General features: G+C 39.0%; 14 protein-coding genes across 24 annotated transcripts in view; 8 read left to right on the forward strand and 6 right to left on the reverse strand.

Moving 5' to 3' along the window:
* Positions 1-197: 197 nt before the first annotated feature.
* Positions 198-17,075, reverse strand: slc34a1b (solute carrier family 34 member 1b). 2 transcript variants are annotated; one of them, XM_055159178.1, is made up of 13 exons: positions 17,043-17,075; positions 15,153-15,226; positions 12,674-12,835; positions 11,246-11,389; positions 10,503-10,646; positions 8,295-8,406; positions 7,661-7,856; positions 7,046-7,141; positions 6,864-6,945; positions 6,580-6,747; positions 4,597-4,713; positions 1,481-1,605; positions 198-1,153 (listed from the first exon to the last, which is right to left on the reverse strand). In XM_055159178.1, the coding sequence occupies exons 2-13, from the start codon at positions 15,211-15,213 to the stop codon at positions 545-547; spliced, it is 2,016 nt and encodes a 671-aa protein (XP_055015153.1). In that variant the 5' UTR covers positions 15,214-15,226; positions 17,043-17,075; the 3' UTR covers positions 198-544. The 2 variants fall into 2 exon arrangements, with proteins under 2 accessions (XP_055015153.1, XP_055015152.1); XM_055159177.1 differs by having other exon boundaries at positions 11,246-11,392.
* An 8,427-nt stretch (positions 17,076-25,502) lies between these two features.
* On the reverse strand, positions 25,503-32,233 carry rgs14b (regulator of G protein signaling 14b). 3 transcript variants are annotated; one of them, XM_055159180.1, is made up of 15 exons: positions 32,090-32,233; positions 30,008-30,029; positions 29,714-29,865; positions 29,550-29,642; positions 29,268-29,411; positions 29,038-29,205; positions 28,877-28,940; positions 28,701-28,807; positions 28,413-28,625; positions 28,240-28,316; positions 27,874-28,000; positions 27,701-27,782; positions 26,940-26,989; positions 26,759-26,858; positions 25,503-26,247 (listed from the first exon to the last, which is right to left on the reverse strand). In XM_055159180.1, exons 1-15 carry the CDS (start codon positions 32,216-32,218, stop codon positions 26,009-26,011), a joined length of 1,767 nt encoding a protein of 588 aa, XP_055015155.1. In that variant the 5' UTR covers positions 32,219-32,233; the 3' UTR covers positions 25,503-26,008. The 3 variants fall into 3 exon arrangements, with proteins under 3 accessions (XP_055015155.1, XP_055015154.1, XP_020777641.1); XM_055159179.1 differs by having other exon boundaries at positions 28,240-28,319; XM_020921982.2 differs by lacking the exon at positions 32,090-32,233 and adding an exon at positions 31,065-31,201 and having other exon boundaries at positions 28,240-28,319.
* A 691-nt stretch (positions 32,234-32,924) lies between these two features.
* Positions 32,925-35,681, forward strand: LOC110157621 (uncharacterized). Of its 2 annotated transcripts, XM_055159431.1 has the most exons (8): positions 32,925-33,045; positions 33,123-33,175; positions 33,257-33,322; positions 33,415-33,450; positions 34,189-34,218; positions 34,328-34,582; positions 34,744-34,842; positions 34,915-35,681. In XM_055159431.1, exons 2-8 carry the CDS (start codon positions 33,124-33,126, stop codon positions 35,010-35,012), a joined length of 636 nt encoding a protein of 211 aa, XP_055015406.1. In that variant the 5' UTR covers positions 32,925-33,045; position 33,123; the 3' UTR covers positions 35,013-35,681. The 2 variants fall into 2 exon arrangements, with proteins under 2 accessions (XP_055015406.1, XP_055015405.1); XM_055159430.1 differs by lacking the exon at positions 32,925-33,045 and having other exon boundaries at positions 33,069-33,175.
* Positions 35,682-36,103: 422 nt separating this feature from the next.
* Positions 36,104-40,345, forward strand: LOC110157657 (ADP-ribosylation factor-like protein 3). The gene is made up of 6 exons (XM_020922010.2): positions 36,104-36,151; positions 37,055-37,198; positions 38,749-38,865; positions 38,945-38,995; positions 39,433-39,618; positions 40,239-40,345. Exons 1-6 carry the CDS (start codon positions 36,134-36,136, stop codon positions 40,287-40,289), a joined length of 567 nt encoding a protein of 188 aa, XP_020777669.1. The 5' UTR covers positions 36,104-36,133; the 3' UTR covers positions 40,290-40,345.
* Positions 40,346-44,887: 4,542 nt separating this feature from the next.
* On the reverse strand, positions 44,888-66,189 carry LOC110157638 (soluble guanylate cyclase 88E-like). 3 transcript variants are annotated; one of them, XM_055159263.1, is made up of 19 exons: positions 66,072-66,189; positions 57,891-58,065; positions 56,985-57,125; positions 56,768-56,907; positions 56,138-56,272; positions 55,935-56,058; positions 55,745-55,864; positions 55,434-55,518; positions 55,035-55,121; positions 54,513-54,630; positions 53,534-53,663; positions 52,344-52,490; positions 50,806-50,952; positions 49,662-49,818; positions 49,478-49,587; positions 48,709-48,798; positions 47,523-47,681; positions 47,288-47,425; positions 44,888-46,327 (listed from the first exon to the last, which is right to left on the reverse strand). In XM_055159263.1, exons 2-19 carry the CDS (start codon positions 58,008-58,010, stop codon positions 46,175-46,177), a joined length of 2,301 nt encoding a protein of 766 aa, XP_055015238.1. In that variant the 5' UTR covers positions 58,011-58,065; positions 66,072-66,189; the 3' UTR covers positions 44,888-46,174. The 3 variants fall into 3 exon arrangements, with proteins under 3 accessions (XP_055015238.1, XP_020777646.1, XP_055015237.1); XM_020921987.2 differs by having other exon boundaries at positions 55,401-55,518; XM_055159262.1 differs by lacking the exon at positions 66,072-66,189 and having other exon boundaries at positions 55,401-55,518; positions 56,985-57,156; positions 57,891-57,965.
* On the forward strand, positions 60,964-66,037 carry myoz3a (myozenin 3a). The gene is made up of 6 exons (XM_020922012.2): positions 60,964-61,097; positions 62,083-62,176; positions 63,457-63,623; positions 64,000-64,153; positions 65,034-65,217; positions 65,854-66,037. Exons 2-6 carry the CDS (start codon positions 62,089-62,091, stop codon positions 66,035-66,037), a joined length of 777 nt encoding a protein of 258 aa, XP_020777671.2. The 5' UTR covers positions 60,964-61,097; positions 62,083-62,088.
* A 23-nt stretch (positions 66,190-66,212) lies between the features above and the next one.
* rbm22 (RNA binding motif protein 22) lies at positions 66,213-69,871 on the reverse strand. The gene is made up of 11 exons (XM_020921980.2): positions 69,719-69,871; positions 68,850-68,903; positions 68,747-68,776; positions 68,546-68,678; positions 68,353-68,453; positions 68,093-68,265; positions 67,475-67,675; positions 67,228-67,392; positions 67,054-67,136; positions 66,859-66,987; positions 66,213-66,775 (listed from the first exon to the last, which is right to left on the reverse strand). Exons 1-11 carry the CDS (start codon positions 69,770-69,772, stop codon positions 66,621-66,623), a joined length of 1,278 nt encoding a protein of 425 aa, XP_020777639.1. The 5' UTR covers positions 69,773-69,871; the 3' UTR covers positions 66,213-66,620.
* Positions 69,872-71,243: 1,372 nt separating this feature from the next.
* LOC110157628 (bifunctional heparan sulfate N-deacetylase/N-sulfotransferase 1-like) lies at positions 71,244-115,096 on the forward strand. 2 transcript variants are annotated; one of them, XR_008632981.1, is made up of 16 exons: positions 71,244-71,415; positions 103,760-104,762; positions 105,898-106,380; positions 107,032-107,119; positions 107,352-107,506; positions 108,126-108,311; positions 109,688-109,816; positions 110,140-110,322; positions 110,935-111,031; positions 111,575-111,698; positions 112,041-112,215; positions 112,556-112,726; positions 112,891-113,000; positions 113,095-113,197; positions 113,345-114,856; positions 114,984-115,096. XR_008632981.1 is itself a non-coding variant. In XM_020921976.2 (15 exons), the coding sequence occupies exons 2-15, from the start codon at positions 104,217-104,219 to the stop codon at positions 113,462-113,464; spliced, it is 2,670 nt and encodes an 889-aa protein (XP_020777635.1). In that variant the 5' UTR covers positions 71,244-71,415; positions 103,760-104,216; the 3' UTR covers positions 113,465-114,953. The 2 variants fall into 2 exon arrangements, 1 of the variants encoding a protein (XP_020777635.1); XM_020921976.2 differs by lacking the exon at positions 114,984-115,096 and having other exon boundaries at positions 113,345-114,953.
* An 834-nt stretch (positions 115,097-115,930) lies between these two features.
* cd74a (CD74 molecule, major histocompatibility complex, class II invariant chain a) lies at positions 115,931-118,778 on the forward strand. The gene is made up of 9 exons (XM_020921970.2): positions 115,931-116,098; positions 117,161-117,330; positions 117,408-117,511; positions 117,610-117,666; positions 117,786-117,869; positions 117,944-118,013; positions 118,101-118,304; positions 118,379-118,432; positions 118,521-118,778. The coding sequence occupies exons 1-9, from the start codon at positions 116,010-116,012 to the stop codon at positions 118,523-118,525; spliced, it is 837 nt and encodes a 278-aa protein (XP_020777629.1). The 5' UTR covers positions 115,931-116,009; the 3' UTR covers positions 118,526-118,778.
* Positions 118,779-121,360: 2,582 nt separating this feature from the next.
* LOC110157651 (HLA class II histocompatibility antigen gamma chain-like) lies at positions 121,361-124,486 on the forward strand. Its single transcript, XM_020922001.2, has 7 exons — positions 121,361-121,532; positions 122,081-122,250; positions 122,768-122,871; positions 122,949-122,999; positions 123,536-123,619; positions 123,704-123,779; positions 123,861-124,486. The coding sequence occupies exons 1-7, from the start codon at positions 121,444-121,446 to the stop codon at positions 123,875-123,877; spliced, it is 591 nt and encodes a 196-aa protein (XP_020777660.1). The 5' UTR covers positions 121,361-121,443; the 3' UTR covers positions 123,878-124,486.
* A 334-nt stretch (positions 124,487-124,820) lies between these two features.
* si:dkey-201i24.3 (uncharacterized) lies at positions 124,821-133,989 on the forward strand. Its single transcript, XM_055159541.1, has 17 exons — positions 124,821-124,936; positions 125,009-125,076; positions 125,160-125,210; positions 125,284-125,412; positions 125,486-125,557; positions 126,590-126,702; positions 126,792-126,902; positions 128,224-128,337; positions 130,181-130,317; positions 130,403-130,614; positions 130,701-130,766; positions 131,237-131,348; positions 131,544-131,668; positions 131,850-131,969; positions 132,139-132,306; positions 133,616-133,766; positions 133,855-133,989. Exons 1-17 carry the CDS (start codon positions 124,882-124,884, stop codon positions 133,908-133,910), a joined length of 1,860 nt encoding a protein of 619 aa, XP_055015516.1. The 5' UTR covers positions 124,821-124,881; the 3' UTR covers positions 133,911-133,989.
* On the reverse strand, positions 133,935-135,160 carry slc35a4 (solute carrier family 35 member A4). Its single transcript, XM_020922017.2, has one exon. It carries the CDS (start codon positions 135,153-135,155, stop codon positions 134,175-134,177), a length of 981 nt encoding a protein of 326 aa, XP_020777676.1. The 5' UTR covers positions 135,156-135,160; the 3' UTR covers positions 133,935-134,174.
* A 2-nt stretch (positions 135,161-135,162) lies between these two features.
* LOC110157669 (SLC35A4 upstream open reading frame protein-like) lies at positions 135,163-136,442 on the reverse strand. Its single transcript, XM_020922022.2, has 3 exons — positions 136,296-136,442; positions 135,973-136,071; positions 135,163-135,710 (listed from the first exon to the last, which is right to left on the reverse strand). Exons 1-3 carry the CDS (start codon positions 136,308-136,310, stop codon positions 135,510-135,512), a joined length of 315 nt encoding a protein of 104 aa, XP_020777681.1. The 5' UTR covers positions 136,311-136,442; the 3' UTR covers positions 135,163-135,509.
* A 325-nt stretch (positions 136,443-136,767) lies between these two features.
* The window catches only part of hmgxb3 (HMG box domain containing 3), a 9,826-nt gene continuing 6,400 nt past the window's right edge, over positions 136,768-140,193 (forward strand). Inside the window, exons 1-10 of one of the 4 annotated variants that reach the window (XM_020921986.2) lie at positions 136,768-136,913; positions 137,283-137,444; positions 137,513-137,687; positions 138,125-138,520; positions 138,584-138,682; positions 139,192-139,371; positions 139,445-139,620; positions 139,732-139,802; positions 139,868-139,942; positions 140,091-140,173. In XM_020921986.2, the coding sequence (XP_020777645.2) occupies positions 137,299-137,444; positions 137,513-137,687; positions 138,125-138,520; positions 138,584-138,682; positions 139,192-139,371; positions 139,445-139,620; positions 139,732-139,802; positions 139,868-139,942; positions 140,091-140,173 (1,401 nt within the window). In that variant the 5' untranslated portion in view covers positions 136,768-136,913; positions 137,283-137,298. Of the gene's footprint in view, positions 136,914-137,282; positions 137,445-137,512; positions 137,688-138,099; positions 138,521-138,583; positions 138,683-139,191; positions 139,372-139,444; positions 139,621-139,731; positions 139,803-139,867; positions 139,943-140,090; positions 140,174-140,193 lie in introns of those variants that run through there. The other 3 variants (XM_055158875.1, XM_055158876.1, XM_055158877.1) reach the window with 3 other exon arrangements.

Raw genomic sequence — 140,193 nt, forward strand, 5'->3', positions numbered from 1 at the left:
TGGTGCTGTTTTACAAAAAATTGCAATCAGAGAGAAAATGAAAACATATTGTTCTTTTAATCTGTATACCATGGCATTTTAATCAAGTCTGGCAGAAACAAAAAATGCAATCTCCAAGTTTTGAGATAAATTATTTTTCAAAGTTCAAATGATTTGTGATCGTAATCTTAAGTGCCAAAATTACAATCCCTGAGATGTAGTTGGATTTCATTTGCAAAAGTAACAAAGAATAACAATTTGCATGTTGTTGTGTAAGCTTTTCACATTAAATCTTCCACACAGATCGGCTGACAAGGACCCATTGTGTACTGAATGCATCTCCAGTGTCCAATAAAAATGGTAATATCAGCTTTACAATCTGTTGATGGTAAAGAAATAGCCTTTTACAACAGATGTTCCTGGATTTATAGCTACACTTTTATTCAAACCTAAATGTGACACTGATGATGTGCACCTGTTTGGAAAGCCAGTACTGAATCACTCAGAAAAGTTTCCGTATGATTGCAATTAAAAGGATTTCTGTAAAGTTTCTGCTGTGAAAGAGCTATAATGGAGTGCTGTTACACCTCTCCAAGCCTTTTAGTTTGAGGACTGGCACAGCTGTGGGGCCCTCATCTAAATATTGCAGGACGGGGTTCTCGTATGCCAGGTGTAGATTACGGTTGGCTCGCACAGTCCTTTGGTTGTCAGTTGTGTTATTTCTAGGGACACATTTCTCCTCGCTGTTCCCCTCTTCCCCACTATCTCTGTCTTGGCCCTGGCCGCCGCGGCAGCACACAGTTACCCTGGTGATAAGCCGGTCCAGTGGTTTAAAAGAGCGCATCCAAGGAGGTAGGAAGTCCCAGTTTTGGAGCATGCTGGGAAGACGCCCCGGACTATAGTTTTGCATTAGGTTTATCAAAGTAATACAAACTGTTACGGCCACAAACGGAGCCCCAACACCAACCATCACCTGCCAGCCCGCCAAGGACAGACCGAGTACAAGAGAGGGCAACGCCAAGAAGAAAATCAGAAGATAGAGGATTGCAAACCAGCGGTATTTGGCAGTCCGCTCGCCAAGGACACGGGACATTCTTATGGGAAAGCGCATACAGGGAATGGGGTACCACAGGATTATGCCAAGCACGTTGAAGAAAAGGTGACACAATGCAATCTGTGGAGAAAACAGAGGATTATGAAACAATTTCTCAAGACGAGAGAATCCATATTATAATGTTTATGTCAGTCAATTGTAAACAATATTGTACGTGCACAACCTGCCGACAAGTCTCCCCTGATTTATACGCTAATTTGAAATATATCTAAGCTTTTTTCTTGATTTCCCAGTTGTTCCCTTACATGTGTGTTAATCTTCTTCACTTAGCGGAAAACAGGTGTAAAATATATTCATGAAAACACCTGCCCCGAAGGAGACAAGTGCAAAGGAGGCCCCCAGTGTTTTTGGTCCTGAATTAAAAATAATGATGAAAGCAGAATTCACCTGTAAGGCAGCTGCGAGTCTGTTCCCAGGACTGGCCAGAGCAGCGAGCAGAGCTGTAGCTGTGGTGCCGATGTTGGAGCCAAGAGTGAGTGGGTAGGCCCGCTCCAAACCAATCACACCCACTCCTGAGATGAAATGAAGCACCAAATGAAAGAAATTTAGTACATGTTTATTTGTGACAGTAATAGTAGTGTTTTGAACAGGTTTCCACTAGGACTACGGTGGCACAGTATTTGATTTATGTAATTTAAAGGGCCCATATTACAATGTTTTCTTACCTATGTTATAATGTTGTTTCCTCATCACAAACATACCCAGAGTTGTATTTTGTTTCATTCACACGTTTAACACACAATCCTGTATATTTAGGCTGAGTTCTTTTCTCAAACAGAAAACACTCTCTTCGACCTTGTGATGTCATGTGGTAGTACAGGAAGTGCTCCACTGTGCTTTTACACTCTATAAAGCCCTGGAATTTGGTCTCTACTGAACATAAGGTAAAAGATAACTGTTAACTTAAAAATTACAACTATATGGCATCACAAGGTCATCAGTGACAATGACTTGACATTTTGAGCTGTGAAGGTGTAGACGGACTGCTAATAAAAAAGGGGTTACTCAAACATGTGTGAATGAAACAAAACACAACATTATAACATGGCGTAAAGTTCACAAGAGACAATTTTGCGTAATATATGATCTTTAATGCACATTTTGGAGTATAGTAAATGTCTTTTTGTCTCTGCTGATAAAAAGGACTGATTGGAAATAAAATGTAGTTTCTACTTGCTGTGATAAAGTATTTGTTTTTCTTTTGTTCATCTTATTTGTAGACCATATGAGCAAAAGTAAGACTAAGGGAGGGCACCATAGTCTGTTATATTAATGCGAAACACTGTTGTACAATGTATACATAATTAGTATTAAGTGAACAAAGAAAGAAAAAAACAACATTATAACTTAAATATTTAAATGGGGATAATATGGCTTTATAATAATAATAATGATAATAAGGCTGTACTGAAAATAGCATAGGCGGTGATTAGAAAGTAGAAAGATTCCTTTGTGTGCTCGACCCCTCTGGCTGCTTAATTATTCCAGTTGAAAATGAAAAAGTCCCAGTGCATTTGTCACTGTTTCTGCCTTTAGCAAAGTAATGATTATGCAACATATACAAACCTCATTTAATAATAAAAAATATGCCCCTGGTTGACTTGCTTAATTACTTATTAGTCAGAAAGCAATTTTGAGGTAATAGCAAAATGGAAACACAATTGATTGGGTCTTTACAGCAATCAAAAAACAACAAAGAAAAGGCTTCATTCTCTAAATAATAGAGCAAAACAATTTGCCAATGCAGAACTAATGATTTATTATATTAAATGTCTGTTTAGGGGCTGTACAGCAATATTTTATCCTTCTAGTGCAGCAAGCAAAGGCCTTGAAAAGTTCAATTTATGAGCTTGTCTATCTCAGTCCATTTTATGATCCGTTAAATACAGCGCATTATTTCATTGCAGATGTCAGTCGGCAGACGCTGCTGAGTCGCTCATATAAACTGCTCAAATTTTATTTATGTGACTTGATGAATATCCAAAAATGCATGTTCATGTTATTTTGGGGGAAAGAAACATAAACTGGGAAATGTTAATCCCAGTGAACAGGAGCGCTTCTTTAGTGAGGTCATAAATTACACTAAACAAATCAGAGTTTAAGGATGCACAGCAAAACATTTCTATTGGAGGGTCCGCCACCTGTTATTACTTTATCTAAATGGTATGATACACTTGCACACTATAAATACTTTGCCTGGTATGTTCAGAATGATATCTCTTTGTAAATACTGGAGAAGTGTTCATTCTGGATCCAAGGCAAATAAAGCAATAAATGAAAAAATAATAATTTTTCTTTCCTGTAATGATTAATCACATTTCTTGATTATATTTTGTTTTGTCTGATTAAAAATCACTATTAGTTGTATTATAATTAAAATTTCTATTGTACAAAACGCTGTTTAGTGACCCTTTCAGAGAGCAATACAGATGCACCATGACAACACTGTATTTACCCCATGTAGTATTTACAGAATAGACCCGTTTTTAATTTGTTGATTTTACTTCGTTTTGTTTGGTTGGTCGTACATTGTCTATCTCTAAAAAATACACTCTTTTGACAAATGTGCTATCCCCAATGTTCTAGTTATTCTTCTCAAACATTAGTATTCAGAACCAGAGAGCACATTAGTTTGCAGCACTATATCTGTCCAGCTCTGTTCTTCTGATACACTGGGATTACATTTGAAGTGGGCTCACATCACAGATATTGTCATTCACTGAAGAGTTGCTCCTTCTTAGGGTCATTGGGGCAGGGCTCGGTGAGGTGTTCAATATTAATACATACTTCTTTAAATTCACATTCATGATCATTGTAGTGATCATTAGCTGCAGTATCAGGTCACTCTGTGTAATCTCAAGATGAAATAAAATTGAACTCTACTTTGTTGTATTCATTTTACATGGTTTACTGTTAGGATACAGTTTATTAAAGCGTATACAGCATTGATTAAAAGCAAGGGTCCATTAAATGTATCTCTTATGTGATAAACCTGCTTTTGCTAATTGTAAAATAACAAGGGTGTAATGAGCTATTTAATACTCACAGGGTAATATTATTCATCAGAAAGCCAAAGCAAATACTGAACCACTGTTTTATTTTTTTATTTTTTTTATCACATTTCAATCATTTATACCAAATTAAATAAATCCTGCTTTGGAATCCCCAGCAGAATAAAACATGTTTTTTCTGGTAAAGTGCCAAAACAGTTCCTTGTAAACTCATAAGCAATTTATAATGAAAATCAGTGTGAATTTTTACTCACTGACACAACATCTGCAAGTGTGTATACATTCTAAGGATTTGTACTTTATGAATAGCATTATAGCAACTGTTTAAGCTCTAATTGTAATTTTGTTGTTACTTGTGACAATGACAATAAATCCTGGAATCTTGAAAAGTCTTTACAACAAATGTGGCTATTGCTGCACTATAGCTAAGACATCCTGGTTGGGAAGGATTTTAATAAACTGTGTAAAATGGACACCATGAATGCTACATACCTATGAGAGGTGTGATGGCAGAGGTGAAGACAGAGCTGCTTTGGACTACAAAAGTGACCCCAGCACCTACAAACATGGCCACATATCCAGCGAGCCAACCAAATGGACCAGGTAAATCTAAAAATATAAAGGATCTTGTTCATGAAATAGAGAGATATTTAAATAACATCTTCATAAGTACAAAGGTCCAGTAAAACTTTGGCTAACTCACTCCATGCTTTCTTCTTTCTGTTGTTGTCCCATATATATCACTGTACTTCCTATAATCCTAATAAATTAATTAGACCCACTAAAACAGCATCAACACATCAAATATTCTCACTTGGTCTAAAAAATTTATTAGAACCTTTTAATGTTTTTTTAACACTATGTCACTTTTTGGTGGAGGATACGACATCATTTTGCTAGGGATGTTACACATTATGGTGTTAAACATATTTACTTTAGATTTATTCCATTACAGTGGTTTTAATGCAAAAATAATGAAAAACATGTCCATGGAGGCAAGCAGTTGTCAGAAAAAAACACCAGAAAAGTTACATATAGCACCTTTAAAGAAGAGAAATGAAAAACTGCATATGGTTACTATATAGATATGCATAATTATTGTTGTAAATAAGTGTTCTCTTGTTGAGAAGGGAGCAGCTTCTGTAATGAGCAGTGGCCAGCCAACCAATTTCAGTTTTATAGCAAGGGAGCCATTAGTTTGGGATTATATTACATTCTCCAAATGAGAAAACTGCATCCAAACATACGCCTGCATCCCTGAGTAGTGAGTGTATGGTCCTGTCTGGCTGAACTGATTGGAACACCATCTGCATAAATATGAGCAAAAACCTGTAAACATATAATCCAGTTGTCTAAGAGTCAAATTTTTGTTATAAAGTTTTATTGCGTCTGTTACCTACACAACAGAAAAAGTTAAATGATGAAATTTTGAGGGCAGGGTGGTAATGTTTACTTTAGTGCAAGAGTCTGTATCATTGGGAGATAACTCAAGCAACTAGGGCACAGTAAGGGGGGAAATAACTATGAACAGAAATATATTTGTGTACCAACTTCCAATGCCAGTCCTGAAAAAGTATGCATGTTTTTTATTGTTTGTTATTGTTTCTGGAATAAAGTCTGACTACACCTGTCACAGAAATCAATCAACCTTTGCAACTTTGGTAATCAGTAATCGTAATTACTGGACATACATTGTTATACATTATCTTATTTTTTTGCTTCTCTTTTTGTACGGAGAAATTTGACATTATGACTTCCCTAGTCAGCACTCAGTTCTTAGTTCATCCACACTTCAAAAGAAGTCAAAAGAAACTGTTTGCATTAAACTTACCTATAAGTGTTTCAATTGCAAAAAAATTTTGAATAACATACATTCTTGCTTTGAGCAGACTTGTCTTTTCACAGTTCTGAACTGTAACTAGCCTGTTTGTCTCCATGGAGATAGATATGTTTAAATAGCCCATTTAACACTATCTTCTAATCTATGTTATAATGTTTCTTCATCAAAAATATCCCTGCAGCTGTGTTTTGTTTCATTCACACATGTTTAACACAAAAACCTAGCAAATTTACACTGAGTCATTCTTTCAAACAGAAAACACTTTGTTCCACCTTGTGATGTCATGTGCTAATACAGAAAATGCTCCACTGTGTTTTTTAACCCCATACACCTTCGCAGGAGTCATTTGGATCATTTCAGCCCTGAAACTGCATATCACCACTGAGTAAAAGGTAAAAGATAGCTGTTAACTTGAAAACAACCGGTTCATGACATCACAAGGTGGACCAGAGCATTTTGAGCTTTGGAGATGTAGACACACTAAAGAGTCACTCAAATGTGTTAATGAAACAAAACAATGTTTTTGATTAGGCTATTCTAACATGACAAGCTTGCAAGAGCCAATTTTGCCTAATATAGGACCTTTAATACCAAATTTTTTGAACAGTCCAGCCAAATAAATAACAGAGAAGTACCTGTATTGATGACTTTGTGAATGATCTTTGCTACTTGTCCCTGGAGGAGTGAGTGGAGGAGCTTAACCAGGAGCAACAGACAGGAGCAGAGGACAGCCAAAGAGACAGCCAGAAGTACCAGGCCTATGGTGAGGTCTGACAGCTGTGTGGATGCAAACAAGTGCCTGCCTGCAGGGGGACAGCAACAGAAAACACCTCATAACCAGAGAGAAAAACAGCCTTAAAGTACATTGTTTGTGCAGATAGGTGTGGGTGGTTAGGGGAACATTACTGTAAAAACTCACACTTTTGAATATAGAGCTCATTGCCAACCTCTGAATTATAATAAGGAGGATTACAAGATTCAAGGCTGGCATTCACAATGGGCTGCAAAAGAAGAAATTGTAAAAAAAAACATGTACGTGTGAAATAGATAAAATATTTACAGTGTTTCTATTTAAAATACAAAGTACAGCAGAGACGTTACCCTAACAAGGTCAGTTTGGCACAGTCGCTTAACCAAACTCCTGTTCCTCATGCCCTCGTTGCCCATAGCAATTCCTGTGATCACACATTTGTCCAGCTGAAAGAAAAGACAGCCTTAATAGTGGGCTGATAATCAATAATAATCAAATTCAAAATGAGAGGATGCAATGATTTTTTTTGGCAAAAATAAGTAATATCAGTTAATTTTGAAGAAAGGTGTCCTCTGCACCCATTCTTCAAAGCTGTTGGGGCAACCGGGGCAGTTAGGAGTGGGCACCACAGTACTGTCCCAAACACAGGAAGGAACATGCAAACTTCACACAGAAAGGGAGTTGAATATGGAGCCATCTGCTCATCCACCATGATGCATGATAACACTATGATTCCACCTGTCTGACCAGCCAGGTCTGTTCGACTTTAGAAGGGAGAGGGACAATAAAGAGTGAAAATCCTCTGTCCTAACTTAAGACGATCCAGCCACACCTGATAAAAAAGTTGCTCAAATCCAGAACACATCTTTCCAAATTTATAACATTCAGAACAAAATATAAGTTAGATAATAGCTTGGTGTTTCAATTGTTTATTCTGAGAAAATAGTTCCTGCAGTGTTGTTTACCTGTATGATGAGTTTAGTGACTGGTTCAGTGATGACCTTAAGCAGCTCGGGTGCATCTTGTCCTGTGTGAAGACTGAGATCGGAGACCATCCAGTGGGACATCCGTGTCATGAGTCCAGTGAGCACCTCCAGAGGCAGCAGCACCAGCACCGAGAGCCAGTTAAAGCAGTCGTGAATGGTGGCACCTGCAAATGCCCTAAAGGGGGTCACACACATCAAATTAACCTACTAACCCCCATTTCTCATACTTAAAGATGCACTATGTCGGCTGTTTGTTTCTACGAATATGCCATTGCTCTGCCTGGATAAAAAGGTTTAATACCATACTGTGAAACATTCCTGACAAAGTAATACACTTATTTCTTCATTTTTATTACCATCTGTATGTGTGTTTTATGCCAAAGGGTGACTCGTGTGGGCACTGCAGAGATGATGAGTGCCATTATTATCACAGTTATGTCAATTTGTTTTCAGGAAGATGAAGAGACAGAGATGGAGCAGCAGATGTTTTCTTTTAGTTCACTAAATACTTGACATTTTTAGCATTTCCACACTTCTTTTGCAGTTATCATGTTTTGAATTTCAGTAATGGTATAGCTCCTCTCCCCTTTAGTCTTGCACCACCTGCACTTACCGCTCAAACTCGCTCCTCTCCGCTGCTTGCATCATGGCCACAATGGTATTCGTGACTGAAGTCCCAATATTGGTTCCCATGATAATCGGAACAGCCAGCCTCACCTCCAGCACTGTGCGCACACACACACACACACACACACACAAGGAAACCTCACCTTTTCAAGCATAGCATTAAGATTTTAGTCACATACCTGCAAGTATTCAAAACTCAACACTGGAAATAGGTTAACAGCTTGTGTGAACAGTAATACATTATGTAAATTATATTAATGAGCAAATGCAGTCATGGTGATCAAAGGTTAGACAATATTCATTCTATTTTTCAAACTATGCAGCTCAGCCTATGTAATACTGCTTTTAATAATGACCTGTGATTGACACAGACACACTACGAGTCAAAAGAACACAATTACCCACGTACTGCTTTAGCTTTTTTTAGTCTATATAATTAGCTATAATCTTCTCAAAGGCTCTCTTGATCAGTCTTTGAACTGAAGGGAAAACCTTGGCCCAAGGATCTCAATCACTTTAACACCGTAGACTGAAAAGGAAGGACAGGGGGCAGGCACTCATTTTACACAGGTCAGTTAAGGTCATGGCCTTGGACAGTAATGGTCCGTAAAGCATCGTAAAATATAGACACTGTAGAATATTTTAATGTGTGCAAACTAGGCTTATATTGATCCTGATTGATCCCTGTCCGAAATGCTGGATCACTGCAGTAATTCTCATCTAAACCCAGTTAAACGCTGTTGACACTTTCAGGTGAGTCAGCAAGAGTGGTAATTCAGGAGCAATTTCAACTCAAATTAGGACAAGAAAGGACTTTTCAAAGATTTCTGCTGGAGTAAGGACTGTTTGGGCTCATCCAAACTCCCACTAAAGTCTATGGTCCTTAGATCTATCAAAACAAGTGCTGCTTGTATTTTGAGCCCACAGAAGCAGTGTATCAGGGTACATTAGCAGAAATGGAAAAAGCCAGAGGCACAACAGTTCAATAGAGAAATCGCAGAGCACATCTTACCCGAGTGAATGCAACATGCCAGTACCCCCAAAACATCTGCTGCTGCTGGTGTAAACTACAAAGTTAGAAGTTGAAATGTTTTTCTGAAGTTTCTGTTTTAACAAATTCATTTTATTTCCTCTAGGAGTTATGTGTGATTGAGGCTTGTTCCTGATACCATGGGTCTTAGTGAGGCTCCGTCAATTTTACGCAAACATAAATGAATAAAATGAACATTGTTGAGTTACGTTATGCATAGCTAAACATAATCTCATTTTTCCATAAATACTAAAACAGCACATATTTTGGTGTGTAATGCCCAGTATTGTAATTAGAAAAAGAGTCTTGTTTATTTCAAGCACTCACAAGTGCAATAGTGCTGTAATGACCCACTGCAGTGTAGCACTCTTTGTACATGTATAATTGCATACATAATCTCCCTCAGAGCCATTTAATAATTTATTTGTTTACATAAATATATTTTTGGATGTAGCACTGTAGATAGCAATAATGTGTAAGCCTGATAGGATGATCATTTATTCAAAGATGGTTGGGACTGAGCCAAAATCCCAGCACCACAAAGTACATTTTCAGCTCATCAATCAGTGTTTTTTGTCTTCACCATAGATACATGGGGGCATCTTTTTCCATTTCTATCATGATCCTGTGTTTTATTAAGAATTACAGAGTGGTTTCCACAAATATCATTTCCCAGGAAATAAATATATTTTCTTATTATAGGTTCTTTATGATGCAAAATTGAGTTTTGTGAGCTTTAAGCAATGTTATAATGTTACCCCATTAAAAACATACCTGGAGTTGTGTTTTGCTTCACTCACACATGTTTGAGTAACCCTTTATAATTAATATGGCTATATCCCCAAAGCTCCAAATGCTCTGTTCCACTTTGTGATGTCAGATATTGGTAGTTTTCAGGTTAACAGGTACCTTTTACTTTTAGTTGAGTACAAATTGGCATTTTTAGGGCTGAAATTATCGAAATGATTCTAGTGAAGGTGTATGGAGTTTAAAAACACTGTGGCTCACTTCCTGTATTACCACATGACATGACATAAATATGCAAGATTTGCGTGTTAATGTGTGAACAAAATACTATGGGTATGTTTTTAAAGAGAAAACAACTTTATAACAGATCAGAAAATAGCATAATATGGCCCTTTAATGTATTTTGTCTGTACTTACAGCCTGAAGCCACTAGGCTGACCACAATAGAGGTGGAAGTTGACGAGCTCTGCACCAGCACTGTCACCAGTATTCCCACCACAAGCCCGGCCACTGGATTGGACAGTACTGCATTATCCTGAAAAATGTCCCCAGCTACTTTCCCTGTGCAAAAACACCAATGTACAATAGACAGGATTACTGACAAGAGCAACAAGACTTAAAGGTGCACTATGCAACTTTTCTTTTGGGAAATCTGAAGTATGACATTAGTACAGCATCTTTCTTGTATTTACTGTTGTCATTTTGTGTTTTGGTTCAAAAGCCATTAAGATGAGTTAGCCCTTCACTGTGGGTTGCTGCTTCCTTCCACTAAATAAAATTGGATATAAACTCAAAAAGACTCAGATCTGAATACTCACTACTTAAACCATAGACGGTATAAATAAATGGACTTAGCTAACACACTAGCTGCCGCGTTCCAAGTAGCGAGCTCACTTAGTCCACTTTTTTATGCAATTTATGACTTAAACCCTATGTTGGTCAGTGGTTCTGAACTTGAAAATGACGCTCTCCATAAAATAATGAGTAAATCACTATGCAGGTGTTTTTTAAACAAGAGCACATCCTACATACTCTATTTTTATGACATTTTATTCCCAGTGCTAGGAGAGAAGCTCCAGTGTGTTCTGACTCAGTGGTATAGTTAAACATAAAGAAGGATGTAGCAACCTGGGCCATGCAGCCAGGGCAGCAGCACTTACCCCCTGTTAACTGGAAGGCAGAGCTCAGCGTGTCCAGCGAGCAAACGAAAACGAAGAGGAGAGCGAGGAGGAGAGGAATCTTGGTCAGGCCGCTTAAAAGCCGCTTGACGTTAATTGGAGTTGCCGCAGAGATTGGTGCAAGACCTGCTGAAAGACGGCAATGAGGTAAACAAGCTGAGAGACCTGAAATGCTTCAAAAAGAAGTCTTCAGCTAAGGTCAGAAAACAAGTCAACATCCCTCTGATCACCTCAATGAAGATGGACCCAGGTATCATAGTAGAGTGAACGAGAGGGCTGAGTGACATGTGGGTTGCCAGATCTAATAATAACACAGCATATCTTATCTTAATTGAAAGTGTAAAATATAGAAATAAGTAGACCTATTTATTTTACAGACAAGAACAGTACTACAATTATAATTTATGGAGTTTTAGATTTTCAGGTATGTTTAGGCCTGTCATGATAACAAAATATGAAGCACGATATAATCCCTTTTTATTTTTTAACTAGAAAAGCACTCAGAGAGCGCAGACCTCCGCCAAGGACTACAGTCCCCCTCATATTAATTGTGTTTTCCATAAATATTTGTCCCGTATCTTTCAATTTGGAATATGAAAGAGGATCCCATTGTCCATCCCTGAGTCAAATTTCATGGGGTTTGGTCAATAATTAACCGAGATATTGAGAAACTAAATTTTTGGCCCCATTTACCACAATGTTAACTAAAATTTCAAAGTGATCCAGAATCCAGGATTTCTTCCGGATCACCCCCAAAATGAAATCAGTTCTTCCTTTTCACATTTCCAACAAATCCTTTTTGAGTTATGTTGCTAACAGACAAACAAACAAGCAAACAAACAAACAAACAGACAAACGCCGGCAAAAACATAACCTCCTTGGCGGAGGTAATAAATAGTATCATTAAAAAGCCTGAGTTGCAATAAATAAATGTAAGAATGAACCTATAATTATCCATAGCAGTTAGTTATTCTACTCCCTACAGCTCAAATCTTGCATTATTAGATAAAAATGGTAAAAATGCCCCACTACTGCAAAGAAAAAGTAGCCACAATAAATAGTAAGCCTAGGCACGTTTTAAACTTTTCCAGCCACATGTCCTTTGAACAGCATATCTCAAAATTACCCCTGTCGACCGAATATAATTATTTGGTAACAGTGGACACATTGAATATAACTAGTCTCACTTTGCTTCTGATCTTTGCCCTGGCCAATATTAAGAGTACACGCACGTAGTCACACAGTGTTTGGTGCACCCAGAACTTCAGCCGTGTCACCCAGATGGCCTGCCCCTCCTGGCTCTGCGCCTTTAGTTCATGTCCTTATCAAATGAACATGTGCTCCCTCTATTCCCAAAGATCCCCTCCTCCCCCTCCACACTCACAGGGACTTCATTGCAATGCTAAGTACCTGTCTCAAGGGGGCGCCTGTCTGCCTTTGTGACTGACACAGGGCTGAACAGGTGATAGTTATGAGGCCTGGAGCTCTCAAAACTGCTGACAAGGTCCAGGGTGGATCCGATGCCTGACTCTCTGTCGTCCTCTGATGAGAGTTTGTGCTGCAGTTTTAACCCTGAAAGAAAGAAATAGGAGCGGATGACCTTGAAGAAATTAAACTTGAGTTTGAACTAGCACTGGCACTGCACAATATTGTACAGTGTGACAAGCATGAATATTTTATGAAGACAACAATAAGCACTGGATATATTTATCATATTTTTTGACGTATCTTTGTCATTTTTTTTCTGGGTGTGATTTATGTTTTCAAATTAAGATTCAAGATTCACTTCATTTAACATTTCAAACACATGCAGGAAGATTAAGGCTGAATGATATCTGTTTTTTTTTTTTTTTTTTTTGTATCTTTTCTTGTATTAATCATTATCTAGAGCAGGGGTGCTCAATACGTCGATCGCGATCTACCAGTCGATCGCCAAGGTCATGTGGGTAGATCGCCGTGTCTCGTCTCGGACTCGCGTTTGTACTCGGTCTTGTCTCTCACTCACGGTCTGACACTCAACAAGTGCGATCATATTTCATTACGGCCGCTGCTGTTGGCAATAAACTTGTACCGGGGTGCAGGAGCGTGTGGGGCGTCTCAGTGCAGCCTGTGCGCTCAGTGCAGCCTGCGGAGACTCTACGGCACATCACAAATACACACACTCCCTACGCACGGCTCGTCTGCAACAGCGTGTGCCCTCGTGTACCAGCGTGCATCACAGGGCAGATTAAACTTCCTAAACATCCTACCTGTCCATCTGCCTCACGTCAGCAGGCCGCCCCTCGCCTTCTTACGCTCTCGCTCCTTCCTGCGTACAGCGAAAACAAGCCCCTTCCACAGTGCGGACTGATTAGAAGAGCAACACGAAACGTGAAGCAAAAACGAGTCTGAATTTGTGTTACAGTGTTGGCACAAAGCAGGTCTACAGAACAGACCTACTGCCACATTTGGCTGAAGTTTGCCTAAAAAAGTGCACAGATGCATCTGTGTTTGTCACGATGTGCGTTTGGTTTGGTAAATGTGCAGAGGCTGGTAAATATCACTGCAAAACCAGAAAAGAATGCAACTCCAGTTGGGAACTTTAAAAAACAGGTTTAAAAATCTTCCTTCACTTTTTTCACAGTTTTGTGTAAAGTGCCAGAGGAAGTTCTCTTAAAGAAGGGGTTCTCAAACTGTGGGTGAGGGTCCAAAAAAGGGGCACAGAGTGTTTCAGTGCATTTTGCTTGACTTTGTATTAGGTAGATCTTTATGACTTGGTCATTTTGTAAGTAGCTCGCATGCTGAAAAAGTATGAGCACCCCTGATCTAGAGTAACATTTACATTGATAAATTTGTTTGAATATCATTCAGTAAAGTAAATTGTTTCTATCATTCATGTGTGGTTGTACTGCATAGTAACTTTCTATAATTTAAGCCAAAAAAAATTCTATCAGCTGAACGTTCTTCTTTTGTTATGGATACCTGGACAATGAGAGATTACACGGACAACTGTCAACAGTGCTCCCCAAAGCATAAAACCTTTATTTTGGTAGCTTTTTAAATTTGTCTTTATTTTTTATTTTTTTGCCAAAGTACTTTAACTTTACTTTGGTATTGTACTAGTTCCTTTATCTGTACCCAGGCCTATCAACATTACAGGATGAGCTGTTTGATTCAGTCAGTCAGAGAACATTCTGTTGCTCAAAAAGCTGATTTGAAAATGGTGTTAATTAATTAAAATGTTTGTCTCACAAACTATTTGCCCAGCCCCACCAAATCTGCACTTAATAGGCACAAAAATATAAGACGGTGACAAATTGCAGTTAAAGGTTCTATATTACACAAAATTCACAGTGACAAAAAGCATGCTGTTTCCTCATCAAAAACATACCTGGAGTTGTGTTTTGTGTCATTCACATGTTCCTGTAATTCTTTATTATCAGTCTGCCTACATATTCAAAGCTTAAAATGCTCGGTTCCACCTTGTGATGTCATGAAGTAGTAGTTTTCAAGTTAACAGCTTCTTTTACCTTTAGTTCAGTAGAAGCTGGAAATTCCAGGGCTGAAATCACTCTAAATGACTATGTGAAGGTGAATGAAATTTAAAAACACAGTGGAGCAGTTCCTGTAAAACCACATGACACACAAGGTGGAACAGAGTGTTTTCTATTTGAGAGAAGAACTCAGCCTATATATGCCGGGTTTGTGTGTTAAACAAAACACAATTCCAGGTATGTTTGTGATGAGAAAAAAACATAATATCATAGATCAGATAATAGCACAATATGGGCCTTTTAATTTATTTTCATGTGATATAGACACTGCATCAGCTAATATTACAGTAATGACAGATTTACTATGACTTACTGTGCAATCAAAACATCTTAGTGAACAAATACAGAACCATTACCATTGTAGTCAAGATCTATGCTCGTTCTGGGGTTCACTATAGTTATGGCCCGAGATGACATGCTGGATTGGATACTGCTTAGAAAAAAACAGGTAATTAAAATCACAGATAGAGAAAATCTGAAAGAATCATTATGAGCGTAATTTTGTTTATAAACCGCCAGTAGCTGTAAACAGGGGACCAAAGACCTGTTGTTTAATCCTATCAGCACAGCTATTAGACTAGAACAAAGATACCCCTCATTGTTTGCAATCAACACCTGTCCTCATTTTGGGGTCAGATTGAGCATTTGAAATCACACCTTAAATAGCACCATTTAGCCTCTCCAAAGATAAACATTTGAATCAATGAGAAAAACATTAACTTGTCCTTATGATTTCCAACAACAGCTGGAATTCGGACTCTCCAACATTGTCTATAAAAGTTCCTCTCAAAGATTTCAAAAAAAGATAATGCAAATCTTTTCCTTTTCAGATATTTGGGGACACCATTTGAAGATGAGGAAGCACTAAGTTGTCACTAAGAAGAGTCAGTAAAAAAGAGGTGGAAGTGCAGTCAGTAATTGCAGCAGATAAAATGACTGTAATTACGGAGTGAAAGTGGCATCCTCCTCCAGCAGGTTCGCATAAGTTTGAGCATGATTTGAATCTATGTGTGTGACCTCGTGCTCTTGACAAGTGGGAGTGCATTTCAGTGGAAGAAGACAGCTGATCTCAACACTGCATCTTATATGTACCTGCTGCGTCTCTGCCTGGCTCATGATGCTGGCTGTTGTTTTTGTCTCTAATTAGCTTTTACTTGAGGAGGAAATACAAGCTTAAATGAAACGCTGCCAGAGAGTGACAGGCGATTTGTCAGTGTTTAAATGGCACTATTGCATATTCATAATATCAGATAAGCTCAATGCTGATTGCTTTCATCTCTTCCCTCTCACACATTTGTATCATTATGAGCTTTTGATTTGGTTGGTTTATATCTTTGTTTCAGTTTCTCACAAATTTTGCTGTAGGCTACTGCCTCAAAGACAGCAGTTTAGAGTTTTGACAAACTGAAATTAACCTAGTTAGAGATGGGAGACATATTGAAAAATGGAAAATGATATAATTGTTTTTCTGGGGTGTATTGTCTATAATTACAACTATTAATTATTACAACTCTGCTGAATTGGCCCAAATTATGGAAATAGTAATGCATATTCATGCAAATGTAATTCTTCCACTATAAACTGAATAACATCACATTACATTGGAACAGACTGACAGATAGATCAATGTCCCAGGTTTTATTAAAGGTACTGTGGCTCTGTCATGGCTCTGTTAATGCACCCATCTGAATGACTCACTGTACTGAGCACTGGTGTGTTTAGATGTGGCCAAAACTCATTTGTCAAAGTCTGATCTCTCAGATCTCAGAAGCTAAAGAGGGTTGGACCTTTTTAGTACTTGGATGGGAGACCGCTGGGATTACCAGGTGCCAGAGTGGGGAGCCACTGGCAAGATGTCTTTACATTGCTTAATATTAGTCTTGTGCGTGAGTGTGAGGTGATCGGAGGGGCCGATGCCGCAGATTTGCTGCATCACTTCCACCAGGATGCCCGAGGGCAGCTGTGGCTGTATCTTACCACCACGGAGTGCGAGTGACTGAATAATGCCCGAAATTGCAAGACGACTGGAAAAAGGGCCATATGCATTATTATTATTATTAGGAGGCCCTCGGTGAAAAACTCCAGGTCTTAACAAATTATTCTATAGCCTGTTATTTGTAAGAGTGCATACGTGTTTTCGAGCAATCCAAACAATTGTAACTGAATAAAAGCAAGACTGATAGGTTTATTCTACACTATAACATTCTGCACCATTACCTATTCCACCACTTTGATAAAGAACTTACCTTATTTGATAAAGTATGTCGTGGTGCTGCGCCTTCTCCAAAAATCAAAGAGGGCCAAACTTTAGTGTGGTCTGTTTTTAAGTTCACTGTGGGGGCCTAAATCGGGGATATCTTAATTTTCGATGATTAACTGACTCCGTCGTTGTAAATCAATAACTCCGAGGCTCAACCTAATGATGCAAAGAAACCAAAAGTCAGGAGATCGCGTTTTTCACTGGGTGATGTATGAGGTGCTTTTCCCTGCTGTTTGTTTTGGCTAATAGATCCATGGTTTTTGGCTGATTTCGGGTCCAGATAAAAATCCCCAAGATGCACTGTGCTATTTGGATGTGATTAATGGATCTTAATTTATTTTCCCTTTCCTCTGGTAACACCACGGGGAGAAAGTGTCCTCTAGTGGTTGGAGTGAGACAAGACACGACAATCATTCTCTGATGCAGCCTAAAATTTACTATAGAAACTGATACTGTTTCAATATACTAGAACCCTCTTTTATTTTTATTATTATTATTATTATTATTATTATTATTATTATTATTATTATTATTATTATTAACAACGTAATAAAAACAAAAACAAACAAAAATAAAAGCAGCTGAAGACAAACAAATCATACCAGAACTTAATTATTAAGTGTTCAGGAACTGCAAATAAATCTTGATTGTAATTATTGTCAAATTTTTTGTAATATTTTATCAACATAATTTTTTATTTTTTTATTTTTTTACCATCTCACTGTTGACTTCATTCTGAAATAACATTATTTTGAACAAGGCTGCATCTGTCTATGTTCTTGTGAATAACCCATTTATTTAAAGTTCTATCTTATACAAACTTACTCTTATAAGCTCACGTTAATGTTGTTACCTTATCAAAAACATACCCAGAGTTGTGTTTTGTTTCATTCACACATGTTTGAGTAACTTTAATATAACTTTTTCTGCATCTCCAAAGCTCAAAATGCTCTCTTCCATCTTGTGATGTCATGAAGTAGGGATTGTGGGGATTCGCAATTCCAGGGCTGAATTTATCCAAATAATTGTAGTGAAGGTGCACAGTGGACATCACAAGGTCGAATAGTGTGTTTCTGTTTTCTGAGAGAACTCAAAACTCTGGGTATGTTTGTGATGAGGAAACATCACATCATCATAACATAGATCAAAAAATAGAGTAATTTGGGCCTTTTAAGTATCTCGAGGACTGAATGATCAACCCTGTCATGAAATAAAATGGTGGACATATTTGGAAGATCTCTGCATAATCTGCTTGGCTCAAGCATCATATAGAGGTACTTTGGCAGCGACCAGGATCTGTCATTCTGCCTTTGAGTCTTACAAAATCTTCTTACCACCAACAGGGCTATTTCACACACTGCTGTTCCCCCACATAAATGCCCAAAGATGTTATTTGGCTAATTATTACAGAAAACTATTCAAGGTACTTTTTGTCATGTCAGCAGCGCATCCAACTAAATCGTGAAGACTTGCTGAGCCCACATGTTACTGGAGGAGGAAAACCCAATAACCTTAATATGACAGAGAGGTAACTGTGTGAGGAGTTATGAAAGCGGGGAGCAGTGATTGGACCTGCACCAAAAGGAGTGGGAGAGAAAGAGAGAGAGAGAGAGAGAGAGAGAGAGAGAGAGAGAGAGAGAGAGAGAGAGAGAGAGAGAGAGAGAGAGAGAGAGAGAGAGAGAGATAGGGGGAAAATCAGCCATATATATTCCTGGAATAGAGGGATGGTGATCCACATATGAGAGGATTGGATAAGAACCGCTCTGTTCTGGAAATCCCACTCCAAATACGTCACAGGGAGGTAGTAGGCGTAAATGTTTATGCAAACCTGTTTAGTTATCCAGGAAATATGATGATTTAAGAACAGCTTCTTATATCACACTTTTTCTTGCATTATTTGTTCATTTGTTGGTAAACTTCAAATGCAGTCACAACCGCAATTTTACATAACAGGACGACGAGTAAATGGACTTCTTCCCTGTGGATGTTTTTGATCAATATAAAATTAGCCTATAAAATGTGGCATGAAGGTGAGTGGGAACTTATCAAAAGTTTAAAGCAGCTGGCTACTGGACAGTTTTTGTTACAGCAGTCTAAGCTCTTGAGTACATAATTAGGGACTGGCCTTTGCTCAGATTCAGCCTCACAACACTTTGTCATGAGAAAGTACAAAGTGCACACAATAATGAAGCCATATTTGAATAGGCAGCAGAAGTGTCATTTTGTGCAGAATAAGTATTTTGTTGTTATTAATAGACTTTATGGGGAGAAATAGTTTGTTCATTTAGGCACAAAATATAGTTAAAGGTACAAAATGGACTCTTGTGAGCTTTAAGACATGGGATGTTGTTACCTTGTCATAAACATACCTGGAGTTGTGTTTTGTTTCATTCACACATGTTTGATGCCTTTATTATTAGTCTGTCTACATCTCCAAGGCTCAAAATGTGCTGTTACACCTTATGTCGTGAAGATAGTTTTAAAGCTAGCAGCTACCCTTTACCTTTTGTTCTGTATAGACGAGGGAACAACATAAGAACTTCGATCAGAAAGTGGTGTAATATGGGCCCTTTCAACAAGACAATCACCAGGATGTGACACACATTTTAGTCATCATTTCCGTAGCTACCCAAGAACACTTGAAAACTTAGAATACACAGATATTTATGCAAGAATTGTACATGACACCATTGTTTTATTTCCAGAGAAGGGTGACTTGTACTGCTAATGTTATTTCCAGCACTAACAGGCACTGAATATATCAGTACAACAAAGAAAAAATCCTAAATGGGGGACTAAGGGATCTGTGAATACACACAAATTGTACATTCTGGTAATACCCAACAATATGCTCATTTCTGTGTATTTAAACCCATGTGAATTCCAGTTTAATCAACATGTTATCCAATTTAATATAGAATATTTTGAGACATCTGGACAGATTAGTACTCATACCCAAAATAAACGATGTGACTGTCCTCCTGGCAGATGTAACAGTGAGTATCCAAGCACTGAAGCAGCAGCCTGCGGTTGGTGCCAAGTGTTGACATCTAAACTAAATAATTTCAGCTGCATCTTGGTTCATTTTGGATATTATTATCTATTCTAAGAATGATTTACAGATAGCAAAGAAAACTATAGGACAAAGAAAGACTAAATTAAAGTTTCACTCTTGGTCAAGCTAACAGTAATTTCATGGCTTCAAATTACTTAATGATTTCAAGCTTACTTATATCTCCTATATAGTCACAAAATCATTAAAATGACAATGAAAATCTAGCTAAATAAATAAAATGCTTTTTTCTCATGATAAATCAATGATTTTATTCCAGTTTATCGGTTCTGCATTTTCAAACTTGACATCAGAGAAAGGTACAGTACAGGTTCATTATGGAGGGTTCACTAATGTCTGCGTTTACAAATCCTTTAACACCATCTCACAAACTATTTGACTGATTGGACATGATTTTATCACATTCAGATTTAAACAGAATACAGGATCACTCTCTTTATGGCTATTGAGCTGTTCACATGCGATTGTCTTACAACATTTAACTTCATTTATTTTCTATAAAGATATGTACTAAACATAATGTACTTGTGTGTACTTGTGTGCACATTAACATATTATTCCACTGTAAACACTAGTGGCTCATGGTGACGTCATCACTTTAGGTGCTCAATGGAGGAGGATGGTGTGTCAGAGTCTAAGGGACACTCCTGCAACACACAGCATTATACAGTATGATTTATTTGAGGAAACAAATTTACACCACTAATATCTATCCAACCACTAATATCAATCCAACTAAAATCATAAGTGGTAAACAGCTGATGCAGATACTCCAGATCTGACAGAATTGTTACGGTTCAAATACTCTGGCTTGAATTCACCAGAGTACTCAGAGTTTTGCAGTTTGTTGAGTATGCATAATGCTATGTTACACCAGACTGTTATTTACTGGTAATAATTGAAGGAGATATGCCATTTTGAATTAAAGGCCTCTTCATCCACCACTGCTAACCAACTCATTCACACAGGTAAAGTAGATGACAGCGTTGAATACAACAACAGTATGGCCTGGCAAGTGTGGGATACAAACTAACAACAGTATCTCTTGACAGATTAGAATGTTCACTTTTAGTCAGATTGATTGATTTTATCTTTAGTCAGCAAATAAACAATAGTTGACAAAATTAACTCTGGTTGGTCCCTTTTTAGTTAGAAAGGTTTTGGTTGGGGGTCTGTCACCTGCTTATTTCTATGGATAAATCATTTCTCTGCCTGGAAAGTTCCACAGTATGACATTAAACAGTTCCATATTGCATTTATTCAATCACAGGTGGTTTTACTGCTCAAAAATATCTAAAAAAACTGGCATTCTGACTGAGTGGGTTTGACTCTCCACAGATCTCACCTGTAACTTGGTCTAGTTTGGTTTTGTTGAAAATAAAAAGGTTGTGAAGACAAAGGAATAACATTTCAATGGAAAAAAGGATTTGATGGACCCTCCACTGGAAAAGTTACAAAATTCACCTGAGTCACTGTTGTAAAACTCACCTTCACCTTTTCCAGTTCTGGTCTGCAGGGAAGGGATTTCTGTGAAGAAATTGCCTAAAATGGACAAAGAGAGAATACAAATGCACAAAGATTTTAATACTAAATACTGATAAGCAAACTGCTTTACCTTCTTCATGTGTTGTGTCTCCTCTATGGACTTAGACCGGTTCTTCATTTGCTTTTGAGGAGATGTGTTGTTAGGACCCTGGAGATAATCTCATAGTTAGTTTGAAGCTAAAAAATAAAAAGAAATATTTGACATTTCACACTGACCTCATTCATCTTCTGCTCCATAATGCAGACAGCTCAATAGAAAATGTCACCTGTGACTGTTCAGTCTAGATTGCGTTTGGAAATCTGTGAACAAAACAGTTAGTGTGTGTGTATGTGTGTTTTGTTTTCTGCATCTGTGCTGTATTTATTGCTTTAAGAGCTTCCAAACACTAGATGGCGCCCTGTGGACTTGTCAGTACAGTAATAACAAGATTTGTACGCTCTGCTTAGTGGTTTCCTCTGGGGTTTGGTGCTAATTGTAACACTGAAATATACATGAACCAATCACAGCGTCTGATTGAAAGAAAAACAAGGTAATTTGAAACTTGTTTTTGACCAACATTGGCTCTGATTGTAAGGATGCTACTTCTGTGTGATGCTGGGGATTCAAGGTCAGGATGAATATGTTACTGGGAACTTGGCATTGATAAATACATGAAAGAAGAGATGTGTGGTTCAAAGATGTGCTGCAATGAGGACCACTTTCTACTTGGATCAATTCAGCTGGAGACTGTTTCGTGATCTCTACTATCTGTAACAGTAAACTGCAACCAGCAAATACATGCTATATAAGCTATAAATGAAGCAAATATCTATAGAAAATACACAGTTGAAGTGGTGATGGAGGAAGTTACTCTGGAAATGTATTTTATACACGCAGTGATTCTCAATAGTCAAATTTAAAAGCATGGCATGGTCAGGCTGATGAATTTATTTTGATACACAACCAATTCTACATAACAATAATTATGTAAATGTAAATATCTTCATCTGTCCAGAATGATTGCTGAGGAAATAACTAACAGGGGACTTACACACAAAAGTTTGGTGATTTTAATTTCTTATTATATTATATATTTTTCTATGATACTATATTGCAATGTCTTAATGTAATTTCCCTTGTGGGTCAATAAGATTTGTCTAAGCCTAAGTTCTGCAGATAGTGCGTCCCAACCATAGGCTGTATGATCCCACCATGGAGAGCCCATGGGTAAACAGAAAGATCAAGTGAAGCTGAATTCCCTTCTGCACAGAGCAAAACACAGACAGGTTTTGATTGTTTGGCACTGTGATCCAAGACCAGTCTCCTCTGCACTGGAAGCTGAGGTTTAGCTTCATAAAGAATGAATGGGACGAGATCCACAGGAGCCCACTCCCACAGAGACAGCTGGAGTCAGCCCTGTCCCCAGCAGAGACTGGGGGGGGGACACCCTCACACAACTACATTTAGACTGGGAATAGAATAGACCAAGTAAAACCATGTACTATACATTCATGAGTAAAAATTAATCTTTGTACTACATGCAGCATTGTCCTCAGAGAAATTAAGCATTTAGTGAATAGATTTTGTTCAGAGAGACTGTGCTCCTTGGACCAGTTCACCAAACGAACTGACCCATATTTAAATGTGGAGGATCAGGGTCAAATATGTCACGTATGAATGAGTATCTTTAGTATTAAGCTGCCTTAGTGAGGTCACAGTGAATAAATAATGAAGGGTGCACATCACAAACTACTATCTGTCTTGTGTGCACATCAGCACAGATAAGAGTTACATAATCATGAAAACTGTGCCACACACTAATACAGAGACGTTTTTAAAAGGCACTTCTTTCTACAAGACTGAGCAAAGTGAATATTTAGCCCCCAAGATCTCACAGCCCTACTCCTGCCACTATCCTTTAAGCATACTCACATGTAAGCTGAAAGTTTACCATAGCACACCCTGCTTCTGTCTTTGAACCCCAACCTGCAAATGTTTGAGACTAACCTTTCACAGACCTATGTGTTTTCTGATTGATTATAATAAAAGATTGAGCCAGGCTTAAGTGATGACTGATCTGCCCACAGCTATGAGCTAACAGCTTTGAGCTAACAGGCTCTTCATGAAGACTAATAGTATTTGGGTTAAAAGGTCACTCAAGTCTTTCTCCAGAGTTGGGCCAAAGCTGGTACCTCTGATTTCCTGAGTTGTGTTGATCTTAATGAGACAGCCCACTAAGAATATTACTTTTAATTACAGGTTAGATACAGACCAAAGGGGAGGGCGAGCAGACTGTGAATGAGCACATGAAAAGTGTCATGCCTGCTGCTACCAGTGGACAGAATGTCCTTATAACTGATGGAATGGGCGGTGTGGGCTGTCATACTAGTGTGACATGAAAACAGACAGTATGGGACATACACATAGACAGTATGGGACATACACATAGACAGTATGGGACATACACATACTCACTCAGTATGGGACATACACAGTATGGAACACATACACTCACAGAGTATGGGACACGTGCACATACACACACACACAGTATGGAACATACACAGACAACAAGGGACATACATACACAGTATTGGACATGCACACACAGTATGGGACATACACACAGGCAGAATGGGAGCTCGTCAGATGAATATGAATGTGGTGGTGGTCCTCTGCAGCTGCTCAGAGATCAGCCGTATGTGTCCCGCCTGAAATAGTGCGACAGGACCACTGGTCTGAGCAGAGGCAGCTCTGTCCTTCACACATTAGACTGAGGAGGTCTGGAGCCAAAAACGTCTCTTACAAATGAGTTTGTTTGACAGCTCTTGTTTCATCTGCAGGAAGCTCTGGCAGTGACAGGGCTGTGTGAGTTCATAAATAAACAGTTAATTCACTGTTACTACTGCATGCTAGTGTGGAGCACGGGACTAAATGGGACACATGAAGATGAAAACAAAAATCACCATTTACAGTAATCAAAATGATAGTTCATGTTGATGACAAGTATACACAGCCAGTACGAACTGAAAGAAAAAATGGGTCACATTCAAGAACAACCGACTACTACAAACCCAGAAATGAATGAAACAGTATTTGGGTAGAGTATTTGCTGCACTCACCTCGTCTGGAGCCGAGCTCAATGCAGACGTGCAGAGCAGAGGATGTCTCTCTCTCAGCTCAGTGCCGATGCTGCGATGCTTTTGAGAGCACACCCCTCAGTCCCATTCATAGCTCCGCCGACGCAGCACAGACACACACACACCAGGTGTGCAGGCACTCACAGCCAGCTTCTCTATGCCACTAAGAATGGGAACACTTTCCTAAACAACAGCCAGAACGGAGCTAAGAGCATGCATCAATCCAAAGCAGGTACCCTCAGCACACAGACAGTGTGAATGCTTTTCTTACCCCAGTCACATACTATATGAAATATACATGCTTCTTACATCATCTAGATAAAGTCACCCATGACTCATCCCAGTTATTCTGTAATCTTAACAAGTGCCAAATACAGGGTGTAATTGTGCATGAAAAAACACTTAACAGCAACAGGTCTGTGAAAAATGGGGCACGGCATTGGCTACAAATCTTCCATAGAGCACCAATCAGAGTCCCTCTCTCACCCCCCGTCACTGTGCAAAACCTGACGACAAACTGTGATGCCACCACAGAAATATTCTAATAGTAAGAATTAGCACTCACGTATGTGACAGACAGGTCTAAAAGTATGAGTCATCTCAGCCAGAGCACATACAAACCCAAAGCACGTATTAGTGGAGCTGACCTTCGTGAATCATCCAGTGAATCTTGACAGAGGGAGAAAGACAAGACCCAAAACCAAAAACTCAAAATCTATCTTTTCACATTTAATCCTTTCTACAAAATCTCAAAGCTCATAAGTTTAATTCAGTCCATTTCACTCCTCAAAGGATTTGTTTATATAGACGCACAAAAAGTAAGGGGCCGAAACAATGGCTAGGATTTGTCCAAGTGCCGTCACAGAAAACAGCATGCAGAACTCTTAAACACAATAAAAAAAGTAAGCACACACAGAACACAATGTTAAATACACAGTTAATAAAATGTACACATTAAAATTCATTTCGTACACTCTTTTGGACAAGTCTCTGGCCCTGTAATATGTCTGAGTTTAAATAAGAGCATATTTTCCATGAGAAAGTTCTAAAACTGGAATAATTTTCACCCCTCACAGATTTCAGCGCATCTACATCAAACACTGGCTTTTGTAGTGTTCAAAGTCTATTAAATGATTTCTGTCTGCATCAGAGCTTATGTGCAACAAAAGTGCTTCTCAGCTGAGTTAGCTTTGTCCCATATTTCCCACACGGGCTCAGAGATTAGTTTCTCTCACGTCTTTGGGGTCTTCTTCTGTTGGACTCTTTAGGTTCTTACTCTCCGGCTTCTCCTCATCTGCAGGTTGAGGAGCAGAGGGTGTTTCTTCGGTCTTCTCTGCTTCATTTTCAGGACTCTGCTGCAGAAAGAGAGGGACCTCAAGCTGGTCTTTGGTCAGGAGCCCCCTCTGGTCATCCACGCGGCAGCATTGTGCTCTGGTCAACATGTCCAGAAACCCTGCAAAGCCCACAGCTCAAAGTTAATGAGATGTGTTCATGACACTCTACAATTTGTGTGTAAAATGTCATAATTTTAGATAGAGGGCAGGGGAACAGAACTCAGTTTAAATATGTAACTCACATATTATGTTAAAACTTTAGCATTTCTGGTTAGGGACAGTGTCCACAATAATAGTGCTATAATATTAATCTTGAGGTCTAAAGTTTTAAAGTAAATACTTTTTCTTATTATAATTTGTGTTTAGTAGGATAGTTTTCATCACAAAAAAAGATAAATAAAATGTTTAAAACTATTTTAGTAAAATGATACATCTAAAAAAACTATTTCCACTTTGACCTTTCTGTTTTTGTTTCATGCTCTAAGTACAGGCAGCTTAAATGTGATTTCACATGAACTCAATTTTAGGGATATATAAATACAAACCGTAAGAAATGCTAAAATAAATACATGTTAACCTCTTATGTATTTAGACTGGCCCACAAATACAGCTGGGGGGGGGGGGTCATACCATCCATGTCGCGGTTCTTACTGGGCTTGGGCTGAGCCTTGTTCCTCTCATTGAGCGATTGTGATCGCAACACCTTGTCCCCTTCAGTCCCTGTTCCAGGCTGGAAAAGAAAAGGATTCTGTAAAATAATATTACATTGTGAATCCTTGTATAGAGAGAATTTCAGTGTTAAAGCAGTTACCTGTGCAGCGGTTGTATGCACACTGCCTTTAGAAATGTTTGGGTCCTTCCCTACACAGGAACAGATGAGTGGAATAAGAGAGGACTGAAATCACAATTGTTATGTTAATCTTAAATCTAATGGAAAAGTTTTAAACTGTTTTTGTGTCTCCCTCGTTTTTTAGTAAACCTGAAAGTTGAGAGATACAGAAATAAAGCGACGCTGACTATGGGTTAGAAATAGCACAGTGAACCCAAAGTGACACAGCACTCAACAAACCAAATCGAGTCAGACAGTGGTTTAAGTGAAGAGAAAGTCACAATCAAAGAGAGAAGACAGAAAAAAAGAAGGAAAGTGAAAGAGATGAGAAGAAAAAAGCGATGGAGAACGCGTGAGATGAGAGAGACAAAGAGAGAAGAGACAGGAGAGAGGAGCTGGCTTTGTATGACTCAGGCAAACCAGAGCACTTAAGTGGACAGTGAAAAGACTCTTCTCTCTTCGCCAAAAGCAAGTTAGAGCCAACAATGAAGAGGCTCCTGATAGAGACAATTACATAAACACAAGAGCACAGGCAGTGCTCAGAAAAGACGCATTAACTGTAATGCAGTTTGGCTTTGTCCAATAACCAAAATACAATAAGTCTCAGCTTAAAGGTATTACTGTGCAGGTCAAAAGGTTGGTTTTAATTATGTGTTTGTGTGTGTTGCTGGAGGGAGCACATAAAGCGTATTGGCTCTGATTCACTTAAGGGAGCCACACAATACAAAAGGTCATGTCCTGACCTTTGGCTTTGTCCAGCCGAAGTGTCTTGTTGGCCAGTTTGAACACACTGGTGTTCATGTTCACTGGTGCGTCACTCCCAGCCTAAATCAGCACAAAAGACAACAGGGCAGAAATAAAGCACTTTGGCTGCACATCTAATATTCAAATACTTTTTTTTATTTTTTTTACTAACCACTGAGAGCTGAACTTCATGTAGTTTGAGGTGATGCTTCTGCAGCACTGCAGACAAGGCATCCTGCAGAGTCTTACTGGACTTTACCATTATGCCCACTGTCTTACCAGTGAATGCAATCTCCAGCCTGAAATAACATTTACCATGAGAACAGTGAGTAAGTGATAAGTAACAACTGTCTGTCACCCAAAGCGGCCCACACAGAACAGCCACATTCACACACTGATCTGATCAAGTATTTGTTATAGATGACGACAGTGGGCTCCACAGAGCCAGGACTTCCTCCTAAAACATTTAAAACAGAGCCAAGAGCGGCTGGTGTAAGGCGTGGTTGAGCGATAAGAAAACAGGAAGTGGTCGACTTACGCAAATGTCACTCTGAGCTCCAGAGACACCTGCTGATCCCGGAGCACAGCACAGTCCTGTTCCAGAGACAGAGGCTGCTGCTGCCACAGAGAGAGAGTGAACAGTTAAGAAAAGGAATCAGGAAATGTAGTTTGGTCTGTGAATTTGTCCTTAATAATAGACCCAGCCATCACCTTGTCCTTGCCGTGAAGATAAATGATGACATCTTTGAGAGGGAAGGCCCTCTTCTCACACAGGCCCTGCAGCATGTCTCGGATGGGCAGTCCAGGCCGAGTAGGGGCCAGAGATGCACTACCATCAGGCAGATACACACAGCAATAACCGCCTTCTACTCCTAGCCGGCCACGCCCACTGTCATCTGAGGACAGAGCACTATTCCTCCCATTCTAAAGAATACAAAAAAATTTATATTTTGAACTTCAACATTAGACACAGAATGTTTCTTTAACACATGCTCCCACTTCAATCTGCCTGTAGAGGGAACCAAGTTCCACATTGCTGGTGGACTTTGTTGACATTTGGGACTCTTTTCGGGAGGCCATGATATTTGCTGCTGAAGCTTCTACTTCTATTAAAATAAAGCAAATAAAATGGGAAAATGAAAATAAATAAATGAAAAAAATAAAACAGAGTCTACCTCCCCAGGATCCTCTTTTCTCATGGTGTTTACTTCTTAAGCCACTCAAGTCTGACTTTCTGTTCTGTTAGGAAAAAAATATTAAAATTGGTTGCAAGATGGTAAAAGTTAAACTGATGATGAATTAACATAATTTATGTCTCTGGTGTAAATGGCAGGACCTTCTTGTCACTGCGGGGGCTCTTGTTCACATTGTCCTGAGACCCTTTTTTTGCCTCTGAGGACAAAGGAGGCAGAGGTTTCCCTTCAACACTGGTTAAAGTGCAGCTCTGGTACAGTGGAGAGCGCACAAAGCGCCGATAGCTGTCCATCTTCATGAGTTTGAAAATCTGCAGGAAAATAGGCCAGATGAGCTTTGAAGGTCAGACACAAGAGCAGAGGGAGGACTGACCTGAGCTTGAGCCTGGTTAAACATGTCGGGGACAGGCTGCTCCAGGTCCTGCTCCTCCACCCGTGCAGTGTCATCGATGTTCACAGAGTACGGAGCACTCTCAGACAAATACATGTTATACATAGAGCGGGCTGTTGTCTTCAGCTATAGGCACAATAAGGAAACTCTATTTAGAGCAAGTCTGTGATCCAACGAATCAAAACACTAACACATGCAAATAATATCGTACAGAGCAGTGTTGGAGGCAAAGGATTCTGAGACATCTGCTCTATTGGGACTCACCTCATTCAAAGATGTAGCAGGGATTTTCTTGAACTTTTCACAGGCCTGCCAAAACAAGATGTTTTCTGCACTGACCTCAGACATCAAAAAGTCCTGTGGACAAACACAGTTTAAACACAGATGACAGGTGGAGAGCAAATAATTTCATATTTAATTTGTCTAACCGTGAAGTACCGCACACCACAGGGATCCTCCAGGAGGTTTTCAAATGAGACAGCCCATCGGAGCACACTGTTGGCGGGGTCACCCGCTCCTCCTGGGGTCCCTGGAAGACTGGAGCTGCTGCCTCCACAGCTGCGTGCAGACATGTTCAACTCTACAGCACATCACAGAAAACACACCCATTAATGAGCACAAAAGCATGACCAGCACAGACGAAATCAGATAACAGAGCATCGTGCCACAACATGTTCACTTGTACAGTGACTTTTGGCAATCCACCAGCAGCTCATATTTACCTCCATCTGACACAGCCTGACTCTGCGAAGAAAAGCAAAGAAAATTTAAATTACCTTGCACACTGTGCTGCACTTAAAACATATTTAATGAAGTGAAGTACTACAGCAGTTAGCACTGCAGTTTTGAAACAGAACTGAGAACTCAAGCAATCGTGTTTTCACAGGAAGTGGCTTGTGGCATAATTCATTCAACTTCTGATGCCTAAACTTAAGTAAAATATCTTGCCAGATCTTGTCCGACTTCTATGAACAAGAATGTATTTTGATAGACAATAAAGTGGGACAAAATCACACAAATTACATTCCAGCATAGTTATTAAAAGCAATAGGATTTGTGTGTGTGACTGTATAAGGCACAGAGACGTTAGCTATGGTGTGTGTGACTATTACAGAATCGTAGCATTATGAGTTCCTTCCTATTGAATTTTGACACCTACAACTCTTCTGAAAGCAATAATATGACATTGACAACTACTGCTGTAGTCCTTTAGTAATTTTTTCATTATTATTTGTTCTAGACTAATTATTTAATTAGGGTATGTATTGACCATAGCAGAAAGAAGACGGCATAGAGTTTCAGGAGCAACTGGACAGTTTAAGCCGCCTTTTCAAACGATGATTTTATGTGTTAATAAATGTGTTTATGCAAGATCTTGGTTAGCTTTCACTTCACGTCCCCTTTTAGTTTAATCAACGCATCAATGCACAAGATGAACACCCAATATGCAGGCACATTTTGTATGACAAAAGCTATGTAGAAAGTAAGACAAAGATCAATGCTTTGTTACATATATGCACCATAGGAGGATATACTAAAGAAACTTCTTAAAATGTCTTTAACACCAGATTAGCAGCTGCCCTAAACACAGGCCCTCTCATCCTACACATGACAGACTGGTACCACTGTGGTTCTGTCTGTGACTCAAGCTTTTCATCTGACCAACCGTGGGGCCAAAAAGACCATTTAACCAAATACATGATGAGTACCAATAGAAATCTTCTGATACTTTCTAGAAATGTCAATGTAACTGTGAAAACTCAAGCGTTTCTCACTCACCATATGCCCGAATGCTCCGTTCTTTGACATCTTCAACACTCACTAACCCAAACTATTGTCTGATGTTCAGTGTGGGACAAACTACGTACTCCACCCATTCACACTGTCATAAACACTCAAAACTCATCATTTTTGGACTTCCTGCCACTTCCTGTATGAAAGGGAAGTCTTAGCAACTTGCCACAAAAGAGGAAGTTTGGTTTCAGTGATCACACCGTTCTGAGTCTACATCTTGAGAAACACAAATGTGGGTACACAGCAGCCCCTTGGAGGCTGATTTCTGTTATGCAAATTTGCTGGGCACTTCAGAGTCAGTGTGTGGCAAATTTTAGAAAGGTTTGATGGCTAAGATGCTTTTAAAAAGGTTGACCTATCAAGCAGTCATTAAAGCTCAGAATAGTCTGTTAATGGTGTCAACAGAAATGAAAGGGGGCATACTGCGATAAAAAATCTGTCAAGGGCTTGAGTGGCTGGAGAGTCAAATAAGAACACTGATTCGTTTATAATGTAAATTGTTTCTAACCAGCATGGCTGCAATTTTTAGTTGATTTGGTTGACTCATATCTTTCATTAGAATTTCACCACATTGGTGAGTTGTTTTGTCATAAAACACCATAGTTTATAGATTCAAGACATTATTTCCCATAAGAAAATCTATTCATCATCTTTTAATGCTGCTGAGGCAACCAGTCTGTGTGCACCCATAACCCGAGACCTTTGTCCATGATTTTGAACAGTGACTGAATATTAATAACAGAGCAACACTCAAGCACATTGTGATCTTGAACTCATAGTGATTTGAATCCAGCACTCTCGCTGTGTCGTACTGCTAGTGCTAAACACTTTTACATATAGGCCTATTCATATAGAGATTTATTTTAAGAATGTATAGGCAACAAGTCATTCCCATTAATTAACCTTTTGCAGTGGAAATGTTGACACTAAAATGACATAAGGAGAAAGCAAGCTGAGTAGATGTATTTACGTCACAGTCCGGGATGTTTAATGCAATCTGTGGCCCATACCTTTGCAGCCTTTGTGCCAGGAGCAACAGTGCAAAGTTTTTCATATCTTTCATATTTCTTTAATGGTTTTTGTGTGACCACACTGGACAGCCAGACGAGCCTGTGGTGAAGTCTTCTGAAAGTTACCATCGTGAGGAGTACAGAGGCAGCAGTACGCGCTGCACTCCCCGACGTGACGCACGGCACCACCGAACACGGCCTCTGCAGGTGCGCTCATTACACAGGACATGTTTGGACATGCGCAGTATCCATCCAATACAACACGGGGTATTTAGTTAAATTTTTAGAAAACGAATGCGAATATTTGAATATGACGTTATGTAGCGTTAGGTTAGATTTCCGTCTATACAAACGCAAAAAAATAAAATAAAATAAAATAACGCTAACCCTGCTACCACCAGAGCCGTTCAGTCAAATAAAATAAATTGCCCACGTATGCATACTTTATGCCACTCGAAATGAATGGTCAGTAGCACCCTCTGCTGGTCAAAAGATTTTTTTTCTTTGACTTGTAGCCTATAAAAAAACATAATATTGGAAAGGTTTGTTGTTGTTTTTATGTGAATAAACCAACATAATTCATATCTGATTTAAACACATAAATGTCTACTTTGTATATCTGACTATTTATTTATTATTCCTACATATAGGGCAACCTCTCTGAGTTTGTTCCTCGTTTCAGTGTGAAGGCCTTCAATGTTTTTCTAAGTAAACACGCCGTAACATATTTCTGGTGCTTTGTTTTCATATGTGCAAATAGAGGTCCAACAGTACACAGCCCTTTTGTATACACTTCCTCTTGTAAAAATGCAAACACCATTCCTGTTTGCCACATATATAGAGTATTTGGGAGGATTTGCATTGCTATCAGTTCTTATGATCAGCTCTGCTTCGATCTAAAGGCCAACTGTTTGTACAAGCAAAAGAGTACATCATCTATGGAAGAACACCATCAGGTAAAGCCTACAGTTTCTCTACCTTTTTCAAATAATGCATCATGAAGGATAATGATAAGCCTACACCTTTTTATCAGGATGTTGTTCAGAGTGTTCTTCTTATACATTTTGATTGGTCATCTTTTTGAAGGTAAGTAAATCAAATAATATGATTCAAGTTCCATGCATTCCTCATTGTAAAAGTAGCTGTATTTGCCTGTTATGTCTGTAGAGTGTGCCTTCTTGATTGAATGTATGCCTAAAGAGTGCCTGAAATGTCCGGTTACTGGGGAAACAGGTAAAAGTGTTCTTCATTACTTTATCAGCAAGCAACTTTAATATAAATCTTTAAAAAAGTAAATGAAACAAATAACTCATTTTATCTTATAGGGTTATGTGCGCACTGCTCAACTGAATGTGTAAATGGTTTGTATTCACACATATTAGACTTTGTGTTTAGTGTTATATATATCACTGAATTGAAACTAGCTAATAATAGGTTAAGATTACATGTTAAACTCCATACACCATCAATAGAATCATTTGGATAATTTCAGCCCTAGAATCTCTCCTGAACTAAAGGTAAAAGTATAAAACCTGAAAACTACCGCTTCATGACATTACAAGGTGGAACCGAACATTTTGAGCTTTGGAGATGTAGACAGACAGGATTACTCAAAATGTGTGAATAAAACAAAACACAACTCCACGTATGTTTTGACAAGGTAACAACATTCTAACATGGCTTAAAGATGTACTATGTAACTTTTTGTCCATCACCTGCTTGTTTCTATGCATATGTCATTGCTCTGCATGGAATGTTCCTCAGTATGACATTAAACAGCTCCTCATGTATTAAATTACAGGTGGTTTTATAGCTCAAAAATAACATAATAATTAAAAAAATGGAATTCTGACTGTGAGCTGTGAGTTGATTCTCCACAGATCTGCCCTGTAATTTAGTTTGATTTTGTCTCCATGAAGATTAAAAGGTTTAACACCATACTGTGAAACATTCCAGAGAAAGCAATAAGATCTCCATGGAGAAACGTATTTGACGGATTACACAACAAAAGTTACACAATGCACATATAAAGTTCACAAGAGTCAATTATCACGTAATATAGGACCTTTAATGCATGTTTGTTTCCCCCCTAATAACAGCTTCGTTTGACAACTGCAACTTACTTCGAGGTAAAGACGTTTGCCTTTGCACAATTAAACTCTTGACTTTATAATTTTGATCTTATATATTGTGCGTGCGTGCGTGTGTGTGTGTGTGTGTGCGTGTGTGTACGCATAGACTTCAGTGTATCCATTAACACCACTGGGTCTAATGTGGAGGAGGCCGAGAGGGTCTCTCTCACGTGTGTCCATGATCTCCCTGAGAACCTCAGTGTCACTTATGAGTGGTACAAGAATGACAAATCAGTTGAGGGGCATGGGAAAGAGTACATAATCAAGAAGACCTTCTCTCAGGACGTTGGCCAGTACCGCTGTGTAGTCTACAGCCCGTGTGGCAATTACACGTCTGCTCCACACGATGTCACTATTCACAGTAAGAAAATCCACTTGCTCTCTAAAGTGTGCTAGGAAAAATATAGCATTATGTAGTTTATGGAGTGTAAAGTTTAGACAATGATAATTGAATTAAAATATATAGTTAATTTAAGCAGATGTTTAAAACAATGTTTTAAAGCTTAATCTAAATTAATTTAGATGAAAGTGTAATCATTCTGGTGATCTGTGGCTGCGCTGCTGTGGGCTTGATCACCATCATGGGCGTTTGCATGAAAGTGAAGATGCACAGAGATAAAGGCAAGTTTACCTGTTACACAATACAATACATTACAATGAAATTACTTTTTTTTACCCTCTTTGTCTTTACAGTCAAGAACCAACAGAGGACCAAGGAGAGGATGCAGGAAATGCGGAGAGCTCAGGATTTGCAGAATCCTGCCATGCCATCAAACCCAAGACCAACATAGTCCTGCAGTGTTCATAGCGCTGTTATGTAGGCTAATATGCTGTGGGTTTTGTGTTGTAGTTTGATCCATGGCCACAGTAGATAATAATAGTAATAGAACAGAAGTTATACTATTTATACTTTTTATTTATTAGTATACTGTTACTATATGTAATATATGTTTTAGTATTTAAATTGCCATGGATGTACATACATTTAATTCAACTAAAATAAGGGACAAGCAGATTTGTCCAAGCCAATTCACAAAGAGAACTAAACCAGCTCTAAGAAAGGTTTTATCTGGACTAGAGAAATGTGCTAAATATGAACAAACAAAACCAGTAGACGTAGGAGTATAACTAGCACCTGCCCCACATTTTAAGAACCACTGATCTGGGCTATCAGAAAGCATCTATTGTGTTCCACAGCAGTAACATCGCCACGCCCCTTGACCACAAAGCCTGTGGAGTTGAGGAGGAGAGTCTGCAAATGTTTTAATCCAGAGAGGCAGGCGTGGTGAGACTATAATCCTGCCCGAATGCTCTGCTCACAGCTCTGCACATCACCGCGCATAGAGCCGCTTTGGGACGCCACTCATGTAATGGATACACAGGGAAATAAAGCTGCCCTCTGAAAAATAACCTAATCCTTGGAAGTTTAAGCCATACATGTTGTTGTCCATTAAAGCATTTTCCCACAGTACTGTTCCTCTCATGTACTTGTGTCTGTGTTACAGTTAGGAGCACTGTCCATTCCTCCTATAGCAGGTGGTGAGGAGATAATCCAGGTAAAGCCAGTGCAAAGTGGAGGAGCAGCAGGCATAGACATTACTCTGGGGGTGGGGTGAGTGTGTGGTATGGCCTATGTGTGGATGACCAAGGCTAATTCTGGCCTTCTAATCCTAGGTCCCATCCACCACCTCCCCCTTCTTCCTTCTTGCTAACCCTGAGGAGCAAATTAACAGGTAGAGCTAGTCATTACTATCACACTTAAACTTCAAGAATTGGGAGAATAAAGGGGGAACCAGTCATAGGCTTTTGTCGACAGCTAACCCAGGACACCTGGACAGCTAAAAACACCTAGGTGCTGGTCACTGGAGAATGTAGCTGGAGTCTTCAGATAGGCCACAGGGTAGACAGCAAGATGGGAGAAGCTCAAAAGGTAAGAGCCTGAACTAGATCTGAGAACATACTTAAATTCATTCTTTTAAATAGTTCATATATTCATCAGACTGTAACAAGTGACAAATGTTTGAACTAGGTAGATTTATTATGAAAATAGTTTAGTTTATTTGTTTGTTTGTTTTGTTAATGAATTAAACTCATTAAAGAGGAGATGCTTTACTCCAGATTTAGCTTGAACTAGTTTCCATCTGCAGTTCCTGGGCAGGTTAAGAAACACAATTAAAATACATCAAAATATCCACCAATTTACAGTAAAAACAGGCAGTCTTAACTTTTTTTGTTTGTTTGTTTTGTTTTTTCAATCAATACTTCCCATTCAGCATTTAAAATTACTTGAGCACTACTACTATCAGAAATGACCACATTATAATCTATTTGCAACACAAGTAAAAGTGACAAAAATTGCCATTCTTTTTCTTTTTTCTTTTTTTTTCATGTTGCCAGCAATTGTGAAACCTTAATACATTATACTCCATTTATGTGAATGGAGCATTCATCATCTTGTGCTCTAATCTAAATTAGGTCAAAGATTAAGTGTTACAGGGCCAGTTGGAGCCATTAAAAGCTAGGATGGGACAGGTTGGGTTAGGTCAACTCTGTGTAGTGTGTTGAAGTTTATATTTAAATATAATTTCTCTCAAAACAGGATAATAGATGGTACAGGTAGTTCAGGGTCCTCTTCCCTATGTGTTATTCAAGTCACAAATACTAACTAAATTGAAACGCGCAGTGATGAATGACCTGTCGGAGGTGCTCTTTCCCAAGATAGGTAAACTGTATAAATAATGAGGGATGTTGAGAATGCTAAAACAGTGTGTGAATTAGCCTGCAAACATCCACAGGCCTATTCATCTAAATGCCACTGCGTTGTTCTATGTAGGGCTTACTCTCTGTGGTTGAGAAGCTGAAGGGGACCACGGAGCAGGAGGTTCGAATAGTGCTTTTAGGACTGGACAACGCAGGCAAGACCACTTTGTTGAAGAGTCTAGCTTCAGAAGACGTCAACACTATCACACCAACGCAAGTAAGTACCTTAAGCAGTCTGCAAACTGGTGAACACTGTTTAATTTGTACCACCAACACAGACACTCAGGTACAGGCCAATCTAAATCGCATCATTTTTGAGTGCCAAGGTAACTTTTCTTTGGCCTTTATTTTGCATGTACATTGTGCAGGCAGTATTACAAAAGGCTGGGGGATTGGATCTAATCTTGTGAGACCAGCTGGACCATGCTCTCCTCCACAGTAATAGGATTCACATGACCTTTGCTTTTCAAGCGTTCTGCAAAATGAAATAACAGCTCTCAAAGTGGACTAGCAGAATAAATGTGTGTGTAAGATGTGGTTGGTTGGTTGGTCTTATTAGATAGATTCCTTTATTACAGACTCATTGTTCATAGGAAAAAACAGACATACCCCAATATGAAGTTTAAAATCCTATTGTTGTGGTATTTAAAGGGCTCATATTACACAATTTTCTGATCCATGGTATAATGTTGTTTCCTCATCAAAACACACCTGTATGTTTTGTTTCATTCACACGTATTTAACAGACAAACACTTCATGATTAGGCCTTAATTCTTCTCTTGAAAAAGCAATCTGTTCCACCTTGTGATGTCATGAGGTAATACAGGAAGTGCTTCACTGTGTTTTCAAACTTCACACCCCTTCACTAGAATCATTTGGCTCAATTCAGCCCTGGAATTGTCTCTCTATGCTGAACAAAAAGTAGCTGTTTATTTGAAAACTACCACTACATGACATCACAAGGTGGAACTGAGGATTTCGAGCTTTAAAGATGTAGGCAGATTAATGATAAAAGGTTACTCAGACATGTCTGAATGAAGCAAAACACAGCTCTCGGTATGTTTTTGATGAGCTAACAGCATTCTAACTTGGCTTAAAACTCATAAGAGAATATTTTGTGTAATATAGGACCTTTAACTACTACATGCTTCCTCAGTACAGCTACATTAGTCACAGTAAAGTGTGGAGTGGCATCAACAAGGCAATAATCGCACTAAATCTAAATCACACTTGACGTATAAACACGAACACTGGGCTGATCCGTCCAGTCTTACCCTCAGATTAGCTCCTCAACCACGTTTCAGGATAAAGAGGCTACACAAGCTCTGCAATACTGAGAAACAAAAAAGAGGACAATTGTGGAAGAAAAGACCCAAAACAAAGATGGTTATCATCACAAGGATTCATGTTAAAAGTTAGTATACAGGAATGGGCATATTAACTTGGCATTATTTGTGCTGAATGCCCTTCCTTACACAAGCGCACGCCTGTAATCACTTGAGGCTGGAAATATTACTAACTACATAATTTCAGCCATTTAACTTGTATTGTTTAATGTATAGTTTTGTTTTTCTGTACTATTAGATATTAATTACTGTATTTCTTCATACATTAGTCTTTGACCAGATGAACAGTCCTGTTTTTCACGTTTTTTATGAGACAAGATCAAAATAAATTCTTCAAAGTATGTGGTTAACTTTCTTGCTGAGACACAGGTGATATTACATGATATAGTATAGTGATATTAGTTTGTCATTTTTTTCTAGGGTTTCAACATAAAGAGTGTGGCTTCTCACGGAATGAAACTCAATGTATGGGACATCGGAGGACAAAGAAAGATCAGGGCCTTCTGGAAGAAATACCTGGAAAATACAGACCTTTTGGTAAGTGCAATTTTAATTTTACCAATACATTAAACATATTTCTCCTATTCCCTCTTAAATTTGTTTTACTTTGTTACAGATTTATGTTATCGACAGTGCAGACAAGAAACGGTTTGAGGAGACCGGACTGGTGAGATCTCTGTGCTAATGTTTTATTAACAGAAAAGGAGGAGTGATCCGTGTACATTAGGCTATAATATGTAGGCCATTGATTGAAACACTGTACACTAATGTATGTTTGCCTGTATCTGTGTGTGGGGGTATTTATTACATTGTGGAGACTAAAATCTGCACACACACAAAAACAGGGGTCTGGTTAACAGGGATCTGCCTCCTTTGTGGGGAAAAAATCAGATCCCCATGATGTAAATCTATGATTATTAGATTAACAACATGCTAACTTCAGATATGGGTTCAAATAGGTTAAAAGTTTAAGGTTTGCTGTGGTTAGGTTAGCAATAATTATGGTTGAGGTTAGGATGAATCTCCATGAAATGAATATAACTCAAAGTAATGTTCCTAAAAACCATGGATACCTAATATGCCTGCCTGTATGTGTGTGTTTAGGAGCTGTCCGAGCTGATTGACGAGGAAAACCTGAAGGGCGTTCCCGTTCTCATCTTTGCCAATAAACAGGACCTGGCCACTGCATCCCCGGCCAGTGAGATCGCAGAGGGGCTGAACCTGCACACATACCGTGACAGAGAATGGCAGATCCAAGCCTGCTCCGCCGTGTCTGGGGAGGGAGTCCAGGTCTGAGTCTCTCTCTGCTTACTCCTTCCTCTTTGGACTGTATTGATTTAGCATTAGACTGACCTAAATTAACACACACACACTGCTGGTATCTCATGCTTAATGTGTTTATGGAGGCTGCTCTGCTCCTTTTGTACATTTTATAACTATTTCTTATTTCTTCTATACAAATCAAAGTGGATTGCATTTTACGAAAAATGCAATCCACTTTGATTTGCATAGACAGGTCAAGGCAAGTTTATATGTGGGTTATAGCACGTCATACACAGAGTAGCGAAAGAAAAATTATATTCTTTTTTGAATGAAGATGTTTTGCAGCTCATCCAAGTGGCGCTTGGAAGGAAAAAAAAGCTGACAAAATATTTTTTTTTTCTTTTGCAATGGATCCTACTTGGATGACTGAGGGATTACAGAGATATCATGCACAGAGTATTTCAAAGTGTTAGCTCCTCCAAACTACTCAAATCGGTGCACAGACCTCTGCTTATTGTCTACTCAATTATTAGAAAGTGGGTTAATTGTTAGAGACAAATTAGCTTTTGTAGAGTCTAATGATGGCAAAAACACAATTATATTATTCATTTCATAATAATTATTAATCATGTTTTCTTTTTCTACAGGATGGCATGAACTGGATTTGTAGCAACATTGCAAACAGGAAGAAAAAATGAACCAACCGTAAAACATATCACTGATTTGTAAAGATGTCATACCATATACTCATCTGTTTTTACAATTTGTGTAATTTTTATGAATAATACAAAGTTATTTTAGATACATATGTTGATTTAGTTGTGATTTATGCAGTGCAGCTGTAGGTATGGTGAATATGTTTTAACACCAACATCAGTGTATCAAGGTAAACATGTGTTGTAGAAAGCTTTGATCAGGGTGAGTGCAAGGTATGTGTGGTATTTGAAAATAAAATAACTAGTTTTTACTTTTCTGTGTAGTGTTTTAATTGTACAAACTGATGACGTGAGTGACATGTTTACCAAAGAGCCATACAGGTAAGGAAGAAAACGCCTACGATGTATTTTTGAGTGTCAAGTTAGGAAGAAAGCGCACCAAGTCTATTATAACTTCTAGTCTGGTTTCCTCAGTTAAAAAAAAGAGCTTACACGCTTTGGGAAAGGCTGATTAAAAACAAAACTACATGTGAGAGAGAGACTGCGGTTTACAGTACGAAGCAGAATAAGACATCAAATCTTCAAGGCATGCCGTCTCTCCCAACAGGAAATAACACGGGGCGGGTGACTAATTGGCAGCTGCAGCCTGTAGCTGAATTGTTAGTTTTTACAGTTCGTATTAATCCTGCCATCTCGTCGCTACAGTGTGCTCTCGTCATTATCCCGCGGCGGAGAAGAGGCATTTGGCCATATGACACGTGTAATGTCCAGATGTGTGCGCCATGTGTTTGCAAACGCACGAACGCGATCATTTGTCAGAGCAATTTGTGCAGAGTGCTTTGTTATAGCGCGTTCAGAGAGACAGAATGCGTTCGCTATGATCACAGACTTCAAGATGTGATTTACACACAACAGCGTTCATTCTCGCTCTAAACGAGAAAGAAAAGGGAAGACCGCACTTGGGTTGAATGAGATTATAATACCCAAATGCGCCACAAGTCATCTAAAATGTTTGCTGTATGGGTAATGTGCCTCTGAAAACCAGGACTGACTGTTTATTTGTCTAATCAGGGAAATCCAGTTCAAAGAATCCCACAAAATTACAACCCTAACCTCTAAATCACAAGGATTAAATCAGGGCTAGAGGCCTACACTTAAAGGGCCCGTATTACGCTCTTTTCTGACCTGTGTTATAATGTTGTTTCCTCATCACAGACTTGCCTGGAGTTGTGTTTTGTTTCATTCACATATTTTTAACGCACAAACACTGTATATGTAGGAGATTTTCTCTCAGTGAAAACACTCTGTCCCACCGTGTGATGTCATCTGGTAATAAAAGAAGTACTCCACTGTGCGTTTAAACTCCATTGACCTTCTCTAGAATCATTGGGATGATTTCAGCCTTGGAAATGCCAATCTATAGGTATACTGAACAAAAGGTAAATAGTACATGTTAACATAAAAACTACCACTACATGACATCACAAGGTGGAATAGAGCCTTTGAGCTTTGGAGATGGAGATGTGGACAGACTAAAAAACCAGGGTTACTGTTAGTGGCATTTAACTTATCTCGATGGAGACAAGCAGGTTACACCACTAGACCAAATTACAGTCTCTGGAGAGTGAGAGGCAGTTTGTTTTTTCAAGACATTTTTAATATAAATACCCATAATGAAATAAATCCTAGATAGATAAGTTTAATGCTATACTTTGGCATGGAAACAGCTGTTGGCATATTCCCCACCACCTTTAACCAGATCTAAATCAGGACTAAATTAAGTCCAGTATCAACACTGCATGATGAAAAATAAAACTAAACAAACTAACAATTACAACTTCACTAGGTCTGAATTTGAAACTCAGCTCCAACCCTTGAGTACAACAAATAATCATTTGTCCAAACAGCTTTAATCAAACGTGCTCTTTAGAATGACCTTGGACATCCTCCGGTGTTAAAGTCTACAGTGGTTTAATTTGTAATCAACCATCTGAACGCACTTGTTATACTCTCACAATGATTAATTTGTTCCACAGAATCAAAATTCCCTTTGTCTACACACCCAGATCTGTGCTGACAAAATAATTATTGGGAAAATATCACTGAAATTTTTCACTCATCTCCATGGTAACGCAAATTTGGATTGGGCTTGGGTTCCTGTTGAGAAAACCCAGCAGGACGACAGGGCCAATTACAAGTTGTATAAAAAGATCACAATGGCTCTTTGAAAAGCCTACAGACGGCACAGATCAAGAGGAGGGCCAGAAGGAGGAAAAATAGCCTGCATATTTGAATATCTTCATCAGTGCAGACAGTGAGACCAACAGGTGGCAGTATAGAGCCTAATAAGGTTCTTAAACAGCTCATATCCTACAGTATGTGTGGTGCCAGTGGTCTCGGTTGACCTTTTCAGTACCTCCAGTCAATACTGTATTGTCAAAGTGTACAATCAATAGCCTATCTCACCTTATTATTTCAATGTACACATGCTCTTGACAATTCTTTCTATTTTATGTTATATATTTTTTAACTATTACTATAAAAAGGCCTAAGTTAGTAAAGCACTCTTAAATCTGATTCAGCCCTTACAATTCCACAGCCAATTGTTATCTTTGCATTGTCTCTATATAACTACACATTAAAATGTCACGTCTTGATGGAGGACCCTCATCACACATTTCCATGGCAACCTCTCTGCATTATTCTTGGTGGGTCCACTGTAGCCATCTCTCTCCTGTACTTCGCTGTAATCCAGCCCTCCCTCTCCCCTGTGGCCCTCCAGTTCTCATTTCTACCATTGTTGGACTGCTCATCAAAAGAAAAGCCTGCTTCAGAGTCCTACACACATATACCGCACTGCCTGAACAAAGACTACAACCAAGGAAACAGGTAGGACAATAGAACTACATTACTGTTCATTTGCAGTAGTCCACTTTGAGAGATAATATAAGATGATGGCATTATTTAGTTTTGCTCATTATTATTTTATTTTTACTGTATCCCTGATTTAAGTTTCTTATTTGTTTTCATAGGCCTGCATCATCATTATGTCAGAGCTACCCACCAAGATGCCCTATCTGCCCTTATGGTCAGGAATGCATTTGAATGCAAGCTCTGCACCTTTGGAACCCACAACCCCTTTACTACCACAAGAGGAGACAGCCCTGCAAGCCCACACTATCATTATCATTGTTATATTTTGTGTGGTGTGCCTGCTGTTAGTATTGGCTTTTGTCTACACCTTCTGTTTCCACTGCTCCATCAGGACTCCACCCAGGGACTTGCAAATCACCAATGACTGCAGCCTTGATAGAGAGGATGCCACTTACAAATGTAGTTCTGAATGTCACTCAGTAGCCAACATTATCTGAAAGGAATCTGGTATGCTGCTACTCAAACTGTGTAAGGAGAGGAGGGTCAATGTGGTGTGTGAGGAGATATTGAAGAGATTGAGTGGTGGGGATGGGCTGTGACATGATCTTGTTTTGTATGTTTTTATGTCTAATGTTTGGAGTTTGGGGTGTTTAAGGCTTTGTTGTTGAACACTCACAGTTTTTGTTCATTATTTTGATTTGGTATTTTAGTTTTATGCTGTTTTTGTTAGGTACAGCATGTATCTTTCTTGAGGTGCATATCACAATTTGGAGAGGTCCTCCTCCAGGCCAAATAAGAGTCAAGTTTGTGGAAAAGCAAGCTTTTATCTTTGCATAGTTAATTGCCCAAATGTTACATACTGTGGGTTTATATTTTTTAATTACATTACACTGAAAACATTATCTGCAGAGCATCTTGAGTGTCAATACATTATTTTTGTATCTGTCTGTAACCTTCTTTGTGTATGCAGTGGCATGTATGGTCCTTGTGCCAAATAGACGAGCTGTAAGTCCCAAGAGAGTTTCATTGATTTCTATTTGCAGTAGCACCATTTTAACTGGAGACAATCCATAGAAGATAGAGATGTATGCGATCACACAAAGCTACTAGGTGCCAACAAAACGATAGAAAATCTATGGACAAGTTGTGCCATGGCAACTCGAATGTGGATTAGGCATCTGTTCCTGTGGAGTGAATTGCACAACACTGTAAATACTGTTTTACCTTTTTTTTTCTTTAAATTTAATTATCAATTTATTTCTTCTCCAAGAAAACAGGAGATTAGAGATTATCCAAAACCATACATTTGTGTCAGTATCTTTTTAGGGTGAGTTCACACTTGTAATTGTTTGGTACTGGTTTGAGGGAGATTCGTTTATGATGTAGACTTTGTTTGATCATGTTCTTGTCCTACTTTAGCCCTCATGAAGTTCAGGTTTAGTTCTGGGTTTAGTCTCAGAATAAGACCAAAAACATAATTAGAACAAACAATTGTACCATATGAAGTTTTGCAAAGAAAGAAGTTCAGGTGTCCAGGAAAGGCTATTATCTATGTTGGTTTTATGTGCTTTCTACTTATATTTGTATTCATGTATTTATATATATATATATATATATACATATACATACACACACATATATATATATATATATACATACATATATGATATGGAGTCTCATTCTTAGGTCTTAGTCCTCCTAAGACCTGTGCACATTTTGTAGTACAACACATTTCACGCCAGTTGAATGTATCTGATAAAGTCTTTATTATAAATTACAGTCTGTGTATTCAGTGTCAGTTTAATGGCAGTAAAAGAGCGCTCATTTGAGTGACAGTAACACAAAGATCCAAACACCTTTCAGCCATCATCACACTTTATTTTCACGGCGCTGGCACTTGTTTACATTGTGATTTGACAAGGCTGATATGAAACAACGATGGGAGAACGTGTTGCTATTTGAATACAGGATTATGTTTGTGCACAGTGGCAGCAGAATGAAGTATAAAGGAAATACACTGTGTCCACCGAAACCAAGTACAATAATAACTCCTGATACAGTGGCGTTTACAATGTGCATTTGTGCTACTGACATTTCCATTGCTTTTCTAAGTAGTGATAAATGTCAGGGTCTAATCTGAAAAACAAATATTCACCTTCAGCTTGTTGCTTATCCAAACATATGAACAGAGATGTTATTGTTGTGCAATTTGACACCACAAACAGCCACAAGAGGCATCTAGCATTTAGTACTATCTTGAGTACAAACTTGTTAGGTACTATGCTATAAAGGGTTTCAGTCGCCTATGGATTTAATAAGGCGTGAAGTTGAACACAGCTACAGTATTGTGCAAAAGTTTTAGACAGGTTTAATAATATATCTTCATTAGCATTGTGAGATATAGTGCAGATGTTTGGCCTTTTCAAATGAATCTTTGTGGGTTTTTTTCTTTTACACTATGTACATTTTCTGGTGGGGAGGTACTTGTTTGTCTACTTAGAGATGTTAATGCTTTGTTTGGAATGTTTCTGCGTATAATATTAAACTTATCTATCTCCAGGGAGACAAGTAGACACCAGGCCAAGTTACAAGTCAGATCTGTACAAGGCAACGTGACTGCATGTATTCTATGTATTTCCCAACAATAAAAGCATCTGTAATTGAACATTCTAGGCAAAACGATAACATCTTCATAGAGGTAAACAGGTGGCAGAAAAGAAAAGTTAATAATGCACCTTTACGTGTACACTGAACACAGTATTTTACTCATTGCAGCACTTCAAATCACTACTAAAAACTCACCTGTTCAAGCTGGAATTCCCCCCATGGTTTCCGCCGCTGTTTTCTACAGGTTTTTTTTACCTGTTGCTTCCTATTTGTTTCTAAAGCATCTTTGAGTGCCCAAAAAAGCTGTATTATTAATTATTATTATTGTTATGGCCATATAAACCTGCCTAGGACTTTAGCACAGTGTATGTAATGTTCCTAACAGTCAGTGCGTTGAGTAAGAGGTACAAACAGGGTAAATAGCAGTATCAATCTCTGGCCTTAGTTCAGGAGACAGAGCACATTGCACTTTTGGAGCCACGGGAGTCACAGGAGCTGCTGCGTGAGTGCATCAGAGAGTCTCGTCCATCCGACATGGGGGAGTCCATCTCCAAGTGGGGGTCCTCCAGCCGGTCCTGCAGCGTATCCTTAAAGTGGGACTGAGGAGAAGAGCTCATTGTACCACAGAGATAAGAGCAGCATGTACACAGCATCAGAAAGTACAGGGTACAAGGTAGAGAGATAGTATGTTGGCAAGGCATCAACTACAGAAACAAAAAATAATGCATGAAATTTAGAATTTAACTATATCAAAACTATAAACTAAAAACTAACTTAACTACATAAAATAAGAAAATAAAGATAAACATATAAATTACAAATTAAGTAAAATAAAAACATCATATTTTATTATCTTAGTAAGTACAGTACAATAAATGTACTTGGCTAGAGTAGACCTGGGCATTGTACAGCTCTCAGGTCACATACGGCCCTTTGGCAAGGCTCCGACCGGCCTGTTTAAACTAATTTGGAATTACAAAATAAACATATTTTATCATTTTACCTCATGCATAGACTAAAACTGCATTGCTTTTATTTATTTATATTATTTTTTTATTTAAATTACATTTTTTGTAAGGCAACCTCACTTTTTCATTGCTTTTTTAAGACTTACCAGTCTTACCAACTTGACAAAAAATGCTTTTTACTGTTGTTTTTGTTAGTTTTTTTTATAATAATAAAGTATAATAATATAGTAATAAAGAAATACAATTAATATTATGCAGAACTGAGTTAAGCATTTTGGCCCGGCTCTCCACAAAAATGTCTGTTTCTCATGTGGCCCACCCCTGGTCATATCACTTAAAGGTGGACTATGTAACTTTTCTGGAGTATGGAGTATTGGAGTCCTACTTGTCTCCATGGCAATGTTATTGCTTTGTCTAGACTCTGCCACAGTGTTTTATTGCTAAAAAAAAAGTGTCACATCCATGGAGATATATATATGTTTAATGTCATACTATGGAGATCAAGCAGGTAGTGACCTTGAAAAGTTAGTGTAAAGTGCAGCTTCATGAAAAAAATATAAGATGATGTCAAACTGCAAACCTAATTCTCACCTTATGCACAGACATTTCTTCCAAGTGGCTCTCCTCTATCGACTCCTCCAGAGAATTGCCTGAAATCTCCATCTTGATGCGGTGGGAGCGAATAGACTTCACATCATCCTCGTCCTCCCCGGCCACCAGCGGGAACACCTGCGGCAGAGCAAATGAGGAGCGCTTCAATCCGACATTACAGAGGGGGTAATAAAGGGGAGATCGAGGTGTGTGGTGAGGCGTGTCTGATTCGTACCAGCCCCTCCTCATCCCCTGTGGCCTCGGGGTCGGAGATAGTGGCTTTGCTGATGGCTTTACTGATGGTCTGGGTCTCGAACTGTGGACAAGCTGCCTGAGCGTTACCATCCTTGTCCCTCTTCCCCTTCAGCCAGTATGTCTCAATCTCCACGTTTCCCTGAATAATAAACAAACAAGTTGTTCTGGAAGTTTTACAAATGGTTAAAAGTTTTGCTAGGTCAACTATCACTATTGATACTTTGCAGTGACGTCACACTGGGGGTGTGTTTCATATATGTGTATTAATGGAGCCAAATAAGTTTTAAGATCTAATAACTCAAGAAAAAAATACAAAATAGATTTAAACAGCACATTTTCAGAAGCCTGTGATCAGTATGAGTGTATGTGGTCCCATTTTGATGTTTGATGATATTAAAAAAAGTGAGAGTAACTGAACTGAAAAAACTGTTGAGTAATGCTTACTTGCTGGTGACTGTAATGTTATTTGAGAGGGACTTTAACATCACAAATCATCTCAGGTTGTAGTTCTAACTAAATCAGTCCTTTTTCATCAGATTGTGTTAAATTAAAGCTCGGATTAAAGTATAACAAAGCTTCAGACAATGTAGCTTCAAACAGAGCAGTACCTTCAGAGGCACAATATACATCCAATACATCATTAATCTGATGCCAGAATTTATTTCTTTTAAATATTGTTATTCCTCAAAAACTCTTATCACACTGTGCTTTAAGTAAGTTATTTTTTACCCCCACTGCACTGACAAATAATGTACAAAAAATATTGCAGTGCAACAGAACACATGGAATGTTTGAATTATAAAATCCCTGAATGACAAATAAGTCACATGTTGAGATTAGCACCTGCCTCATCTGCCTGCAACCTCAGGGATTCACTTTCTGCAATCATCACTTAATATAGGCATAGGAAATCATCTGAAATACTGATAAAACACTAGTCTCAATCAGAATATTAAGTCTGACAGTTCCTCAAGTGAACCCTGTTTCTGTATTTTCCTTATTTTTGTGATTTTTTCTTATAAAACTGGTGACACCGCTCAAGCATTGTGTTCTTTTGTCTCATACAAAAAAGAGCGGAGAAATCTGACAGGGAATTCAACAGGAAATGGCAATTAGCTGTTGTGATTAATGTGTAATAGCTTCGGGGGCACTTGAGAAAACCTGACCTTGATGGTAATGATTCCTCTCCTCTCAAAAATAAAGTGGCTTCCTTTGAGGTGCTCATAGGTGGCACTGCTCAGCTGGATATGCATTTCCTGGGAAATAAAAGAAGAAGAAACACTGGTTGTTTTTAGATTGTAGAATGTGATTATGTCATACTCCCAGATGGGGGTAGTATTGATTATGTTTTACTTTATCATGAAATATCCAAAAGGTAAATTCACAAATGTTACTAGGTGTTACTATTGTTCAGTATATGTTAGATGGAACAATGCAATTTGAGGATCAACATTTATCGTGGGGGCTTTTTCATTATGCTAGTGAGGAACTTTTTGGTATTTTTCTGTATTCTGTATCAGATTTGAGCTGTGGAGAATTGAATAAAAAAAAATCTATGGCTCATTATAACTTCAGACTAAGTACCAAAGGGATTCATTCTGCTATTCATTCATTGCAGTTTGTGTTTTTATTTACTCTATTAGTTCTGGGAGATAACCTGGCTGTAGGGTTATTGTGTAAGTAGTGTGAATAGTTTCAATTGTATCATTAATTACCCGTAGTTTCTAAAACAATATTACTTCAAAACATGTTATTGTCACAGGCCTGTTAGTGACAAGACCCAAGAACTCACTGTATTACAACACAAATCTACATGTTAACAATATTAATTTTAGCTGTATATTGGCCTGTAGATGTTATGATGTTATCTGAAACCAAGCAATAGCCTACATCCAAAACTGATGCAACAATATTAGTGCTTTATTTTCATGATACCTTCCCATTGCTCTCCATAGCAGATGCAGTGTGGACAGTGTCACCATGGAGACCATACCGGGGCATCTTATGACCCACCACACCCGCTACTACCATCCCAGAGTGGATACCTGCCAACCCAATAGCCAGTGTCAGACCATATGAAAACAATATCTGGTAAATAGTGTGCTTTTGCAGAACCCACCAACTCTGATCTGTATGTTGTTCCCATTAGAGGGGTCTTTGAGGTGGTCAATGGAGCGGACCATGTCTAAAGCCATGTCACAGATGTTATGGGCGTGATATTTGGTCTTTTCTGGAGCTCCAGCAACAACCATGTAGGCATCTCCAATAGTCTCTACCTGCAAGATTACACAGTTAATCCCTGTACATTAATTGGCCCTACATTATTATCATGTGAATATATTTGCCATCAGATACACACATTTTTATAGTGTTATACTTTTTTTTTTTTTTACATTTTTATTTTAATTGTGTCTTATTTGTTTATTTTATTAGATTTGATTGATCATTTTTCACCACCAGAAATGCTGCGAAATGACCAGTAATTATAACCCCAATGTCTGTTTCTTTATTCAAATACACACACAAAAATAAAATATTGATCCTAAGTAATTATAAATAGGTCACCTTTTTCTATCCAATAGATATACCTAAATTGATTAACTTAGGCCTCTACTTTGACTATGTTTAAAACCAGGGTCACTGTTCTGTTTAGCTGTGTATTTTACTGAAAGATTTTTATTTTATTTACTTGTCACTTTTAATGTTCATTTTGTGATGTTTATTTATGTTTTGAATTGTCAGTATTGTAATTTTAATGCATTTCTTATTCTGTAAAGCACCTTAAATTATTTTGTGCTATACAAATAAACTTGCCTTGCCTTGCTTTGCTAACTTGACGGTGCAATATGTAATTTTTTAGGTGGAGGGGTCCGTCACCTGCTTGTTTCTACAGATATACTATTGTTCTGCCTGGAATATTCCTCAGTATGACATCGAATGGCTCTTCTATACATTTATTATATTACAAGTGGTTTAATAGATCAAAAATACCTAGAAAAACAGGCATTCTGACTGTAAGCAGGTTCGCCTCTCCACAGATCTGACCCGTCTGGTTTGGCCTCCATGAAGACAAAAGTTTAATACCATACTGTTAAACATTCCAGACAAAGCAATAACATCTCCATGGAGAAATATATGATGGACCCTCCACCAGAAAAGTTACACAATAATACCCAGTAACACCTTTAAAATTAAAATAATTTGCTTTGAAATTAGTAAAGAACTACAGAAACCATTTTGTGTCATCTAAAACGGTGACAAACCTTGAAGACCCGGTGCTTCTCACTGAGAGTGTCAAACAGCGTGTACATGGTGTTGAGCATGGAGACCACCTGCATGGGGGTGATGTGGCTGCAAATACGAGTGAACCCAACAACATCACTGAACAGAATGGTCACATCCGGAAACACCTGAAGAGAAAGAATGACTGAATTAAACAGAAGAGAGGGCACAGACAAAGAGAATAGGAAGCAATGTATTATACAATGTAGTTATGCTGAGTGCGCCCTTCCCTCTTGTCTTGACTTTGGGCCCATTTTAGTTCTGATATAGGTCCTGTTCTAGTCCTGCCTTAGTCCAGGTTTAGTTCCAACTTTTAGTCTAATTTTCAAGTGGTGCGTACGAACGCAAACTAAGACGTTGAGAAGTTAAAGGTTATAGGCTTTCACATATGGAGCTCAACAGTAACTGCCCAGCCCCTGGTTCCAAAACTAAATTTCCCATTCATTTTTCTCATAGATTTTCTGGAGAAATAAATAAATAAATAAATGAATAGTATAAAGAGATTGAAAGCTTGCTCTGGGATAATTAGCTACATGGTAACTAATGACTACGAGACCTATAATTTTATTTAAAATATGTTTCTAAAACTTTCTAAACCATTAATTAATAAATTATTATATTTAATATGATATTATATAATTTGAATTTATTATATTAATTATCATGTAATTTCTTCCACGATGTCTTTGAACTATTAAAATTTGAATTTTTTAGAAAAATTAATGGAAAATGTACTCCTGGAACTGGATCGAGCTGTTACTGTTATGCTCCATTCTACCACCTGTGTTTTTCATGTGATTTCATTTTTGGATGCACTTTTGCAGAGCTGCCCAATTTGTTGTTGGTTTGGTTTTTTTTTTTTTTTTTTACAAAACAAAGGCACATACTGCATTGCCTTGAGTTGCCTTGAGTGCTCTGTGTAGTGAACCTTTGACCTCTTCCTCCAAGTAAAGGACAGCGAGCACTTCACTTGAGAGCCATTTCAAGGCAAGATTAGGGACACAAACTTTGTTCCTGCGCATTGGTTCCTTTTACTGTGGTGTCCTTGGCCAAGACCAACACTTAGATTTACTGAATGAATAGGTGAGTGGTTCTTTGATATCTCTATAAACTGAGACAATTTACCACTATCTTTGATACTTATTTACCATCAAGATAACAAGGATGTGGTCAAGTGTGGTATTTTTCAAATAACATTCTAGTATGGGTCCGCTACCATGAGATGTTATTGCTTTGGCTGGAATGTTCCTGATTATGGCATTAAAGTAACCATTTTGCATTTAATCAATTACAGGTATATTATTGCTGAGAAAGATGCTTTGAAACACTGCTTCACAAATTTGACCTGTAAGTTGATCTAGCAGTGTCACCTGCATGTTCCCACAGAGATAGCTATGTTTAATGAACATTCCAGGCAAAGGAATAATATCTCCATGGAAACCACCAGAAAAGTTACAAAGTGCACCTTTAAGTAATTATGTACTGTATGAATAGTGTGCTTTCTTTGTATCTTCCACACCTCACATGTGTTGACAGCAGGCTCTCCTTTGCGCAGCCTCTTAGCCACTGGTTTAGGAATCATCCGGTACAAAAGATCATCGGTCTTCTTCATCTCATAGTCCAACATCTTCATGCTCTCCTCCAACTTACTGGACTTCTTCTGCTCCTGTAATACAAAGAGAGAGAAAAAAATATTTAACATACATGAAGACACTTGTTTCCTCTCCTCATCGCCCCTGTTCAATGTTCTGAATTAGTTGAATATTAATATGTGTTCTGTCTTGATTGTTTTCTCAGTTGTGCCTATGTATCTTTTCCTGTTGGGCTTTTTGTTCAGTCATGGTTGTAAGAGAGAATCTATTTAAAATCAATTTTCCAGGCAAAAGGCAGTTCATGTTTGTATAGGTTTGCTTTTATTTGACTTTAACGGTTTTAGTATTTTCAGTCTGGCAAGGTTAAATTGGGCCTTTATACCCTTTGTTGTTTGCCTTTTTTGTTTTTAATGTTATTTTTACATGTGCAGCACTTTGGAAACTGTTTCGTTTACAGAAATGTGGTATATAACTAAAGTGGATTTGGATTTGAACTACACAATTGTCAATACTGTGAATATTTTTCAATCTACTTGTCTTTTCTTGACCAATACTTGTCTCATTTTATAATTTTAACTGATGGTTACATCAATTATTTAATGAAGGCAACTGCTGTTACATAAAGAAATATCGTACCTGTCACTACAGCAACAACAAGATTTCAGGCTATCTCAATTAATAGTATAGGCCCTTAAAATGTGATGTAATTTGAAAATCCATAAAAACGAGAAAGATACATTCATACCATACTCCATACAACAATAATGTAATAGATGTCAGTCACTATTTCACCTTTGCAATGTATTCCTTATGACCTCTTGTAGCTGAGAGATATATGTATAACTGGCATAGTTATACATATATCTCTCAGCTATCTCTCTTTCAACTTACACATTTATATAATTGTGCCATCTTTCACACCAGTCTCCTGTTATTTTTGCCACTTATTTTTTAATTTATTATTACATTTATATTTTAGCTCCTTGTTAATATAATACTGTATACTGATGTGTGAGCTACTGTGTCCAAATAATTTTTAAAGAAAGTTTGTTCTAAAGTCTAAAGCAATGTCTGAGACATGCTTCAGAGGCTGAAAAGCATGACGTGTTGAGTGCACCTGTATGAGTGCTCTCTTCAGCTCCTCAGACTGTTGAGTTCCAGCCAGCACCAGGTCTCTGCTGGAGTCGTGCATACTAAGATCATTGATGTATAGACCTGTTTTGAACATAGCACTCAGACTCTCCATACTGGGGACACAAGTCAGAGGAGAAAATAGAGAAAAGAGTCAAATGTGTTAATAAATGCAAATAACAAACAAATATTGTATATATAAAAACAAATATTGCTCAGATCAAATACAAAAATGTGTAGTAATTAAAATATTGTATGGTGCACTATGTAATTTTTCAGCTACCAGCCAGGTGAAGATATAGATTAGATGGTGGTAATGCGACAACGCTCAATGTAAGTAAGTTTAGCACTATATCGAGGAACATTCCAGGAAAAACAATTACTCTATAGAGACAAGTAGGTGGCTGACACCCACCCTGAAAAGTTACACTTTTAAATTCAATTTAATTTTCATCTAGAATGGCTTTAAAACATAGTTCAAAAATGCAGATGCTTGGGAAAGAAAGGTTAGTAAAATCCACAAAAGATTCATGAATAATTAAATACTGTTTGATCTTCAAGTTATCACATTTATGCTGTAATATTGTGAGCACTGTGATGTGGCATTTTACATTTCCGTTGTTTTGTCAATACAGTCTTAAGGGGATTTACTCAGAAAATGTTTTAGCAGTAGGCGGGAGATGTTTTGGTAATGTACTCTGCTGAAAACACTCACATGGAAATAGGGTCCCATTAGCCGCACAAGAGCTGCACTGTCTGATTAAAAGCTAATTAGCAGCTCATTTCATGCATGGTAAAGTGCTCTTAGAATGGGACACTGATTTGATTCACTGCCCAGGCTTTTATTTTCAGCCATGTAATTCAGTTTAGCTCTTCCCTTTTGTTGGCTGTATTAGTTTAGCCGGTGCATTTAAATAATAGCTATATTTTGTATGTAAATCTGAGTGCGTAGAGGAGGTTCTTACACAGGCGTTCCCAGAAAGATGATGGACTCCCATTCAGGCATGTATCTCATCTGTCCTTTGAGTTTGAGGCAGCGGCTGCCATCACCCCAGCTCTCCATCGCATTAGCGCTGTTACCGTCTGAAAGAGGTACAGGGGCAAATGCACACAGCACCACTCACTAAAGTGCTTGGGCACTGTTACAAAATTCGCCTTTTAAAGTGTAGTACATTTTTAATGAATTATATCACTTTGTAAAATAAATAAAATTTAAAACTAAATGTCTTCTTGTCCCAAAGTGGGTAAATATGTTGGAATTACAATGTATGTTTTGGTATATTGTATCTTCAGTGTTGGGAAGAATACTTAGTATCTAGTTGCAGAAAACTGTATTCAGTTACTTCCTAGCAAAATCAATTTTTCTACCTAAACATAAAATGTATGTCAAAAATGTATATATGATTTTTAATCATAACTAATTTTATTTTTAAGAGTGCTTTATTTCTGTGTGTAATATCAAAACGTGATGGTCAAAATGTTACAACCTTTGTAATCATCTCCAATGATGGATTGGAAAGCCATGAGCTCCACGTCAACATCGGCCGAGCGGTTTACATTTTCATAGTCTGAATCTGTGGAGAGGAGCCCACACAGTCACAACTACATCTCCAACAGAGACAAGTTTGATGAGGATTCACTCTGCTGCATTCAAAGCCTTAGAGTGAATCAAGACATCAAACAAGTCCATTTGTGCACAGCATATCACAGTCTAATGTTGTTTCTCCCACTATCACACAAGGACACACTTTCATTTAGCTCATCTCTTTCCCCCATTTAATTAAAACAGCAATCGAGTGTGTCTGACTGATAAAATGAATTGATCTGACTGCCCTTTCACACCAGACACACACCGATGCGAGGGTTTACATGGCTGCCCCTCTTACTCTGGACACGGTTGTGCAGGTTCCTCTCCCTCTTCACCGGCTCCTTGGACATGATTTCAAACAAGTTGTTGGGATGGGAAATAATCTGTATAGATAGTAAAGAATGCAGTAAGTAAGTAGACAGTGCATAATGTCTGTACAATTACTATATCAAACGTGACACATACGGCACAGAAAACTCGGTCAGTAGCTTTGTTACATCAGACATAAACTAGGTTATGTCTCACCTCTATCTTTTGACCAGATAGACCACCTTTCCATAAATACTGTTTGATTATCAAGAAAGTACTGCAAAGAGATAATTGACCTACCATGTTCCATGTAAACTCCACTAGGGGTCGAGCCAGCAAAAATGCATCATTGATCTTTTTCCCATCCAAATCAGGGAAGACAGTGGCCAGTCCAGAGCCAACATTGTGCACCACCATGTCCTGAAAGATGCAGTATATTGTCAGACATTGCATATACTGAGTGAGTTTAATAAGGCGGCCTTATACCTACCTGTCTAAAGACTATATTAAAAGGGAAGACCTCAAAGAAAAAATCTGACGTGATTGGCAAAATCTCCTGCTCCTCTTCATCCTCCTTCATGATGTAGCGGTATGCAGAGTTGTCAAAGTTCAACCTAGTCCCATCAAAATATAGAAAATGTGTGGATTGGATTTAACCTGCTTATGTTGTATAACTGACTGTTTTGTGGTTACCTCATAGTGACATGAGAATAATCTCCGACCATCTGCTCAGATAGCACCTCCACGTGAATATCTGTGTCGTAGAACTGTTTCCCCATCTGCCTCAGCTGCCCCATGGCGTAGTGCAGGTAGCCCTTACGTTTGCTCCTACAAACACATCACACTTTTATCTGAAATATTATATGAAATTTAAATGTGAACTATCTAACTTTTCTAGGAGAGAGTCCACCACATGCTTTTATCCATGATGATTTTTTATTTTTTTTGATGATGATGATTTTTTTACTTTGCCTGGAATGTTCCACAGCATCACATTAAAATTGTTTATCTCATGGACTCATTGTTCCACAGTATTGAATGAAAGTTGTCTATCTCTATGGATACAAGCAGGTGGTGCCACCAGGAGAGGTGGCAGCTCTGTGGATAGGCGAGCCCCCTCAATGTAAGAAAGTTTATTTTTACATTTTATTCTAAAATTTTTAGCAAAAAATGCTTGTAATTGAGTACGACAGAAGTTTAATGCAACAGTGTAAAATATTCTAGGTGAAGCAATAACTTCTCCAGGGAGACAAGTTGATGGCTAGTGATGGCTCCTCTCCAACAGAAAAGTTCCATAGTGCTCATTTGCCCTTGCCTCCTGACCTGTAGTGCAGAGTGACTCCAGTAGCAGACTCCTCCTGACAGAAGAAGGTTGGGGGCTGGACCTTTGGGTAGCTGAAGCGCAGGTACTCGTGAAGGTTGTCCAGGCCATTCACAAAGTCACGCACATGACGACCCAACACCTTTTGACACATGTTAGAGTATTATCATTATTATTTAGCCTGAAGTCAAGAAAACTTTTTTGTATCTAAATATTCACCTTCAAAATCCTGTCATATCCATACTTCCCCACAAAGCCGAGGAAGTAGACACCCCAGGAGTTCATGAGCTCATTGTAAGGTGTTCCTGTCACTCCGCTGGCTGCCTTTGCGATGCGCGGAATCACACTCTCACTGTACACCTGCACATCCAAGCACTGAGTCACAAACAAGCTGGCAGGATATATATAAAAAAGAAACTAAATTACATTAGAAAAAAACAAATCCAACTTGTGACGTGCCTCATGACTTCCAAAAGTTAATTTTGTATATCACATCTTACACATTTTACTCCAATGAAATGTATTCCAGAAGTATTTTAGATATATATGTATAGGTATGGATACATTTGATCTACTCTGATGCTGGATTAGTACTTCATTTCAAATTCATTTCATATGATCTACATTTATGGGAATATATTATATATATTTTTTTTTCTTTAAATGTACAAATATTGAATTGAATATTGAGTTGAACTAATGAAATACATCATGTGTGCCTATAATAATATTCTTGATGTATTTCTATTTTCAATTAAGTTAATACACATCTTATTTAGAGAGAACTATTATTATTTGTACACATACAGTGTAGGTATGGAATGATATTGTCTTGATAATGTTGTGGCCAATTATTATCATTTTTAAATTTTTGAAGATTCAGTGTTTAAATATACTTTATAATGCTGTATTATTGTAGAAGAGAACATCATAGATAAGTAGCTTCTTTTGACAATCTATTAAGATCATGACAATTATCTTTATTACCAATTATCACAATTATATTAAAGGTACTACAAACAATTACTGTCTACCCTTTTTATCGTACAAGAATATTGCAGTTTAATGTCCCATCCATTACACACTGTACACATAATACACATAAATCTATGGTATCTATAGTACCTGATGAGTGACAAAGGAGTGCAGCCTGACATCCGCCCTCTCCCGGACCAGCTTCCACACATCGTCTCCATAGGACTCCTTGATAAAGTCATGGAGGCTCTCACACAGCAGCCCATACATCTCCTCTCAAACTCTGCCAAAACAGCTCCACTGATTGACTTCTTCCCAGAGGCACCTGCAAGCGAATAAAAAAGTTCACAATCATGACTCTTTCCTACAGCGCCAGCTGAATTTTAATGTTCTCAGACTAAAAAACTATAACTAGACACAAACTGCGAATTGACTTTCCCTTTGGCCTTAACACTACCTGTGGAGTTTGCTCACTTTGGCTGGTCAAATTGTGTTTCCAGTGAGCTCCAATGGAACAAATAGTTTTAAAGGTGCTTTAATTACACAAGCCCTTGAGACTGGAGAGGCCTGTATTGTTCTGGTGACAGCTGCCAGTGCCTGGTGGCTGTGACATGAACACATTCAAGTGCTCAAGCAACTTCTCAAATACAGATGACACCAGCAACTAGAAAATACCATGTGAAAACAGACTGCATAAAATATAACGGTTTTAGATTAGATTATAGTTAGATTATTATATTATACTTTAATTATAGTTTAATCATAGTTTACCTAGACATTACAGTTTACCTGGTACACATTATAGTTTATACCAGGTCTAAACTAGGACTAGTAATAAAATAGGCAAGGAGTATAAAAAATATATATTTAATGTGCACTTGTTTTCCCTAATATGTGAGTCATGTGATTTTATTGCTGGTTATGTGTTTGTTTGTATGTTGTTGTATGTTGTACTATGTAATTTCCCCTTAACAAGGACTCCCTTGAAAAAAAAAGTTTTTTAATACCAATGGGATTTTTCATGGTTAAATAAAGGTTAAATAAATAATAATAAAAATATGTACATTTATCTCTAAATTGTAAATGAAATACACTGGAACTGGAGAGAGATGTGATTATCACCAAAAGCAGTTTGCGTACCATCTGTGATACACGTACCAGAGTTGCTCCAAATTTCTTCCCCAAAAAATTCACATCAATCTAAATAGCCTTTTGTCTTCTTGTGCCATCATGAAAATATGTCAAAACTAGCTACAGTGACATTATATTAAAATGTTAATTATTCAAATAAGAATCATGACAGCCTTAGTAGATCTTTGTGGTAAACTCTGGATAGTGTGTTTCTGTTATTTATAAAAAACGATGGAAAGGCTAAGGCGGGCTATGGGGAATTGAACTGAAACTTTTCTCCTTGCACCGCAGATATAAATTTCTGTGACTTGGGTTTATTCTGTATTGTCTGTCCGGAGCTGGGGGGCTCCCACTAGGCCGGAGGATAGGAGGCACAGTGCAGCCGGCCAGGTACAAAATCGATATCCAATCTCAACTGGGATAAAGAAAATGTTTTTTCCCCCCGACTCTCCTGCTGGGCCCAATGATTCAATTTGTGGAGGAAAGGTGCCTCTGAGGTCCCAGTGGAGGAGTGGATTCTGACACCAGACAACGCCGCAACACGGACAAGACAAAAGTAAACATGGTGGGTAATGGACATGAGAGCTAATGCGAAATGAATGAGAGAGAATGATACTGTGGAATTCTATAAAAACATATTTCAATAGTAAATCTCAAACAGATAACAGAGGTAATTGAAGCATACAGTATATTAACACACACCTACACTTACTCCTCCAATACTGCAAGGGAGAGGGGTTGCAGAAGTGGAGAAACCATGAGATGTAATATATGTAAATGTGTGAGGAAAACATTTATCCTGCTAATTGGAGCTATGTTGTTCTTACACTACATTGTTTCCTCATTAAAACATACCTGTAGTTGTGTATTGTTTCATGTTTAACACACAAACTCTACATATTTAGGCTCTGTTCCAGAAGGATATAGGAAGTGCTCCACTGTGCTTTTTAAACTACATACTACTACCATTCATTAGAACCATTTGGATGATTTCAGAGCAGGAACTGCTAATCTCTACTGAACAAACAGTAAAAGGTAGCAGTTAACTTGAAAACTACTGCATCACAAGGTGGAACGGAGTATTTTGAGATTTGAGGGTGTAGACAAACCAGCCATAAAGGATTTCTCAAACATGTGTGAATGAAACAAAACACAACTTTGGGAAAATTTTTGATGAGGTAACAACATTCTGACATGGCTTAAAGCTCATAAGAGTCAATTTAACTTTGAGAATGGCTTAATTTATACTTTTCAATATTACACTACAGATTTAGTTGCTAATGTAGGTTTTGTTTTGAACAAGTTCCAAACCAGTCCTGGTTTAGTCCCACTTCTTATGTACTAATTGTGGACATGGTTATGAGTCAGTAGTAGCTGTACATCAGTGTTAAAAAGCTTCACGTTATACTTGAATCAAACATGGTGATAGGCTGTTATAAAAAATGTTCAAGCACAAAATTAATGATTAAAAAATATGAAAAAGTGAAAATAGATACAGTAGCCAACATACTGTAAATCATTCTCATAAAATGTCTAAATAACTACAGGGAAGCCTAGTGGAATACAAATAAAACAAGTATAAAATAGAGCAAAGGTCAGGGATTATAATTTATTATGCTTGGACAGACGGCCCACTGAGGGATATGTGCACAGCTCCCATAACTCAGAGCAGTGTGAAAGAAAAGGACATCAAAGGTCTAACGCCATTAAAAAGAGAGGAGTGAACTGCCTCACATTTAAACCTTTGACCCCGAACGGGAAGAAAAATCTCAACCTCTGATCGCTGTAACCTCATCAATTTTACAGCTCCTCTGAGGCCTGTGCACAGGGGGCTACACAGGTGGGTGCTCCAAAGTCATTAGGAAAGTAGAAAATAGCAGTTACAACATGTTTTACACTGGGAAGAAAATGCATGTGTGTTTGGGTGCTTCCTGTCAACTCTGTTATGGCACACACAACGGATCAGGTTTTTATTATGGAAGAGGCTAAAGCACTGAGTGTAAATCTTAGGACGTGCCCCTCTACCCTAATCGCCCCCTCATGTTGTACCCCACCCAGGCATCGTCATGTTGAAACTGCACTGCTAAAATGAGCACGGTGAGCTCAGCACCCGAGGTATGATGGGTGAGTTTTATACAGAGCTTGTCATACAGAGGGACAGAAGCATCAGGGAGCAGGAGACAGCACACAGCCATCTGAGGTGACCGCCATAAACCACATAAACAGGTAGGTTTGAGCATAAAATTAACGTAATATATATTTAGATTGTCTTTTTTCTTTTAAATACATAGGTATGCACATTGTTAAGATATTATTAATTGTTATATTATTAACAAGTATTGAATTACTGTTGAATCCCAGCCTGACATGCTTGGCTATATATGCTTTTTGGGAGACCTTTATAACAAAAAAAACCTTTAAACCTTAATAAACCTTAATAAAACATGAACAAAGACTTAATTCATTATGAAGAAATAGTTTATTAAGAATGATTCAGGCTTACTAACTACATTATTAAGCTCTAAACCTAACCCATAGCCCTTAAATAGCTATTAAACATGAATCATTCTAAATAAAGTTAATTTGTTCAGGCTTTATTAAGGCTAATTAAGGTGTAATTACTATAAAGTTTTGAAGCTTTTGAAATTATGATTGTAAAACATCAAATAAATAAAACCACTGTTAATTATAAAAAGCTGCTAAATGTATACTGAATTGCCCTTAATTCTGCTTTTCTGGACAGCGCAATGATTACAAACGTTTTGAACTTTTAAACAAATAATATTAAGCAACTCACAGATTAATGATCATGATAATAATAATTAAAACACAACAAGTTAGCAGTCTTATCTTTATACTGTGCCATGTATATTCTCATAAGCAAAGCGTTATTCTCCTGTTAAGATGCAATGAACCTTTATGTGAGTTCTAACCTTGCAGTGTGCTTACATTGCCCCTCAGGGATACATAAAGTTATACTGATAGATTAAGTATAATTACGATTTAGGCCTATCCTTATGAAGTATTTTATGTGATATAAAGCTTGCATTTGTTTACCTAATTTAAAATGTGGCTCACAAATCACTTCGGCATTGTTAAGCTTAAAGGCAAATGCGCTACAGTAATATAATGGAAATTGATTGAGTAATGTAAAATACAAATCAATACAAATACTACAGGCTAACTAAATATTGATTACATTGTGTGACAGATAAAGATGATGATGATGATGCAGCCCGGTCTGGATAACAGCACCAGACTCAGGATGATGCAAGCTCAAGCACTGTGCAAAGAGGCCAGAGGAGGTACAGATTAACACTTTATATTGATATAAACATTTGAAGTGGGAATAAATGCATAAACTCGAGCTCTATTTAAACTTTTAAATAGAGCTGCTAAACCTGGAGGACCAAAGAAGTGAGTGAGGTGGGAAAAGGGGCAGGGTCTGGGGGGATTGGTCTAACAGGTATCCGCACGTCAAACTCCGCCCCCGTAGGTATTTGTAATCAGAAACCTAGCTTTAATCAGGGGAGTCTGTTGTAATGTCACCATCTACTGGAAATTGCAGAGCCAACAAAAGCCAATACAAAAATAGCTTTAGGCATTTTTGAAAGAAGCAAATTTAGCTACCCAAAAATTGAGTAGAAACAATAAATAATGGTATTAAAACACAATTTACACAGTTTAGTAGCATAAAAGTGCATTTAGTGTTTAGTTCCACTTTAATGAGATAACATTCACTTATTAAAGCAAGGGCACTTCAAGTCTGTGCCCACCCAGCTGGTTTTACAGTGTTACATGTCAGGGCAAACATTGGCAAACATCAAAGTACTATGCCCATTGCCGCGGGAAACATGACACATCCAGATCTCCGGAGAGGCAGCCTGTTGTCAAGATCCTCCAAACTTTTTTTTTTTTTTTTCCGGAGGGGAGCGTTTGTTTCCTCCATGCTGTCAGCCAGATTCACTTTGAAACCTCCAAAACTCAGTGATATGAGACTGTACGTGGCATATTTTACACTGTGTGATCAAAGACAGCTCCTCGGGGTGACACAGGCTAAGACCTCCCAACACTTATCATGCAAGAGCCAGTGCCACCATCTTTCATCCACACAGATCCTATTTTTATGTGCCCAGTTACCCATGCAACCTCAGACTACAACAAACATTACACGGGCCTTGACATCATCTCAAGGCTATTTCAGAGACTCACAGTGAGGTGATCTAATACGAGAGGAGACCCTGAACTAAATCTGTTAGGATTTTAACTTAGTGATGCTGCACAGGGACTAGCTTTTTAAAAAGGCCTCCAGCTGTTCAAAGATGACAGAAGCAGGATCAGAGAAGACGCGTTGATCTGCCACTAGTCCTTAATAGTCCACGCACAATTTTCTGGGTTTAAAGCAAATGTGTGTTTGAAATGTAAAAACAGCTGAACAAGTAATGGATTACAAAAACTGACTTAATATAGTAGACATCTATATATCTTATGAATCAGATGTTCGTAACCCTACTCTTGAGTATCCTACTTTAGTAGGCTACTATTTTTGGCTGCTCTACCCATCTCTGTCTCTTTGTTATTGCAGAGCATCTGAACTTGGGTAAGAAGATCAGCGTCCCTAAAGATGTGATGATGGAGGAGCTGAATGTTCCAAATCGTAACCGTGGCTCCCGTATGTTCCAGGAGAGACAGAAACGAGTGGAGAAGTTCACTCTAGAAAACAACGCTAAGGGTCCCCAGAACATCATCAGTGTATGAAACTACTCTTCTGATTCTTCTTATTATAAATGGTGATAATTAGCCAAGTGTTGTGAATATATAATTGAAGGACTGTGTATTGCTTACTAGTGCATAACTTATTTGTATTTACATGTTTTAAAAATACAAAGCAAATGGTGAATCTTAAAAGTCTACCATGTAACATTTCTGGGGGAGGGTCTGCCACCTGCTTCTATCCATGGAGATGTTGTTGCTTTGCCTGAAATGTTCCAAGGTATGGCAGGTGCCATAACATTTCCATGGAGAAAAGCGGGAGGCGGTGGCAAACAGAAAAGTTACATAGTGTACCTTTAGAAGAAAAATATTGTAGCATACAGCATTTGGAAACAGTCTCAAACATTCTTTTCAGGTCCCAACAGAAGCTATACCCCCAGAACACTTGACACCGGAGCCACAAGTAGGAAAAGAAAACCAGACTCTCCTGATCCCAGGAAAACATAGCCTGGTTATGAACCTCCAGAAGACTGTAGCAAAGAAGGGCAGTCCAGCTGTCCTTGCTCCAGGTAAATGTGCACCACTGTGAAAAAGGACCTATGACACAGATTAGGACTAATGCAATGTCACTACAATGGCAGGAGGCTGGGGCAAATTCATTACACTGATATAGCCATGATAGCTCCACACTATATACCTTTTTGTGTGCTTGTTTTTATACAGCAAATTTTAATCTACGTCAGATCCAGTCACAACGCATACACAGCAATTATTTCTGAAAAAAATCTGACAGGCAGTAATTTTAATATTCAAGATTCATGGTGAGAATGATTAGTGCAGTCTGTCTTGACATAACTGCAAGCTTTGGCAAGAATATATGCCTCTTCATTATCACATTCCCTTAATATGTCTTCAATGTGCATGTTTATTTGTGCTGGACATCCCACCGGTTCATTTACCAGTGGATGGGATCCTCACATATAGGGAACTGGCTTGAGTCCTCTTATGGCTTGATTTAATGCCAAAAACGTAAATTATCAAACTGAATTTCAATACTAAGGAACACAATGGTGCCAATAGTAAAAATAAATATTAAAACACATTTTTTAGAGAGCAGACTACATTTGCACACAAAACAATAGCACTTTTATGTTACCATTTGATCTAGTTTTGCTAAGGGTCAAGACGATTCTGAAAGTTAAGGAAAGGTCTGATTTTATCCTGTAAATGATTCTTTCATAGTATCACTACTTAAATGAGTATCAAAGTTTCAATATGACTTTTATTATGGATTAGTATCTGATCTTCATTATTTTTGACAACACCAACACTATACATTTGAAGACCCCCTTCAAAATAAGATGGCGAGACAAGGGGCTTATTCTCTATACAAATAAATTCAATTCAGATTTTCTTTTCTAAATGGTATGTGGTGTGACTTCCCACTAGGTTACACTGCGCCTCTAAAGGAAATTCCTCATGAAAAGTTCAACACAACAGTGATCCCCAAATCTTACTGTTCCCCTTGGAGGGGGGCTCTGGGCAGCAACGAGGAGCTCCTAAACACCCTCAACATCCAACTGCCCGAACACCCACAGGGGCAACAACCTGCCAACTACAGGAGCTTCAACAGGTATGAAAACAAAATTAACTTTCAATGCAAAGTAAACATGTATACACATAGCTTCTTAACTACAAATAGTGTACACAGTATATGCTGAAGGGTTATTCATCACAATCATCTCATGCTGGGCTCGACTCCATGTTTCCACAGTCTGAAAATTAATCTAGTCTCTGGCTCGCACCTCCTCAGAATGTGACTATGATGGCTATTTTAACCAAGCCACTTGAAAGATGAAACCTTGAGGTGCAGTGGGTTTTTAAATGCTGAGGCTATAGAGATAAAACATTTCTTTTTTTGTGTTCTAAGGATCAAGAAATTGGCCGTAGGCAGAATAAAGGTTAATCTTGGGCAGATGGAGGAATAGCCTGTATAAAACGCTCTGGCTCACAACTTGAAAGTCTTTTCTCAATTAGTGCTGTCAATCAGCCGACAATAAACCCTGAGGGGGGGGGATCTGTTTACACAATTTCATAGTTAGAATTATGCGGCCCTGATTAAATCTGGGCAACTTTACACATGAAGCAGGCAGACTGGCCACTGTATGTAGCTTAGAGATATTTGCGCACATATTTCTACATTTTAGAATGCAGCATATAACCTGAACAACACTGCCCTTCTATTCAGTGATGTGGCATTTCCTTCCAGGGCTGCTGTGCCGTTCGGGGGCATGATGGCGAGCAGGAGGGTGGTCCCAGTGATCAGCTTTGAGGCTGTGGAATCACAGATGCTGCCAGGAGCTGCTTTAGAGCGCATGTGCCAAAGGCCCAACTTTAACAGAGCACCCAGGGGATGGGGCATCAATTACAGCCCTGAATCTAATGAACTATGAAAAGTGCTAATAAGCTTAAGACTGAGGCACTGACCGACTGCCTTTCCTCCTCTTCTCTCTCCCTTTTCCACTGGCAGAGCAATGAAACTGTCTACTTCTCAGTGGTGCAACCCACAGGGACTGTCTGAAAGGCCAACAAAGCATATATAAACAAATTAAATTACTTACAAACACATTAGATGACAAACTTGGGTAGGTTTAATGACAAATTCAAACAACATCTATGAAACTAAACCCATAGTGGACATTTACAATTGTTTCAAATAAAAAATTTAGACAATGAAAATGAAGATAAAATAGTCTGCCTGATACTCTCAGTGTAACAAATGTTACACTGTCTTTGTACATAAGTTTCTGATGTTAGAGCAATAATTGGCCCAACAACTCTGGCCAGCTCATCTCTAGTAACATCTTACCACGTCAAAGCCTGTTTAAAGGCTGTTGGTGCATTTGTTTTGGCTCAATTTTCCACCAACCACAGGACACTGGGCACCGCAGGTGCTATAACAGTTCAGGCTGTGTGTTTGTAGCAGATGTTTGCTAAACCCATCTGTGTAATCAGGCCAGGCACATTAAACTGATTTCACTGTTCATGACGTGAGCCGTGAGCGGAGTGGGCACCCATGCGCTGAGGGTCCTGGGATGGATAGTGGATTTGACCAGGAGGTCTCATACCGATAGGAGGGGGCATAGGTGGAGCCATTGGACCCATAGCATGGAACATTGGTGGTCCAAAACCTGAAAATTCAACAAAAAATGTTTTGAACAAAACTCTGTATAAATGTTTCTACACGTAAAATCTTTTCACTTTGTAAATTTACCTGGTGGAGGTGGGTTCATGCCTGGAGGTGGGGGCATTGTTATGTTCATAACAGCAGGAGAGCTGTTGGGGTCTAGGTTAAAGTAGTTTGCTGACGTCTCTTCATCCAGTGGTGGTGGAGGGGGCAAAGCTATAAAGAAACTGTTTCAATTGTGTTTCAACTGGAAATATTGCATGCAAGATGATAATAAAATACCTCCAGGCAAACCAGGTACAGGTTCAAGCCTTGAGCCCATCTCACTGATGCCTTCACCGTCTTTTCCTCTTGCACCCTGAGACCTGCACATGAAAAATAAAAAATACATGAGGTACTGAAAAGCAAGGGAGGAAAGACGTTGGTGTGCTTTAATTAATATGGTAATCTACACACCTTCCCCATTTGACAGTTAGCCTTCGTCCATTAATGATGAGTTTGTTAAAAGACTTTTCTGCTGCCATTTCAGCTGCATCTCGTGTTGCAAACTGAATAAAAGCACACTGCTGTCTTTGAACTATGGTGGTGGTGCGAATTTCCCCAAATTGATAGAAAAAGCCCCTAAAGGAATAAACAGGACATTTGTATTATTTAAAAGGCATGGATTGCAGTTATACAATAAACACGTCATTATTAGTCATACTTGAGATCTCCTTCTGTGACATTGTCTCCCAATCCACCGATATATAGAGTAGTGATGGTCTTATCATCAGGAGGATCAAGCCGAGGCATCGTTGAGGCGCGTTTCAACAGTTTGTCAGCAACTGGGTCATTGATGCCGTAGTAACGATCCTTTATGTTCTGGTCAGCAAGTGGGTCATCAGGATCTGTGGGCTTCTCATGTCTGAGAGGGAAAAAAATAAATACATTTAAATTGTGTTATAAATTTAAAAAAAAATAAATAAATAAAAAAAAAACACACGCATGCAAATTTTGAAGTGTGATATATTGCTGTAGCAAATATAGACAAATACACTATAAACAATAATAATGAAACCAAACCATAAAGAAGAATTATTTATGTAATTAACATATAATTAACAAGTAGTTAGTTTGTATCTATCATGTGCCATAATAGTTCATAATTTAAGATCACATCTCTATCATAGTACAGAAAAATAACCACAAATTATCCACTGGTACAAAGGAAAAGCCCCTATAATAAATACTGACCCCCACAAATGAATGTTCTATCTAACATATTGAACAATAAGTTGATGTAGTAATTATCGTGCCAGGCCTAACACAGAGTACTCTTTACCTGTAAGGACATTCCTCTCCTCTTTTACATTCTCCTTTCACCCAGAAGGAGCAGATGTGAGGTCGATTCCTCTTGTAGTAAGGTGTGGTTCTGGCGAGTTTTAGCAACATGTCACTGGAGCTAGGGGCTTTACCAATTTGCCCTACAGGCCGTGTGCCATCTGAGTTTGCAATCTAAACAAGGAAAACAAAAACAACAAAAGGGAAAATAACAATACATACAGTCTGAGACATAGACTTACACATGAAAGACTTACATACCTCTCTTTCCATATTCTGCGTGTAGTACTCCTTATTCACATCTGACCTTGGAATATCATCTTTAATGGCAAGCCCTGTGTCTCTGACCTGAATAGGTAAACCTGTGTACAAACAGTGTTATTTTAGTGATAGTGATAAGTCAGTGGGCAAAAGTGTATACAGAAAAATATAACATTGGCAAAGTAAGGTTCACCATATTCAAGATCCAGCAGACAGGTTTGACACACATTCTTCATTTTACTACATGTCTGACAGACTTCAGTCTTTTTAAAGCGCATCCGAGTCCCAGGACACCACCGGAACACAGTGAATGGACGAGCACAAATCTAAATAAATATACTAAATATTAGGCAAATGCTTCAATAATAATGCCATTGCCCTGTATTTAACTCACCTTGCATTCTTTCCCATATTTTTCCTTGGTCTACTTAGAAAAAAAAAAATCTGAATTTGCTCATACTTTGTTATAGCTTTTGCATAATTGTATGTATACTCACCATACGAATGTAAGGATTTTCTCCTAAGCATGTCTGGCAAAGAATTGGGAAGTCCTAAAAAGAAAACGGATGAATCAGTTGATTTAATAACACTGACATCATAACTTATTTAAAGCGGCACTGTCTGGACCTCTAGTGATAATTTGATCCAACATTTTGAGACCATTTTCTCAGTGCATCCGCACTAGACTGCTGCTTCAGCCTAAGTACAAGGTGTGGAAATTGGCTAAACCGTACTTTCTCCTACACCTACTAAGAATAGTCCGCGCTAATACAAGAAATTGAATTAGGTCATACTAATATTGCAAGAGTTGCAGATACCACGCTTAAGCCATGATGACAAAGTAGCTAGTTAGCTATAAATTAAGTTTAATTTAATATGCAATCTGAAGTTGCCTTATTTTAAATAATGTATGTATCTGTACGAAAATAAATAACAAGTTCAAGAAAAACGGAAATTACCAACTTTATAGTACATTTATAACGCAATTAATAGTTAGCAACTTAATTTCACCTCAGCTAGCATAGCTAACTACACGTAAGCTTTTCACGTTAATGACTAACCGCAAATGTTTCGTATCTTTGAAGATCCTGTACAAACACTATTTGTTCTCGATGAACTCGGGACACAATATTCATTATGGTCCACACTCAATTAAACGGCCACGCTGACTAGCATTTAGCGGAAAGACAGCACAGTATAGCACAGTATAGCATAGCATAGCATAGCATAGCATAGCATCATTAATACGCGCCAGGTTAGTGCCATTTGAAGCAAAGATCCTGCCCACATCGTCTATCTCGGAACAAAAATAAAATATCCGTTAAAAATAATCTGACATGTCATTTATTGTGTTATAAAAACATACCGCGTCTTCCCAGTTCTGCCTGTTGTACGTGTTTGATCCCAGGGACGTGGCCATTTCGCACAGTGAGAAACAACGCGAACACAACCACAGTCTATGAACACAACACCCTGCACAACACAGGCCGAAAACCAAGAGGCTTCCGACCACAATGCACCGCGGCGGCACACGAGCTTTTCACCTACAGGGGTCGCCTTTCTTCAATTCATCAATGCCTCAATTCCTAGTAAAGGAACCAATACTGACTGGAAAACAAGAGGCCACCAAAAATATGAATGTAGTATTAATTAATTCATTAGTATCACCGACTCAACAACATTTTAAGACACAGCCCGAATGTCATACAAGACAAGATGCTTGTGTTTTTGTGTTTGTGCCACACAGACTCTCCAACAGACTTGATGGTCTAGAAGGTTCTACGTATACTGTTTGTTACGATTTTTAATAAAGGTTGTTGTCTGATCAAGTCTGTGTTTTGAATCTGAAACCTTTTGTAACAGCAGCAGCCAGAGCCAATTAGCTCAGTCACTGAAACATTGGAAGTAGTGAGTGAGATCTGGGTCTTAAGCCAATTTTGTTGACTGGTCTATAGTTGGTCTATAGTCTACTTACACTTCCCCACCTGTTTAAACCAGGTCAGACTGTTGCTGCTGTGCGAAACCCCAATTAGTAGAGCGAGGGAGGGATGTTCAGATTACGGATCATCAGTAAGCCCTTCATGTTTATTTAAGGTCAGGCTGGGGTTGTAGAGTCAAAGGGCAGGGATTTCTGTCCTTAAAGTTGCCAAGTCTTTCACAACATTCATTCACAAACATTCATCTAAACAGACAGGAATTTGTAGTGGACTTTAGCCATTTCCAAACATATCTTAAACAACCACAGATTAATTATACACAAGTGCTTTGCTTTAGATTAACCTTATCATCAAAAGGTGAACATGGTTACATTTTTTCTAGGCTATGTTATAAGTAGGCCATAGGTCCTATGCTTTCTTTTGAACGTTGTGTGACTTTTTCTTTATTTTATGTTGATGAGACTCAAATTAGGGCTGTTGGCTACATATCAGCTGTCATATCTGGCCACTTGCTAAAGAGTGTATAGGTGTGTGCCTACTTTAAGTGTGTGGATGGACTTTAACATGAAAAGGCCATATTGATGAAATTATGTAGAGCACTGAGGTGGCGGCAAGCATACCATGTGACATTTCTTGTGTCAAACTGAAAAAGTTGTTCTTCACTGAAAACTGAAAAGAAGTGGGTTAGACCTATAGGTCTACCTGACTACAATATTACTAATATATGCAGTGACTAATGACAGTATGACTGCAATAGCCTATTGGCCGTATTGAAAAAATCCATCCATCCTACATCCAATGAAGGAACCTGTCAGTCTGCGTTCAGTGTTGGAAAGGCTTTATGTAAAACACTGGCTGCAGACAGAATAGGCTTCAGTCTATACTATCAGCTTGTGCCGCGTTGGCGCCCCCTGTCGACAATTATGGACCACTGCTGAAGCACGGAGCTGCAGAAGGGGCATTCTCAGATTTCCCGATTGCTTCCCAGCCGAGTGAGCTGTGCCGCTGCTTTCACATCACGGCCGACAGAAAAGCAAGACAACGACGACGTGTGGCCAGCGCGCCCCAATCCCGCATTCTCCGGTGTCGGTTTGTGCGTCTCCACTTTCGCGTTGCCTGTAGCGAGGTGAGTATACGTCCAGACCCCAGCTTCGTAGCGGTGTTTTCGCACATGTTTCGTATATGGCCACTTGCTTCCGAGCCAGGCCAGTGAAGGCTGTCTGGCGCAGGCGGAGAAAGAGGCCAGCTCCGGCCTGGCTCTTCATGGCGAGGAGCGGTGCTGCTGTGGATTGTGGCTGGAGCATTGCTCGCCTGTTTGGACGGGGACGGAGAAGACTGGCTTTTTGGTTGACGCGGGCAGGTCGAAGTTTGCTGTCCGGGATTGTGCGACTCACGATTAAATATCGGAATTCCTTTATTCGACTCTTTGCACCCTGGTACAAGCCACGACCAAGTTCAGTTGTTTTGATAACTTTGTCAGTACTGTTTGATATTTGGTTGCAGCTGCAGCCCTAAATCTTTCATAAAGTACGTTTTAGCTGGTTAGGAAACACAGTCCGTTATTTGCTTCCATTCAGTAGTTCATTGTTTAGCACGGAAGCACTAAAAGGCCAAATGTTAGTGTGCAAATTATTACGTAAATTAAAGGTCGCTTTAATTGTTGCTACCTAGTCGAAAAGACTGAGCAGGAGTCTAATTGACCCACGCAGAATAATCTGCATTGTATGTGCTAGTGCTGTGCTAGATTATTTTAAATACACATTATAAAATACATTAATTTTCACAGTTGGAATTACAAGGCAGATTGTAGTATCTGTAGGCATATTTAAAAGCCATGTCGCCTAGACTACCATTGTTTATATTGGTAATAGATCTTAAAAAGTAATGTAAGTTTATGTCTTGTTTGAAAAGTGTTTCTCTGTAACATAATGTCTGGCATGAAATGGTGCACCTTTTGAATGGCTGTGCAGGAAAAGGGGCAGTCCAGACCTGCCTAAAATCCATTGCCTTGGGGAGTGCGCTTGAATGTGCACCTATATATGAGTAAGAGATTACTGAAATAGAATGACTCACTCTCAAATGTATTAGACAGATTCATAAGGACTTTCCCTGGATGTCGCCTTCACTGCCGTCTGAAAAAAGCCGTTCTTCTGGTGTTATGCATCAGGATTTATTTGACCGGTGCTCTACATTTCCCCCTAAACCATGTGTTGTTTATCACATGTCTCTGGCTGTTTAAAACATTCAGGGGATTATTCCATTTGCAGGAGTAGCAAAGTATTTTTTCAGTCTAGTTTGTCTAAATTGTGGAGTGTTACGTCTTAAGTTAGTCTTCTACATTGGTGCCATCTATTTCTCTGTAGTGGTAACCCTGCATCTGACTGCAAGATACACGGTGATGTAGCGTGCTGTTGATGAAGGCTACTACGGCTGCCGCAGCCATTTGATCATATATCACCATCTTTGGACTTAGATGTACCTCTGAAATACTGTGATGCCAACACGGTGTGTTGATAAAATGGGGTTGGCATGACAATGTATGACAGATTATGTCATCAAGCAGCAATTGGCAGTTTATCAGAATGACACATGATCAACACAATTTCAGATTCAAACCTCAAAGAGGAAAGCCTTGTGTGCTGTGAGTCACAGTTACTTGTATTGCTGTGAATAAGACAGAGGTTTAATTGTTTTGAAGACGGTATACCATTATGCTGCTAAAATCTATAGTTGCCTAAAACATGCCACTGCTTGTATTTTTCCATGTCAGTGCCCCTTGTAGCACACTCTGTGTGTGGGGGGTAGCCCTCTCTCCGGAGTGGGACTAAAGCCAGGCATGAAGTTCCCCAACTCTGTCAGCTGTGTGTATAAGCACCGCTTTGTACCACAGCTCCCTGTGGCTCTTGTTCATATAATGCTACAACACCACTGGCTAAGACACTTACAGGAATTTACAATTGAACAGGGCTCAAAGTAACTGCTGTGTAACAGACTCACTTGTGCCCTCTTTGGGTTAATATACCAGAGCAGAGGCATGGTCGCAGGTTGCAGACTCACAGTAGTTTATTTGTCTATTTAAAATCTGTCTTGGGCTTAGTTTGGTTAAAGCACAGTCCTTTATCCTCGGCTGAGCTCGAACGCGGTAAATACATTTGGAACGGCATAGCACAAGCCAGTATTAGCAAATGATCCGATAGCATCTGTAATCCTTTGGAAAACCTGGAGAGTTGTTTTATAAAAGTGCTTGCCCTCATCAGATATTTGGCAGTCGCTTAGGGGTGTCCACATGTGTGACTAGCTGGCTAGGTTAGCAGTACGGCTGAATGCTGCAGTATGCAGGCAGATCAGATTACTGAACGATTAGCCATGGCCTCCCATCCCCGGTTGAGGGAAATGATTTTCCACTGTCATAATTCCCTAGACTGAATTACGCAGTCCAGTGACTCAGATACTCAATACTACAGCTGGAGTACTGCACAGCCTAACTGTTGCTCTCTGGAGAGGGGTGATAGGTACGGAGTACATAGGCTATTGTTGCACTGCTCAACCAAATTCTTTGTAACTGGAATGAGTTGAGCTTCATTTTTTCATCTGCGATTGTAAACATAATGTAAACACTATTAGTAGTTGAGCAATAGTCTATACAGTCAGTTCTTGTTGTTTTACATAAAGATGCAGACAACAGTGCTGAAACTCTAAACCCTTACTCAAATCTTCCCCTATTGTAAGCACATGTCAGCTGGCCGATGAGGCGATGTAAATCAAGCAGGCCTCTAGTGGAATTTTGCTGAATGGAAAAGGGAGCAGGGAAGAGGCTGGACCATAGAGGTTGGACCATATTTCCAAGTTGCCTACCCCTGAGGCAGGAATCTGATACATTCCATGGGCTCCTGTATCCCGACAAATAATGGTGAAGGGGGTGTAGCGTTTCATCAGATGACACTTGACTGGTGCATAAAGTGCTGGGAAAGTAGGAGCTATGTCATACGCTCAAAGGTAGTCAGCTCTGGTTGCCCGAGGGATCAGGAAGTAGGCACATGAGCGGCGTTGGTTATATGAGATATGGATTTATCCCTTGTAGAAGATGGCCTGAGTCCCTGTGCAGCCCCTCCCATCCCCATTTAGACAGAGACATTTATATTGAGCCATTTGAGATACACATTGATGCAGAACAAGTTTTAGTTATGGAAGCAGCAGGGCAACTCTTGATTTCTTTGGTACATTATACACCATTGTGCAGTGATTTGACCCATAGTGGCAGTTAAACTGAATAGTAATTGCTTCTTAAATTACTTCTGACAAATAACCCCAAAGTCATTAGGCTGGTCTAGTCCCAGCTTGGCTTTTCTTGAGGCATGTCATGGCATGGGCTCCTCTCAGTTTCCTCTAAACAATGCCTGTGATTTTGTGTTGTGGTTCAACTTAAGAAAGTGTGGTTTGCTCTTTAAGCACTATAGATGCTGTAGATGTACATACCACCAGCTCTTGCACTAAGGTCATTTATTCTGCAGATGCTAGAGGAAAAAAAAGTCCTGTTTTATTTAGTGGTTGAAAAACAAGATCTCCGGTGTTAATGGACTTCACCTCGGCACTGCAGCGGACCCTCGGGGTACAGTGCATTCGTACTCTCGACCAGGGAGCTCTCTGCGTTGGCCTGGTAATGAAGCCATTTTCAGAGGTGGAGAGATGCCATGATGGGAACGTACCACTTCACTGCTGGATAATCTAACCCCGATCCCATTGTAAGTGCTATCAGTCATCAGAAATTAGATTTTTTTTTTGCTTCTTCCTTTGTTCATTTAGCCAAAGGGAAAGAGTTTTGTGATATATAGACGTGCATTCCCTTTTGCATCTTGTAATTCATTCAAAATGGCAGTTTTCATGGAATATGATAACACTCCAGCAAGTGCAGTGGCTTGTGTAAATCTTATGTAAATGTTTTGAAATATTTAGATTGTTTGTTCTGTGCATCAAATGAAGTGGCGCTAAAAGCTTTCCAAGTGAGAGCATAGGGCAGACAGGTGGAGCAGTGGGTAGTGGCCCCTCTGTGTTTATGCAGTTGTCTGGTGGCCTGGACTGGGTGTCTGTGCCTCACACACTGTCCAACAGATTTCTACAACATAAGGACACCTACAGGGTTGTATTGGGTTATAATCTTTGACTGCTTTTATAACTGAAGAATAAGAAGCTTGATGGGCATTGTGTAAAGATTATAGACATTTGTTTTAACTGTACTACTAGTACTGTAAAAGCTACCTCTAATACTGCACTTTTACTGTTTAAAAAAAGATGATACAATCTCAACTGAGCCTGGGCTGTCAGTGCTTTAACCTGCAGATAGATTTTCTCATTTTTAGTATAGACAGAGCTTGTCTCATGTGTTCAGAACCTCCAGAATTCACTCAGAGGCTGCACTAGCACGGATTAATGATTGACTGGAGGTAATGGAGTTTAGGGAGTGAGGAGTTGGATCAGAGATAGAGTCCTTTTATGTTTAAACCAACTGGATTTCAGCATTGAAACTGGCAAACCTATGTGAGGCTCATTCTGCTCTTTGATTATATAATTATCTTGAGAACCAAAATGCTACATTATAGTAACAGTTATATTAAAAAAAAAAAAAAAAAAAAAAAAAGAAAGAAAGAAAAATGCTCATTGTGTCCAGTGTTTTTGTACTTAAGAATAAATCAGCATTACAATTGTTATAAGAAAAGGCTATTTTTGATTTTAACATATCTACCTTGAATTGTTGGATACAGTTGGGTAATGTTTATGGAATTTAAAATCCACCTTACAGTTCCTTTTAAATGGCATGGTATGGTGATTCATCTGATTTTATTAGCATCTTGTCATCACATTTAAATAAGTGCACAGATTAGTGTTATTTTATACAATGACATTAGACTAGAGCCAGATGCAAGAAATTTGTCATAGGCATCATACTGCATTGTTGAAATTATGATAAAATAATTAATTATAGATTTTATTTTTGTTTTATGCATATGTAAAATTTACAAAATGTATGTTATAAAATGGCTTTCACAAGAAAAATGGCTTTTTCTTGTGAACCAAGTTACCCTATCCTTTGGAATGGCAGATGTTTTTGAGCTGAAGTTTATATCTTTCAAAACGCAGGGTCCAGTCTTTTCTGTGACCTAATACTGTCTAAGAGGACTCGTTGCTTTTGTTTACAAACTCAGGCTTGAATAACACTGCACTGTCATGAAGCAGCTGATACTGTGAGGACCTAACACCTACACAAGGTTACCTCTGTGGTCTCTCTGGGCTCTCATTAACCTCTAATAATGGCAAGGACAGGACTTTGAAATTGGTTACAGTTAGGGGCATATTCTCGCTAAGGTCTTATTGAACCCCGAGGAACTGTGCAGAGCAAAGTCTATCACAACGTCCCACTTGGGCAGACGGCCTGGTTTAAGTTTGGCTGCGTATCATCTGCTGCTCTGTGCCTCTGCTCAGACCAGTGCCCCACGCCCCGGCGAGTCATCTGGTGTCCACTCGCCCTCCATCTGTGAACTGCACTTGGCTTTGGTGCAAACAAAGCAAGTGTGTGAAACGCAATCGGCATCACTATCGTTTAAACAGCTAAACCGCTCATTCGCACTGTTTGAGTGGAAACTATGAATGTGCTGCCAGGGTTATTATGGGTCATCTCAGTTTCAATTCGTCAAATCCTCCAGAGGCATCGACAGAACCTCTGTAACAAACTGACCACAGCTGATGCCGTACCACTTTTCCATTTTGAGTTGCTGAGGTGGAAAGCATCGTAGCTGTGGCGGCCGAAGCTTTTGGGTTCTGGCAGCGGTGAGCGTACCCCTCCAGTGATCCGCAGCGCTGCCCACCCTGCTGTCTCTCGTCTATCCCAGTGGTATGAGCCGAATGCGCCCGGATCCAGTCTGTAGCTCGACAGGTGTTGGCAACCCAGAGGCCACTGCAGCTGTGCCATGGACACCTATAGACACGAACGTGTGGCCTTAGACAGCAAATGACAGCAGGATGAATGAGTTTTGTTTTCCACGGATTTTCAGTTTTATGGAGAAGTCTGGGCTCTGTGGAGGGTGACGGTCAGGTGGTAAGACGGCTGGCCTCTCTCTGTGGGACAAGCTTTGAGTTTGTGTTGAGCAGCTCTGAGTGTATTTGTGCAAAGAGGGCCTGCTGAAGTCACTATAGTGGGGTGCACCAGGCCTCACACACAAACAGCCTCCCCCTGTGTGAGTGTTAAGTGTCCGGATATGTGCGCTGAATGGGACACAGGTGTCTGGACCGGCTTGTGTGTTCCTCTGAGGTCTGTGTTTGTTTTCTCTGGGTAATGGCTCTAACTAACAGCTTGACCAGAGCTCATTGGCTCTCAATGGACCGGGTGGAGGCTGTGTCTTTTGCTGCTAAGAGTGAACTGGAGGTAGTAATCTGCTCATGAAATTGAAAATATCCCACAACACATAGTTGAGGCTGCACATCAGGAAGACTGCTTCGTTTTAGATTCCCAGTCCCTCCTTTTATTCTTCTTTATCCCTCTGGCTCCTCTGATCTCCTCAAGCAAAGCAGCCGTTTGAAGTTGTTGAAGCTCTGGCTTTTTTGGTGAGTCCTCAAAGTGCTTATGTGACAGGTAGAGAAAAGCTGGAGGGGAGTAATGTGACTCCCACGTAGTCCAGAGCTTCCCCGGGCTCCGTCCTCCTTGCCCCAGCCTCTCTGTGGTGATGTCACTCAGAGCTGCCTTTGTTGAGGAGCAGCCCAAAGGTGTGCTTTAGGCTCACTGCAGACTATACTGTGTCTCCCATGGGTGCCCAGTGCTGGCTAATAGCTTGTTAACTCTTTCACTGCCTCTATATTGAAGCGTGCGAGCATTAGCGAGAGCTGTAGTCTCTGACCTGATCTGATTGTTTGAGTGACCCATCGGCCTGCACAGATGGCCAGTCCAGTAGAAGCTTCATAATAAACATACAGTTAATATCTGCCCCACATAGCCCACATAGCGCCCCCCCCCCCCTTATTGTCTACTGTCTAACTGCTCTGGTTTCTCTGTGCCACCCTCTGTGCTATTGTTTTCTCTGCTTCCTCAGAGCGCCTGTTATTCCTATAACATGCTCATCGTTTTAAATTCCAGAATCCATTTCTTTTGCCCCTAGGCACTGGGCAATGGCTGGAGATGGTGAAGCAAATTAAATTTGGACTCCTTTTTCTGCTCCCCTTGGACCTGGGCACGATGGAGCTGTAGATGGAGGACGGGAGCAGAAAGCAGAAGGAAAAAGCCTATTTCCCATGCATTACAGTCTCTCTCCTCAGGGCCTGAAGAAGAAGAACACCAACAACACCTCCTGTATTTTTCCCTTTTAATTGTCTGTCTTGCACTTCCTCTTGCTCTGCTGCTTTTTGTCACTCCTATATACTCTCTCCCAAAGGTATCTTTGCACTTGCTACTATACTGATAAGCATACATTACTATACAGTTAACACAATCTGACCCACTTTGTTAGATGTGGTCTAGTGAATCATTAATTGGGGTTATCTAACTGTTCCTGTAATGACTCGTGAGTCAAAGTCCCTGTGTTTCTCGCTGATCAAGCCATACCCTCATGCCTCCCTCTATACGCATTTGTACTCTATCATAACAATCTTGCACGAAAAGGCACGGTCCCTCAAACATCACTATATGTTTAATAGGTGTAACATGCACTGTAATATGTCATTGTGTCATGGCACAATACAGCGACTAAGTGCACTGAATGCAAATTAATCTTGTGGGATGGCAGCCGCTGAATAGAGTGCGGTTTTTGGGAGCCGTGGGGAGCGGGGAGGGCCAGAAGGAGGGCTAATGGTGGCGACGAAGAGGAGAGCGAGAGAAAAGCGCATGTGAGCAGCAGGAGGAGGGAGGTGGGATGTAGTCATCGCCAGGCCCATTCATCATGCAATGCCTGCTGGGATGCGCTGGGGTCAGTCCCGCACAACACAATTACAGCCTGTTCTGGTGCTGTGCCGGGCTCTGCTGTGTTCCGACTACGTTCTCTCCTCTTTTGTTAAATTCACTGTGTTCTTCCAGCGCTCTCTTGTTTTCCCGTCTTTTGTCTTCTCGCTTGTTTGTGGCTGTTTCTTGAGCTTGTGTGTTCTGCTGAAACTGCATGATCGCCTGCAAACATCTAAATTAACTGAAGTTTGTGTGTGTTGCTGCGGTGCTGCTGCTTCTTGTTGTTCTTTGAGCCCTAAAACATAACTTTGTCTTGTGCTATAAATTGCCTGTCTTTCACTTTGCCCAAGTGTAGCCGCTCACTGGGCTGCATCAGCTGAAGTCTCCATTCATCTGGTGTCTTGAGGAGTTTGATTGACAGGCCTGACTGTGTGGGTGTGAGAGTAGTAGCATGTTGTTTACCCTGGCTGCCTCTTTTTTAGTCTACAGATGTTTCCAGTCAACTGTATATATGCTTGTTGTGGGCTCTAATGTCAGATGATAGCATATCTGATCAGAAGGATATCGCTTCAGTCGTCTTGTCCATATCTATTTTTCATGCAGTGGAGAGAAGTGTTTTCTCTGCCAAGAAACCTTTAGGTTGTGTGTCTGAAGGCAGCAATAAATCGGATCACCTACAAATCAAAATGCAGCCACATCAGCTTTTGAAGCTCCTCCAGATTTCCTTGTCAACATCACGGCACATGGCGGATGTTAGGCTGTTATTGGGTGCCATCTGGTTCAGTCCACCAAGAAAATACACAGCTCCATAAAGAAACAATTCAGTTTAAGATGGCCGCACGGATAAATGCTTTATATTGCTTATATTTATGGAACTTGCTTCGTATCAAATGTGACTGAGCATTACTCATATCCATGCAGAAGAAGAAGACTAGCAGTTTATTTTGTGTTTTACTGTGAAGCAATACTTTATATTTTATTTTGATAATTAAACGTAGAAGTGAATCCGTTTTTACTACAGGGGTTTTATATCTGGGCTCATTATCATTGAGGTGTGGTGCTGTTAAAACTGCACCAGGCAATTCTTTCTTTGGTTATAGACAGACTCCACAAAGAGAAACTGCAAGTTAATTGTTATCACTGCATCATATAAGATCTTTTTTATATGAAAAGTTAACGTTAATGTAGATGTTCACAATTACTTTGCTTAATTGGTTGGTAATGGATGTGCATTTTTAAAGTCACAATTTATATTACATTTGACACTAGGAAAGTCCCCTGCTGTTGAGCTGAGTTGGATAAATAAGTCTGTTTTTCGTCAAATACTTTTACTTCTTTGAGTGTGTTTTCTTGTAAAAGAGCAGAACACAGTCCCACCCTGAGGTCCTTGAGGTTCACTTGCCCAGCGTGCACTTGATTTTGGGTGGTGCCTTGGCTAATAAGACAAATGGGACACTCTAGCATTGACTTAAAGAATGACATCTCATTGCCAGAAAATGCAAATGTGAGTCTGAAACACCGACCATCTGGAAGAACTTAAAAACCAGGAGTTGCCTTAAGCTAATGCATTTTGTGTACCGATCTATGTCAATAGTTATCAGTCTAATCTGTGAACTTGGTGACCCCATTACATTAATATTTGAATGCTATAATCACTTTACCATAGAGGTTAACAGAAGCACTTTAAGGGGACATATTATGCAAAATCTACTTTTAAGAGCTTTTGACTTTATTATAATTATTTTCCCTTCTCATTTTCCCACTTCAATTTGTCTTTAGAGTGACTCATCCATGTGATGTTGTTTACGGCACTGTGTACAGGAAAGGGGGAGGCAGGAATCAGCTCTGCAGTCTTCAACCTGGAAGTCGGCAAACTTGTTTCTTTTATTAGATCAGTATTGCAATTTAAAATATAACATAATGATTCACAGGTGTCATTATAAGTGGGGCTGGACAATATGTGTGTAAAGTCATTTAAACAGAAATGATTATATTCTTTTTGGTAAAATCGCCATATCATGATTTAATAACTTTCTGTTTAATGCAGTTCTATGCTTTATAAAGAAACTTTCTCCACCCACAACTCCTATTGGTCACCATGAGTAATGCTCTGATGGAGTGACAGCTCAGTTTAACCAATCACAGTGATGTATGAACTTGAAGAAGCAGATGGCGCTTACTTTTTCAAGACAATGTAAAGATATAGGCTGCATGAATCGTGATAAAACAGAAATTGTAATTTAGCACCACATCGCCCATTCCCAATTATATTAGTATTACTGTAGGTTTAGTTCATTTGCTATTTGTAGTTAAAAACCAGATTGGAGAAACGTTCAATAATCATTACAGCCGACATATGACACTGTGAAATATTTGTGAAATTATATGTCGCATTTGAAGTAAAACTAGAAGTCTTGAATAAATTAATTGCACTCAAAATGCAATATTCTTATATTATATTGTGAACAGATTATTCTTCTGCTCAAATTTGTGTCTTTGATGATGGTCCCGTTGAGCTGATGTTTTTATAACTTCCACTTCCAACTTTGAAACTTGCCATATTGCAGTGCTTCTCAATTATTTTCTGTCATGCCCCCCTAGGACGAATAAAACATCTCGCGCGCCGAATCTGGCGTCAGCGCAGCGCGTCTTCAGCGTTTTGGCGTCAGCGGCCAAGACGCGCGTCCAAGGCGTCAGCGTCCAGAAGTTGAAAATGCTGAACTTTTCGCGTCAAACGTGCCGCGTCAACCAATCAGGGACGAGTATCCAGAGACGCAGCGACGTTATTATCAGGAAGAAAGACCCGAGAACCAGAACGAGAACCACCAACATGAGCGGAACATAAATATATACACCACAATCACCGAGCCGATCGCGAGGAATACACCAGGACCGGACCAGGACTAGACCGAGACTAGACCGGGACTAGACCGTGATTAGACCAGGACTAGACCGGGACTAGACCGGGACCAGACCGGGACTAGACCGTGATTAGACCAGGACCAGACCGGGACTGATCCAGTGTCATTAGCGGAGTATAACTATATATACGCCCCAGTCGTCGACCCGATCTCCTCCTTTGATGTTTTATGTCATAAAAACACTCTCTCAGTCTGGTCTGACAATGTTTCGGAAAAAGAGCGGGACCGGGCTCTTGTTTCCAGGGCAACGGATGCGCGTCAAGTATTTTTGTCCCGTTCGTCCACGGCGTCAAAGATGCGCGTCGGGGGCGTCTAAACTCAAATGCAAAGGCTCCAAATAGAGGCGTCAAGGCGTTTTTTGACGCTTTGGTGTAAACGGCCCTTAAGACAGTAAAAAAAATCAAAATAAAAAAATAAAAAAGCATGCTCCCCGAGGTCAAACGCGCCCCCTTGACGGAGCTTCGCGCCCCCCCAGGGGGGGCTATTTGAGAAGCACTGCCATATTGTGTTATGTGGGCCAACTTAAACCACATCCCTTAGCAACAGCCTAGGTTGCTAAGTACACCTGCTCAGTGGCTCCCTTACCTGCACGTTTTGGCTTCCGTCTGCTGCCTTCCCTTTGTGCCTCACTTCTCACTCAGTGCTTAATTGTGCTGATGCCGGGGCTGATATTAAGTGTTATGCTAGTTAATCGTACCGGTAAAAGGAAGTCATGCTCTGTCATCAGGGATATGACACAGCAAATGAGAGGTGTGAGGCTGAGATGCAATAAAGCAAAACCTGGCAAAGAAAGATGATTAAATGAGCTGTTTGCAATAAAAATCTACTGTGTTTACTACTTAACAAATTAAAGTCACTGTACCTGATTTTTTTAGTCTTCAAAACATGAAATACACAACTAGTTAATAGTAACTGGAGGTCCAAACACATTCCTCACTTACTACATGCATTCCTAGCATCCTAATTATGCACCACGATTAGTTTGTAAGCACATTTGACAACTTCCAGAGGCTTTTCTCTCATAGTAATGCTAACAACAACCAGCAGCCACTTAAATGTAACATATCGTTCTTGTTCCTTGAAAATAAATGTTTAGGTGTAGACTCTGCTGTGTTTTCTGACAAGCTGTGTCCAGAAAACTCACCTTCATTACTGGCTGACATTTCAGCCACACTGCAACTGAATTGACTCAGAAAATCCATACAGCAATATATTGAGAATGACTTCTTGACAATACACATATGGATTCACAGATGCTTCACTGCAATAATTTTAAATGACAATATTTATTTTAAATCTGTGACTAAATACTGCATTACAGAGCATAATCTGCTGAGCTGAAAAGTTATTATATGTATTGTGCTTTGTTATTAAGAGCATTCTAGACATGACATATGCTGATTGGTATTTAACATCAGCATAACATAAATTTAGTATAGTATTAGTATACGTGTATATTTGTGTATTATGGGCTGTTTATCGAGATACGTATTGCATCGTGATGTCCTTAATACCCAGCACTAGCAATCGCTCACCTTGCTGTGAAGTCTGAAGCTAATGTGTAAAGTTCAGAGGCCTTGGTTGTTGTTGCATTAACAGAACAGTGGCTGTGACTTTGTGCTCCCCAAAAGAATCTGGACAGTCTGACTGATGAACGCCTGAGGCCACTAGTTTCATTTAAACTCAAGACAGATTCAACTAGGACGAAGTGGCTGCTGCACTTGTCTTAGTCATTTACGGAGAAGTAGTTGTAGTAGAACAAATACAATTGCATGTTTCTTTGGATATTAATTTGTCATTTCTATTTTGCATACTTGTGTCCTGCAGGCCTTCCAGTCACATTAATTCAGTGTGCTGTCCCAGAGTGACCTGCATCAGCTCCACAGTGAGTGGTGGTCCTTTGTCAGACTGCTCCAGTTCTGGACTTTACTGCTGCTGTAATACATTATGACAGCTTTGCTTCAGGGCAGGAAAGATCAAATAATTCATTAAGATTATGTTGGAGTGCCGTCACACACCACTGAGGTACAGGAATACCACACCAGCACTTTTTCTGCAGAGTCATGCATTTTTCCCAAACTGCGCTTGGAGCCCTGTTTGAGTTTTGTTTTGGCTTTCAGTCTGTTGGCAGTGACGTCTAGTTTCCGCTTTGACCCTTTGAGAAAAAGACAGAAGTAGGTGTCCACAAAGGTTTGTAGGCCCTGTCACCTGAGGGGTAGGTCTACATTAGAGGCAGATTCCTGGGTGCTCCATAGCAGTTACTTCAACTGCTTCTCTTAGACAGACTGATATCTGAGCTATTTAAGAGCTCTACACAAATGTACTATTGGAGTCTTATCGTGTCTCAGAACTGCAGTATGACAGGCTAGGCATTTTCTGGTTTGTAATAGTGTTAATTTAACAGCTCCAGTTGAATTGCTGTATTTCACTGTTTGGCGTTATAAAGGACTTTTGGTCTTTATGGATTAGTTTCACATGACACTTGACTGAGGTCAACCCACAGCTGCTACAAGTGGGCGCAGAGTTGATGATTATTTTCTAAACACCTTACAAGTTTTATTTTTTTATAGAAAAAAAAACTGTATAACCCCAGACATTGGTTGAAAAATCTAGATTATGCTTAGACACAGACACTGCTTACAGTTTAACGTGTATCGTGATGAATCAGCGAGGCATAATCTTGGGCCTATTCCTTTAAAATGTTAAATGTGACCTCATTATGATGGCATGAGCTGTTTTATTTATGGTAATGAGTAAAACAGTTTGTTTCACTGTAGTTATGTCCCAGTAGCAGAATGCTGTGTTTTCTGCAGCACAGTCTTTCTACTGTCCCGGGAGTCACTTAAAGCTGCACATGTAAAAACATGTTTGTTGAATTTAACATGTTTTGGGCATCTAATTTTCTACATACAAAATATGAAGGAAATATGCATGTTTATGCAGATCAAGCAGACAACTCTGCTCTGATCTGTCTCTCTGTGATAAACTCTGGCAGCCCTGTGTGGAGCCTGTTTTTATTGTGGAGGGCTTGCTCTAAAGTAATGGTGTGTCAGTCTGACTGAGGCTGGGATAATGAACATCACACACTCTCTTCCTCTGGCCCACTGGGCTCACCTTTCCTCAGGCCTGTACACTGATCTGCCCTGGCACCGGACACACAATGCAACCCAAGGTCTTCCTGTCCGTCATCCTGCTCTCATCAGATGCTTCTCTAATTAGATGAGGCTGATTTCAATAAACTCACTGTCGTCCCCACTCCATTAGTTATATTAACACAAGGATTCCTGGCCTGTAAGTCTTCTATCATTCCTGCGTCTTTTCACCGGGGGGCCAATCCTCTTCTTTTTGTGGATCTATGTAACCTAGTTACTGAGGCCCGGCAGGGGAGCCCAATCAATTAATGAACAAAGACTGCCGCTCACCGAGCAGCGACCAAGTCTGGGGCTATAAACAGGCCGCTCCCAAAACATGGTCACTGTCAGCGACTCCTCTGATGGATGTTGTTTTGCTTTGTGCAGTACCTTAGAGGCACATCTCTGCTACCTGTTAGACAATGCTATTGAACTCATGTTTCTATTCAAAGTGACATGTAAAAATGGACAGTTTCTCTCAGTAATGCTTTGAAAAACTTCCATTGCAATTAGTAGTTTTGCAGTTTTGAGATGGTGAAGTGTAGCATTTTATCTCTTCTAAAAGAACTCTTTGTTTGCTCTTTGTTTACAACAGTGCTTCTATAAGGTGTGATATGGAGCTGCACTAATAGTTTAAGTATGAGGTCAAAGGTTAAATGTCCTTTTTCAGTGATTTTGATCTGTCTCCCCTGGCAACAGACAGCCTTCCTCTTCATCCACCTGTACTCTGTCCCGTCTGTCAGCACTTCCTCATCCCTCAGTTTTCTCAATACCTCTTTTGATCTTATTCAATCCACTTTTTGTGCCTCTTTTTTCATCTGCCTCTGGTCCACACCTCTTCTATGCCATCTTTCGTCTCTCTATCCCCACAGTCCCTCTGTCATCCTCTTCTTCTTAATCCGGCCGGTCCCCAGCACCCCTCCTGGAGTTTCCTGCTCTCCCCATAGTGCAAGATCAGGGAGCAAGCTGTTGTAACAAGCTGTTGAATAATGTAAGCTAAGGCTATAGGCCACAGTTTCAGTTAACCCTTTGATTCCCCATCAGTCAGTATTGAGGTGGACACATCATAAATGACAGCCCGACAGCTGGCCAGAGCACCCTCAAGGCCTTTGGGTTACCTCACCTACCTTTCTTATCTGGTTTCATTGTGGCTGTCTGTGTAAAGAAGAAAACTCTCTGCAGCGTTCCTATCTATTGTTATTCCAACACTGATGTATAATTAAAGGGTTAGAAAAGGCGATGCTGAATTATTGATACTGGAGCAAAGATGTCATGGCATTCTGATCCACATAGAGGAGTATTTTACACTGTAGTTTTTAGTTATGCTTTCAGGACAACCTCTACATGGATCTTTTTGTGAAGCATGCTCTTTTTCTAGTGTAATTATGTCATCTTTTTTATTTTTGTGACCATTGCATAAACTGCTCACCCACGCCACCAACGCTCTTGTGTACTAAATGGGGTTTGGTTAGATAAGTTGGAACTAAATATTATGACAAATAACATTTCTAATACGTATTGTCAACATGTGCAAATTTCAGAAATGAGTAATTGTCACAGTTTTAAAAGTGATAAAAACATGATGCTGCAAAAATCACGATAAGAGCAAACAAAACCCCAACCCTGTTTTTTATGAGGTTGATTACAGCAGATTGTGACCTGTGCCTCCAATTTGTATCAATTAACTGTCCAAGACACACATTCCCAATCTTCAAAAAGTGTACTGCTAGCATACAGGCCCTCATTAACCCATTGTAATCGATAGAGATTCTCCTCCTGCTTAAGTGCTTCTGGTTGGCTTAGAGGCCCATATCCTGAAGCTAGTGTGTATTGATCTGTTGGACTGATTGGAAGTTTCCCTTCAGGAGGTGAAGAATGGCACTGCCCTGTGATGGTTTGGCAGCAGTGGAGTGGGTCTGGAGTGTGGATCAGTTTACTGCTTTTCCTGCCCCCACTGTTGTCACCACACCTGTTACAAGCTTCAGAGGAACACCCTACACCACTCTGTATGGGGAAGTGCAAACTGTGTTTAATGTTTGATGCAGCCATTTGCTCTATTCAGGAAACAATGCAAACAATTACTGTGTTACGTGGGTCTAAGGTGGAGGCCCGCATGCCCAAACCACACTGACAATAGCTGCTGCTGGTTTTTCAATAAACGTCTACAGACCATTAAGCTCATTGTGCTACAAAGTGAATTTAGAAACCTTGCAAATCCTCCTTTTAATCTGGTTGATGTAAAGTGTGTATCATGTTGTCTATATCCCATTAGGTTTGTCAAAATTATTATAAATGAGATACTAATCAGTACTAAAACTAGTAAATAAATTTGTTCTTTTCTGAACAGCATCATCTTGATTTTTATCAGAACTAGAGTAAGACCACATGATATAATAAACAAATACTATTATTTTGTTTTGAAAATTACAGTATTGTCTAAAAAAGGATCTTATAAAATGATTATTTAGGTATCACAATCAGTATAGAGTATCAGTATTGAAATCAAGTGTATCATTACAAAAAGGTTCTCCACATTTTAAAAGAATGATGTTATTTTATGAGTTTTAACAGTGTATTAACTGCAGTTAATTATTGCACTGAAACAACATGTACTGAACCACTTACCCATATTCACATTTTCGTGCAGGAACATTTAGGTTTTAGTTTGTTTACGCTCACATGGCTGCACCCTTAACCCAACAAAAGCTTCTTCGCCCACTCAGTGCACACATACATACACATGGAATTAAGGTGTCAGGAACTATGTAATATGTATGGGACTGCACAGTGGCATTTAATCCATAACACTGACAGGCTTCCCATGAACTGACAGGAAAAGCACATAGCTCTCTTCCCACATAAATACGCAAGCAGCCCTCCTTCTCAGGGTCCTTACTGCTGTGACTCCTGCCCCTCTCTTCAGGCATAACATGAAATATTGTTTTGATTTCAAAATGTTTCATCTTGACCCCTTGCAATGGAGCTACCTTCCCTTTTGGTAATCCGATAGGCAGTCTGTGTGTCCATGTGAGTTTTAGTAGATTCAGGCTCAGCAGCTAGAGATGGCAGTGAAGAGGGAGGAAAGGAAGAGCTCAAGCAGCAGACAGCGTCCAGATAGACTTGTCAGCCCTGTCAACCACACGTGTCAACCCCACAGTGTCAGAAGTGTCACAGGGGGCAACTGCTTAAACTAGGGTTAGGCACCTGGCTTTGGGCAATTATTTTTGCCTATAATCTAATCTAAAACCACTGATGCATGTACAAACTGAGTTCCGTCCATTATGAGGAGTATGAACGCTTCCTTTCAAATTAATGCTTTTCTTGCTCTTTCTTGTGGTAAGGGATCAGTTTTATTCCAGCTCTATAGGCATGAGGGGAGGCCTGTCATGATCACTACTATATCAAAATAGTTCCAGCTTTCATATACTGAACGATAAATTGAGGCTCAAAATTGTACATGTACAGTTTCTTTGTATAAGTGAGGAGATTATTGGTATTTTTGTTGTAACACAATAAGATTTGAGCTGTAGACAGTTGAAAAAGTAACTTCTGTAGCTAATTATTGATTGACAAATGATTTTCAAGCATTATCTTTTTCTGTTTTGTGGCAGTGGCAAAGTATTTTCAATATTATAATTTATCGCAGTATATCTCTGTCGCAATATATCGTGTTTCAAAATGTGCATGTCACAGGAAAACACCAATGCATTCATTGTGTGACCATACAAGCATTCACTTGAGCTTTCAATTGTTAATAACCGTTTTTGTAATAGAATCTTATATTTTACCAATACAGTTATATTGTTAAAAGAGCTCTTGGGTTTAAAAAACAACAGCTGTGTGACGTCTTTGTCTAAAAACCAGGAAGAAACACTGGTGCGCGGTTAGCATCCTTGTTGTTGTTGGCGTCAACATGATGGCAAAACTCTGCTCTGGCCACATCTGAGAAGTGCTTATAGACTTATCTCAGTGAATAATGATAATTGGGACATAGGCATAGAATGTGTTGAGAAAATGAGGAATACATTTGGGACCACTACAAACAGTTTAAACTTGTTAATATTTTTAAGACCATAAAAATCAGATAGTGTCTTTAAATAAATGAATTACAATTTAAAAATATATATTTATTTTTGCCTCTAAGTAAGGTTGGTGAAATATGTGTCATGTTTTGGCTTTGCTTTGAGCTCAACATTTTCTCGACAGCCAAAAAGTTTAATTTTGGCCTCCCCACTCTTCAAAACATGTTTGGACTTAGTCTGAAATTCTCCCACATGCCTCCTGGCAAACACAAGCTGAGATGTCATGTCAGTGTGTTTCTTCAGCTTTTTTTTAAGTGGCATTTTCTTTGCCAGTCTGCCATAAAACTGTGACTAGTGAGTCACCCAGGCAACAGTTGGTGAATGCAGTGTCTTCCATCTCAGAGCTGTGAAAACCCATAGCTTTTTCCATTCTGACAGTGGCTTCATGGTGGCCCACAGCTGTGCCAGATTTGGTTCTTTTTAATGACTGACCTTTCTGTTAATTCACTGTATTCTTTTGGCTTTTCCCTCTTTTTATTGAAAGGACTCAGAATGCGACAAATGGTTTAAGCCTTGAGCTGTTGCACTAATTACTTTTAAGACGTGCTGTTACTGTTTAAAGGTCCATCCTGTTTAATGTTAATGGGGCTGTAGCGATATGACAAAATAATGTATCAAAATTTGTATTCCCCTGCATTATATATATATTTTTTTAATTAAAAGCAAATAAAATGTCTTTCACTATTAATTACTTGAAAATAGTGCAGACTTCTAATTAGTAGAGATGGACTGATATGTTGTTTTTTGGGGGGGGTTTTTCATACTGATTTGGGTTTTGGATTTTTGTTTAGGTTTTGCACTATTTAGGCAACAGCAAAATATCTGCCTCAGCTGCAAATTCAAGGCCAGTTGTCAATGTGTTTAAAAAGTGCAAATATCTACTAATGAGTGCTATTAAACACAAAAAGTGTACACTTTTGTTTCTCAAATCTTAACTTGCTCTAAACCACATGTTTTTACTGACAGGGCTGGCTGTAATCCTCTTGGTTAAAAAATATAAAAATGTAAATATCTGAATCTCGTTCTTGATTAAAAAAAAAAAAAATTATTATTGCACATCAACAGTCAAGGTGAATCATGTTAGTTATTACACTCTTTGTTTGGATTCACAGAAACCATTTATTTTTGGGAGCAGCATAAAGAGTGTCAAGGTGATCCCCGGTGACTAAACTGTAATTCTCAAAAAAATAAAAATTCTGCTACAAAGATGACTGGATAAATAGAATGGGGAATGGCATTTGTTGGAAAACCAATGCAAACTTGGAATATGATATGGATAATTTCAAACATGTTGCATATAATAAGAAGGCCCTATTTTCTGATCTATTCTCATCTCTCAAACAGAAAACACTCTGTTCCACCTTGTGATGTCATGTGACAAAACAGGAAGTGCTCCACTTTGTTTTTTAACTCCATACACCTTCATTAGAATTATTTGGATAGTTTCAGGAATTTCCATTTTCTGCTAAACAAAAGGAAAAAGGTAGCTGTTAACTTTGCATGACAAGGAGGAACAGAGCGTTTTGATCCTTGGAGATGAAGACATACTAATAATAAAGGGTTACTCAAACATGTGTGAATGAAACAAAACACAGCTCCAGGTGTTTTAGTTTTTGATGTCGTAACAACATTCTAACATGGCTTAAAGCTCACAAGAGTCAATTATATATAGACATTTTATTTATATTAGGGCCGGGCACGTTAATGCGTTAACTTTGCTTAACTAATTAAGTAATTAACGCCGACAATTATTTTAACGCCGTTAACACAGTTTTTATTATTTATTTATTTATTTATTTGAACGTCTGTTTCTCACTGGCTTTTATTTTGAAAAAGTTCACCGCGAGTGTTTCTTTAAGTTTGACGTGTTTTCTTTACACTTTTTTCACTTTTTTCTGACCACGTGAGATGCAACGTGTCCAAGCCTCCGCGAGCCGCGGGCCCAGCTGCGGCTTCGGCCGCGGGCTCCGACTCTGAGCTGAGCTTATTTCTTTAGTTCAGTGCTGGAGTAACTGATTTACCCAGATACCATTGGAAGAAAAAATGTGATTGGTCCATTTCCTTTCCATTATATTAACCCTTTGTTTCCCAAGAAATATCAGTCCAAGTTTATAACACTGATCTACAAATTATTACTAGTGTAGTGTTCATTACTCACAGCATAAAAATATTCAATAAATATATTAGTAGTACAAACGTCCATTCAATATTTTTTCTTGAGCCTTCCCTGAATACCTTGAAGGCTCTGAGGGTTCCCCTGTGAAAGAAATGCTGTTTGCACAACAAATGTATGGCTCTTTCATTTACATTTCCAATAAAAGAGCACTATACTCTACTTTTTAATTCATTAATTGGTTTTGCGTATAACATGCATTTAATCACAATTAATCTGGGCTGGGTAAAAATTTTATTTTTGCCCAGCCCTAATTTATATAGGACCTTATAAGTGCAATGTACAATGTATGAGGAGGAGAGAGGGAAGCTTGGACAGAAAAACACTCACAGGAATTGTAATAGGATTCACGACTGAGGCTACAACTGGGGCTGTAATTATTGTTGTTGTGATAAGCCGATGATAGGGCTGCATATTTCTCTGCACTTGGATATTTTGCATATTTAGTAGCTACAATTACCACATCGGGGTCATGTGTCAAGTGCAAACTGTTTGTATGTAAAATCGTACTATATTTCGCTGCAGGGACGTGCTTCCCCCTCACGCTCGCTCATCCGCTGCTCTTGATTATACTTTGAAAGCGGGAAGCGATGATAATGACGAGTGCGTTTCCGAGCGGGAGCAAAAACCCTATCTGTTTGATCTGGCAGGCAAAAATATGGGCAGCACAACACAATCTCATCTCTTGTGTCAGCTATTCTCCAGCACCGTGAGATTCCCATGGGAACACATTTCTGCTGTGCAAATCAGAGTCAGATCAGCTCGGCCCGTTTCTTATCTGGACTTGAAAGAACGTGGAAGATGGAAAAGGGGAGGTGTGAAGAGTGGCGGATGTATGCAAGGAGGCAGAGGCACGGTTCCTTTGGGGGCATTACTACCTGAAATTCACCATTGAGACACTTGACTTTAGCTCATGATGATTCCTCTACTTTGGCCATTATAGTCCTAGTTACTGCCGGCGCCTGGCCTCTTTCCCTGGGCCCTTTGTCGATTGATTGACTCAATTGGACAGTTATATTGTTTATGTGTGTGCTGTAGCCCGCGTTACTGCAGGCCTGGGGAATTTCTTATTAGTTTGGCCGTTTTCTTTTATTCATCTGAGTCGACATCTTGAGTGTTATTGTGGTTTGATAGCATTTGTAGTTCAGATCAGGTCAGCACATCTGTTTATGGCTGCTCCTCTGCAGGTGTAAAAATCTTAATAAAACCTTTTCGCTTGAGTCAGAGATAGCGTTCAGTGGCGCCGGATTGGTTTTCTCAGTTGAATAGAGGCTTGATTTGATCTGGGACCATGTAAAGCGACAGTGTCATCCGATATATCACAAATTTATAGTTGTTCCAGTACCAAGGCCAAGAAAGGGAGGAAACGATTGTATAATGTCTTTTTATACTGTTGTTTGCTTATTTATTGCTTTGTTAGAATTATTGTAAATCTATTTTTCTTTTCACTAGTGTTTTGTATTGATGTTTGAAACTGGATACTTCACTAAGCAATTTCTCTTGTTGCTTTGTCAAGTCCCATAGGAAATGTTTTACAAAAAAGGCAAAGGTGTTTCATTTGACACTTCTTGTATAAATAGATCTGTGTACATTCAGTTTGACCCCAAACTATTGTTGTGAATTTCCCTAATTTATACTGTTCTTCTGTACTGTTCAGCTCTTTAAAGGTCCCATATTATGTCCAATTGACTCTTGTGAGCTTTAAGCAATGTTAGAATGTTGTTACCTCATCAAAAACATATCTGGAGTTCTGTTTTGTTTCATTAGCACTTGTTTGGGTAATTCTTTATTATTAGTCTGTCGACATCTCCAAAGCTCAAAATGCTCTGTTCCACCTTGCGATGTTATTCTGGGGAGACTATGGAGGCAACTTAATCATTTAATTTTATACAATTTGTGGAGTATAAATTATGTTAATTGCCTACATTTAATCTTAAAGCAGTCCTCTCCCAGTGTATCTACTTTTAAATGTTTATGATCAGACAATGGGCAACAAAGTTTGAGGCTAATTTATAGTCCAGGATGTTTTTAGACTATGGGAGAGAATTTTAAACTAGGGGGGGTCACCCTATTTGTCTCTATTAATGGCAAACACTGTAATATGTTAACAAGTATCTGAAACACTTTTATAATGATTGTGAGCTCATGTATGATCACCCACCCAGTTCCACCCTGAGAGCTGCCCAAACTGTGATGCCTGATCCCACAGCCCGCCGCCCCCTGCTCCACGCGCTCTATGACTTTCACCTCTGACTGACGCCCATTCACCCGCTTGAGAGTGGAGGAGCCCCATTACCGTAGCCCTGTCCCAATAGAGACATTGTGCTCTGCGGCCATGCTCCCCCTGTCCTTCAGATGCGTCCCGAGATGACAGTAGATAAACAAAGGGAACAAACAGACACTCCCACCCGCATTGATCTGGCCCCAGCGCCCCTCCCTGCTTTCCCCAACAACACCACATTGATTCCACCTACACTTAATATATATGAAAGCCCTGTGCCCCCTCCTCCCCTTCCACCCGCTCTGACAAAAATGATGAATGGGCCTGGGTTCGCTTCCCCACTGCCTTATGCTGGCTGTCCGGGCCGCTACAAACCTATTTCTCCCCAATAGAGTGCACTTCCCCTTTTCCTTGACTCAGGTTTTTCTCTCACTTCAGGTCCGTCCTATAATTTCCACGTATAAACATGTCATGAGCATAATTTCAGCACCGCGGGACATCCATATGTATGATGTCAAGTCTCTGAATATGATGAACAAAAAGAAACCGTTTTCTTTTTTTTATTGCCTTCTGGTCTATCATTTTCTGTGCCGTGGCTGCTGGCTAATAGTCTGCCATGCCACTCAAAGATAAAATCATATAGGGAGCTTTTATAGTAGGGTCAATTATTTTTCCTGTTGACATAATCAGTACACTTGCTCACTGAATCTTAATAATGTGTCCACAGAGTTCAGGCTAACGTGCTGTTGTCGCGTCTAATCATGTTTGCGTCATGTGGCTTTACTTTAAACTTCCCAAGGTTTATTGTCTAGTAAATTCTGTCTGCTGGCCTTGGGCATTGTGGTTCCTTTTTTCATTTTTATTGCTTGCAAAGAAAAAAGATTTCACATTATGATATTCAAAGTTAAGATTATTGTGATAAGAAACCTCAACCTAAACAACAAAACAAACCTAACAATTTTAAGTTGATAATTCACAATTGACCCCATGACCAAACAGCAGTAAGATCCTCAAATTTTTTAATGAAGTTGTGTTAATGTGACCTATAGAGCTGAGAAAGTAGCACATAGTAACAGGTTTGCTTATTGGTCAGTAGCATCCATTGAATTTTTTATTTTTTTCAGCTAAAATTTTACAAATCTTTTTTTTTTTTTTGTAAGTTCTTACGGTTACATTTTGACCCAAATAATTATGACATTCCTAAATAAATAAGTGTACTATATTTTAAAGTGGCATGTTAATTTATTGTGTGTTCTGCAGATCCAGTGTCCCCTTGCTTTTGTAAATGGGCCACCATGTCTATAAATAGCCCTATGGATGTGAGCGCTTCTCGGCAGTGTAGCAGCAGGTTTTATTTTATGTGCCCGCTGAAGGTGATCGAGGCTATTGACGAAAGGTGTCCCGGTCTCTTCGCCGCTCTACCTGCCGCCCTGGGGAGCAGTGTAGTCTCCATTTCTCCATTTTGCTGCCTGCTAATGACTCCTCTCTCTTAGCGCTAGCCACAGTTTTCCCCTTGGCTCCCACTGCACAGCCACACCAGCATTTCCCATTGAGAGGCTATTCATTTTCACACCACTCTTGGATCCCTATGCTAGTTTCCTATATTTTTCACTTGAGAGCACAGATCTAAGGAAGATGGGGCGGTGCGGTAGCTAAGCCTAAAAGATGAAAAGGACTGAGAGATTGTCATGTATATTTTATTTTGTGCCGTGTTTTGACTCATCTCTCTCTTAATTGTCCCTACATTATATGAATGAGTAATCTCACCATTATGCCCTTGCCAGCTCAGGTTATCTTTACTGTGCTTTGATGGCAAGCGACGTAATCCCTCTAATGGGGAGGGATGTAGCATTGAGACTTGAGCGTTAAATGTATTTTAGACAGGCTAAAAAGTGACTTGAGAGACTGTTCCCTGTTGTTAAATACACCTTTCTGTCTTTCTGTTTATAATTGGGGTTCCTCGTCAGATTTAAAGATGATTCTCTTGCCTCTTTCGTCCATTACTGTGTCAACAAATAACGCCACAGTCATTTCAATTACTGCAAAGCTGGGATCGGGTCTTTAAGTAGGGCCTTGAGATAAAATTGTAGGGGCAGAGGCGAATTGAAAAAAGGCTTTCTTCTTGTGTGAAATTGCCTCAGTCTTGGGGACAGCAAATTGAGATGTTGAAAAATGATAATTTGCCTGCATGGTGAAATGGTCCGAAAGTCACTTGTGTGCAGAATTAGGAGGCAAAAAGACATTTTCCTTCCGAGTCCTCCGTCCTTCACGCGGCAGCACCAAATGAATTGATGAGAGGCAGGGAGAGGATGTGTCGCTATAAAATGTTTGCGGCGAGATTGAAAGTGCTGCTTGTGCATTCAGATTGGCCGAGCTGTGGGAGGAGGCAGAGGAGAGATGGCACCAGGCACCACAGTATTTCACAGCTTAAGCCTTGGCTCATGAGCCACACAAGATGCATAAAAATACAATCAATTAATAGAATTTTACATGGATTTTACTTTATTTGAATATTTTTGGAGGTAGGCTAACTCAAAACAAAAAATACATGGAATACACAATGAGTAATGAAATTAATTATACCCTTAGTACATTTTTTACTGAATATCATGCTATGATTCTAATCAGATCCATGAAGAGAAACAATACTCTGTGCTTACTGTTCAGTACTGGACTAAATGAAGATGACCTCAAACCAAACTAAATTTTGCTGTTTCTTATTGTTACCTTTCAAGAATCTGACAAGCTGCAGTACCATCTAGAATTGTGCAAGTCAAGTGTAAGTCAAGTGTTTTTTTCAATTATTTATCTATTCAAATTACAAAACCATTTTAATTGAAAATGCAATTCTTTGTAGAATTACATGAGGCTCAATCTTCTACTCAAAACTTGGAGCAAAGACACTTCTCTAATTAACACTTTTAAATAAGTGTCATAAAACATTATTAATATCATATCATATTGTCTATTTTTTCTCAAAAGATTACATTTGGCGGTATAGAAGGAATAATTGATTATATTGTCTATCTTGGTTTTGCTGTGAAGTTTTTAACCTCTTTTTGTAAGACAAAACCGTAAACGGTGCGTTGAAATTTAATCTCTAAAAAAAACTACAGTAGTACTGTATTGAAGCTACCACATGGCTGCTACAGCTGCCCAAACTCATTTGAACAGTATTGTTTAATTGTAGTTATCTCAATATGGCACTCAAGTGGGTTGCCATAACACAGCCACCTCTCTCCTGCCACTCCACTCAATCCACTGCAGCAAGCCTCTATTGTGTCTCATTTCTTAATCCCTTCAAGCCATCTCCAGCACCAACACAGCTAGCATAAGCACATTTTGTACTGTTTGCAGTGTTGAGATTAACAGGATTAGCGATCAGGGATTACACTGGCGTCATTCTTACCCATTTAACCTTGACCCAATGCCCTGGCGCATAATGTGTATGTTCAGTCTGTCTTTAATTCAAGTTTTTCCCCATTTCTCTCTTGGGAAGATCCACCATATTGAAGCTAGTGTGTTTGTTTGTGGAGGTTTTAATGAATCTCTAGGGCTTGCATGTTGTGATCCGTGCGCCGAGCTGTAGATTGACACCAACAATGGCCCTTTGGTGTCTGTCCTATGTATAACCCCCTTTTTCTGTGTCTTTGAGCGCAACATAATTCAGGCGTTTCCATAGAGAGTGTGCTGTTGCCAAGCACACGACAGGTCATCGTTTATTTTGGTCAGTCCCCTGTTACTAGATGTGAGGGGACGCGGGCAGGAGCAAGTGAAGAGGGTACAGAGCATTTTAGGATTTTTAAAGACATAGTTCACTTCAAAGTAGTGCAAGAAAATGTGAATGTTTTGGTACCACAATATCAATCCAATTTCCATGCTAATTAAAGGTCCCATATTACACAAAATTGGCTTGGGTGAGCTTTAAGCAATGCTATAATGCTGTTACATCATCACAAACGTACCTGGAGTTGTGTTGTGTTTCGTTTCATTCACATGTTTTAGCAACTCTTCTTATTAGTCTGTCTACATTTCCAGAGCTTAAAATCCTCTGTTCAACCTTGTGATGTCATGAAGCTGTAATTTTAACTTAAATTACCTTAAATTCAGCAGAGATTGACAATTCTAGGGCTGAATTTATCCAAATTATTCTAGTGTGTAGGTGTAGGGAGTTTAAAAACACAGTGGCGTGCTTCCTGTATTACCACAACATCACAAGGTGTTTTCTGTTTGCATATTTGGGCTGAGGTCTTCTCTCAGAGTTTGTGTATTAAACATGTGTGTATGAAACAAAGCACAACTCCAGGTATGTTTGTGATGAGGAAACAACATTATAGCAGAGATCAGAAAATAGCATAATATCGGCCCTTCAAACACTATATGAAGCCTTAATCTAGACAAGAACTATAGTTTAAATGCTTTATTAGAGATACAGCATTTAGGATCTCTAATTATTTTGTGAGCTGATTAGTTCTAAAATATTACTGTACTATTACTTTTTTATCAAGTACTAACTGCTCTTAAGACTTGTGCTGATATTGCTACTGCATCACCTTTGTTATCTAAGAACTGTAATCTAACATAGTTGCTTCATATAGAATGTTTTAAAATTTGTGCATTGTCTTTTTTATAATCCCAGTAGGACTAGAACTAGAACCTGTAATGTGCAATAACTAAAGTGAATTCATAGATAAATTGAAATATAATTCTCTTTAGTATTTTGTTGTAGTGTCACAAACTCAAATTTCACACTTGATTTTAATACTAAGGAGTCCCTACTGGTTTTTATACCACAAAGATAATAAAATCAGTGGGTATTGATTTTTCTATAGTATTTGTGCACATAATGATAATGCCATTTTTGATTTGTGTGACAGTTAGTTTTGGATTGTTGAGAAGTTAAATGACCTCAGGAAAAAACAGTTTTCACTCTGAGCTTTCGGCCCTTTGAGACGTTTATTTGTCCAAGAGATCACCTACAGCTAGCGCAACTCAACTTGACAGTGTTAATGTACCAAGTCCCTCGCTCGGCCTGGGACCCTTTCGTCTTATTCACACTTTGAAACAACAGGGCCACAGAGAGGGTGGGGGGAATGGATGTGAGGGGGGTGGAAGGGAGCACAAGGGGGAGAGAGATGGAGATATGCAAGACTACATATGGTCCGTCGTAATGTTGTTTATCCAATGGAGAGTTGTTACAGCTGAGCACTGGGCTCCTCACCGTCTCTCATTAATCTAACAGTGCGACTCTGGCCCACTGCCCATCACGAGAACAGGGAGTAGATCAGTGACCACCCACTATCCTACTTCTGTATGGTGGATACGAGCCAAAAACTATACTTGAGTAAAATGATTATTGGTCCAAAACAATATTGCTCGCTTCATGTGGAAATAATGAATACATGTGTGCAAAATTGATAACTATGTTAAAAATAAATAATTAGGCAAATAAAAGAATAACGATTAAAATTTTTTAGACTTACTTACTTAGACAAACTACAAGGAAAATTACTCGGGCACAGTAGCTTACACATCAGAGTATATTGTAATAACAAAGAGAGAAAAAAAAATGTTAATAAGCTCAGTTGGTAGAGCATTCGCCCACTGATCTGAAGGTTGATGGTTCGAATCCAGCTCTCAACATAAACATTACAGGTTGAGCGGTCAGATCCACTGACCCACAGGTTGGCTGGTGTGATTCCAGCTCCCACAGTTGAATGCTGTCGTTGTGTCCTTGGGCAAGACACTTAACCCACCTTGCCCACAGTGTTTGTGTACACTGGTGTGTGTGAATGGGTGAGTGGTTCCTTGTTGTAAAGCGCTTTGAGTGCCTTGAAGGTGGAAAAGCGCTATAGAAAAATGTGACCATTTACCATTTAAATAAGTATCAGAAAATATCAAGAGTAAATGTTTGTATCTAACAAGAATTGTGGTATTAATTTTTATCTGTCTCTGATAAATGCTTTGTTTATAGTTTAATATATTTCTACAAAAAACTATTCAAAAGGTTCTCAAATATAGTTATTCATCCATTGTTGTAGCAATTTAAATGGCCACTATTACCAAACGACAGCAATTATCTGTAACTGAATTCCCTCATGTAAAAATACTTGTAGCCCTGTCATTTAGACCTTTGCAAACATGTTCTGAAAGACAAATTTTAATTCCTCACAAACCAAATTACCAAATAATAACAGAAGAATGATATTTCTCTCATGGTTCAGCTCAACCCTTTTCCCGTGCTTGTTCAGTTGTCACCTGCCGTCATCAGCTGCTGTAAAAATGCTAAAGAAAATATTTAAATGTAATCGATGTATTCTGTTGTTAGAGATTGATTATCACCTTGGGGGGGCATTTCCTTCCTCATTGCTCTTACCAGCCTGCTTTCCCTCGGGCTCTTGGTTGATGTCTTTTTCACCCCTCTCTCTCCGCGCTTTGCCACCTCCCCTTCTGGGACACTCTGAGCCTGTGCATGTGCAGTTATATACAGATATTTAGCTTCTTTTCCAATATGGAGAATGAAAGCTTGGCCGCCAGATCCACATTAGTCTTCATCTAGTTCCCCTTTATGCATGACTGGAGGCACTGACACTTTCTGGCACTCTGCAACACTTTGGTCTCTTTGCACTTTTTTGCCTCATTTTAAAACTAACACATCTCTTGGCTGTACTGGCTGCTTCAGTGAAATCTTTATGTTGTCATTTTTTCCCTCTTTGCTTCTTAAATCTATTATTGGAGCTGACAGAGCTTGTATTTGGTTACTTTAAAGTTGCACAGGAACTAAAACACTAGCCAATAATATGGGTGTGTTGACACTGGAGATCTGCTATGCTTTTAGGCCTATTCTGTTATAACTGCTTGTATTGAGACTTGGTATAAAGCATCATTCAGCCATTTCCCCCTTGTTTGTGTGTTAAGAACTTGAAAATATTTCTTGGATAAGTCCAATGTACTTATTTAGTGTGCATAGTGGTTATTGTTACTGGCCCATAATGGTACGTTCTTATATAAGATTTTAGCTGCTTATTTTATCAAGTTAAAGGTGCACTGTGTAAATTTCCCAGTGGAGGGTCCATCACCTGCTTGTCTCCATGGTGATGTTATCGTTTTGTCTAGAATGACCCAGTATGGCATTAAAATTTTCCATTGCATTTACTCAATAACATGTTTTTTTATTGACCTAAAAACTTGCATTCTTACAGTGAGTGGGCTCACCTCTTCACAGATCTGACATGTAACTTGGCCCTGTAGTGTCACCTGCTGTCTTTATAGAGATAAATAAGTGTAATGCCATACTGTGGAACATTCCAGGCAATATCTTCATGGAGAGGAGAGGGTGACGGACCTTCCACCAGAAAAGTGAAGCAGCACACCTTTTAAAATTTGTAAAAAAATATCTGTAATATGCACTTGCTTAATACCTAGGGACCCAATTGAGTTACTAATGAGAGGTTTATTTTCTAATCTTGGAAACTGTATAAAGTCTTATTCAGATAGAATTCTAGTCATCATTTCAATTTTAACTTTTTTATCTTTTTTTTTCTTTTTTCTTTTTTTAAAGAAACTAAATTTAACAGCTCGAGTCCACTTTTGTTGCTAATTGTGCTATACAAAAGAACAGGATTATGCTTAGACATGCTGCACTGGGAGGAGCAGAAGGAGGCCATCTTGGGGGCAAACTGCAGATTTTCTCTCCCTATGGTCTGTTTATGTCTCACTACTTAATCTCCTCACTCAAGCCATGTCAACAACGTCATTAGGATCAACTATGCCCAGCTAAACGATAACATAGTCCCCATTTTGAATAATCATCAACAGCTCACGGCATAGAAACGTCTGTTATCTTGGCCAAAACACACAATGCTCAAAATATATAGCTGCCATCAATAAAGTGAGCTGTTTTAACATGTCACACAAAATGGGCCAATGCATGCAGATTTCCATACGTTTTTGCTTCCTCTGATTTACACCGCACTAAATTATGCAGCACCAATTTGCATTTCATGAGCAAAAACACTGTAAAATGTGTGAGTAATAAACTTTAACACCCCTGTTGTGTGTTTCAAGGAATCGTTTTGAGCTAATCCATGAATTTAAAAATAAACTTGGCTTGGTGGCGCTTGAATTTGGTGACATAAAAAGACATGAAAACGGTTTGCTCCCAGCGCCATGCTAGAAGTCATCCTCGGGTTTCTCCTCTGCTCTGACTTCCTGCGGCTAATCACGCTCCACTATGCTGTAGCACGCTTCGTGTTTCTTTTAAGAACAAACAAACAAAGGTATTAAAGGGGTCAATCTGCGAGCTACAAGCCCCATTGTCTGAGCCTGTTTTTTGTGATACATTCAGTGAACGCCCACTGCTTTTTCACAACCTCTCTGTACATTATTGTGCTTCCCTGTGAAGAGAGGAACTTGGACACAGCTGAGAGAGAAGAACTCCTATCTGTGCTTTTGTACTTGCTGAGCGATATTCAAGCATCCTGTTAAACTTAGCTGCAGGCTACAGCACTGCCAAAGTGCAGACCTGGCTTGATTACACTGTAGCTATGCCAGTGGTGGAAGACAGGGCTTTTCACTTCATACACTGTTTCTTTATAACCGCTATGAACAGTCTTATACTATTTACTTGTAAAAAATGTATACTTACAGAATAATTATGTTACAGTTCTAACACTGATCATTGTTTATGTTAAGTATTATAAAAGTGATGGTAGTATTAGCTGTAGTAGTAATATTCAATAAGATGTATAGTTGTATTCTATTACTACATCAATATCTATATCATTCATATATAACTACACGACTAGTGCTGTTATCACTTTCTAATCTGTACTCAGGCCTACATCTACTAAGGTTGCTATCTTCTCACTCTAACAGCAAAAGAAACCCCATCTTTCATTATCTGAAATGTGCTTCATAAAAGGATTACTTGTAACATATAAACTGATCTCTGAAATTATCTGAAATCTTGCCATTTTCAGGTCTTGCTGTAAAAATCAATAATTCATCAAGCGCAAGATAAATGAGGGTTGTGGCAGGTATCGCTGTAATGAGTGTGGCATGGCTTCTCTTGTATTTTTAATGTAGTGCACCTTTAATTAAAACTCAGATGATAGTGCTCCTTATAAACCCATTGATGGCATTATCAAATTCATTTTATGTCTAATTTGATTTTGATGAGCCCTAATGGCTTTGGTGGACATTGTTTAATGCTTTTGGGTTAAGATGGTTGTGGCTGTATAACCCTCTATCAAGGGTTTTATAAATGTGGTGAGTGTGCCCCTCAGTAGCCCTGTGTTTTAATGGACTGAGCATGCAAACGTAATGAAAGTCTGTCACTTCTCTCTGCTGAGTGTCTAAATGGAAAAATTATGTTTGAGTTCACACTGTCCTGTGCCGTACTATTGTAATCCACACTTTTCTTGATGGATATTGACTAAAGGGCTGCTAGGTGCGATAGGTGTGTGGAAGTATGATTTTAAAAAAAAGAAGGCATTTCTGAAAGTACTAGCTTCTATTGTTGCCAATTCTGTCATTGTCAACCACTGCTATGATTTTGCGTTTGGCCCATCATCTTTCTTTCCTCCCTTTGTGCACTCTATTTGGGTCGCTGGTGAGGATTTGAAGGAAATAGAAGGCGAGTGTCCCCGCGGGTGATGGCTTCACAGTCAGTCTTACTGGACGAAAATGAAGATTGGCTCGCCTCAAGCCTTTGTTGTCACTGCCACTCTGCCTATTGATTATTTGGAGGCGCAGGCATGAGTTTACATTTACAGACACACAAAATTAAGTATGTGCGTGTATGTGTCTGTATGTGTGTATTAGTGAATGTGCGTTAGTGTGTGTGCTCGAAGGGCTGCTGGCAGGTTTTACTGTGACTAGTTTTGAAGTTTGGGAGTATTGGCATGTGGTAGTCACACATGCATCACCCACACAACTGAGCCCACACAAAAAGATACAGTTTAATGCTATAGGAGTCCAGTTCGGCTTCTCAATTTAATGTTTTTTTCCCGTTTTTCCAGGTCAGAAGATAGTCCTGTGGGGATGGTGGTGCTGCAATGACCTGCGTGGCCTCTCTTTCCTCCAGAGATCATCCTCCAATCAAGACCGTGGGGCCAGCTCCAGTCAGGACATGGTCGGCAGGTTCACATGACGGACAGGTGATGGAGTCCTCCATCATCGCTTTGCTCTGACGTGTCCCAGCACTGCCTCCGAGGCATCAGCCTGTGCGGTGCGAAGAGGCCCCTCGACTCTTTGCCATGGTGACATAAGCAGTGCTGCAGTATGAGGGAGAGCCATTGTGAGACCGTGTCCTTTCTTTCTCCAGTCGCTGTTGCGGCTGCTTCTTTTGCATGTTTCGTGTTTTTCTCCTTATTGAGACTTTGAGACTGAAACATTTGTAAATAGTCCCTGTAGACCTTTGTAAGCACGCCCCACGGCGTGTAGCCTGGCAGGCGGGGCAGAGAGGCCCAAGAGACGATGCTGGGATGCGTGACCCGTGTCCGTCGGCTGGTGCGTCTCCTCCCCCTGCAGACCTCCCTGCTCCTACTCTTCCTCTTCTGTACCATCAGCGTCTTCATCTCGGCCTACTTCCTGTATGGCGTCAAGCGGGAGCTGGAGCCTTCAGGAGGGGGCGTGTCCGGGTCAGAGGGAGCGTCGGCCGACTCGGACGACCTCAGGGTCACCCCTTCAAGGCTATTACCTTTGCGTGGAGTCCCGGGGGGTCCTGGAGGAGACCCTGCAGGAGCAAGGACAGATCCTGTGGTTTTGGTGTTTGTGGAGAGTCAGTATTCTCAATTGGGTCAAGAAATTGTGGCCATTTTGGAATCAGGCCGTTTCCGCTATAGGACAGAGATATCCCCTGGTAAAGGGGACATGCCCACACTTACGGACAAAGAGAGAGGGCGATTCACACTGGTAATTTATGAGAACATTCTGAAGTACGTGAACCTAGACGCATGGAACAGGGAGCTGCTGGACAAATACTGTGTGGAGTACGGTGTGGGCATCATTGGCTTCTTCAAGGTAAGACTGCCCTCTCACACTCCAGCCCTGTACATCTGCTCTGTCTCAGGAAATGGGACTCAAAGACTTGTATGCGCCAATCTCACTGTTCCCACTGCAATGTTCTTGCTCTATTTGCCTCCTCTTTTCCTTTACTGCAATCTGCTGTGATCCACTCTTCTCTCACTGACTTTTATTTCTATTTCTTTGTTTTCACTCCTTCTGTTTTACTTCTAGCTATTCACTCTTTCGCAGTTTCTACCTCCTTTTCTTTCTCTCACATAATCCCTAGCTGCGCCTGTTTGCCGAAGGCCAGTTTTCAGGCCTTATGGTTTTAATCACTATCTCTGAGCCACAGGAAGAATATAGATAGAAGTGCAAGCATAGATGGTTGTGCTGTGTAGGTGAAGGTTAGGAAAGCCTACTGGGATTTACTGTCTATTGGGAAGTTTACAGTGTGCATTTCAATGATGCAAACAAACACACATCATGTAATCTGGGTAAAAAGAGAGGTGCTGATTTTCACACCAGAATAGGATTAAATATATTTATTTTTTGCACGATTTACACTTTCAATTTAATGTACGGTAGTCAGGAATTCTTTTTTTTAATCAAATTATTTTTTGTCTTTGCTTTTAACTACCAATGAATTATCAATATCATTACTGTGTGTATATTGAATAATGAAAGTTGGACTTTATAAAGGACACCTTACTTACTAAATGCAGAACAGAAAACGGCTTGAGGACAAGATGAGCCAAAGTTGTTTTGAGCATCTAAACACAGATGGTTATGATTAATATTACTCTGATGTGAGCGGTCCACACACAGGGTGCTGAAAGATTAAGTAAAGTAGTGTGTGGCACAGAGATGTGACAGAATTGGAGAATGACGACTTCTGAAGAGGAGATTTTAATGAATAATAAAGCCCTCAGACTCTGAATGTTAAAGGACACTGCAGGAGGCTATTCGTTTGACTGCAGTCAGCTCTGCAGATTGAGCAGCAGGTATAAGCTGTCTGTGTCTTGACGTTTGACTAGGCCTGACGTTCCTTATTTCACACATGATTGGATGAATTGAGGAATTATATCCAATACATTTCTGTCTTCATCACTCCAGTATATCTGTGTGATTTCTCTGTCTCTTTTTTGATTAGGCCAATGAAAACAGTCTGCTCAGTGCCCAGCTCAAAGGCTTCCCACTCTTCCTTCACTCCAACTTGGGCCTGAAAGACTGCACCGTGAACCCCAAGTCTCCGCTCCTCTTCATCACTCGGTCAGGGCAGCCCTTGCCAGGACCTCTTCCCGGGGACGATTGGACAGTGTTCCAGTCCAACCACTCAACATACGAGCCTGTGCTGCTGGCAAAAACTCAGTCTGCCGACAGTGTGGCCTCCATTGGGCAAAACGCAGCCCTGCTCCCCTCTGTGGTGCAGGACCTGGGCCTCCATGATGGCATCCAAAGGGTTTTGTTTGGCAACAACCTGGTGTTTTGGCTGCACAAGCTGGTGTTTGTGGACGCTGTGGCCTTTCTGACGGGGAAGAGACTGTCTCTGTCCCTGGACCGATACCTTCTGGTCGATATAGATGATATCTTTGTTGGGAAGGAGGGCACCCGCATGAAGGTGCCAGATGTGAAGGTGGGTTTAACATGACATCTGACTTATAACTATGACCATTAAAAAAAGAAAACTTTAGCTAAAATCTAAAAACAGTGTAGCATATATTGTCAGCTGCCCTCTGCCAGTCATCTAGAACCCTTTTCCCCTTCTTCTTCTATTGAATGCGCCTGTCCCAGTAGGCCTCTCAAAGCTGACAGGCCCCACTGCTCACACTGTCACAGAAGCTCCACAGCAATGAATATTTCAGGGGCCCAGAGACATACAAAGAATGTTGAAAAGCTCCTGCCCGCGTCCCCTCAGAGCAGAACAGACCCCTCGCATGTTGGAGACAGAGACTGCAGTGAAAGTGGTGGTGGGAGCTTCAAGGCCCGCTCACTGGCAGCACTTTTAGAAACGAATCACACCCTGACAAGATGGAGAGAGTGAAGTCGAGGGTGTGAGCTGGGAGTATGGAGATCAAATGAAACAAATATCTGAATCAGAGGAGAACATATCAAACAGAATCAAGAGTCAGGCAACTGGGACATGGTTTGTGTTTACCGAAAAAACTTGGAGAATAAAATATGTATGTATAGATGCTTGTGGTGGAGTTCATTAATTCACCCTTGTGTATCTTGAGTTAGTATAGTGAGCATTGTGCTGACGTTTCTTTCCCTCTTACTTTCTCAGGCCTTGTTAGAGACACAGAAGGAGCTACGCACCCATGTCCCCAACTTCACGTTCAATCTGGGCTTCTCAGGGAAGTTCTTCCACGCTGGTGAGGACTGTTGATTATAGTGGCTTAATAACTCTTCTGCAGTGATAACTCAATGCTTCAGCTCCCTCCTCTCATCCCATTCTTCACACCGAAAATTGAACTTGACTCATTTCCTCCATTTTTCATCACTGACCATATTTCACCCTTGGCACTGCTTTGTCACTGTCCACAGTTTTATCGGCGTAATTTCCTCTGTGGCTGCTCTGACCGCTCTGTGTGTGTCCAATCTCAGGCTCTGATGAGGAGGACCTTGGAGACGACCTGCTGCTGTCCTATGTGAAGGAGTTCTGGTGGTTTCCTCACATGTGGAGCCACATGCAGCCACATCTCTTCCACAATCAGTCGGTTCTGGCCGAACAGATGCTGCTCAATAAGAAATTTGCCATGGTGAGTCACAGGGTCAAAGGTCAAAATCAAGCCACCTACGCAATGGCTGTGAGAACGGCACTGTTGTCAAAATCTGTGGCCAAATAAACAGCACTTTTCAAATTATTAATGTCTTATATTCACATAATCAAGTCCATATTAAACTAACCTAACAAGTCACAAATTATTCATATCATTAGTCACTTCCGACAAAATCATCAGGTCATCTATACTAATTCCCTTTTTATACTATTTATAGAAAATTCTGACCCACAGATTCCTCTGGTCAACAGATTTTTGCTGAGTTTTCACAAACTCATCAAATATATTTTTAGGAGTGTCAAAACCCAGATATTAACCAGATATTGATTAACACTAAAACTAGTATGGCCGCATGGTGAAATCAAACAAACTAGTATTACTTTGTGTTATATAGTAAAATTCAGATTATAATATGGAGATGGTAGAGTTGTATGTAGTATTCTCAAAAATTGCCTGTGTTTGTTATTGAGCATTTTCCTTCCGTTTTTTTTGTATGTATTATTGTGATTCATTTAAATATAAAATGCTTACTATACTCTGTTCTTGAGTGAACTACAGACTTTTTGAAATCAGACCACATTCATTGTTGTGTTCACAGGAGCATGGGATCCCTACAAACATGGGTTACGCTGTGGCCCCCCATCACTCGGGTGTGTACCCTGTGCACATGCAGCTGTATGATGCTTGGAAGAAGGTCTGGGGCATTAAAGTGACCAGCACCGAAGAATACCCCCACCTCAAACCTGCTCGCTTCAGACGTGGCTTCATCCACAGTGGCATCAGTGTAAGACCCATAGCACAGTCCAGCTTTTTAGTTATTATCTTTCTATAGACTAAGAACAAGGGGTATAGTAATGAGTATAGCGTGTGATAACCCTTTTTCCATAATAAATTAAATATATTTGTAAATAGTTAAAAGAAGTGGTTCTCAAAGCAGTTTTTTTTTTACTTTTCATACATGTACTACCAAAGGTAATATTTGGGTTTCGAATACCACCAGATGTAAATCCAGACTATATCAGATTTAATGGAGGGCTAAACCAGGTCTAAAATGACTAAAATATGGATAAGGCAGTCCTTTTAAAATAACAAACTCAAAAAAGAACAAAAACAGTAGTAGTTTTATTTTCTCAAAATAAAACAAACTTTGAAACAGGAAAGAGATCCAGCATACCACCAGAGGCAGTTCATGCTCCACAGTCTGGGTACCACTGACATATAGGATAAATGGAAACCGTAGACTTCATATAAACTTGTGAGAAATTCTCAGTTTGTTACCTCTGGCCAGGTTCTGCATAACAATAATTATCTATTTCATCCAATATGCCAAACTACTCATTCTTTTGTGTGCTAAAAACATATTTTTCTAATGCTAATATTAACACAACTCAATAGCAGCATTCATTAGTCTTGTAAGCACCGGTGTATCCACAATGGAGTGAGAGATAATGCCTTAAGTAAGCTTGTCTTACATGAGGGACTTGTACTGCTGTCGAGAAAGCCCTCACAACAAAACCAAGACTGACACGGCTCACAGCAGTGCATCAAGTGTCCACAAACAACCAGTCGTTCAAATGTCAACACCAAAAAGATGGACTTCAACTGGCTACACCGCACCTGCAGCTATAGAATAATATTAGTTATAAGAGCAAAATGAAATGGATTTCCTTCAAAAGGCTTAAAGAAAAGAGAAAATCTTATCGGTTTCTCCGCACATTTGACCTTCAGTGCTGATAGCAAACAACTGCCGCCCCAGTCCAGTCCTTTTGTAGTCTTGGCATTCAGGCCGCTTGTGTGGTCTCAGCGCTCCGGTCCTGTCCTTGAGATAGCAACGTTTGAATGGACAGTCTCCACTGCTTACCGATGATTGATATTCAGTTCCCCAGACACTCAAAACTGTAAACGCATTTCCATGAATTTCCATATAGACTCAGAGTGAATAAAAGGTTTGCTTTGCCTAGATGAGCTGCATAATATGAACGTTATTGAAAGCAAACAATGTGTGGGGTAACTGCCTGGAGTACTGACGTCTCTGCTCCTCTCTCGGTGGAGGGACGCTGTTTATTTGCTGGGATTCATTTGTTTGAGGCCTCTTTGTGTCAGCTCCGTGTGATATTTTTTCACCTTTTTCATTGCCCCTTCTGTTTGGTGATATCGCAGGTGCTTCCCAGACAGACATGTGGTCTTTTCACACACACCATTTTCTATAAAGACTACCCCGGCAGCCCAAATGAACTGGACAAACTCATCAACGGAGGGGAGCTCTTCCAGACCGTTCTGCTCAACCCTGTGAGTCAAGTTATATTGTCTCTTATGCCAATATAAATTAAAAGGAATAAACTGCTTTGTACTCACTTGTACTGCTCTTTCTGCTTGGTTAAAGTTTATCTGTGATTTTTGTTGTATGCACAATCTCCATGAACAATCCCTTAGGCAAAAGACTTAAATTACCATCAACAGACACCATGCAGATTGCTTTGATTTAATGATATTAAAATGGCTCTGCCATTATCTTGTTTCAATCAGACTTTAATCATATTATTGTCTGCTTTTTGTTTAACAACTAAGACAACTCTAACCAATTCAAATGATTGTTTTCTATATTTTTACAGATAAGTATATTTATGACCCATTTATCAAACTATGGCAATGACCGCCTTGGCCTTTACACCTTTAAAAGCCTGGTGATGTTTGTGAAGACATGGACCAATCTGAAGATGCAAACTCTTCCACCCATTCAGCTGGCTCAGAAGTATTTCAGCCTGTTCCCATCAGAGAGAGACCCCCTCTGGCAGGTTAGGCGGACTAAGTCAGACTTTTATTTACAAAATAACGCATTATATACATTTAGTCAGCAGAGACACTTGCCCACTAACCTAAAGGTTTGCAGTTCAATCCATGATAAAAGTGTGGTATTGTGTCCTTTTGTACTTGCTGTTACTGCCATTCTGGCCTGTATTAGTCCAGTGCAGCTGTGTCCATGACTGAAATGGAGTGTGGCCAATGAGTAATGGGATTGTAAAGCATTTGACAAGCTTGCAAAAAGTAATACAAGTTATGACTATGTAAATGGATATGGATGTGATTAGGTTCTCATAGGAAGGGGCATGTTAGATCTTTATATGTATAAAAAATCAATAATGTGATAATGTTATATTGGGCATTTGGGAAAGTTGCAGTTTTTGCTGATAAACACAAGTTGTCCTAAATGAATGAATGGCCCTTTTGTACTGTTTGGTTAACTGATGTAGTTGGATGATGTTGTACTGTACAGATTAAGGTACAAATATTTGAACCTGTTCGTTTCCCTGTTCAAAAGTGGCTGCTGCACCTCTCTTCTGTTTATAGATGATCTCTGTTGTTTACTGTCTAATAAACAAGGGATTGTTTATCTTTTGCGGCTACAGGATCCTTGTGAGGACAAAAGGCACAAGGACATCTGGTCCAAAGAGAAAACATGTGACCGCTTTCCCAAACTGCTTGTCATCGGGCCTCAGAAGACAGGTCAGACACAGTCCTTCTGTGCCTCCTACAGGACAAAACAAGAAATTCACTTCTCAGTAACTTCAAATTGATTTGGTCATAAGCATTTACAATAACAAATTTTGAAGTTCGATATATATCAATGAAGAAAATATAGATGATAAACAATAATACTGAACCTCATTTATGTCACTGACACTATTAGTATTTGCCTTAAATAATATTCTGAATGTACAGTATTATATAAAAACTGCAATAAATAGATAGCAGAATGATACATTTAGAAGTTAGTTTGTGTATGTAATGAGTCATTTATTCAACGTTCTGCAGTTCAAATCTTATCGTAGTATAGAAAAATAGAAAAACTTCCCCATTAATAAAAAGAAATTTCCCCACAATAAATATTGACCTACAAAATATAATGTTCCATCTGTCATGTATTGAAAGATAAGTCTGTAATAGTATTTGTCATGTCAGGCCTATTTGGTTATGTAATTTCTGTAGTCATGTGAGAGCTACTGTATTTTATCTTTGTCTTTCATATGTCTGTTTGTGTTAACACAGGAACAACAGCACTGTACCTGTTTCTTGGCATGCATCCCGACCTGACTAGTAACTACCCCAGCAAAGAGACATTTGAGGAGATCCAATTCTTCAATGGCCATAACTACCACAGGGGGATTGACTGGTAGGAAACATGATCACTAAATTGAACACAAATAAATTATATTCATCTTATGGAGCGTGTACAAATATGTGCATTGGGTTTAAAACGTACTACTCTGGCACTCTACACAAAACAAGTTCCTGTGAAAACAAAAAAGAAAAAAAGTTGGCAGGAGTTTTTTTTTTTTTTTTTTTTCTCTTCACAAGGAAGTTGGATAGATATGATTACAGTGGTTATATTTACTTATTTTCTTATTGTATGCAGATTGCCAAGTAAACACCCACACAACACAACACGCTGCTAGATTCTTATGAAATGAAACGATCATGTGATTTATTAAACACTGAATAATGCTGTTTCTAGGTATATGGAGTACTTCCCCCTCCCTTCCAACACCAGCTCCGACTACTATTTTGAGAAGAGTGCCAACTACTTTGACTCTGAAGTGGCTGCTCAGAGGGCTGCAGCGCTCCTGCCCAAAGCCAAGATAATCACGATCCTCATCAACCCAGCCGACAGAGCGTACTCCTGGTATCAGGTCCGTTCTGAGTCACACACACCTCAGAAAATACCCCGCTCACTGCTGAGGTGCAAGATTTTACACCACCCACCTCTGTTATTTTGGATTCAGTCATTCAAATGTATTTGTGTCGGCTGGTGAGGAATGGTGACAAGTAAAGAATAATATTCACCCTATTCTTCCGGTTTTTAATCACATTTGGAAACTGGTGTTCTCTGCAATGCTAGTAACTCTTAGTTACTTAGTAGTTTAAATTGTATTTTTGATGTGTTCAGATGTGGTTCCTATGCAAATGATAGTTTGTATATTAGAAGTGGTGTAGTGCTCATATTTTTAAAATGCTCTCTGTCTGCTGCAGCACCAAAGAGCACATGACGACCCAGTTGCACTGAAATACTCCTTCCATGAAGTCATCACCGCGGGACACGAAGCTCCCATCCGACTGAGGGTCCTTCAGAACCGCTGCCTGGTCCCAGGGTGGTATGCTGTGCACATGGAGCGCTGGCTCAACTATTATCACTCCAGTCAGGTGCGTTCAAAACCACTACTTAGCAACAATCAGTTAAGGAAATCATTTGCTTTCACTGACGGTACTTACATTTAATGGGAGTTTGGGATTGCACTGAGGTATATAAAACACTTCTAAATAGATACGAAATGGAAAATAACACTTGTTTGTGTTTCTTTGTCCAGCTGCTGGTCTTAGATGGGCAGATGCTAAAAACTGAACCAGCCTCTATCATGGACAAAATCCAAAAGTTTCTGGGTCTGGCCAATATCATCAATTACCATAAAATCTTAGCGTACGTATCGACTTAAATACACCATTTGGGTATGAATTGGAGTCTTTTTGTAAATATTATTACTATAAAGTTCATTACTTTTCTCAATGTACAGGTTTGATCCCAAGAAAGGTTTTTGGTGTCAGCTGCTCGAAGGAGGGAAGACCAAGTGTCTGGGGAAGAGCAAAGGCCGGAGGTACCCTGACATGGGCCCCGAGGTAAGATTGGTTGAAAGAAAAATTGCATTAAATGTATTATTATCTTTTACTTGAATTTCTTACTTTTACTTGACTTTCCCTCAGGATCAGTAAAGTATCTCTCTTTCTCTCTCTCTTCTCATATAACTTTTTCATTCTTGTCCTCAGTCCCAGGCATTCCTCAGGGAGTATTATCGGGATCACAACATTGAACTTTCAAAGCTCCTGTATAGAATGGGTCAACCTCTGCCCAGTTGGCTCAGAGAAGAATTGGTCCACACGAGGTAGCATCAAGGCAGCGGAGATCTCAACTCCACAAATAAAACCACTACTTATCCCTATCAGAAGGATGGAGGAACTGAAAATTTACTTCATGCGATCTATCAAAGACAAGATGTGATCATGAAGAGGGTTAAGGATCTTGGATGTACTGGCCTCCTTTCTGTCCTTTGGAAGAATGGACCTTGATTTATTTGGGAAAACGCATCCAATAATCTTTGCTTCCTTACAACATGGAGTATAGAAACATGACAGAGATGGACTCAGCCTCATACCAAGCTAAATATGAGTTGCAGTGTTGGAGCAAATAAAGAACTTCACCTTGACTGCATGGAAAAGTGACATTGTTCGAAAACGCCTTGAGAAATATTTGTACGCAAGAACCGGAGTTTCAAATCTCGAGGCTGCGGGGTTGTAGCCTTACATGATAGGCCTTGGTACAATCTAGTTATCACATTTACAAGTGCCAGGACAGAATCTTCATCATAATATGGACTCCTATTATGAGGGTTCTTATTTTTTTATTTGTATGTTTTTGTTCTCTTTCGCCCTGAGATTGTTTTAACAATTATTTAATACTGTCTGTAATGGATTATTGTAGAATGTACCAATTTAAACATTGTAGCTCAGTTACAGGTTACTTTAGGATTTTTATTTTATTATATTCAGCTGCTCGGCCTCATCTTAAGTCAGTTTCATGACCACTTCATTGGCCAAAGCAGGGACAGTTGGATAGATGACGTAAGCACAATATATAAGGAAGTCAGACGGTGATAATATTAAAATAATGTACAATACAACGTTTACAGGGAAGCACACAAACACTACAACAATCTGTGAAGAATAGTATAAGCTAACTACTGTATTAATTCTGCACTCTGGTCCGAAACATTCACATAGTGTACATTTCAATTTTGTTGAAATTTGAGATACTTTTTTCGCCATTTCTTTATTTTGGAGTGTGTTATAAAGTTGCCAGGAAGACCAAGTATACTGAGAACATTTGGTTGCCATTGAAGACTTTACCACTGCAAGTAGATGTCAAGATTAGACGATAAAAGCTGCTCTTAATTGCAATAGTTTTGTACAATGTTGAGACAAAAATGCACATGTTGGTCCATTCATTTCCTGACTTTGTAATGTACATAAAAGCGACTCTTAGACCTAAATTATTGAATGTTTTTGGGTTTGCTCTGTCCATCTGCTCATTCCCGTAGTGTGAAATGTCCGTGCTGTACAAAGGAACAATTGGGAGTGTTGTACAGGGAAGTTTCGCTAAGATTGTCTTTTATGTCTTCTCACTGCCAACTACTGTACAGACTAAGGTACTAGTCTTTCCATTTAAAGTATTATGTGATAACTCATAACGGCATCGATGGTACTAATCTCCTGGACTGTATGGTAAAGATTTGTAATTGTTGTCAATAATTTTTACAGTGTAACTAATATTGTTGGTGCTTTTTAATTTGCAAATAAAACACCACTGTATTTTTCAGTATATGCTTATTTTTTTCTTTGTTTGTATCAGAGGTGGGACCAAGTCATTGTTTTGCAAGTCTCAAGTAAGTCTCAAGTTTTTGACCTCAAGTCCAAGTCAAGTCTCAAGTCAAATACAGGCAAGTCCAGGTCGAGTTTTGAGTCACTGGCCCGTAAGTCCAAGTCAAGTCATTTCAAGTTACTTTAAATCAAAGTACCAAATATAGCTTAGATTTTTGCAATTTTTAACATTTTTAAACTAAATTGTACTGAAAAAGTCATGGTATATTTATATGTGAGTATAAGAGTTTTGGAAATTGACATTTTTCTTTTTTAAATGTCTTGACAAGATCTTAGTGTGATTCATTATGGGTAGAATAAAAATAATGCAGATTTAAAAGTGCTTAATTACAGTTATTTTGTCATTTAGTCTGCACTGAAATGGAAGGATCAGGTTCTGTGTAGTTCCCTCTGTTTTACTGCATTGTACTTTATATTACTGTAGTACATTTGATGACACAGTACTTCAGTTACATCCAAAGTACCAAACCGAAATGGGAGCGACATGTTCCAATTTGTTCCTTTAAAATTAAGTGCCGCTTTATCAACTGTAAAAAAAAAAAAAAGTATTTTCTAAAAACATATTTTTAGAGAAGCATCTTCTCAAGTCACAGGCCTCAAGTCCGAGTCAAGTCCCAAGTCATTGAGCTTTAAGTCCAAGTCGAGTCCCAAGTTTTAGCTTATTTTATAAAGTCAAGTCTCAAGCCCTAAAAATAGTGACTCAAGTCTGACTAGAGTTCAAGTTCTCACCTCTGATTTGTACCCCACTACAATAGATTATTATTAATGTACTTGAGTCTTAAAATGTCAATGACATGCCAAACTTTTTTCAAGCATCTGACTGCCAACACATGACGGCATCAAAAATTAGCCAATCAGAGCGCGAGCTGCTCAAATATTCAGGGACTTCCCTGCCACCTTACCTTAGAATCTGTTTCTTCCTCATAAAACCTTCATTTCTACATTGTGCATATCGTGTGTACACATTTCCCTGTGAATTAAGTGCGACACAAAGAAGATGGAGCACTCCTCTGAAGAAGCACCTCTGGCCGCAGACAGCCGCGCTGGCAGCGAGCAAGTCCTGATACCGGCCTCTGGAACACCCGGGTGAGCGCAACCGCACCATGGGGCTATTTATTTACCATTTTACTGGTGTTATTTTTAAACATGGCTCATAAGCCTATATCAGTTATGTCAAAACGTTACTCTAGAATAGGTAACTTTTACACTTGGGGCTACATTCTTTTTTGGTCTTATCTGGACATTGAAGCTGTTCCCAAGTTTGACGCACCGCGGCCGATGGTCCCGAAGACTCCACTGGGCCACGAATATACTGGGCTAATACACTTTGCATAAAACTATAAACGTACTATGAAACAGTACTATTTTTGCATACAAATAGCTAAACTATGGCTACCTAAATTTAAAAACGTTTAGTTTATTTCAAGTTGATTTCAAACACAGTTTGGGATTCTCTTGTCAGATAATATATGTTATATATTATATATGTTATATATATTATCTGACGGGGGGTCTTACGGGAAACTAGATAAAACAAAAATGTGGAACAGCGAGTTTGGGACACAGGCATGAGCAAGTTTTTATTTGAGCTCTGCCTGGCAACTAATGACACGGTTTAATCCTACTGGTAGAAAAAAATAAGTAAGCCTTTCATAGAAACAAAAGGGGAAGTTAAATACTGATTTCACTTAATAGACTTAATAGATTTAGATTAAATAATATATATATATATATATATGAAGTGCTTCATACAGTCCCAGGGGACGGGATTAAAATGTTGACCTTATTAAATAAAACAAAATTAAGACAAAAAGTGTTTAAAATACTAGTAAACAATGGAAAACTAAAAACATTATAAATAAACATAAATAATAAAATAATTTATAATTAATATTTATAATGTTTATATTTATTTATAATAAATATAAACATTATTTCAAAAACATCATAAACAAACACAAAATGGCATTTTTAAAGTTTTGTCGACCTGAGCTCCTCCTTCCATAGAGAATGCACACTTCTCCTTTCTAAGTAAAAGGGTGATATGCTCCCTCTTTTTTATAACATTAACCACATATGCATTTGTACAAGGATTCACCTCCCTGTCAAATGCTTCTCTCTTAATTTCTCTTTTGTGTGATTAAACAGAGGCTCAAACGGACATGCTTTGAAGATCGCTGGCATCACCACTCTGGTCTGTCTGCTAGTGTCCGCTCAGGTCTTCACTGCCTACATGATGTTTGACCAGAAGCAGCAGATTCAGGACCTGCAAGCCACCAACCAGAGGATGGAGAAGCAGGTGTCTCTGCGCTCACGAGGTAACCATGCAGGACCTTCTCACCTGTCCTAGAAACATCAGTTTGATTTCCTGAGTTAATTGTGCTTTGTCGGACAGTGTCCCCACAGAAAATGGTGATGCCAATGGCTAGCATGCCCCTCCTGGACTTCTCTGATGACAGCAATGCACCAAATCCGACAACACCAAAAGAAGCACCTAAGGTATTTTAGCCACCACCATCTTGAATAATGTAATTTAATTAACCACATTTTTACTTAACAACAATTTCTAATCTCTGCCCTCGTGGTAATTGGTGCAGCTGAACAAGACCCCAAGTCCTCCCAGTGTGGAGGAACAGCTAATGGATCTCATGAAGGTTTATAATATTCTCTTCATTTCAACATCTTTAAATTTCACTGTTGTCTTAGTCCTCTCCTGTAGCCAGTGCTGTTACTAGCTCCCATTGTTCATTATTAAGTGTTTCTCTTTGTTTAGGATTTGGAGCTTCCTCATTTCAACAAAACGTTCCTGGCTAACCTGCAGACCCTGAAGCAGCAGGTCAATGAGACCTCCTGGAAGGTGACAAAACAATCTTTTGTCTTTGTTAAAGTTTAAAAGTGACAATTTTTAACAAAATAAAAACACTGTTTCAGAGCTTGGAATCTTGGCTACGTTACTGGCTGATCTTCCAAATGGCCCAGAAGGCTCCCACACCTCAACCAGGTTTTTATAACATTCTTTCTTATTTCTTATAAATTGTCGCCAAAAAGTTACCATGACCAAATTTCAAGTCATTACTTTGTGTATTAGCTTCTGAAGTTAAGACCAAGTGCCAGTCCGAAGCTGCTGCTGGAGTGAGCGGGCTGATTGGCGCCTACAGGCCTCAGTGTGATGAGCAGGGCAACTACAAGAGGATGCAGTGCTGGCACGCCACACGCCAGTGCTGGTGCGTGGATGAGAGCGGCACTCCCATTGACGGCTCCAACACTCAGGGCCGCCCCAACTGTGACCAATGTAAGACACCAGTTTAAACCAAGTGCGCCACAACAGTCATGACAGTTTCTAATGATATTTTCTGTTCATTTTAGTCTTGAGGGCCCGCCGCACCAAAAGTAATACTCTGATGTTGGCAGACCTCACAGGTAAGTTTGACATATTTATATTTGAATGATTCTTTTAACTATTTTGTTTTGAACTTTTTCAATAAATACAACATTTGCGCTTTTCCAGATTAGGCTGACAATTCAAGCAAACAGCTGAAGAATCCTGGGTGACTGTTTCTTCTTAATGGGATAATTTGCACTTATATTTTTGTTTTTCAGAACAGGATCTGCTACTGTAGTTTTCAGTACACCAAGCACTTATGTTACAGTATATAGGCCCTAATTGAATAATTATATATTTCTCATCTGTTATTATTCTTAAATTGGTGTTTCTCAATATTGATCTTTATGATTTTGCTTTTGAAATAAAAAATTGTCCAATTAATCCAAGTACTTTGATTGTTCATTTATGCCACCAGTCATCACTGTTACAGGTCACAGCATTACAGAGCCCTGGTAATAATAGTGCTATGTGATGAGTAGCAAAACATTCACTCTTTAAAAAATGTTGACAGATTTCAACTTTCTTATGCTATCTTAGACTCTTTCTGGCACAGTCGAACCAGCTGTACTACATTCTGTTCTGGCAACTATTAGGTGACACATTCTAAACTTAACCAATCAGAGCCATGAGGAAAAAATATAATTAACTGGGACTTCCCTCTATACATCAGCACAAAAAATTACTTCTTATTCAATTCATTTTTTAAGTAACCCACAGTGTGCATAGTGTTTTTGCTTTGCTTTATAAAAAAAAAATAAAAATCATAATCAGCAATGACAGATCCCACTGGACCCAGAGGGTGAGAAAAAAACAATGTATTTTTGTTATATGTAAAGTATACAAAGATAGACTGTGTTCAGAGCTACCGGACAGGGGATTAAGCTTGTTTATTCATGTAGCATATTTTGGATGCAGTAACATTTGCGTGATCGATAGGCCTATTTTCTCAAAAAGTTTTATCTGGTCTCTGCCTGGCAACTAGTGATTATGTAGCTAAGCTGTTGCTATTGGCTAAAAATGTTCTAGTCAAAACTGTAAATTGTAAATCAAAACTAAAACGTCAGCTATAATTAAATGGAGGGAAAGAATATTGTGTTAAATTAAAAGTGTATGGGGGCTACTTTATCATTATCTAATTTGATTTAGTAGCAAACAAAATTTAGACCTAAATTTGTATTGGAATTGAAAGTAGTCTATAAACTGTGTTGTCTTGCGTCATAAAGTTCAGACATTTCACTTATATTCCCTTTTCCCATTTAATCCTATCTTTAATTATGATATATGATACAAAATAAATGATACAACTGAAGATGATATAATGGTGGATACATTTTCCTTTTGTGTTGTTAAACAGAGGCGCAAACAGCCCAGCTCTGAAGACAGCAGTCATCACCACTCTGGTTTGTCTGCTGCTGTTGACTCAGGTCTATAGCCAGGGGCAGCAAATACAGGACCAGAAGGATCCCCAAGTACATCCAGGTTTGTTTGTTTGTTTTTTTGTTTTTTTTTTTTTTTATCTTATTACCTATAAATTGAGAGTCAAAAGTTACCTGATCAGATTTCAAGTCATTGTTTTTATCTCTGTAGTTAAAGACCACGCCCAGGCTGAAGCTGTTCCCGGGATCAGGTGCTCAAACAACACACGACAGTGCTGGTGTGTGGACGAGAGCGGATCTCTCATTGAGGGCTCTTACACCTCACCTTTACACTCTGACCTTCCTGACTGTGAGAAAAGTAAGCCACTGATTCAAACCAACTGCCCCACAACAGTGATGGCCAAATCAAATTGTATTTTCTGTACATTTTAGTCTTGAGATCCCACCAATCCAAAACCAGCCCTAATGAACGAGACAAACCCGTCAAAGAGGACTGGAAAAGTAAGAGTTGTTATAAAACTTAAATGAGTTGTCAAAGTAAAATAAGAATTAAAAAAAATATTAACTGTTAAAATTTTCCAGGTAAGGCCTCCTCAGACCCCGAGTTGCCTAAATCTCTGAAAGTAGACAGCTCTGGAGGCTCCAAAAGTGATGCTCCAACTTTATGACCTGAATGGTAAGTTTGGTAACTTATTTATTCTAACTATTATGTTTTATATCTTTTCAATTAATGAAACATTGTGTGCTTTTCCAGATGATTTTGACAAATGAAGCAAAGATATGAATTGGTTTTCTTCATGAAGAAGTAATTAACACTTCTTCGGTGTTAATACTTAGGTGTTCTTACTATTCTCGCCATACATAGGTCTTCTGTTTATGTTTATTCTCATATCGGTGTCTTCCAGTGGTGTTATGTATAAGAGTGCTTTTTAAATAAAATATATTTAAGTGCATTAATTGACATGTATTTCATCTTTATTACGGGTCACAGCAATCTCTCTTCTGCTGTCACAGAATCACAGGGACAATGCTCTGTTAATAATCAAATGCAGACACTGAAAATAACCATATTAAATATGACGGACATACAGTAGAGTCATGTCAGGTAGAATGAAGTTATGACAATGACAACAATTGAAAATTGTTACTTTAAATGCATTTTTGATCATTTTGAAAAATTTAACTGGATTGAAATAAAAAGTATTTTGAGTTTCATTGCTGAAGAATTGGTTGTTTTCTGTAGACATAAAGTCTCTAGTCTTTAGTTCTCTTAGAACTAAACCCACTTAGTCCATCTGTAGCCTAATACTTCTTGCCCCTGTCAGTCCATCTGTTGCCGATTATTATTTTCATTATTATAGAAACTGAACAGATAGGTCCACTTCATTCATTCACCACCCGCATTTAGCCTATGATGTGATAATGTATATTGTGACCTCTCCATGGATGTGACCTGGCTCCTGTCACAGTCGCACACAACTTTCAGTTGTCTGCCTCTAAGCAACAAGTGACGCATACTAAATTCAACCAATCAGATTGTCCCAAAATGATAAATTGACAGGGACCTCCCTCCACCCCGTACTAAAGAGTCGACTTCTTATCCAATAGATTATTTTGATATCCACAGTGTATAAAGTGTGGACTTTCCTCTGTAAAATCGTATTCAGAAGATGGAGCACGCCTCTGAAGACGCGCCCCTGGCCAGAGACAGTGGCACGGGCAGCGAACAGGCCCTGGTGGTGCCCACTGCACCCAGAAGGTGAGAAAACACAATAAATGTATTGCTTGCATTATTATTATGTAATATATAACTCAATGAGATATAAAATATACAGAGACGGGTTATGTTAAGAGGGTGGACTGTTTAGAGCCACGCAGGGGATCATTATTATAGTATTCTAGCATTTTATTGTTTGTTTTATTATTGTTATTGTTTAGGATTAACAGTTATAGGCCTTTATTTGATGCATTAGTATTTGCTCCGTTGGTTTTTGATACCGAACAGAACTTCGAACATTAAATTTTGTCTGGTGTCTGCCTAGCAACTAGTGATGCAGTAAGCGTATTGCTGTGTCCACAAAGGGCCTAGTCTAGTCAAAACTGAACCAAAAAGGAGGCTAGGCAAAGTAGATTATAAACAAATGGAGGCAATATAATGTTTAAAGTGCTGAGTCTGACTAGTACAAGACTTGTTCTCTGTCTCAAAAAATACTGATTTGAAGATATAGAATTATTGATCTAACAGTGGACAAATTCTCTTTTCACTGTCTGTCACAGTATTATCTCTCTTTTGTGTTTGTGAAACAGAGGCTCAAACAGCCATGCTGTGAAGATCGCTGGCATCACCACTCTGGTTTGTCTGCTGGTGTCCGCTCAGGTCTTCACCGCGTACATGGTGTTTGACCAGAAGCAGCAGATCCAGGGGCTGCAGACCTCCAACCAGAGGCTGGAGAAGCAGATGGGTCAGCGGCCACGAGGTAAAGAGGTATTCAGAACAGGGTGGAAATGTGTAATTAAAAACACTGCCATACAACTGACATAAGGCTGTGTAATTATGGGGGAAAATGTTGTTGTGACAACTATTGTGATTGCAATTAGATTTGTGATATACTGTATGTTTAAATGAAGATTCTGTTCAGAGTTCACATTTTTAAGAGCATCAGCATTTTAGAGAAGATGAACTATGAAGTGACAAACTAATGCAAAATTAATTTCTGAACACACATGAATTTCTGAACCTATTTGTTGAAATCTAAACTACAGATAGAACAAGATTTTTCTGTACTAACTCAAATTCTGATTTCAATTCAATTGCAATATAATGTGCAGCCTTAATTTGAAAGACACTGTAGTTTGCTAGCATATGTTTCAGGAAGAAAGCACGTCCAGGAATATGATCTTAAAGCTGATATGCTCCATTTAGAATATTTCTTTATTGGAAAACACAATTATGAAAGTGAGATTGCTTACTAAAGTGTAATTTAATCTTTCCAGAGTCTCTAAAGAAGATTGTGATGCCTGCTAACAGTATGCCTATTCTGGACTTTTTCGATGATGGGAAATCTCCCCAAAACAGCCCTAAAGCTGAACCTCCAAAGGTAAGCTCTCTGTGTTATTACCATGCATAGACAGACAATACATTTACATACATCTTCTCATGTGTCCCCTAATGTAGCAGGATGTGGCTCCTCCAAGTGTGGAGAAGCAGCTACAGGAGCTCATGAAGGTATTTACAGGTCCTTTATTATGCAAATTTGTCTCAGTGTCAAGCAGTGTTATAATGTTGTTACCTTCTTTTGTTTTGTTTAATTCACACATTTGAATACTGCTGCATTGTTAATCTGTTTACATCTCCAAAGCTCAAAATGTTCTATTCCTCCTTGTGATGTCATGAAGTAGTAGTTTTCAAGTTAACAGCTACCTTTTAGTTAGTTTAGATTTTTGCAATTTCAGGGCTGAAATTATTCAAATGATTCTAGTGAAGGTGAATGGAGTGTAAAAACACAGTGGAGCCCTTCCTTTATTATCACATAACATCACAAGGTGGAACAAAGTATTATCAATTTGAGAGACTTTTCGTTTTGAGACACTCAGACTAAACATATGTGATGAAACAAAACACAACTCCAGGCATGTTTGTGAATAGAAAACAACATTATAATAGAGATTAGATAATAGTGTAATATGAAACCGGTATCATTTAAAGTTATATTTAATGTACATTTGCATTGCCCTCTGTGAATGTTTTTACTCTGTGAATAGGATCAAGACTTTCCTCAAATGAATGAGTCTTTCCTGGCCAACCTCCAGACCATGAAGCAGAAAGTCAGTGAGACTGACTGGAAGGTGAACATCCACACATTATTATGTCTTAGCACTAAACTCCTTTTTAAAGTCTCTATTATTCTTAAATATATTAATTCTTCACAGAGCTTTGAGGCATGGATGCATTACTGGCTGATCTTCCAAATGGCTCAGAAAACTTCTACTCCCACACCACAGCCAGGTCAGTGCAGTATTTTTAGACACTTTACGAAGTATGTTTAACTAATTTAAATTTTACCTCTTTTTTAATTTTTGTTTTCAGATGGTGGCAGCAAGTAAAACTAAGTGGTGACGCATCTGCTTAATTGTCAAAGAAATAGTTGGCAATCTTTCTGCAAATCATCTTTTTTATGATTTTAATAAGTCTTGCTAAAACAAGTTCATAGTGAGTCCTATGCTTGTGTCACAATTGTTTCAAATTCAATCTGATTTAACTTTTAGTTAATTAGGACCATAGACTGTATAAAGAAGTGGACTAAGTGAGTGTGACGTCACCCATAGTGTTCAGCTCTACTCATACGAAGCTTGCAATGTTAACGGATACGGGGCAACTTTGGATCCGGGCTTTATATTATGATTAGAATTTTTTAATGGGCAAAATAGCAGAAAAAAAAAAGTCACTAGGATCATGTAAAGTAGGTCAATATGAACATTTAAAGACCAAAATTACAAGACTCCCTGCTGCAGTTACAGAGAAAGGGACCACAATATTCCTATGTAAGTCAATGGGAGCCAGGGCCAAAAGGACTCAGAAGAGCACTATGTCCATTTATATATACAGTCTATAATTAAGACACTGAAATATGTGTTTCTTGTGTATTCTTCAAATCTAAATATTTTGAAATCACAGTGTATTAAATCATGAAATAAAATCAGTAATTTCCTTAAGCAGTCGTTATTTTGATTTGTTATTTATAGTGTACACATACGTATGATAATAATTTCACTCTTTGTTTTTGACTGTTCTTCCTTATTTAGTACAAGCTAAGAGTATCCAGAGTTCATTCAAATCTATTCATAATGAAATGACACATTTTCACAAAGTTAAAAAATTAAATTGTTGATAACTGTTACATGAATTAAATATATTGCCCACTGATGTAACTAGACCTCGTTCAATGAGAGTCATCCTCATTGATAATTCATCTCAATGTAACAAAACCCACCTCACCTGGTTCCCTAGGTGGATCAGAGCACAGCAGGCATGAATTCCCCTGTAAGTCACATTTTACCATCAAAGTGCTTTCTTGGACTATTTCTGGACGATCTCATATATTTTCTAGATGCGTGAGGAGGCTGAAAATGTTCGTGTGGGGGTATTACTCACATCAGTCGCAGGTAAAAAAAAAAATCTCACATTCTCACATTTGCAGACTGACATTTTTTTAAATGTCACTCGTGCGCCCGCAGAGAAAAACACTTGTGTGGTTATTACGGAGGATGGACACAGAGTGGACCTTGTGACTGGAAAAGATGAGGTTAGACAATGCTATTTCCAAAGTAACACCAAATGTATATTGTAATGTATATGTGTTTCTTATTGTGCTTGTTGGTCCAGCAGAGCACGAAGTCATTCTCTTTTGACATGGTGGTGACTGATGACAATATAACAGTAGGTGGGACTGTTTCTTTTCACCAAAATGACATTTCATTTGTTCTAAGCTCTGAACTGAAAATTTCTACAGGGACTTTATTCAGATTTCGTGCAGCCCTTGGTCCAGTCAGTGCTTGAAGGTTATAATGGAGCTCTGTTGATACATGGGGCATCTACAGAGAAAACCAAGGCCCTCATAGACCAGAACATCATCAAACAAGTGGAAATTTGGCTATATATTTTACACAGCCCTGCTGGTCACTGCTTGCCTTTAATACTGTTTTCTATTTTAGATTTTGATCAGTCTGCTCAATGGTAAAGCACAAGAAAAAGATGACTCTTTTGTGGCCTTGTCATTCATTCAGGTTTGTGCTTTTGCAGAATTTGATTATTTGAAAACCTACTGTGTAATTAAGAGGTTTGGCCCCTGAAAATCATGAAGTCTTGTGATTAACATATACATCTCGGTTCAATTAGGTCAGAGTAGTTGCTACTTGCAACCCACATAGTGGTTTAAAGGGCCCATATTATGATATTTTCTGATCTATGTGATAATATTGTTTCCTTATCACAAACATACCTGGTGTTGTGTTTTGTTTTGTTTCATTCCATTCACACATGTTTAACACACATACCCTGAAACAGAAAACACTCTGTTCCACCTTGTGGTAATACAAGAGGTGCTCCACTGTGTTTTTAAACTCCATACACTACAATAATTTGGATTAATTTCAGTGCCAATCTCTACTGAAAGGTAAAAGGTAGCTGTCAAACTACCACTACATGAGATCACAAGGTGGAAACAGAGCATTTTGAGCTTTGGAGATGTGGATAGAATAATACAAGATTACTTAAACATGTGTGAATGAAACAAAACACAACTACAAGTTTGGTTTTAATAAGGAAAGACATTATAACATGGCTTAACTCTCACAAGAGTAAATTTTGTGTAATATAAAACCTTTAAGAGGTATGGTGTCTTGAGGTATATAGTTGATTTGTGGCATAAATTTATTTTTTTTCAAACACACAAAACACCAATTAATTAAAAGTCATAATAAACTGATTGTGTCACAAATATCTCACAAAGAAGCAGAGAGTGTTCAGTTAAAACTAGAGAGTATCCTTACAGGTAGAACAACAACCCCCACCAAAAAACTGAACAAACTGTAAATGAAAGCAACTTCTTTGTTTACTGTAAAACATCAGTGGATAATTTTAACAAGAATTTAGAAAGATGTGTCTGTTTCCTCTATGTAAACTCAAAATTCTGTGACCGCGACTCCTCCCAGTTAAAGGATTCAAAAAGTTTTCTGAAATGTGTGTTTTTAACATTTATTCCATTTTATGCAGTGCTGTTACTATGACTGTGCACAATGTATTCACCTTGTCCTTAGTTCTACCCTGATGGTACCACTGTGGACGTACTCGGGTCCAATCGAGAAAATCTTAAACCTGTGACTCATCCAATTATTGGAAGGTCAGTCAGGTCTAACCAGAAAGATTACAAGTACAGAAAACATCGATAACAATCTATGCCACGTTATAAACTCTTAGCCTCAGTTCAATCCTGTATTACCACCGTGTGTTTTTCTGCAGAATTGCAGGGGGTGTGAGTGAAGTGTGTGTGAGCTCCTCAGAAGAGGCCTATAATCTGTATGAAACATGCAGAGACAGAGTGAGGTCCAGTCCAGGAGGCTTGTCCTGCAGGTAGGTCAATTAAACACCGGTCACATTGAGTACACTAATGCCATCCATAAAGTGAATAGCTTTTTAATAGACTCATTATAATAACTATCTGCAAAGAGTCATTTGTCTCTGAGCCAAGGTGTTGCAGTGTCCATATATCAAGGTGTATGAGGAAAGTGGAAAAATTACACTTTCATCCAAAATGTTTATGACCTTGAGTACTGGACACTTTCATCAGTTTGTTATAACAGTAGAAACTAAACAAAAAAAGTAATTGTTATAGTAATATTACTTACCTCAGATACCAATACTCAGACTGAGCAACTTCTGTACCTTCAAAGTCAAACTGTAGCTGCTGGGTTTCAGATAACATCACAGCCTTCTATAGACCTATAATATAACAGATGGAGGCAGCTAAAACCAGTATTGTTAAATTCTGATTATTTTCTAAGGTCTAGTGACTACTCATAAAATACCATGCAATCTATAAAAACTGGCTAGTACTGGTAATAACGGTAGTAGCATGCATTTTACAGGGCCTGTATTATGCTATTTGATATAAAGTTCTGTTATAATGTGTCCTCATCAAAAACATACCTGGTGTTGTGTTTTGTTTCATTCACATACGTTTACAAACCCTGCATATTTAGGCTTCTCTTAATTCTTCTCTTAAATGAAAAATACTCTGATCCACCTTGTGATGTCACATGGTAATACAGGAAGTGTGCCACAGTGTTTTTAAACTCTTTACACCTTCAGTAGAATCACTTGGATAATTTCAGCCCTGGAATTTCAAATCTGTACTAAACAAAAGGTAAATGGTAGTTGTTAACTTGAAATTCTTCATGACAGAGCATTTTAAGCTTTGGATATATGAACAGAGTAATAATAAAGGATTAATCAAACATGTGTGAATGAAACAAAACACAACAAGTGTGTTCTTGAGGAGGTAACAACATTCTCACAAGAGTCAATTTTATGTAATAAAGGACATTAAATGCAGCCATAAAGCCCTACTACTACTACTACTACTACTACTACTACTACTACTACTACTACTACTACTACTACTACTACTACTACTACTACTACTACTACTACTACTACTACTATAATAATAATAATAATAATAATAATAATAATAATAATAATAATAATAATAATAATAATAATAATAATAATACATAACACTTGTATAGCGCTTTTCAAGATACCCAAAGACGCTTTACATGGGAAGACAAACAATGACAAACAAGAGAAAAGACAGTTAATGAAAAGTTATCTCTACCTTAATGCTTGTGTTGCACCTGTGTGTTTGAGCTCATGTTATGAGTTCTCTCAGGTGTAGCGCTGTGCTGTCGGTGGCTGTGGAGTGGAGAGTCCAGAGTGAAGTGTGCCGCAGCAGATTGCAGCTGTTCAGTCTGGAGGGGGGAGCCAGCAGGACCCAGCTCCGAGGGTGAGTCTGATACAGAGAACCATCAATTATATCCACACAAGAGGCTCTGCTGTGATTAGGGCCAAACGACAAAAATATCAGTCACATTTTTAACTCTCATATTGATCTATCACATTTTTATTAGATTTAATTTTGCCTTATTAAACCATATAAAATCTATTTTAGCGTTGCTATCTTGAGCAGTACACAAATTTAATGAAATAATATTTTTTCTTCCAACGTCTGAACTTTGCTCCAAACCACATGCGTATACTGAAAGAGAATTAACTGTGAACCTCTCCATTACAAAGATCCAAGCTAATCACTGACAATTAGAAATGACTGAAATTCAATCACAATTAAAATTTCATTAATAGTACAGCCCTAACAATGATGACATAACACACCAGTGGTTTCCAAACAGTGGTACATAGGCTTCTTTAGGTGGTACATGGATTCTTCTGAAATTCAAATATTTGCTGAAGGTATTTGCAAAAACCATTACTTTTACAGCTCGTATAGTAATCTTAGGTCTAGAACTGCTTTAGGCCTAATTTAGAGTTAGAATTAGACCTGGTTTATGAAGCCAATGATGTTCATTTTGTCTTCTTATATACTTTAACTTCTTAGGTTCTTTTTAAAGACAATGCAGTAAAGTGTATTTACCTTGTTGACATGTTTCGGCTGCTAGCTGCAAGCCATCTTCAGAACTGTCACCGGTCTTGGTGGTGACGTGTCGTATATCAGCTGTTGTTACTTCCTGTAGGCGTGGTCAGCCTGATGGACCTGGCAGGTCGCTCAAACTGACCACGCCTCCCGTCACCCGGTGGTCTCTGGAGGAGGGTGTCCCAAGTGTGTGAAAGGAGGAACGCTCCGTCATCACGGTTAATGCTGTCCTTGCCTCGTTTCCTGATTTCAATGGCCTCCTTGATCCAGCGTTTGAACATGTCAACAAGGTAAATACACTTTACTGCATTGTCTTTAAAAAGAACCTAAGAAGTTAAAGTTATAAACCTGGTTTATATTTGGTGGTATTCAAACAGCCAGATATTGCCACTGACATACATCCATCCCCTTTGAATTAATTTTTTCCACTCACCAATAGGCCTGTTCCATTAGGATTTACATTAACCGATTCAGAGCTTCCATTTGGTCAGATACATGGACTGGGGATGCCCTGACCTGATACTGGTATCAGATATTGGCGCTGATCCAGAGAAATTTGCTGGATCAGATATTAGCTTCCAATTATATTCCATGTATTGGTTCAGCCAATATCCTGGTTGGAGATATAAAGTGATGTAATAAGACTATTTACTGGTCATAACTGGCTCAAAAACTTTTATTGACACAACGCTCTATAGTTACCATAGAGATGGATAACAGCTCTTATTTCATGTTTGTAACTAAAGTAAATAAATGCTTTTTCAGTCTCTGCACTGGTATTGGTTGATATCATATCAGGAATAGGAAGTTATTTAAAGCTGTAGTATTAAATCAGTATCAAAACTGTAAAAGCAGGATCGATGCATTCCTAACATGGACAATGACTATCCCCCCATGTGATTCACCTAGTAACCAGGCACTCATTCTTCCCCCTCATTGGACCACTTTAGTTAAACACATTTCCAGTTTTGGACTCAGTAGTTTTGCTATCAAAAACTGGCACTCATCAAATTCACTATTCCCTGACCTGTTACTGAAAGGCCCTAATGTGATTCCTTACTGGCTTAAAATAACATGAAACATAAACAGATGGTATTGAAGATTGGCAAATTAATAAAACTGGCTGAGAAATCTGTAACCATCATCTATATTCATTAGCTGACATGCACTTAGTTATAATAGCTGTAATATCGTGCAGCGTCAGTCCCCTTGTGAAAGCACTGGCTGAGATCCAAACTGAAGACTCAATTGAGGACAAGCTTCTTCCTTTCCTCCTAAAAGATACCCTAAATGGTAATAGCCGAACCGCTCTCCTCTGCTGCCTCCATCCTCAAGGTGAGAGCTTGTATTACCCAGAAGCCCTTGCACATTAGATAAAAAATGGGCTTTAAGTGATGTAAAACTGCACTGTGTCTCGCAGGTGTTTTGGATAATGAGACCCCGAATGCTTTAACTTTGGCCGAGAAAGTGAGAAGTCTGGTGACTAAGCCAACAGTTATTCGCTGGTGTCCATGGGCAGCTGAGGAGGAGATTCGGAACAAAATGGCGGCTCTCAGGACAGAGATGATGTCAGAGGGAGCCACTGAACTTCATAGCACTTACAGGCTGGCCCAGTTAAACCACGATCTGCAGGTGTGGCAGTCTGTAGGGAAATCAGTATTTTAGTGCAAGCCAATTTGATGTCAAAATCTTTAAACATATTTCAATCTCTCAAACAGGTTGTTAAAAGTCAGTCATGGGAGAGAAGACGTGAGCAGTCAAATAGGATAAAGGATAAACCAAAGGTAGCGTAGATTTTAAACCTTTAAAGGCCCTATTTTATGAAAGATTAACTCTTGTGAGCATTAAGCCAAGTTATAATGTTGTTACTTCTTCAAAAACATACCTGGTGTTGTGTTTTGTTTCATTCACACATGTTTGAATAACTCTTTATTATTAGTCTGTCTCCAAAGCTCAAAATGCTCTGTTTCACCTTGTGATGTCATGAAGCAATAGTTTTAAAGTTAACAGGTACCTTTTACGTTTTGTTCAGTACAGATTGGTTGAAAATGTTCAAATGATTCTAGTGAAGGTGTGTGGAGTTTAAAAACACAGTGGAGCACTACCTTTATTTCTACATGACATCAAAAGGAGTGTTTTCTGTTTGTGTGTTAAATGTGTGTGAATGAAACAACATTATGACATAACAGATCAAAAATAGTGTAAAATGGGCCCTTTAACATAAGCACACTAACAAAGTTCATATTGTTGGCAGAATCATCGGTTGGCCTCTAGTACAAGCTCAAGTGGAGATATTGGGGAGGTACCAGAGACACTGAAACGTTTGCAGGATCAGCTGAGATTCGAGATGCACAAACATATACAAGGTCATCAATAATGCACTGAATAACTCTCTTATGTCAGTAATGACAGTAAATATGTTCTATATGATTCTCTATTGAATGGATGGTTCAGTGACATCTGATACACTTGAGGCTTGAATTCTGAGCCTCAAAAACTTTTACACCTCGATCCTATTCTTTTTGTATTTTTTAATATTTTACACTGTAATTTTCTTTCAGATGGTAAAGGGGATTCAAAAATGTTGCAGGAACAAGTTGAAAGAATCCACCAACTCAGAGAAGCTTTGAGAGAAGAGACACTCAAACACAGCACTGCTATAGATAAACCTGACATTTTCTCACAGGTTTGCACAACTATTATTGCTCCCAACCAAATACACCACTATATATTCGTGTATATTTGTTTGTAAAATGTGCTTACCCAGTACTTTACAAGGAGTCTCTTGCAGACATAAATAGGATTTATGTGCTCATGGGCGGGCAACCCACAGTAAAGCCATTTATTTTGCCAATTTAATGATCAAGTCTCAGCTGGAGTATAACAAAGCGCAGGAGCGACGGAGGCGTGTGCAGGAGGATCATGGGAGATTAATTCAGGAGGAGGTGGAGAAGATGGAAAGAGAACTGGCACAAGAGCAGCCCCTGGTAACTATAATGAGATACACTGTTGTTTAACGTTATTCAGTGTGTGTGATATATTTTAGCCATAACTGCAGCGTCAGGGAAATGTTTATATAAGGGGGAAGAAGCCCTCATAAAAACGTGCTACCATCATTGCTCTTTTGCCTTTAATAGTTTTCTGTATATTTTGTAGACAGAGGGTCCCCAGAGGGAGTTACTAGTGTTAACCAAAGAGAGGCGAGTCTTGGTACTGCAGCTGGAGGCCCTACGCACAGAGCTCCAACAAACTGAACAGGACCTGAATCACCAGCACAACACACACCAGGCTGAGATGCACTGTCTGAGAGAGGAGAGTCTGCAGGTGGGATGGGACCTGGAGATGTACTACAATATGTTGTTATATAAATAATGTATATATGCCTATTTGTTTAGCCTGTACACTTTAATAAAGCTCTAAATGAGGATACACTCATTTGGAAACATATTTAGTTACTGAATACTGAATACCTTCATTAAATTGTATTTTGTAATATATTCCAATACATGGTCCAATCAGAGTACTGTATTCTGAATTCTTAGAATACCTTTACGCAGAGTTGCATTTAAATTATAGTGTAACATGCAACATGGGGTTAAAAACATGTGTTATGCATGTATTTATTGCTGATCAAAGAAGGAAAAATCACACTTGCACTCACTACAAGAGCTGTTTTATATTTTTCTCACTAATTCTGTGCAGTTTGAAGTCCAAATTGAGTGTTCAAGTACCACCATCTATTCCTTTGATTTTATAAAAGTAACTGTAGTCTGAATACCACCAAATGGAAAAGTAATTCTCTGAACATGTATTCAGTTACTTCACACAGGATGAGGAGTACAATTAAAATACAACATAAGCAGCTTGGTAGGTACTGTCTCAATATTAGGGATGAAAAAATACTCTATAGAATTTCAAATGTTCAATATAATTATCACAATACAAATACACATTTGGCTCAATACACATGTCACTTTGATATACCAAGATAAAGGTTAAGCTTGTTGCACTTTCGCAGATACAGGCAGCTCCACTGAAGCTTAACACGGCTATATTTTCACAGAAATTACTTATTTCTGTCGTAGTCTCTTTATAACCCCAACAATGACAATGCACTCTAGCTATTGTGTATTTAGGCACACAAAAATAAAAAAGATAAATGTTTTTTTTAATTTTATTTTATTCTAATCAAAACAGAGAATACTACATACTATAGGCACTATTTGACAAATAAGTCTTTTAAGGTTTGTACACATTATAAATATGAAATCAAGTAATATTCCAGATTAATCAATATAGAGTGAGTCTCGTGAACTCTGAAAATGGAAAACAAGTTTGCCAACAATGCTATCACACATTTATACAAAATACCACATTCAGTTCTCTCATATTCACAACAAACATGACCTACTTGCCTAACAACACTCTATTTGGATGCAGTTGTGAAAATACTGCTTATCTTGTACAGTTTATTGCTGAAGTAAATACAGGCAAAAACAATAATAGTGAAACTATAATTTATGCCACTGACACAATAATCCTGAAGAATTATCATTATCATATAGCCAAAAAATAACCAAAATTATCATTATCCTGACAGTTGGTACAGTTGGTAACTTGTGGTAATGCTTAGGTGTTCAGAGTGTTTCGGGACGTGTGTGAGGAGCAGAGGAGGATGTCAGAGGAGAGATACCGCACCGTGCTGCTGGAGGCTGTACAGGACGCAGTGTACCTCTCTGCCCAAAATCAGCAACTGCAGGCGGAGAACAAGGAGCTGAGCAAAGGTCACTATACTCTAATCCAAAAGGAAATCAGTTATTTAATTGATTCAGCCTGTGAAGTTTGTATTCACATGATTTTCTTTGTTCACAGCTTTGGCAGAATTGAAGGACACTTTGGCTGCTCAAGGTGAATCTAAAGTGAAATAGCTTTGACAAAGAAATTATCACAAATTGAACAGTTTTAACCATTTATTTGAAAGCTTAACACTCTCCAACTTATCTTCAACAAAATAGAAATGTTAAAACCATAACTCTTGCATGCAAGATTTGCTGAGTTGTTTGTTTCACAGTCACATTGCATACTTTGTGTAAAAAAAATTAAATAAAGGCCATAATAAGAGGCGAAAATGAGAGGCATGTCTTTTTTTAAAAACAAACTTCAAATATATTTCTGAAAATGTAAATATTCTTCTACCTGTAGTAAAGATAAGCAGCCAGTCCGATCAAAGTGACAGGAAGCAGGAAAGTTGGAGTAAGTTGTAGTTCTAACACGGCCCATGATATGAGCGCATTCACAAGCATGGAGCAGGAGATTACAAACAGTCTGGTGATCCCACTGCCATGCTTTAGTACTACAGACATCAGGAGCCCATTTACTGCTTGTCCTGCAATGATGACCCAAACTACTATAGTGTATCCCTCCAAAAACCCTCTGCCATTGGCTATTGTGGAAAATGAAGACAATAGATTCAGGCCAACCCCAAATACATAAAGGAACAGATTTTGCAAACTGAGAGGTAATTTCTGTCTCTTTAGCACCATTTCTGTGTAAACCGCTGCCAAGCCAGACACACAGCAGTATACTAATACAAGAAAAAGCCCCCAAGATGTTATATGTAATCTTGAAGGTTCGTTTGCATTGTCTTTGCTTTCCATTTCTTCTAAATCTAAACTACTATAACTATGGCATGCCCCCGCTGCCATTAAAAGACCCAAGGCAAACCACTGTCTAAAGTTCAACCTCTTGCCCAAGCAGAAAGAGTACAAGAGAGCAGTGGAGGCGATTTTCAAGTTGCTCAGGACTTGATATGAGCTTGGATCCATGTAAGCTTGCATGAGAACTACCAAGTTATTGTTCAGAGCATACAGTACAGCTGGGACGGCATAGGGGGCAACAATGACCAAGGATGGGCAAGACTGTAGGGCAGAAAACCTCCCAGTTAGAATGAGAGACATGAAGGAAATCATTAGTTTCGCTAACTCAATGATGACCACACATGAGGAGGGGTTAAAAGGGACCACGCCGTCAACTTTGGTCAGCGTAATGAGTGGTGCATGAGATCCATAAATAAGCACCATAAGAGTAAAAAGGCAGCCCCATCGCAGTCTCTTGAGCCACTGTGTGTTATGCAGTTTTGGGGGAGCAGGCCCCACATTTTCAATCACAATCATCCTAAACTTTAATAAATACTATTTTATTTGCATCTTCCTTCAATATAAATACTCTATATAGTGCAAAACTCTTAAAGAAAACACGATATAGTTCAAGTAGTTGTAATATATGTCTACATCTTGATAAAATTTGGTCTGGTATTCTTGAGAAAAAATCAGATAGCTGGCAACACAGTTTTCTCAAATTGTGAAAAGTGAAAATTAAATTAAATAACAAAACTTGCAAAGAAATATTAAAAATTAAGTCTTTTGAGTCCACTTAAATCCAGTTATTCCTTGTGCCCCTTGAGATGACTGGTCTGTCATATCCGTTGTTAGACAGCATATTGTCCTCTGCCATATATATCCATGTCTTTAATCTTTTGGTGCCTTTTTTGCCTTGTTGAAAAAGTCCTTTATGGTTCGCTCTATGTTGGGCACTTGATAGGTCTGTGCCGCATACACACCCGTGGCAGTCCCCAGCAGCACTCCCAGAATAGCAGAGGACCGGAGTTTGGCCACCACATAACCAGCAAGAAATCCCTTTAGGAATGGAGAAGCAAGCCCAGAATCTCCCTGCAAAAAAAGAACATTATAAAGCAACCACAACACAGCTAATGTAATAACTACAATTAAGACGAAGCTCAAGGTTCATTTTGCCTAAGGAATAACACACAATTTAGAGAAGAGGGTGTCACTGTCCACTCCACTTCTATATAACTAAGACACTATTATATAATAACTAAGAAAGTTCTTTATAATAACGATGAGTACAATAAACACCTAATACCACAGTGTCATATACCTAAGGACATGTAATCTTGATTAAAGTACTTACATGTGGGGTGTCTTCTGAAATTTCGCCCTCAACTCTTAAACGGAGCTCCTGAAGTTGTTTTTTCAGCTGTGTTAGATCCTTCAGTTGCTTCGAAGGATCCTAAAATAAGAGAAATTTGTTATGTGTCGCTTTGAACTCACTTGTGAGAACTTAGCCCGGTTGAAAGAGCGGCTGTATTTAACCTGTGTAACTTAATTTAAGTTAAAAAAAATTACAGCTGAGACGGAGACTTTACTCGATATTTGGAAGCAGGACATGGCATCTGACAAAACACGTGAATTCAATATTTTTACTGCTAAAGCCGAAACTTGAAGTGCACTCACCTTGTCATCCGCCATTTTTGCTCTGTATTCGGCGTTCGATTGATAAACCTGGCAAGCAGAAAGACGATCATCCGATTAAGCCTGAATAGTTTTGTATGGAGTTTAATTTGATATTTAATGCTAATAACATATGTATTATATTTATATTTGTAACATTTTTACGTGTTGGATATATGTGAAAAAGAAAAAAATTAAGGCACTCTGAAATGCCAAAAGCTCATGTTTCATGTTTTGATAAATGACGTGACTTTACAATTAATATCGTATTGAAAGCTATAAATGTTTATACGTTCAGAAATACAAAAAATATATAATTTTTTTTCACCCCGAACGATGGCGCTTTATGGGACGCAGAGGTACTTTCACGTGTAAAAAACGTAATTTCTGATTGGATAGTTCTTTTTCATTGTAATTTCTGATTGGTTTAGAGGCATAGCAACAATCCGCCATGTTTTTACCAAATCGACGACAATCGAGGGTTCTTTACTGAAAAATTCACAGCGCATTCTGTACATGATCAGAATCACAGCCTTTCATTTACGAAAAAAATGCATGGACTTTCTAGTGTTTGCTGAAGTGATCTTCTAAACTGTCAGCTAAAGCTTTGGGCGATCGTAGGTAAGACCTCAATAAGACGCCATTTCATTGGACAACTGGCTGCGTGCAAGCAGTATAGAGACACGCCATTAAACCTTTTTACCTCAAAGTTGGCAAGTGCAGTTTTGTAGTTTTGCACCTTTACTCTGACCGAATGCAGGAACTGTTCTTTTGTGTGCTCATCTATTTTGCTTAAGACCTGCATCTATTATCACCTCCCAGATGTTTATAAATACTTATTTTCAATGCATATTCCAGATGCTGCAGCTCATTGTTTATTACGTTTTACATACTGATAATAACAAATACTTATGTTGGCAACTTGTCACCAATTATTCTGCAGTCTAGCACTGATGCGGTTATAGTGTAATATCTACTGTTTGTGTCTAGTTGGAATCTAAAAGTCATGGACAAGGAGGACATGTATGAGGTGATGAAAGTGACAGAAGAAGTGGAAACTTTTAACAGCCAAACAGATAAAAGTCCTCCAAAGAAGAAGAGAAGCAAACCTCATCATCAAACATGCAGCTTGGAGAAACCCAAGAAACCTAGGTAATACAAAAGAATCATAGACTGTTAGCTGTCACAACAATTACTGACTGGAGTGAGCATCTGTTTAGGTCTGCTTACCTACTCTACTACTTTGATGTTCATCAAGTTATGCAACAAGAAGTACCCAATTTGCCCCAGTCAGAAATCAACAAGCGCATCAGTGAAAGCTGGAGAAGGCTCAGTGTGGCAGAGAAAAGTTACTATTTGGAGAAGGCAAAGTCAGAGAAAGAGGGTACATACTCAGTAAGTTGTTTTGTTTTTTGCTAATATTGTGTTACTTTTGTTTTTTAATTATTATGGATTTTTTGCCATCTTAATAGCAACTCAGTAGAAAGTGTTGAAATCATCAGTCAAAAAGTCCATTGGTATATTAATGATAGCTCAAAACACTGGTCTTCAGTCTTTTTAAAAGGTTTTGATGAGTCGTTAAGTGTTATGTTTATCATGGGCTATTAGGGAATCTAATCTGTTGCAAAGCTTTATTGACAATTTTACTGACAGTAAATGTAATGGAAATGATAAATTAATACCTTTGGTAACTATCTGCACATTTAGGGAGGAGATTGCTGTCAGAACCATTGCTGTAATATCTTACTTTTTCTGACTTAATCACACATACAGTGTCACTCTACATGTTCTTATCTGTCATTGTCAGTGAACAAGAGCTGTGTTCTTTGCAGCCCTCACCCAGTCCATCAAAAGAGCTGCCAGGATTCCGCAAGATCCTCCCCAGGGCAAATTACTTTGTCTTGGCCAAAGGCTGCTCACCTGGTCCTCAGCCAGGAGACGCAGTGCCAGATTTGAGCAGAGATTGTTCGGATGTGGGAGCTGTCCAGCCCTCGGTCACAGTGAAGGAGGAGTGTCCCGCTTTAGGACCCTCTGGTGAAGTAGAGCAGTATCCACAAGCTGTGAGTGTTGAAGCAGTGCCAGAAGAACCAGCTGACTCCAAAACACACGGGATGCTTCCTTACACCTCCTTTACCATTTTACCTAACACTGAGTCATCTCCCAGTACTGTCAGTGGAACAAGAGTACATGAAGAAACCCCACAAGTTGTTGCCCTAATACCTACTCAGGTAAGCTTTTTGCCACATAAATTCAAAACAACACAATACAAAATGTTTTGTTAAATATTTCAGAATTTGCTGGCACAAAGTTCACTGGGCAGTGTCACTGCTGTGGGGCCTGTAATGATGATGTCCAGCATTGAGCAAACCCCCAAGCCCTCCTATAACATGGTAAATATAACATACTGTTGACCCTCTGATATAGTTCCGGGCATTTTTCGGGCTTTTGACTTTTCATCAGTTGATAATTTTGTACACGTTCATCCAAATAGCATGAAATGTGGTGAGGTGGTGGCTTTTTGGAGGATGTTTCTGCTCAGTGACCACATCAGACCATCAGTACACTATGTTCATTAGATTGTCATGATAATATCGTTAAGTAGATATCCAGGAAATTTTTTTGCTCATTATTTTATGATAGATATTATTATTTTATTTTACTTTTATTTTACTTTGTTGGGCTAATTCTCCTCAGACCAGACACTTCTGCTCTACATTTTGGTATAAACTATTTCGATTTTTATTAATTTATAAAATTGGACAAATATCTAAATTTATGTTTTTGCCAACACACACACCCTCCCCCACACACGCACACACACACACGATGTTTAATTTCTATGTTTAACCCTCTGGCATTGTTAACCCTTTTGTTAACAATGCCAATTTGCCTTTCACAGCCAGTGAAGACGTACACAAGAAGAGGTCGTGGTAGATGTTCAAATCCCACCTGTTCATTTGTCTATGTTACTCGACACAAGCCCCCAAAATGCCCTCAGTGTGGACAGTATCTGGGTGGCAAATGGATTTTTCATGGTGAAAAGTTTGGAAAATCCACCACAAACAAAGTTAGCAATAATGTGAGTGCAAGCTATGCATTTTGGTTTATAACAGTATATATTACAAATGCATGTGGTATTATGACCTCCATAGGCTCAAATTGGAAATCAGGGTAAGAAGCCCAAAGTGAAAAATTTTGTGATGAAACAACCTACAGCTGATAAAGAAGAAGTTGCGAAAATCAGAGTACAAACATCCCCTAGTTCAACAACACTAGGGGACACCAGCAGCAAGACAATGGCCCAGCCAACACGCATAATTCACACAAGGTACTCTCTCTAATAATACAAATTGATTTATATTGTGATGCTAATAATTGTAATTCATTAGTTACTAACAATGCTAACCAAAGGCACAATTTTATTATTTTTTTTACATAGAACAAAAAAGCAGAAAGTAATTGTTCAGAAGAAACCAGTGAGACCCATTCTCCCTGCCTACTATAACAAAAGTAAGATGATGAAAACAAGCATGATGCGAACCATAAATGTGTCTAAATTATGGTTTTGTTAACAGACAATGCTATGTTCAAAATAGTTACCTCGCCGTCGAACAAAGAACAAAATGCAAGTTCAAACTCCACATTTTCAGGTACTTTATCTTTATTCTCAAGCTTGAGTCTGAAATGTTTTTTGTATGTTGCAATTCTATCACTATGCAAATATTACTACAGTAAATCAAAAAGTATCATCTTCAGTTTATGTTTTTGATGCAGTTTTTTTTTTTTTTTTAACCACAGTGACTCAACAGGCTCTAACAGGACTCAAACCAAGCACTTTAAAACAGTTGGGACAGGCGCTACCAACAAACATGGACAAACAGGTAACAGAACAAGTTTTATT

This window comes from Boleophthalmus pectinirostris, unplaced genomic scaffold (assembly GCF_026225935.1).
Source record: "Boleophthalmus pectinirostris isolate CB_2022bp ecotype Guang Dong unplaced genomic scaffold, ASM2622593v1 HiC_scaffold_23, whole genome shotgun sequence".
Lineage (NCBI taxonomy): Eukaryota > Metazoa > Chordata > Actinopteri > Gobiiformes > Gobiidae > Boleophthalmus > Boleophthalmus pectinirostris.

Bases quoted from the DNA above. Each gene is read 5' to 3' on its own strand.
- slc34a1b (XM_055159177.1), bottom strand. From the start codon at position 15,213: ATGTCATCTCGGGCCATAACTATAGTGAACCCCAGAACGAGCATAGAT. The intron at 6,946-7,045 runs GTAACGTCTCTG...CTTCTTTTGCAG, and splicing joins GCCAAACTGACCTTGTTAGG to CCCATTGTGAATGCCAGCCT. The intron at 1,606-4,596 runs GTATGTAGCATT...ATTTCATCTCAG, and splicing joins TGCCATCACACCTCTCATAG to GAGTGGGTGTGATTGGTTTG.
- rgs14b (XM_055159179.1), bottom strand. From the start codon at position 32,218: ATGGTAACTTTCAGAAGACTTCACCACAGGCTCGTCTGGCTGTCCAGT. The intron at 29,206-29,267 runs GTCAGTCCTCCC...ATTTTCCTGCAG, and splicing joins TTAACCAGGCTCAAGCTCAG to ATTTTCAAACTCATGAAGAT. The intron at 28,808-28,876 runs GTAGACTCTGTT...TTATTTTAATAG, and splicing joins GAAAAGAGGATCCTGGGGAG to AAGTAGAAGCTTCAGCAGCA.
- LOC110157621 (XM_055159430.1), top strand. From the start codon at position 33,097: ATGATAAGCCTACACCTTTTTATCAGGATGTTGTTCAGAGTGTTCTTC. The intron at 34,583-34,743 runs GTAAGAAAATCC...AAATTAATTTAG, and splicing joins ACACGATGTCACTATTCACA to ATGAAAGTGTAATCATTCTG. The intron at 34,843-34,914 runs GCAAGTTTACCT...TTGTCTTTACAG, and splicing joins GAAGATGCACAGAGATAAAG to TCAAGAACCAACAGAGGACC.
- LOC110157657 (XM_020922010.2), top strand. The intron at 37,199-38,748 runs GTAAGTACCTTA...ATTTTTTTCTAG, and splicing joins ACACTATCACACCAACGCAA to GGTTTCAACATAAAGAGTGT. The intron at 38,996-39,432 runs GTGAGATCTCTG...GTGTGTGTTTAG, and splicing joins GGTTTGAGGAGACCGGACTG to GAGCTGTCCGAGCTGATTGA.
- LOC110157638 (XM_020921987.2), bottom strand. From the start codon at position 58,010: ATGTATGGGCTGCTGTGTGAGAGCCTCCATGACTTTATCAAGGAGTCC. The intron at 48,799-49,477 runs GTATCATGAAAA...TTTATTTCCCAG, and splicing joins CTATGGAGAGCAATGGGAAG to GAAATGCATATCCAGCTGAG. The intron at 47,426-47,522 runs GTACGAATCAGA...GCTCTGCCGCAG, and splicing joins CAGGGGATGAGGAGGGGCTG to GTGTTCCCGCTGGTGGCCGG.
- myoz3a (XM_020922012.2), top strand. From the start codon at position 62,089: ATGATGATGATGATGCAGCCCGGTCTGGATAACAGCACCAGACTCAGG. The intron at 64,154-65,033 runs GTAAATGTGCAC...ACTTCCCACTAG, and splicing joins TCCAGCTGTCCTTGCTCCAG to GTTACACTGCGCCTCTAAAG. The intron at 65,218-65,853 runs GTATGAAAACAA...ATTTCCTTCCAG, and splicing joins AACTACAGGAGCTTCAACAG to GGCTGCTGTGCCGTTCGGGG.
- rbm22 (XM_020921980.2), bottom strand. From the start codon at position 69,772: ATGGCCACGTCCCTGGGATCAAACACGTACAACAGGCAGAACTGGGAA. The intron at 68,679-68,746 runs GTGAGTTAAATA...ATATTTATTTAG, and splicing joins AATATGGGAAAGAATGCAAG to ATTTGTGCTCGTCCATTCAC. The intron at 66,776-66,858 runs GTAAATTTACAA...TTGAATTTTCAG, and splicing joins CATGAACCCACCTCCACCAG to GTTTTGGACCACCAATGTTC.
- LOC110157628 (XM_020921976.2), top strand. From the start codon at position 104,217: ATGCTGGGATGCGTGACCCGTGTCCGTCGGCTGGTGCGTCTCCTCCCC. The intron at 107,507-108,125 runs GTGAGTCACAGG...TTGTGTTCACAG, and splicing joins TCAATAAGAAATTTGCCATG to GAGCATGGGATCCCTACAAA. The intron at 111,699-112,040 runs GTAGGAAACATG...TGCTGTTTCTAG, and splicing joins TACCACAGGGGGATTGACTG to GTATATGGAGTACTTCCCCC.
- cd74a (XM_020921970.2), top strand. From the start codon at position 116,010: ATGGAGCACTCCTCTGAAGAAGCACCTCTGGCCGCAGACAGCCGCGCT. The intron at 117,331-117,407 runs GTAACCATGCAG...TTTGTCGGACAG, and splicing joins GGTGTCTCTGCGCTCACGAG to TGTCCCCACAGAAAATGGTG. The intron at 117,512-117,609 runs GTATTTTAGCCA...TAATTGGTGCAG, and splicing joins CACCAAAAGAAGCACCTAAG to CTGAACAAGACCCCAAGTCC.
- LOC110157651 (XM_020922001.2), top strand. From the start codon at position 121,444: ATGGAGCACGCCTCTGAAGACGCGCCCCTGGCCAGAGACAGTGGCACG. The intron at 121,533-122,080 runs GTGAGAAAACAC...TTTGTGAAACAG, and splicing joins GTGCCCACTGCACCCAGAAG to AGGCTCAAACAGCCATGCTG. The intron at 122,872-122,948 runs GTAAGCTCTCTG...CCCCTAATGTAG, and splicing joins CTAAAGCTGAACCTCCAAAG to CAGGATGTGGCTCCTCCAAG.
- si:dkey-201i24.3 (XM_055159541.1), top strand. From the start codon at position 124,882: ATGCGTGAGGAGGCTGAAAATGTTCGTGTGGGGGTATTACTCACATCA. The intron at 125,077-125,159 runs GTTAGACAATGC...TTGGTCCAGCAG, and splicing joins TTGTGACTGGAAAAGATGAG to AGCACGAAGTCATTCTCTTT. The intron at 131,349-131,543 runs GTCATCAATAAT...ATTTTCTTTCAG, and splicing joins GATGCACAAACATATACAAG to ATGGTAAAGGGGATTCAAAA.
- slc35a4 (XM_020922017.2), bottom strand. From the start codon at position 135,155: ATGATTGTGATTGAAAATGTGGGGCCTGCTCCCCCAAAACTGCATAAC.
- LOC110157669 (XM_020922022.2), bottom strand. The intron at 135,711-135,972 runs GTAAGTACTTTA...CTTTTTTTGCAG, and splicing joins TTTCAGAAGACACCCCACAT to GGAGATTCTGGGCTTGCTTC.